Raw genomic sequence first — 144179 nt, forward strand, 5'->3', positions numbered from 1 at the left:
TAACACATATTGTTAGTAGGGTAATAATTTTAAAGAATAATACTAATAATATAAACAACACATACACGTGAAGTTTATAAAAGTGATGTTACTATAACTCTTGTGAATTTAATATCACGGACGGAAGTTTAATTATTGATGGAACAAATTATCACGTTATGCTATATAATAGTATGGTCCCATGACTTTGTTAAAAAGAAAAAAAAAACTACAAGTTTAAAAGCGAAAGATACAAGCAAGCAAAGCTTGGTGTAAGAACATATATATTAAGCATAAAGTGTAGTACTACTCTTAAAAATAATGTGGGATATATACCTTTTAAGTTAGTAATATGAGATGGGACACCATTTGCTTTTGTTTGTGTGTTTTGATTGAAACTGAAGTTTTTATTTCTATAGAATTATAAAACACGTTTTGTATTTATATTTAATTATTATATTATTCATTATTATTATAGATTATATATATTTATATATATATATATATATATATATATATATATATAATATTATATACAAGTGACAACTAATAATATAATTTTTGTTACACACGTTTTGCAATTTGATTAAATACATATTATATCAACTTGATATGTTATACCATTCATATATATTTGTCTACTTGCAACAAGAACCAACACCCATTTGTTTGGTAATAATTATGCTTTCTTTTACTCGACAAAGACAAAAACACTTTTCATTTTTTCTTTCGATACAATATAAACATGTATGTTATTATGCAAGTAGTGTGGGGTTGCACTAAATAAATAAACATAAAGTTTATATCCATTGGTTCCTTTTTGGTGTGTGGTGTCCATAAACACTAATTCATTAAATATTGAGATTAGCCCAAATGTCCAAGTGTATTATTCAATCTGTGAATGTAAATATCCTGTGACAAAATGATTGCTATTGATTTATTATATAGAGTACTAGATATAGATATGGACAGGGGTATTATATAAATAAGTAATATATTTCTGTTCTAGTCAACTAACGTACCATCACCTCCCCATATTCATCTCTCTTTTTCTTTATCAATAACCATTGACAACGAGTGCATACCAAAACCCATTTATTGTTATTATTATTATTATTCTAAGATCGAACGAGAAAAATAATACATCGAGTGTATACACGGGTGTTCTAATTACGGGTTTTCAAACGAATTATAGCTAAGAAAATATTGGGTATTGTTCGTGAATCCAAAACCAACCATACAATCATCCACTATCGTTACGTCTACCTACAATATTGAATCTCAATATTGAACTATGAGTTTATAGATCCCTTTTTAATTGCTTTTAAAATCTATATTTTTGGGTTGAGAATACATGCACTTTATTTTAAACGCAATGGATACAAGTACATACTAAATTCTACACCGAGTTTGAACCGAAAATCCCTTAGCTTTGGTAACTAGTAACTGCCGGTTATAAGAACTAGTGGGCGCGAGTAGTTATATATGGATCCATAGGGCTTGACATCTCTGTCTGTTCCAGTTATAGAAACCCTAGCCTGAACTATAAAACAGACGTATGCTATTTGAGGTTAGTACACGTTGGTTTGCGTGTATTATACATGTTGGTTGCATGTATGTTAAAACAGGGGTACTTATTTTATATACGTTAAAGTTTAGTTACCAGGGTGCTCAATCTTGTAGAATATTTTGTTAAACGTTTCTGGATGAAACAACTGAAATCTTGTAATCCACCTTTATATACAGATTATGCGCAATATTAAAACTATAAACTCACCAACCTTTGTGTTGACATTTTAAGCATGTTTATTCTCAGGTTCCTAGAAGTCTTCCGCTATTTACTTATACGTTATACAAGCTATGTGCATGGAGTCATACATGCTTTATTCGAGAAAACTTTGCATTCACAAAATCATCACCATGTATCTTATTTTGACTGCATTGTCAACGAATGTATTATTGTAAACTATTATTTACGGTGATTGTCTATATGTAGAAATTATCTGATGTTAAAAACCTTGGAATAGATATTCATTTATGGTGTGCCTTTTCAAAAGAATTCAATGTTTACAGTACATATCATGTAGAGGTCAAAACCTCACTATGAAATCAATGAATAACGTACCGCGTCAATAGCGATTTTGACGGGTCGTTACAGTTGGTATCCAAGCTTGAGGTCATAGGGAACCAGAATTTGCATTAGTGTGTTTAACTGGTAATTGTTAGGATGTATTAGTGAGTCTGGACTATGACCGTATCTGTTTTTACCGATTTTTGCTTATCATTTCTTGTCGGAAATTACATACTTATCATTCTTAAGTCTATACACGTTTTCCTGCATTTGTTGCATAGATAGTGTACATACGAATTCATACCTTAGCATATCTATTACTGTAAACTTTGTCTGACATCTTTCGAAGATTCCTCCGTAATTTATGGGATTTTGGTATTACATATACATATGTAAATTATGTATTGAAGAATACCAATCTAAGTCCTATAATCCATTTCATATTAAAAATTATTTCCCTGATTATACAAGATGGATCCTGTAGTGACCCGTCCTAATCTACCTGGACGAAATCTTCAACAGATGGTCCATTTGCGAGGTTCAGACCTCTATATGCCATGAACGACTCCATATAATATCTTTTAAATGACCAAATGCATAGCGGAAGATTTCTTTCATACCTGAGAATAAACATGCTTTAAAGTGTCAACCAAAAGGTTGGTGAGTTCATAAGTTTATCTTAAACAATAAAATTCATCATTTTGATAGACCACAAGATTTAAATACAGTACACCTATCTCATGTATAAAACCATATTTCATAATGCTTAGCAGGGTAGGTTCGTATCCTTTTCTCCCCCGTAGGTTGCCTCGCGATTTTTAATAATCGTACACATATCTCGTGCACAAAAACTAATACACATAACCTGTGTATAAAAGGCATTCATACGAACTACAAACACCTGGTAATCGACCTTAACAAAATGCATCTAGAATATCCCCCGCATACCGGCATTCCGCACGGTCATGCAAAAAGCATACAATCGGGCCACTCTTTTAAATATGATGGTTGTGTACACCTCACAAACAGATCATATCTTTTAAAGCTAGCGGTTGTATACCTATTTCGAAGTACTAAAGCAGTTCAAATTCTCTGACTGGGGCTTGTTAGTGCCCATAGATCTATCTTTAGGATTCGCGTCAATTAGGAGCTCGGTTTCCTAATTCTTAGATTACCAGACTATAAAGGGGTGGTATCCGGTGTACTCATAACTCATTCGTATAATGTTTTTAAGTACTTGTGTCTATCTCGTCAAACATTTATAAAAGCATTTCATGTATTCGCAGTTCAAAAATATATCTCAAAAGCATTTAATAAAAACAGTTATAAAAACAGCGCATGTATTCTCAGTCCCAAAAATGTAAAGAGTAAAAGGGAATCAAATGAACTCGCGATACGATATTTTGTAGTAAAAATATGCATACGACGGAACTGGACAATGCAAGGTTGGCCTCTGATTTACGAACCTATATCATTTATATATATATATATATATATATATATATATATATATATATATATATATATATATATATATATATATATATATATATATATATATATATATATATATATATATATATATATTAACACATATAATTGTAATCGAACAAATTTATATATTATTAGTGATTTAGTTGTTATTTTAAATCATATGTTTCATTAATAACTTAATTAATTATATTCACTTTATTTATCTTAAATAAATAATTACTATTTAATATAAAAATATTATTATGATTGTATTAAATATAATTTTATATAATTAATAGTTATATGATAAAATAAAAAGTTTTCTCATTTTATAATAATAATAATAATAATAATAATAATAATAATAATAATAATAATAATAATAATAATAATAATAATAATTTTTATAAAAATGATAATTTTTCTAATACTGATATTAATGATAGAAATGATAACAATAATAAAAATGATAATTGTAATATTTTTAATAATAAAAATAATAATAATAATTGTATTAATAATAATAACTATAATAACTATATTAATAATAATTTTAATAATAATGATAATAACAATGATATTAATACTGATAATACTTATTTTAATAATGATACTACTAATAATGTTCTCAATGATAATAATAATACTAATGTTAATAATAATAATAATCTTAAAATCATGTTATTACTAATAATAATAATAATAAATTTAATAATAATAATAATTCTTAAATTATAATACTAGTAATACTAATAATGAAAATATTATTAATTATACTAATAATCATGTTACTAATTTTAGTGATACTAATTGTCAACTTAATAACAACAACAATTAATAATAATAATAATAATAATAATAATAATAATATTAATAATAATAATAATAATAATAATATTAATAATAATAATAATAATAATAATAATAATAATAATAATAATAATAATAATAATAATAATAATAATAATAATAATAATAATAATAATAATGAGTAATAAGTAAACTACCTCAAAGAAGTAGTCCTTAAAAAAAATGCCCATGTCCGGGTTTGAACCCGCGACGTCTTGTTAACCCGATAACAATCCTAACCACTTCATTATGATCATCATCTTAATACATTATCATTATCATCGCCACCCTAACTACATCATCATCATAATCATGTAACATCTAATCATAATCATCATCATTGACCTTATTCACATATCATCGAACCATCCTAATATATATACATATATCATCGTTATTATTATTTTCATAATCATTATCGTTACTATTTTCATTTAATCCTCAACGTAATTCTTTCCTAAATCAATATCATCGTTGTTGTTACATCACCGAAGCATCCTCTTTTATCATCATCATCATTTATCTCTCCATTTCATGATTGTTCTTCATCACCATTGACATTTATTATCCTTTATTATCATTTGGTTATCCATCATCATCAATCTCGCTATCACCTATCATTATTATTATTACTCATTTCGTCATCAATTTAATCATCATCTTAAACATTAACCCTAATTGTCATCATCAATATTAATATCATACACCAAATTGAGTAGTAACAGAATCTAGTTGCACAATCGTCATTATTCATTTCTAATTATATTTGAGCTTCAGTCCACAATAGGAGTCCACTATATAAAAAAAATATACTACGGCCCAAGTAGACAAAACAAGTCCATTTAATTTTAAATGGCCCGGGACTCATCCGATCCAAAAGCAGTTGGTTGGCCCAAGATAAATTTAAAAGGATGTTTCGATTTTCAACAGAAATAAACACAAGCACGTGGTATAGTCTGTCGTCTTTATCTTTATCACCATCACAAACAGAAAATCGAAAGCAGGAAAAATAAAGATAAAGACGACAGGCTGTACCACGTACTTGTGTTTATTTCTGTTGCAAATCGAAACATCCTTTTAAATTTATCTTGGGCCAACCAACTTCTTTTGGATCGGATGAGTGCCGGGCCATTTAAAATTAAATGGACTTGTTTTGTCTACTTGGGCCGTAGTATATTTTTTTATATAGTGGACTCCTATTGTGGGCCGAAGCTCAAATATAATTAGAAATGAATAATGATGATCGTGCAACTGGATTCTGTTACTACTCAATTCGGTGTATGATATTAATAATGATGATGACGATTAGGGTTAATGTTTAAGATGATGATTAAATTGATGACGAAATGAGTAATAATAATGATAGGTGATAGTGAGATTGATGATGATGGATAACCAAATGATAATAAAGGATAATAAATGTCAATGGTGATGAAGAACAATCATGAAATGGAGAGATAACTGATGATGATGATAAAAGAGGATGCTTCGGTGATGTAACAACAATGATGATATTGATTTAAGAAAGAATTACGTTGAGAATTAAATGAAAATAGTAACGATAATGATTATGAAAATAATAATAACGATGATATATGTATATATATTAGGATGATTCGATTATATGTGAATAAGGTCAAAGATGATGATTATGATTAGATGTTACATGATTATGATGATGATGTAGTTAGGGTGGCGATGATAATGATGATGTATTAAGATGATGATCATAATGAAGTGGTTAAGATTGTTATCGGGTTAGCGGGACATCGCGGGTTCAAACCCGGACTTGGACATTTTTTAAGGACTACTTCTTTGAGGTAGTTTACTTATTACTCATTATTATTATTATTATTATTATTATTATTATTATTATTATTATTATTATTATTATTATTATTATTATTATTATTATTATTATTATTATTATTATTATTATTATTATTATTATTAATTATTGTTGTTATTAAGTTGACAATTAGTATCACTAAAATTAGTAACATGATTATTAGTATAATTAATAATATTTTCATTATTAGTATTACTAGTATTATAATTTAAGAATTATTATTAGTATTATAGTTATTATTATTATTATTAGTAATAACATGATTTTAAGATTATTATTATTATTATTATTAACATTAGTATTAGTATTATCATTGAGAACATTATTAGTAGTATCATTATTAAAATAAGTATTATCAGTATTAATATCATTGTTATTATCATTATTAGTAAAATTATTATTAATATAGTTATTATAGTTATTATTATTAATACAATTATTATTATTATTTTTATTATTAAAAATATTACAATTATCATTTTTATTATTGTTATCATTTCTATCATTAATAACAGTATTAGAAAAATTATCATTTTTATAAAACTTATTATTTTATTATTATTTTATTATTATTATTATTATTATTATTATTATTATTATTATTATTATTATTATTATTATTATTAGTATTATAAAATGAGACAACTTTTTATTTTATCATATAACTATTAATTATATAAAATTATATTTAATACAATCATAATAATATTTTTATATTAAATAGTAATTATTTATTTAAGATAAATAAAGTGAATATAATTAATTAAGTTATTAATGAAACACATGATTTAAAATAACAACTAAATCACTAATAATATATAAATTCATTCGATTATAATTATATGTGTTAATATATATATAAATGATATAGGTTCGTGAATTCGAGGCCAACCTTGCATTGTCCAGTTCCGTCGTATGCATATTTTTACTACAAAATATCGTATCGTGAGTTTATTTAATTCCCTTTTACTCTTTACATTTTTGGGACTGAGAATACATGCGCTGTTTTTATAACTGTTTTTATTAAATGCTTTTGAGATATATTTTTGAACTGTGAATACATGAAATGCTTTTATAAATGTTTGACGAGATAGACACAAGTACTTAAAAACATTCTACGAATGAGTTATGAATACACCGGATATCACCCCTTTATAGTCTGGTAATCTAAGAATTAGAAAACCGAGCTCCTAATTGACGCGAATCCTAAAGATAGATCTATGGGCACTAACAAGCCCCAGTCAGAGAATTTGAACTGCTTTAGTACTTCGAAATAGGTATACAACCGCCAGCTTTAAAAGATATGATCTGTTTGTGAGGTGTACACAACCATCATATTTAAAAGAGTGGCCTGATTGTATGCTTTTTGCATGACCGTGCGGAATGCCGGTATGCGGGGGATATTCTAGATGCATTTTGTTAAGGTCGATTACCAAATGTTTGTAGTTCGTATGAATGACTTTTATACACAGGTTATGTGTATTAGTTTTTGTGCACGAGATATGTGTATGATTATTAAAAATTGCGAGGCAACCTACGGGGGAGAAAAGGATACGAACCTACCCTGCTAAGCATTATGAAATATGGTTTTGTACACGAGATAGGTGTACTTTATTTAAATCTTGTGGTCTATCAAAATGATGAATTTTATTGTTTACGATAAACCTATGAACTCACCAACCTTTTAGTTGACACTTTAAAGCATGTTTATTCTCAGGTATGAAAGAAATCTTCCGCTGTGCATTTGTTCATTTAAAAGATATTATATGGAGTCGTTCATGGCATATAGAGGTTTGAACCTCGCAATGGGATCATCTGTTGAAGATTTCGTCCAGGTGGATTAGGACGGGTCACTACAGGTGGTATCAGAGCTGGTTTAAGCTGTGTCGTTGGCTTAATCGTAAAGGGGGTTCTCACAGTGTTACCTGTGACGAATCATTGGCTCTTACTCCTTGCGGTCGGAATATGGTTGGCTTTGCCGAGAGGCATGGCCGTAAAATCGGTGTCTGAGGTACGCTCAGTGGTCACCAGGCGGTTAGCTGGGAAGGCACTGAGTGTGATGCGTCCCCACTAACTACAGATGGTATCAGAGCCAGGCCCCAGACCAAACGTGCGCAGCGAGGACGCTGTGTCCCATTAGGAGGGAGGATTGTAACATCCGTGTTACATCCATCCCACATCGGTTGGATAGGGGAACGAAGCATGCCTTATAAGGGTGTGGAGACCTTTCCTAGCATGACGAGTTTTGGGACCACAAGCGCAGCAGATCTCATGAGAACTCTGCAGTTAAGCGTGCTCAGGCGAGAGCACTACCAGGATGGGTGACCTCCTGGGAAAGTGCTCATCGTGTGTGGTTGCCAAGAAAAATCTGTGCTCCTACGGGCAAAGCGGACAATATCATGCTACGGGGAACGTTTACCTGGGATGTTACAGATCCCGCATCTAGTTCGAGTTCCTCAGATTCCGATAGCTCTTCTGATATGGATTTTTACCTGAGCTCCGAAAGCAGTGTAACCGGAATGGATCAACCAATTAGCCATCATCTACTCTGGATGAAATGGGGATGGGTTCGTAGTCGACTTGATCAATGAAGAAGAGAAGAAGGTGATCCCTTCCATCCACCAAATTTTTCTCTTGGCGAAGAACCTGAAGCACTTACCGGCGAACCAATCTGAAACACTATTTTCACCCTCATTTCCAGAATAGCTCACAACGATTACATAATATCTACTATTCTAAATCTTATTCATCCCCTTGTTCAAACCCCTAATCATCCCGGAGTAATAGAAGAAGTTAACAAGCTTCATGCTCGAAACTGGCTTTAGAGAATATGGTGCAAAATTTACAAGCATCAACAGCACCACCAACATCAACACCAACAGTACCATTACCACCACCAACAACAACATCCACATCACACGCCTCAATATCAAAATCTGTACCTCGATCATCAACATCATACGCACCATAGATACCAAGGAGTACCAACAACAACAAATGATGAAGTATTGATTCATAACTTCATCGGAGAAATATTCTACGGCGATTATGTAATCTCTAAAATCTTAGAGATTATTTATTCCAGTTCTAACCGTAAATCAGATGAGTGGATGGATAGAGATGATAGAGGGGAAAATAGAAACCCTGACAGGAATGGTGCGTGATTTACAAGCTAGACTTGTTATACAAGCACCACCAACATTTACCGACAGCATCACCAGCAACACCTGCAGCACCACGAGCTCCATAACCACCGACGATATCGAAACCACAATCACCAATGGGCATATTGTAATAATGAGTTATGAAATAATAACTCATTCTTTTCGAAGAATTTATATGTATATTTTATATACATAAATTTTGAAACCATAATATATCCTTCCGTACTAAGCTATTACGTGTGAATCTTTAACTGGTATGTACTACTCGGTTAATTCATATTACTAATATGCTATGATGTATATCCTTCGTTAACGACTTAACCATCGTTAACTACAATCTCTATTTAAACTCAATGAATTCCATTTCATAATAAACCAAGTGTATTATTCAATTATATGTTTGATTTTACACTTTCATCTTCGATGTACTCGAAACTTTCTAAAAAAAAACATCATTCGTACCTTGTGAAGTTCACAAAAATTCCACGAGCATCGACATCCTTCACCGAGGAATATCAATACGAATAAATAATGAAGTATTGATTACATTAGTAAAATAATCCGAGAAGATTATGTAATCTATAAATGTTTTAGAGATTATTCCTTTCTAGTTCCAGCCATATCAAACGAGCTTAATATTATATTAACTCATTAAATCTGTATTACATCTGAAGAAAATATACATACATATATTTTCATAAAGACTGTAATAAAAATTCTTTTGTACAAAATATTAATTGTGAAATCTTTAACGGGTAGGTAATATCTGGGAAATATTTAAGTTCAACATTAATATGTTACACTGTACATTCCTCAATTTTGATTCAAAAATCATTAGCTACACTCACTATCTTCACAACGATATACAATCATTTTCATACAAATTCGATTACATATTCTGATTTTGACAGATTAGAATCCAAGTCATAACTCTAACCGATGACATCACTCTTAGATTCCTACGTCGTTCAAAGCTATACTTTGACTTCAAAACTGTGCTAGAACATCACTTCTATTCATAAAATCCAGAAAAATATTCGTATCATTCAAGATTCTAAAACATCATATGTATATTGACGATTACAATCTGCGGTCAAAACCCTTCATGATTCTTGAAAACATCTCAATTTAGAAACAATCGAGAGGATGATCCAACCACACATTATCTACGAAAAGAAAGACTTATGCATATAGTCATACACCTGAAAAACTCCCGGAACCTAAGTAGAAGTTTAACACGAATCTGTGACCCATTGGCGTTGTTATTACCGAAAATAACCTTGAAATCCCTTTTTCAAAGTATCCAGTTTTATCACACTTTCAACCAGTCAACTTTGACTTTTCAGATTAACCTTATTATAACCTTAATATATACGGAACCTTTTACATTCCACCATATAAACAGTAAATGTATCAACAACTTCATTACCCTTTGACTTAAGCCCTCCGAAAGGTCACTATATTTATTCATTGAAACTCTATCAGGTATTCATCTGCATCTTGTAACGGTAGTTGCCATACCAAGAAGCTTCAATCATTATTCTCGAATTTCGCAGTGATTCTACGCCAACAGTTATATATATACATATAACGTCTATCCCCTAGACTTACGTACTTCAATTCTGAATTTCTGAAAAGCACCCCAGTTTATGAATCTATTCTTGGAATTTTGAAAAGCTGATGAAGCATAATAAACTGTAAACGACCTTAACAGTCAAAAGTTTGATGATAAAGAATAGCGTGTTGAAAAAGCTCGAAAAATGAGAAAATTTGGTACTGAAAAATGGATAGAGCAAACCATGAAGGAGGCTGTGGAAAAATCACAAAGACTAAATCTACCTTCAAAGAATCCAAATGATTCAGTGTCTGCTGAAGTCTTTAGCGAACACCTTGGTCCTTATTCTAAACCTTTGCAGACAAATTTTTTGCATCATTTTTTGATTCTAGATATTTTAAAATTATAAAATATCATTGTATCTTTCAGTATAAAATTCCTCGAGATGTTCAAAAGATATCTTCATAGCTATCATTGCCCGAGATTATTTATCTCTTTGCGCTATCCGTGTTATAAAAAAAAAGGAAACTGTTTTAGTTTCTAAACTTCTGAAACCTTCGAGTTTAAATTATGAATGTTTTTGGAGAAGTGTTGGAAATTGAAGCATGAGTTAGTATAATATAATGACGCCTGGCCAACATGATTATATTATAGTAAGTCATGCTGAGTTTCTAATGAAACGTGATAAAGGTTCACATATCATACCCTCATCATGAACCATGTTACATAACTCTTTCATTCTATTTAACCTCTAAACATATCAAGAAAATATTTTTTCTTGATGATTCGGTCTTTTCCGTGATTTTCTGGTAATTTAACAAGTCAGATCGCGCTATTACCATTTCTTTCTTAGAACATTAGTTATGTTCATCCGAAACTTCATACCTACGAATTCTGGACCATTACTTGCTTCACACAAAGTCGAGAAGAGAAAACAATAACACAAAGCTTTGAAATATAAAGAGGAGTATAAATCACAGCAAATAGAAGAGATCATTAACTGTAGATGTCAATAATTATGGAAAGACATATGCAAGGAAGGATTATGAAAACCACTACCCCAAGAGCGAAGTAGAAATAAACAGATTCCTCCAGTGGGATTTGGAATAGAAGGATGATTGTGGTGATAGTCAGAATGAGATCAAGGATCAGAACAGGATGAAGCATTTTCACAATCTTTTAAAGGTATGAAATGAGGAAGAAGATGTAGGAGTGATGAAAATAATAAAACGGAAGAGGTTGATTTATAGCTAAATAACGGACATAGCAATCTAGGCAGATTACGCATTTAATCAAAGAAGATCATAATTTTCTTAATCACCGAAGAATCAAATCTTATATAGATTACAAAGATCTTCTTTAATTTTCTTGAATTCCGAAAATCAACCGTGACTACGTCAAGAGTTAAGACGAACCTTTGATTTCATCATTTCACTATTTTACGATAGCTTCTCTCATACGCTTCGAGTAATCGAATTGTTTTATCCATATTACTCAATGGTGATAAAACTCTAAATTTCAGCTTATATTCTTCATAAAAATGTTCTTATGATCAACCATGACGACCTCTGTCAATATTTCGGGACGAAATTTTCTTTAACGGGGAGGTACTATGATGACCCGAAAAATTTCGATTTATCTAAACCAATTCTCTATATGATTTAATATTTTCGTCATGATAAGCAATGCATTTTGACAAGTTTTAAAACATTTGTAAATGAGTTTTAAATAACGGTTGACCACCTTGTTTGTCCGAAGATTCACGAACAACGGTTTATAAATAGATATGTATATATATAATAAGTTGAAAGACGTTGATAAAATATTATGCGATTTAATTGTTACAACTAAATATGTGAACTTTTGTTTCTGTACGATTCTTAAATGATATGTTATTACAACCCTCAAAATTCTTAATCCATATTTGATAATTATGGTAATTTTGACATGTTAAGTATCATTCACGAAAAAGTAGTCATTTTATTTCAAAAATCACACAAATGGTAACACATATTGTTAGTAGGGTAATAATTTTAAAGAATAATACTAATAATATAAACAACACATACACTTGAAGTTTATAAAAGTGATGTTACTATAACTCTTATGAATTCAATATCACGGACGGAAGTTTAATTATTGATGGAACAAATTATCACGTTATGCTATATAATAGTATGGTCCCATGACTTTGTTAAAAAGAAAAAAAAAAGACTACAAGTTTAAAAGTGAAAGATACAAGCAAGCAAAGCTTGGTGTAAGAACATATATATTAAGCATAAAGTGTAGTACTACTCTTAAAATTAATGTGGGATATATACCTTTTAAGTTAGTAATATGGGATGGGACACCATTTGCTTTTGTTTGTGTGTTTTGATTGAAACTGAAGTTTTTATTTCTATAGAATTATAAAACACGTTTTGTATTTATATTTAATTATTATATTATTCATTATTATTATAGATTATATATATATATATATATATATATATATATATATATATATATATATATATATATATATATATATACAAGTGACAACTAATAATATAATTTTTGTTACACACGTTTTGCAATTTGATTAAATACATATTATATCAACTTGATATGTTATACCATGCATATATATTTGTCTACTTGCAACAAGAACCAACACCCATTTGTTTGGTAATAATTATGCTTTCTTTTACTCGACAAAGACAAAAACACTTTCTATTTTTACTTTTGATACACTATAAACATGTATGTTATTATGCAAGTAGTGTGGGGTTGCACTAAATAAATAAACATAAAGTTTATATCTATTGGTTCCTTTTTGGTGTGTGGTGTCCATAAACACTAATTCATTGAATATTGAGATTAGCCCAAAAGTCCAAGTGTATTATTCAATCTGTGAATGTAAATATCCCGTGACAAAATGAATGCTATTGATTTATTATATAGAGTACTAGATATAGATATGGACAGGGGTATTATATAAATAAGTAATATATTTCTGTTCTAGTTAACTAACACACCATCACCTCCCCATATTCATCTCTCTTTTTCTTTATCAATGACCATCGACAACCAGTGCATACCAAAACACATTTATTGTTATTATTATTATTATTCTAAGATTGAACGAGAAAAATAATACATCGAGTGTATACACGAGTGTTCTAATTACGGGTTTTCAAACGAATTATAGCTAAGAAAATATTGGGTATTGTTCCTGAATCCAAGACCAACCATACAATCATCCACTATCGTTACGTCTACCTACAATATTGAATCTCAATATTGAACTGTGAGTTTATAGATCCCTTTTTAATTGCTTTTGAAATCTAAATTTTTGGGCTGCGAATACATGCACTTTATTTTAAACGCAATGGATATAAGTACATACTAAATTCTACACCGAGTTTGAACCGAAAATCCCTTAGCTTTGGTAACTAGTAACTGTCGGTTATAAGAACTGTTGGGCGCGAGTAGTTATATATGGATCCATAGGGCTTGACATCCCCGTCTATTCCAGGTATAGAAACCCTAGCCTGAACTATAAAATAGACGTATGCTATTTGAGGTTAGTACACGTTGGTTTACGTGTATTATACATGTTGGTTGCATGTATGTTAAAACAGGGGTACTTATTTTATATACGTTAAAGTTTAGTTACCAGGGTGCTCAATCTTGTAGAATATTTTGTTAAACGTTTCTGGATGAAACAACTGAAATCTTGTGATCCACCTTTATATACAGATTATGCGCAATATTAAAACTATAAACTCTCCAACCTTTGTGTTGACATTTTAAGCATGTTTATTCTCAGGTTCCTAGAAGTCTTCCGCTGTTTACTTATACGTTATACAAGCTATGTGCATGGAGTCATACATGCTTTATTCGAGAAAACTTTGCATTCACAAAATCATCACCATGTATCTTATTTTGACTGCATTGTCAACGGATGTATTATTGTAAACTATTATTTACGGTGATTGTCTATATGTAGAAATTATCAGATGTCAAAAACTTTGGAATAGATATTCATTTATGGTGTGCATTTTCAAAAGAATACAATGTTTACAAAACGTATCATGTAGAGGTCAAAACCTCACTATGAAATCAATGAATAACGTACCGCGTCAATAGCGATTTTGACGGGTCGTTACATGACCTCTCTGGACTGTAGACTGCCATGCTTTCTGTAACATCCCGCGTTTTTCCGTTAAATTTAATTTTAACGCCGTCTTTTTTTTTTTTAAAACATAATCTTTCGTATTTAAATTAATAGTTTCCGTGAGTAACGTTCATTATATTCCCGCTATTTAATTTTGACATCACCCGTTCACTCGAGCGTTTTAAAAATATTCGTTTGGTTAAATCCCGCACCCGCTTCTAAACTCGAGGGACTAAAATTGACACGGGGCAAACTAGTTGACTAGGTCAACTAGTCCACCCCAATCACCACCATTCAATCACCTCCATCTCTCTCTCTTTCTCTCTAGCAAGAACACACACACAAACACCCAATTCAATCATTCATCATCTAAATTCGATCTAGGAGGCTTACAACAAAACAAATTACATATTTGGAATCCTCTCTTCATCCTCTACAATTTGATACCAACTTCATCAAGTTTGGGTAACATTTCTAAAACACTAAATTTCTCTAAATTCGTTTTATATACTTGAAATTGTGTTAGTTAGTGTCTATGGCTCGTGTGTAACATGAATATATGTTTTGTTTGCTCGATTTGTGGTTTGGAGTAACTAGTTTGAGTTTTTGAAATGGGTTTGCTTAATCCTTGATTTTGGATGAGTTAATGTTGTTAGATTGTTAAAGTGCATGTTTTAATTGTGTTACTAGTATCATTAGCTACATTTTGATGTGTAGGTTGATTAAGAAAACTTCAAAAACCCGATTAAGGATTTTGTGATATTTGACTAGGGTTTGATAGACTTTGAAATGAACTTTTGATGCGTTGAATGCTTGTTAATGTTGTTAGTAAGTGTTTAGATGCAATGTATGCTTAATTACCTTCGAAACGGCATATCGTATGTGTAAATTGGATTCCCGAATCATAAAATACGTTTTACGAACTTGAAACTTTGAAAATAAACCTTTCTTGATCAATTGACGAGTTTTTGGTTATTGTAAATGATGTTTTTGCTTGATGAAAAGTGGTTAGTTGTATTCCTTGTCAAAATACCTTTCCAACGATATAAGATACTTGTTTTGGATGTTTACGGTTTAGGATTTATGGGTATTTGAAGTTGGATTCGTGCATAAGTTGAAAACTGCAGAAAATAGCTGAACAGCATGGTGCGCGCCGCGCATTTACCCGCGCGCCGCGCAGAATCAGAGATCCCAGATGTTTGCCTTCTTGGTTGAGTTCTGACCAGAAATTGCACTTGGGTGCGCGCCGCGCAACCCAGTTCGCGCCGCGCAAAAGCCCCAGGCCACTCTCTTTTGTTTTTAAATGTCACAAAAATGTTTCCGCTTAACTAAAACTCCGTTTAACATGAAACTTGACTATTAGGCTCTTATATGACTTCTCGTCTTGGGAAAATTGTCGGATACCCGACCCGACCCCGTTGACTTTGACTTTGACCAAGTTTGACTTTTAGTCAAACTTAACCAAACTTTTATACAATCATTCTAACATGCTTTTATACTTGTTTCTTGTATGAAACTTGACAAATTGATTCACATGCTATATTAATCGAGTCGTAACGAGCCATAGGACTAATTGAACACATTTCACCCGACCTTGTATCGTAACCGGTTAATTGATATAACTTACTTGTTTAGGTCAAGGCTAAGCAACTTTCATGCACACGTTTACTTGTTGAAGTACCTTTATACTCGTGCACTCGAGGTGAGATCATAGTCCCACTTTTACTCTTTTAAACTTACTTTTGGGATGAGAAAACATAAACGATTCTTTTGAACTAAGTGAACACAAGAACGGGAAAACAAACATTCTACATACGAGTTTAGAACGAAAATCCTCAATCCGATTATCATTAGTTACATCAGATGGTGTAAGCGAGAACTTATGTTATATGGCCATATGGGTTGACAACCCTCATCCTTGACGGTTCGCTACCGTCTACGGATGAAATATATTTTCGGGAACAGTGTTGTTCTAGCACTAATTGATGGGGTATTCAACGGACGGAACGTTAAGCTTTGATAATTGGGTGCTCGTGAATATTAACTTTTAGAATGTACTACTATTATTTCAACTTTGCAAATCTTGTGGTTCGACTTACTTTACTTTTACTCACTTACTCAAACCTATGATTTCACCAACGTTTTTGCGTTGACAGATTCTTCTATGTTTTCTCAGGTTTTCACATGGCTATTTGTTACACGTTTCCGCACTCTTTGATTACTTGATTGGAGTCTACCATGCATGCATACGCTAGGGATAGCATTTTTGGATTCAAACTTTTGTCTACTTACTTACGCTATTTATAGCAACTGTGGTTTCAAACTAATTATGTCGCAAGTTATTTCATTCATACTTTATAACTTTGTAAACTTAAACTTATTGTCGATCCGTTTGTTAAACTAAACTTTGTACCTTTCAAATGAACGCGACATAATTTTGGTCAAACGAGTCTCATATAGGGACTACGACCACGCAACGGGACCTAAGTTAACGACGCCGTCAATAACGGTTTTGGTCGGGTCGTTACAAGTGGTATCAGAGCGTTGGTTGTAGGGAACTAGGACGTGCATTAGTGTGTCTAACAGAGTCGTTAGGACGCATTAGTGAGTCTAGACTACTACAACCGGATAGTTAGCATTTGCATTCTGACATACATTTGCTATAGATAGCACTTACTTGACTACTTGTGCATTATACTTGAATCATTCTTAGGCAAACTTTTTAATGGTACCCAACCTTCATCATACGAACTCGTATTCCGCCACTTTTTGGTAACACACGTAAATTCATGATTCATACACGTATGGATGACGACGACTTCATTAGTCACACTTGTTCGGGAACTCTGTCTCCCGGATTGTTATTTGCCACCGTTTCAACTTACTATCGGTTTTCCACTGGTGTTTCTTACTATCTACTTTTTGGTGTTACTACCATCACTACTCTAGGTGAGTATCGTCATCAACATTTATCACTACGGTTGCGTGCTACTCGTTATCATGACTCGTTACTCTTTTCATACCTGAATACCTTATTGTCTGACTCGAACCACATTGCCGTGAACAATCATTTATACACTTCCCTCGGGGAACGCTTCTTTATAGTTGCACTAATTCTTTCGATTCAATACGAGTCACGTTAGAGACGTTGTTACACTTTGTTTATTTTAAACTTCACGATTACACGAACTTGAATCTATAGAGTGATGTGGGAATGGAGGTATGAGTTAGCGTAATATAACGACACTCGATCAACGTGGTTATATTACGGTAAGACATACCAAAGTTCTAGTGACACGTGATGGTGGTTAGACTCGATCAACCTAAACACCACCATGTGCCATGTACATGACTTCATCCTTTCCTGTTTGGACATCCGAAAACTCCGAGAATATTTATAACAACCATACCGGGGACACACCTTCAATTATTGTCAAATTATATTTATGCTTCCGAATGAATTACCAATTCCATTTGACTTCAACCGTATGTCACACGGGTATACTAGCTCGTCCTCGCGCAGTCTTATTGACTAACTACAATTTACTCGTTATGCTCACATCGGGGCGGAAACTTCTCTTGCATCACCCTCGTACTTCCGGTTCAGGAAATCTTTTATTTTAAACTCTCAATGGAGGGAGAGACTCTCCACGTTATACTAGTGTTCACCCCGAGGGTGAATAGTCCTAATAAACGCTTTTCAAAACCGATAAGAAATTTGTCTCGACGAACGTATTTGGAAACCGATAAATCTCCCGCGACGTAAATTTCTTGAGAAACTTGTTCCAACTAACGTTTTCAAGTCCTAACAAACTTGTTCAATATGCCTTAGGGAAATGTACCCCGTTTCGGATCGAGATCCTCGTTTCACTTCTAGATTTTGGAGTACCTTACAAAAAGCCTCGGGACCGCGTTTAGACATGAGTACCGCGTACCATCCACAACCCGACGGACCGAACAAACATACGATTCAAACCTTGGAAACCATAATACAAGTTTGTATTACCAACTTCAAATTTACTTGAGAAAAGTATTTTCCTTTAACCGAATCCTCGTACTACAATGATTTTCATTCGAGTTTTAACGTCACTCCTTTTGAAACCACATGTGACCGGAAACGTCATTCTCCTTTGTCGAACCAAGTAAACGATGATCAATTCACCGGGGCCGAGGTTATTCATGAGCAACCGAGAAAATTTATTCATATTCAGGTAAAACCCTACGCGACTCGTAATCACCAAGAGCTACGCCGATGTTAGACGTAAACATTTCAAATTCCACGTGGGAAACCGCGTCACGTTAAGAGTCGCACCTTGGAAAGGTGAAATCCGTTTCGGGAAAACGTAGGAAGCTAAATCCGCGATATTTTGATCCTTTAAATTCTTGGGGTGTTTTGGACCCGTCGCTAGCCGTTTAGACTTTTCCGACTCATTTTGGGTCTCCGTTTATCCTACATTCGATGTATCAACTCAAAGACGTGTTTTGCGAAACGAGAACTTGTTATCTCCTTTGATGAACTCACTATCGACGATAACCCTCACTTCCTAGGAGGACCGGTTGAAACCATAAATCGTGAAGCCAAACCTTAAAACAACATATGATCCCGACCGTCAAAATTCGTTGAAATACCCTAGGACGTACTTCTCCCTCACTCGTAGAATTGGCAACGCAAGATCTCGAGGAAGATTCAACAACTACTACTTCCAACTAAATTTCGGGACGAAATTTCTTTTGAGGCGTGGATAATGTAACATCCCGCGTTTTTCCGTTAAATTTAATTTTAACGCCGTCTTTTTTTTTTTAAAACATAATCTTTCGTATTTAAATTAATAGTTTCCGTGAGTAACGTTCATTATATTCCCGCTATTTAATTTTGACATCACCCGTTCACTCGAGCGTTTTAAAAATATTCGTTTGGTTAAATCCCGCACCCGCTTCTAAACTCGAGGGACTAAAATTGACACGGGGCAAACTAGTTGACTAGGTCAACTAGTCCACCCTAATCACCACCATTCAATCACCTCCATCTCTCTCTCTTTCTCTCTAGCAAGAACACACACACAAACACCCAATTCAATCATTCATCATCTAAATTCGATCTAGGAGGCTTACAACAAAACAAATTACATATTTGGAATCCTCTCTTCATCCTCTACAATTTGATACCAACTTCATCAAGTTTGGGTAACATTTATAAAACACTAAATTTCTCTAAATTCGTTTTATATACTTGAAATTGTGTTAGTTAGTGTCTATGGCTCGTGTGTAACATGAATATATGTTTTGTTTGCTCGATTTGTGGTTTGGAGTAACTAGTTTGAGTTTTTGAAATGGGTTTGCTTAATCCTTGATTTTGGATGAGTTAATGATGTTAGATTGTTAAAGTACATGTTTTAATTGTGTTACTAGTATCATTAGCTACATTTTGATGTGTAGGTTGATTAAGAAAACTTCAAAAACCCGATTAAGGATTTTGTGATATTTGACTAGGGTTTGATAGACTTTGAAATGAACTTTTGATGCGTTGAATGCTTGTTAATGTTGTTAGTAAGTGTTTAGATGCAATGTATGCTTAATTACCTTCAAAACGGCATATCGTATGTGTAAATTGGATTCCCGAATCATAAAATACGTTTTACGAACTTGAAACTTTGAAAATAAACCTTTCTTGATCAATTGACGAGTTTTCGGTTATTGTAAATGATGTTTTTGCTTGATGAAAAGTGGTTAGTTGTATTCCTTGTCAAAATACCTTTCCAACGATATAAGATACTTGTTTTGGATGTTTACGGTTTAGGATTTATGGGTATTTGAAGTTGGATTCGTGCATAAGTTGAAAACTGCAGAAAATAGCTGAACAGCATGGTGCGCGCCGCGCATTTACCCGCGCGCCGCGCAGAATCAGAGATCCCAGATGTTTGCCTTCTTGGTTGAGTTCTGACCAGAAATTGCACTTGGGTGCGCGCCGCGCAACCCAGTGCGCGCCGCGCAAAAGCCCCAGGCCACTCTCTTTTGTTTTTAAATGTCACAAAAATGTTTCCGCTTAACTAAAACTCCGTTTAACATGAAACTTGACTATTAGGCTCTTATATGACTTCTCGTCTTGGGAAAATTGTCAGATACCCGACCCGATGTAACATCCCAAACCAATCCACGACAATTCCCGTTAAATTTCACAACATAAAAAAAAAAATTTCTGGTGCAGTTCATTTGCGCGGCGCGCCAGGTGGGTGCGCGGCGCGCCAAACCACCTGGACAGCCCGCTGTCCCCGGAAGTCAATTTAACAAAAATGTTTGACTAGTTCCCGACATTTTTAGCCAAAACGCTTTTAACCATAAATTCATATATGTAAAACTAGCACGTTTAATTAATAAAATTGAGTTTACGAAGCGGGTCCCACAACGACCCATTTTACCACCTTAAGTACCGAAATACAATATTTGACCAAAAGACTTTTAATACAACAAAGCCGAGCATGGCGATTGGGAATACGCTACCCAATCCTAAATGATCCAAAAGTAAGTCACTAAAGCAACTATGCACGTCTTCTAGTCCTCGCGCTTACCCGAGCCACCAATCCACATGCAATCTATAAAAAGAGTCAACAACGAGAGGGTAAGCTAACGCTTAGTGAATGATAATATACTACATACATATATATGCATAAAGTGGACACGCCACATAAATAAACAAATACCGCATACCGGAGCGTCCAAGCCTAAAGGCAAGCTAATCTAAGTATACCATACGATCACTAAGCAACAAGCTAATAATACCATCAATAAGGTAAGTTCACCAACGCCAATGTGAACAACGCCAATAACTACCCCCGGAGGGTTAACTACATCACGACAACACAACATTAATCACGAATTAGCAATTCGACAATCATGCAACATATCGTGCATATACCAATAACCGCAAGTCCACAATAGCTAGCAATACCAAAAGCATATAGTTCATAATTAAATATGCCAATACATAACTCATACAACCATGGTTAACCAAGTACACAAGGGAACGGTACATGAAAGTCCGTTGGAGTTCATAACATCCACTAGTGTTACTTACACACCGCGTAATCACTAGTCCCCCGGGTGATGTCTTAAACACCGCGACTAACTCACCCTTACAACAATGTGGCGTCTTAAACACCGCGACGAATCCACACTTCATTCAATACAATGAGTGGTGTCTTGAACACCGCGACACTTCCACTCCCATGACATTGTGGTGTCTTAAACACCGCGACAATACCACAAGTCAATTACACAATGAGTAGTGTCTTAAACACCGCGACAATACTACTCGTCAATTCCACAATGAGTAGTGTCTTAAACACCGCGACAATACTACTCGTTTCATAGAACGTGGTGTCTTAAACACCGCGACAATACCACATTCGTACAACACAATTAAATACATTACATACATACACGCATAATTATTCCACTCACAACCACGTGTGATAACGTACACCCAAAATGTGTACTTTGCCAAAGGTAGTCAACCAAAACGCACAACCGTGCCAATTGGACCTATGAACAAGTCCATCAAATCCACCTATATGTGAAGTGAGCTCTATAGCCGAGAATCACTTCACCCGACCCGCACCCATCCTACACATACATATGCATATAGGATATTAACACTCACCTTGAAGTCTTGAAGAAGCTTCCAAGTGAATCCGCAACTTGCCAATGGAAGATACCTATTCCATTATCACAATTACAACAACACAATTAGATTGGATTCACAAATTAACCCAATTCGTCACTTAGTGCCATTTCGACCCAAATGCACTTCCAAGCACAAACCGTACCCAAACTAACCAATAATCACTAACACAAGTGAGAATGGTCCTAATACATCCATTAAACCCGAACACAAGTGCCAAACACGTGTCATACCCATTTTGACACTTAAACCCAAATTTTGACCCATAAAGGTCAAAATCTCATCCTTTACAAGTTTTGACACCAAAACACATTTAACTCGGTTTAATACTTCAACTTAATCCATTTTAAGTTTATAAACCTCATTAATTCGCCAATCGGGTCATAATCACCACCAAACCCTAATTTGACCCAAAGTCACAACTAGTCAACCAAATTACCCTAAATGGGTTTCAACACTTCCATAATCACCTACTTAAGTGATTAAACTCAAATTAAAGTTCTAAACATGGCCAATTAGTTCGCCAACTCAAAATCCACCAACAATTAACAACAAACCCGATTACTAGCTTCACTAAACCCATTTCATCACATAAAAGGGTTTTACAACTAATTAACTCAAAACCCTAACTTGAATATCAAATTAAATAATTGAAATTCGGAGTTTGAGCTTACCAATACTATCACCGTGTAGCCGAGAACGAAAGGAACAACTTTAAAACCCGAGACTTTGAACGATTCGAGCTTCTTCCTCACCAAAACCTCCAATCTCTCTCTAAACTCTTACTCTCTCTCTAAAAATGGATGAAGATGATGAGTGGATGTGAAAGTGATCCACAACTGATCCAAACCAGCTCATATGCCTCACAAATCCGGCCTCAAGTGAAATTACCCATTTGCCCTTCATTTAAACCAATTAAAAACAAGGGATTCTGTCAGCAGCAAACGGCGCGGCGCGCCCCTACCCCGCGCGGCGCGCGACCTCTCTGAAACAGATTCTTTTTCATTTTAAACTTTATATAAATAATCCGCGAAACCCAATCTCGAACGTCTTAATACACAAACAAGCAAGATAAATATTCGGGTCTTACAACTCTCCCCCACTTAAACTCGATCACGTCCTCGTGATCCTCATCACTTAACCAAGTGGACCTCACCTTACGGTCCTCGACATAAGTCCCAATCCGACTTTCCTAAGCAATTCCTTCCCAACGAATCGCCTTCCACAACTAAATCGTCACCCGCGATTTATTCAAATCACTATCCGAGCACTAAAACCATGCTCATTCCCCAACATCGGGAAAACTCAACCAATCTCGTACCAAGATATCGATCCCTTAGCGCACACTTACCGAGTACAACGCTAAAAACAGCCAAGTCTCAACCTAAGGTCAACAACCCGAAACGATGAAACCGAACCAAACGAATCCTTACGGATATCACCTAATCATTAAACATCCCTTGTAGTGCGCAATACGACCAATACGCAACTACCGTAACAATACAATCCAACGGTTAGAAACCGATAGCGCCCAAAGAGGCTATGGGAACACAAATCCCAAGGTGTACGAAATCGTCCATCGTCACACCCGTAACAAACATGTGAGCGAAACACGGCTATCGCATCACTAATCATACCACGTGGTCCTCACGACCCCACCATCGACGCATAAAACGACCGATAGTTCCCACAACATGGTCCTTACGACCCCACCATTGGTGTATCAAACAACCAATAGATTACAACTCAACATGGCCGAAACAACCCGAGCCAAAACACATATGGAGGATGGTCGAAACAACCCGAACCTTAGTGAATTCGCACAACCCGAAATCCACCAACCCAATCCATATATCTCACAACGAAATGACCGCACAACCCGAGTCATCGTGAATACGCGCAAACCGATATTCACTACTACCACCACATAGTATAACCGAGGATGGCCGTACAACCCGAACCTTAGTGAATCCGAACTACCCGACATTCACTACCTCAAACTATGAGCCCAACCAACAGGGACATTCGTACTACCCGAAATATTGTGAATACTAACAACCCGATATTCACGTCCCACAACACAACCCTCTTGATGAAGTCAGCGGACCCTAAAGATCATGCTCCATCAATCACGTACTCCCATGATGAAGTCAGCGGACCCTAAAGATCATGCTCCATCACGCAACCATACTATAATGAAGTCAGCGGACCCCGAAAGTCATGCTTCATTAATCATCAATACCACGATGAAGTCAGCGGACCCCGAAGGTCATGCTTCATCAACTACATACCATAATCGAGCAAGAACCACCTATATCAAACATAGGTACCGAACAAGAATTCTCCAAAAGAGAACCCGACACACACCTTCCTTAACCGAAGGATTTCACCTTGCTCACCAAACACGTCCATTATCTCTCAACGAGATTTACCACATTACCGCCTCGGTGGGATTCCAATCCAAACCATAAGTACAATTTATCCGAAATCGCACTCTACCACGAATCGACCCAAAACTAGGTCTCGGTAAAAATTCCAGATCTACCAAAATCATCATCCGAAATATCACACTAACACTTTCCTCGCGCAGGAGTGCGATCCCCCACTTGGAAACACGTTCCTATATCACAACTCATACACCCGTACGATGCTACCAAAGGTAGACTTTACCAACAATTGGGTACACACGACCCATCACCACACCTTGCTCTAACCTTGAGCACACGAAGGATTTCAATCAATCCTTAAACACTTCGAACGAAAAGTGTACCACGATTACACAAACCATACCCTCGCAATTATCCAATTGCTTTAGTTTGTCAAGTTTCACCTAGTCACTCATGTACCTACGGGTTTCTCCCGGTACCCTAAGTACAATGTAACCACAACACAATCGGAGTCGACACCACGCTAGTAGGTATAAAAGAGGCACCTAATGTCGCGTCATAAAGACTCCATTACCAACACACATCGAGATTTTAAACACTCGGCCTCAAAGGTTCCAATCACCCGACGAACCTCATGGTTCATCACTTCAACACCAAAAGCGAACACGCGCTAAACAATCGAACACCAAAACCATTTCCGTGGCTTGGTAGTAACATTCCCCAAATACTAAGGAATGCTTGGTTACACCAAGTCTTACTCCCTTCGTCCAACAACCAAACATCACCATAGGGTACTTCCGTTAGGAACGTCACCCTGAACCATAACATGCAAATCACTATGCAATTAACAAGTCCGAACATAAACGCCACATAAATAAATATTCAAAGACATATTTATCAAAACGAAACGTACCTCAACGTCTCCTTGCGGCATTCGCCGCCGCCAACTCGGGACAATCCGGCTTGCGATGTCCCTCTTTATGACAATAGTAGCACATTCCGCCTTCACTTCTCGGCATCGTGCATTCCCACAACTTGTGACCCCTAACGCCACAATTGAAACATCTAGGCGCACGAGATTCCACCGCGCCCTTTACCACTTTACTCGTACTCGCACTCGGACCCTTAGTCCTCTTACTCGGAGCACCATAAGAAACAACCCTTCCCTCACTTGAAGGTTCGCCCTTTTTCGATCGCGTATAAGACTCGAAACCTCTAGCCACCGCAAATAATTCTGCAAACTATTTCGCGTAGCCCCGGCTAATCTTACCTTTCAAGTCATCATTCAAGGTTCGATAGAAATCCTCCATCAACAAACGATCATTCCCCAAATATTCCGGGCAAAAACGAGCCTTCGACATAAAAGTCGTCTTTAAAGTATTCAAGTCCATAGAACCCTGTTGCAAATTTCGCAACTCACAACGCAATTCCGATAAATCGGCTGAAGTTCGGAACTCCTCGAAGAATTCCTCCTTAAACTCGTCCCATCTTGCTAAACACTCGTCGTACATCACTCGTTAGACGCGATTTGCACCCGTAATAAGGTTTGCAAGTTCTTATTACGCACGCACGCCGCATCGACTTGTTAGTACAACGACCGTCTCGCTCGATCACATAAACAAACACATCAAGATCCTACGCGATACAAACATACGCGAGAATTATTTTCACAACACAAATAACATATTAATAATATCCGCATTACTAATACAAACGTTAGTCAACCTATAACAAGGCACTAACTAAACCTATTCCTGACCCGTAATCCTACAAGTCCCGCAACAAAGTAAGCACACACAAAGTCTAAGTCTAGGCACCTATCTCAAGTCACCTAAATCCCTTAGACCATGCTCTGATACCACTTGTAACATCCCAAACCAATCCACGACAATTCCCGTTAAATTTCACAACATAAAAAAAAATATTTCTGGTGCAGTTCATTTGCGCGGCGCGCCAGGTGGGTGCGCGGCGCGCCAAACCACCTGGACAGCCCGCTGTCCCCGGAAGTCAATTTAACGAAAATGTTTGACTAGTTCCCGACATTTTTAGCCAAAACGCTTTTAACCATAAATTCATATATGTAAAACTAGCACGTTTAATTAATAAAATTGAGTTTACGAAGCGGGTCCCACAATGACCCATTTTACCACCTTAAGTACCGAAATACAATATTTGACCAAAAGACTTTTAATACAACAAAGCCGAGCATGGCGATTGGGAATACGCTACCCAATCCTAAATGATCCAAAAGTAAGTCACTAAAGCAACTATGCACGTCTTCTAGTCCTCGCGCTTACCCGAGCCACCAATCCGCATGCAATCTATAAAAAGAGTCAACAACGAGAGGGTAAGCTAACGCTTAGTGAATGATAATATACTACATACATATATATGCATAAAATGGACACGCCACATAAATAAACAAATACCGCATACCGGAGCGTCCAAGCCTAAAGGCAAGCTAATCTAAGTATACCATACGATCACTAAGCAACAAGCTAATAATACCATCAATAAGGTAAGTTCACCAACGCCAATGTGAACAACGCCAATAACTACCCCCGGAGGGTTAACTACATCACGACAACACAACATTAATCACGAATTAGCAATTCGACAATCATGCAACATATCGTGCATATACCAATAACCGCAAGTCCACAATAGCTAGCAATACCAAAAGCATATAGTTCATAATTAAATATGCCAATACATAACTCATACAACCATGGTTAACCAAGTACACAAGGGAACGGTACATGAAAGTCCGTTGGAGTTCATAACATCCACTAGTGTTACTTACACACCGCGTAATCACTAGTCCCCCGGGTGATGTCTTAAACACCGCGACTAACTCACCCTTACAACAATGTGGCGTCTTAAACACCGCGACGAATCCACACTTCATTCAATACAATGAGTGGTGTCTTGAACACCGCGACACTTCCACTCCCATGACATTGTGGTGTCTTAAACACCGCGACAATACCACAAGTCAATTACACAATGAGTAGTGTCTTAAACACCGCGACAATACTACTCGTCAATTCCACAATGAGTAGTGTCTTAAACACCGCGACAATACTACTCGTTTCATAGAACGTGGTGTCTTAAACACCGCGACAATACCACATTCGTACAACACAATTAAATACATTACATACATACACGCATAATTATTCCACTCACAACCACGTGTGATAACGTACACCCAAAATGTGTACTTTGCCAAAGGTAGTCAACCAAAACGCACAACCGTGCCAATTGGACCTATGAACAAGTCCATCAAATCCACCTATATGTGAAGTGAGCTCTATAGCCGAGAATCACTTCACCCGACCCGCACCCATCCTACACATACATATGCATATAGGATATTAACACTCACCTTGAAGTCTTGAAGAAGCTTCCAAGTGAATCCGCAACTTGCCAATGGAAGATACCTATTCCATTATCACAATTACAACAACACAATTAGATTGGATTCACAAATTAACCCAATTCGTCACTTAGTGCCATTTCGACCCAAATGCACTTCCAAGCACAAACCGTACCCAAACTAACCAATAATCACTAACACAAGTGAGAATGGTCCTAATACATCCATTAAACCCGAACATAAGTGCCAAACACGTGTCATACCCATTTTGACACTTAAACCCAAATTTTGACCCATAAAGGTCAAAATCTCATCCTTTACAAGTTTTGACACCAAAACACATTTAACTCGGTTTAATACTTCAACTTAATCCATTTTAAGTTTATAAACCTCATTAATTCGCCAATCGGGTCATAATCACCACCAAACCCTAATTTGACCCAAAGTCACAACTAGTCAACCAAATTACCCTAAATGGGTTTCAACACTTCCATAATCACCTACTTAAGTGATTAAACTCAAATTAAAGTTCTAAACATGGCCAATTAGTTCTCCAACTCAAAATCCACCAACAATTAACAACAAACCCGATTACTAGCTTCACTAAACCCATTTCATCACATAAAAGGGTTTTACAACTAATTAACTCAAAACCCTAACTTGAATATCAAATTAAATAATTGAAATTCGGAGTTTGAGCTTACCAATACTATCACCGTGTAGCCGAGAACGAAAGGAACAACTTTAAAACCCGAGACTTTGAACGATTCGAGCTTCTTCCTCACCAAAACCTCCAATCTCTCTCTAAACTCTTACTCTCTCTCTAAAAATGGATGAAGATGATGAGTGGATGTGAAAGTGATCCACAACTGATCCAAACCAGCTCATATGCCTCACAAATCCGGCCTCAAGTGAAATTACCCATTTGCCCTTCATTTAAACCAATTAAAAACAAGGGATTCTGTCAGCAGCAAACGGCGCGGCGCGCGACCTCTCTGAAACAGATTCTTTTTCATTTTAAACTTTATATAAATAATCCGCGAAACCCAATCTCGAACGTCTTAATACACAAACAAGCAAGATAAATATTCGGGTCTTACACCCGACCCCGTTGACTTTGACTTTGACCAAGTTTGACTTTTAGTCAAACTTAACCAAACTTTTATACAATCATTCTAACATGCTTTTATACTTGTTTCTTGTATGAAACTTGATAAATTGATTCACATGCTATATTAATCGAGTCGTAACGAGCCATAGGACTAATTGAACACATTTCACCCGACCTTGTATCGTAACCGGTTAATTGATATAACTTACTTGTTTAGGTCAAGGCTAAGCAACTTTCATGCACACGTTTACTTGTTGAAGTACCTTTATACTCGTGCACTCGAGGTGAGATCATAGTCCCACTTTTACTCTTTTAAACTTACTTTTGGGATGAGAAAACATAAACGATTCTTTTGAACTAAGTGAACACAAGAACGGGAAAACAAACATTCTACATACGAGTTTAGAACGAAAATCCTCAATCCGATTATCATTAGTTACATCAGATGGTGTAAGCGAGAACTTATGTTATATGGCCATATGGGTTGACAACCCTCATCCTTGACGGTTCGCTACCGTCTACGGATGAAATATATTTTCGGGAACAGTGTTGTTCTAGCACTAATTGATGGGGTATTCAATGGACGGAACGTTAAGCTTTGATAATTGGGTGCTCGTGAATATTAACTTTTAGAATGTACTACTATTATTTCAACTTTGCAAATCTTGTGGTTCGACTTACTTTACTTTTACTCACTTACTCAAACCTATGATTTCACCAACGTTTTTGCGTTGACAGATTCTTCTATGTTTTCTCAGGTTTTCACATGGCTATTTGTTACACGTTTCCGCACTCTTTGATTACTTGATTGGAGTCTACCATGCATGCATACGCTAGGGATAGCATTTTTGGATTCAAACTTTTGTCTACTTACTTACGCTATTTATAGCAACTGTGGTTTCAAACTAATTATGTCGCAAGTTATTTCATTCATACTTTATAACTTTGTAAACTTAAACTTATTGTCGATCCGTTTGTTAAACTAAACTTTGTACCTTTAAAATGAACGCGACATAATTTTGGTCAAACGAGTCTCATATAGGGACTACGACCACGCAACGGGACCTAAGTTAACGACGCCGTCAATAACGGTTTTGGTCGGGTCGTTACACTTTCAGAGATTTGTCAGATGTGATGCATGATATGGATTTGCTATGCTTTTGTGACTTGTTAGTTATCGTATAAAACTTGTTAATTGTATTTGACTTGTTATAGTGATATGAGTGATTTGATAAGACTGCATAGGGCTTATGTGAATTGCATGTTACATATGATGCTAGCCCTATTGTATTACTATACTTGATTGGAATAGTTGCATAAAATCTGTAGTGAAGCCTTAAGGAATTATGTTTCCTTCTTTGGACTCGTTTGAGTTTGTGGTGACCATTAGAAAGTAAATGTGGGTATTGTTCCCTGTGTTGTCTTTTTGAAGATGGCGAAACTCTTGACCAGAGTGGGGATTGATACCGGGTATGTGTTATGACTGGAAGACAAAGCCGAGAGTTAGACAATGTTTGGGAATTGTGACCAGTGAATCTTTAAAGTAGAATGGTATGACTTGACAAAATCCTATGCTGGGATGGTCGCGTGACATTTTCATTTAATGGTGGTAGGCTTTGGGAATCGGATTATAATACATGGACTATTATTGGTTTGCAAATAGTATGACTTTCGTAAACTGAATTTGGACTATTGTGATATGCTGTAAATGATGACTTGATCAGGTTTAGTTATATAACCATATATGAATCTTTGGATGGTTGATGACATATGACTAAAGAGACTTGTTGATTAGTGATATAATAAATTTCTGTATTACCGATGCTTAACAGGAAATTGTGTGCCTTGATCAATGTGGAAATCATTTAGGATTTTTCTTATCAAGTGACTCAGAATGAAGGTATGATTTAGAATAATATACTTGTGTCTGGCCAACAGAAGTATATTGGGGTAAGTCATACAGAAATTCTGGGAAGCTGAAGGAAATTTAGATGACTTGAATTATACGTGGAATGTGGACTGACTGTTGGACAATGAGTTAGTGAACATGAAATGACTAACCTGAGAATAGTGATGAATTAAGGATATATTTTGTGGACATAATTACATATTGTAGTGAAATAAATGAAATTCAGTTGTCATTGCTTGGAAATTTGAGGGAATTTAACTGTATAAAAAGTTAAACCTATAACGATCTGATGGATTTGATGATATCGGGTGTTACAGTATCAAGAATGGGATCTTGATTAATGAATTGAACTCGGGAATTATGTATGGTAATGGTTAGTTGAATGACTTTCGGAGTAAATGTCATTGTCTGTATGGTGTTTTCTCATGATAATTAGTTATCCTTTGCATTTTGTCGGGAATAGTGATGGTTTCGAATGACAAAAAGTTGGGATCGACTGGTGATTTTGGTATTGAGTATGTAGAATTTGTTGATTTAAAGCTTGTAGAGGGTAAGTCCACCGAGTACGTAAGCTAGAGTACAAAGGGTAGTATCATTTGGATGCAAAATTGAGTTTGAAAATAGAGGTTGTAATGAGAACCAGTGACTTATTTGATCGTGATTGACCAGATTCCGAGGACGGAATCTCTTTAAGGGGGGTAGATTTGTAACATCCTCAGTTCGAGCTTGGCTGAATTGACCCTTCTACCCCGTGTGTGTTAATATTATTGATTTTAATAATTATATGTTTATAATTATGTAATTATATAGTTAAGACCAGTTCGTGACAAGGGTCACAGAACAGGTTATTTAAATTGGACCCCGTTTGAACCACTTAATGAGGTGTTTTGTATTTCAGATAACTGGTAAATACCCGTGTGATACACGGAGTAGGCATGTGAAGGAAACCCTTGAACCTTAAAACCTCTGCTCTTTCCTTGTTTCCATTTTTGGAAACTCATAACACTTGCACAAACACTCTCTAATCCTCATAAACCCTAATCTTTGAATCTCGTTTCTGTGTTAAATCGATTTGGGGTATTTGTTATCAGTGACTTCGTGATCATTACAAGGTATTTTACATGTCAAATTCGTGCTTTAATCTGTGTTTAATTTGGGTTATATCAAAGTTTCATATCAAGGGTTTTTGATCAAATCTTGATCTAAAAGTGTTGTTTGTGTCAAATTGATGTTAGTAAATATTTGTATATGAGTTATGTATGTTCTCTAAGTGATTTGTAGTGTCAAAATAGTGCAAAAAACGAGATTTGGGGCTCAAAATGACGAAAACAGCGACCTGGTACTGATGAACAGCTCCCGTACAGTTGCAGGATGCATCCGTACGATTACGGGGTGTATCGGGGCCATTTTGGGTGCAACCGGGCGTTGCAGGTGCTCCCGCGCGGTTGCAGCCTGTCAGCTTTTTAGAAAACTTATTTTGGCCGTAACTTTCAAACCGTAACTTCGTTTTTGATGAATCAAATATCATTGGAAACGTAATGAAGTCTAATTTCCAATGGTAAGGTTTTAAAGTAATAAATCATACTTTATTTTGGGTCAAAAAGACACGATAGTTTGTATGCTTCGTTTTACACGCGTATAAGGGCTGTTTTCGCATGGACACTTATGTAGCCTTGTCAAATAATGAATGTAAAGTTATATGATATGGTTTATAGTATTAATTGATGATTATAATTGATTGAAGAAGTATACTAACTCAGTAAATGATGTTCTCAGGTGAAAAAGGAACGAAGAAGACTCAGTAACATTAGACCACTGAGTTCTTGCTGGTAATCGGTGAGTGAGACTATCCTTATGGATATTGGTATTTAGTAACAAGTGTAGTTACTACCCGCTTTTATGCTATTAAAGATTATGATAATCTATATATGCATGTTGATTACTATTGTAATTATAAATAGTAGGTAATACTGTTGTTATCAAGTTGCCTAATTAGATTGAATCTATAGCATGCCTGATTAGGGTACCATATGTTTATTAGTGATGTTACCTAACATGAGGTTGTAGGTGGTTTATGTGCACATGTGAGAACTGTCCGTGTATAGAAGGGACAGAATAGGTTAACCGTGTATAGAAGGGTTAGGCTCATTGGTTATTGTAATGACAGTATATTGCAATTGACGTATGTAAACGTCAGGAGGGGTATACTGTGTGACGATAACGAGGGCTATCGGTACAGCTCTAGCTTGATCAGCTAGTAGTTGTAGACCTGGCAGGGTCAACGATCCTCTTGTACTTATAGCCGTTAGTGCTATGTGTAGCCGTTAGTGCTATGAGAGTGAATAGCTATGTAGAGCTATTGATACTTAGTAATAGATATGTAAAGCTATTGATACCCTTATTGTATAGCTATGTAAGGCTATGTTAGTGTAGTGCGTTTGGTGCCTTTAGTGAATAGCTTCTTGATGCTATTGCTGCTTTGTTAGTTGAATTACTGCCTAGCTCTGTATGTTACAGATGTGTAGTGTTATATTATATGATAGCTGTGTAACGCTATGTCCACATGCCCGTGACTGATGCATGATCCCTAAAAGCTAGGCTTGGTACTTGATAGTAATATCTGTTGGGATATCTCATTCACTTAGCGTTGTGTTAATCCCCCACATTTTCTCCCCTGCAGGTTATATTGTTTTACATGCTAGGGACGAGAGAAGATAGCCGTGCTTGGGTTATGTTTGACACACTGAAGAACGCTGATGTTTAATATAACTATGTATAACTGTTTTGAAAAGTAACACCAGTTGTATTGTAATATATAAATGTTATATGCTTTAAATACTTACGCTGTGATTTAAAAAAAAAAGTACGGTGTTATAGTAAATGGACTCGGGTATTTTTTTGGGTATACGAATCGGGTAATCGGTTTGAATTTAAAACCATCCCCGAACCCGGAAACATAAAAAAAATTAAAAATCATCCCCATACCCAGCCCGAGATCCATTTATCCGGCTCGAACCCGACCCACAAATATTTCGGTTTTTTTTCGTAGGGTACGGATTTTTTTTGCCATCCCTATTTGAATTATAATACAAGTTTGAGAAAAGGTAAAATTGTAAGAATAATGTCATGGGATGTTAACGGAGATAAAAGAATTTTCATTGTTTACATATTTTGATACTTAAATACGTACAATTATGTAATGAAATTATATTCCTTCATTCAAGAAGAAGTGTCTACTTTAGAATTTTTATTTATTTAAAATAATTATGTTTTACTCTAAATAACAATTGTAAATTATTAAAGATTTAATTATTTGTTTTTATTATTGGAAATTTTACATTAAATATAGCAATTAATATATTATTATTTTTTATAACAACATTTTGAGAAAAATAGATAATTCATTAATATATCTTAAATCTAACAAAAATAGACATTTTGTATGAGACGGAGAGAGTAACATTTACAATAGACATTTTGTTATAGTGAAATAATAATTAATAATAATATATATTGTCACATTAAATTTGATACAACACTAAATTAACCTTGTACGAAACACTTTTCTCAAAATAATACATTATTAATAAAAACTTATACGGAGTACTCCATAATGCAAATTTGTTTTTGTTACTTCATTATTTTAGTGTGTATGTATGTATATAATAGATAACCGGGTCAAATATGATTTACTTTATATAGAAAGTTCCGTACTATATTCTATGTAGTATTATTTATACTGCTTATGATAAAGATGTTTTACACTTTTACTACATAAGCGATAAGACATTGAAGTTTTCAAACCTAATTTTAGTATGGGTTCCCTGCATGCTACTTGTCTGTCTATATCAATAAAAATCTCTTTTTCCAAAAAGAAAAAAAAAGGCTTTTTCCGTCTTGAATAAAAATTAGTTGACTAAAATGAATTAGTTGCACCACCAGATGTCTTTGATTTTATTTTTATTTTCCAAATTAATAAGATAGATCAAATAATGAATGAATAGTATAAATAAATATAGATAGATAAAATAATTTTGTTGAAATACAATTGATTAGAGTGACTCATGTCTGATTTACAGGATTTTATAATTTTGTTGAACTTACTAGTCAACTAGGTGTCTCTAATCACCATACGGACACTTTTTTCAATTGCCATTTTCTTATATATAAATTCTATTATAATCCTAAAATAATGATGTAATAATTATCTTTTTCTCCTTTATAAAAAAAATTAAAAAGAAAAAAGAAAAATTGTGAGGACATGTAAGTGATGTTATAAATAGATTATTTTTACAATTAAATTAAATCTACTTAATAATATCATAAATAAGGATTATCTAAACTTAAAAAAAAATTCAAAAATAAAGAAAAAAATTTAAGTGTATGAAAGGACATTTGAAAAACCGGATCCGGGACATAAGTCAAGTGATGACGTACGACTTATCGGAACAAAATTTACAAGTCAACTATGCATGTGAATTTAATATAATATATAATTAATTATATAAATTAAATATATTATATATATTATATAAAATTATGTCGACAAACAAAAAGTTAAAAGTTTGTGAGCTGGATCAGAGGGCCATGCGATCGCATGGCCTTGAAGCACAAATCCCATGCGATCGCATGGGGTTTTTTCAGAAAAGGTACTATAAATTCAACTGTTTTGCTCGAACATCACACACACTTACACAGATATAGATATATACTCCGTAATATTTATATTATTTATATTATTATTATTATTATTATTATTATTATTATTATTAATATTATTATTATTATTATTATAATTATTATTATTAAAGATTAATATTAATATTAATCTTATTATTATCAGTAGTATTAATATTATTTTTATTAGTATTATACATAAAATACTACGACGAGGTCATGTTCAAATGATTTCAAAAATGATTTTCGAGTGAATTAAAGCTAAGGAAATTATGGGTTATTGCCAAGGAGGTTATGGGTAATGTTCGGGGGTATAATTGTGAATCAAACTTAGTGTTTATCATCTCTGTTACGTCTACGTACTTTTCTACAATATTGAATCTCAATATTAATACGTAAGCATTTATATTTTATATTTTATAAATTAATAGTGTATACATACTAGTGCTCGAGTGTATATATTTATACATGCTTGTATGTTAAATTTCGTCGTTAAACAGTTTATAATAAATCACGAATTAAATACATATATTACGGGTAAAAGGTATATGATATATATGTTTTCGGAAAGCTGGCGAAAAATTAATAACTTTTCATTTAGATATCGAATAGTTTCGAGGAACGAATCAAAAGATATGGTCAACTGAATTATAATTGACATTAATTGGAATTGCTTTTTGAATCTGCAATTAATACTTAAACAACTTGTTTACGAGATCGATAAAATGGATTTTTGAATATTACCAACCGAGTAAATGAATCCTTATATAAGGTACGTCTCGTTTGTTGAACTATTGTCAAAATTGACTTTTTGAAACAACTTTGAATAACTTTTGTATGTCAATTTCGAGCATTAGGATTGTGATATACTATGACCTGACCTAGCTTGATAGACATTTATTGACCAACATATGTTCTCTAGGTTGAGATCTACGATTATTTGATATACCGAGTTTCGGTCACATTACGATGAACAACTTTATGTGCTGCTAAGGTGAGTTTCATTTGCTCCCTTTTTAATTGCTTTTGCAATCTATATTTTTGGGCTGAGAATACATGCAATTTATTTTAAACGCAATGGATACAAGTACATACTAAATTCTACACTGAGTTTAAACCGAAAATCCCTTAGCTTTGGTAACTAGTAACTGCCAGTTATAAGAACTGGTGGGCGCGAGTAGTAGTATATGGATCCATAGGGCTTGATATCCCCGTTCGAGCTAGAGCACTAGCCTTTTAACGGACGTATGCTATTTGAGAAGCGTACACGTTAGTTTGCGTGTATTATTAAGATGATTATACAAAGGGTACAAATTATATATACGTTAAGTTTAGTTACCAGGGTGCTCAATTTTGTAGAATATTTTGATAAACGTTTCTGGATGAAACAACTAAAATCTTGTGATCCATCTTTATATACAGATTATGCGAAACATACAAATTATGAACTCACCAACCTTTGTGTTGACACTTGTTAGCATATTTATTCTCAGGTTCCCTAGAAGTCTTCCGCTGTTTACTTATATGATATACAAGCTATGTGCATGGAGTCTTATATGGCATATTTTTTCAAGAAAACGTTGCATTCACCAATTCATCATCATGTACCTTATTTTGACTGCATTGTCAACGGAAGTACTATTATAAACTATTATATACGATGATTGTCTATATGTAGAAATTATCAGATGTCGAAAACCTTTGATTTAAATATTCATTTATGGTGTGCCTTTTCAAAAGAATGCAATGTTTACAAAACGTATCATATAGAGGTCAAATACCTCGCAATGAAATCAATGAATGACGTGTTCGTCCATATGGATTTGGAGCGATCGTCACAGTTGGTATCAGAGCGTTGGTCCTAGCGAACCAGGTCTTGCATGAGTGTGTCTAACTGATAGTTGTTAGGATGCATTAGTAATTCTGGACTTCGACCATGTCTGCATGTCAAAAGTTTTGCTTATCATTTTTGTCGGAAATTACCTGCTTATCATTCCTAGTCTATACACGTTTTACTGCATTGATTGCTTGAATAGTGTATAGATAAAATTCATATCTTAGCGTATCTGTTACTGTAAAATTTTCCTGACATCTTCCGAAATTTCTCCGTGATTTATGGAATTTAGTATTATATATACATATGTAAATTATGTATTGAAGAATACCAAACTAAATTCTATAATCTAATTCATATCAAAAATCATCTCCCTAATTATACAAGATGGATCCCGTATCTAGTTCAAATTCCTTAAACTCTGACAGCTATTCTGATATGGATATTCACCTGAATTCCGAAGACAGTGTAACCGGAATGGATCAACCAATTAGCCATCATCTATTCTGGATGAATTGGGGATGGGTTCGTAGCCTTCTTAATTATTGGAGACAAGAAGAAGGCGATCCCTTCCATCCACCACATTGCCCTCTTGGTGAAGAACCTGAAGCACTTACCGGCGAACCTGTTCGTAATACCATTTTCTCTCTCATCTCCAGAATATCTCGTCATGATCATATACTCTCTCAAATTCTGGATCTTATTCATCCGCTAGTCCGAACCGCCAATCATCCCGGTGTAGTAGAAGAAGTCAACGAGCTTCGCGCTAGGGTAGTGGCTTTGGAGAATACGGTGCAAAGGTTACAAGCACCAGCAGCATCACCGGCATCAACAGTACCACCGACAACAACACCAATAGTACCATTACCACCACCAACAACATCCGCATCGCAAACCTCAACTTCACAATCTGTCCCACGAGAATCAATGTCATACGCACCATAGTTATCAAGAAAATACCAGCAACAATAACCGATGAAGTATTAACTTATTTTCCCTGAAGAAATTTTATGTATATTTAATATATATGAATTTTGAAATCAAAATAAATCTTTTCGTACTAAGCTATTACGTGTGAATCTTAACTGGTAGGTACTACTCGGTTAGTTCATATTACTAATATGCAATGATGTACATCCTTCCTTAACAACTTAACCATTGTTAACTACAATCTCTGTTTCAACCCAATGAATTCCATTTCATAATATACCAAGTGTATTATTCAATTACATAATTGATTTTACATTTTCATTTTCGATGTACTCGAAACTTTCCAGAAAACATCATCTGTTCCTTGTAAGGTTCACAAAAAAAAAAAATTCCACGAGCATCAACATCCTTCACCGAGGAATAAGAATAAATAATGAAGTATTGATTACATTAGCGAAATACTCCGCAAAGATTATGTAATCTTTAATGTTTTAGAGATTAATCATTTCTAAGTCAAGCCGAAAATTAAATGAGCTTAATATGATATTAACTCATTAAATCTGTGTTACATCTGAAAAAAAATATACATACATATATTTTCATAAAGACGGTAATAAAAATTCTTTTGTACAAAGTATTAATTGTGAAATCTTTAACAGGTAGGTAATACCCGGGAAATATATAAGTTCGCAATTAATATGTTACACTGTACATTCTTCAACTTTGATTCAAAAATTATTAACAATGCTCACAACGATATACAATCGTTTTCATACAAATCCAATTACATATTCTGATATTGACGGATCAGAATCCAAGTCATAACTCTGAACTGATGACATCATTCTTAGATCTCTACATCTTTTAAAGCTATACTTTGACTTCAAAACTGTGCAAGATCCTTTAGCGTTGTTTTTACCGAAAATAATCTTGCAATTCCTTTTCAAAGTATCCAGTATTATCAACCATTCAACCAGTCAACGACGACCTTTCAGACTTGTAACTTTGGCATATACGTTTTTGTTACTGGGGAACCTTTCATGTTCCACCACATTAACAGTAAATTTACCAACAACTTCATTGATCTTTGACCTTCTGAAAAATCCTTATACTCATTGAAACCGTATCATGTACTCATCCACATCTTGTAACGGCAATTGCCATACCAACTATCGGGAATTAGCAATCAGTATTTTGAAATCTTGCAGCACTTCTACGCCAACAGTTATATGTGTACATATAACGTCTACCTCCTGGACTTACATACTTCGAATGTGAAGTTTCTGAAAAACACCCTAAACTACGAAACTAGTTCTCCGAATTTTGGAAAAATTTTGATGAAGCAGCAAAAACTGTAAACGACCTTAACGTTCAAAAGTTTGATGATAAAGAATAGTATGGTGGTAAAGCTGAAAAAAATAGAAGGTTTGGAACTGGAAAACGGATTGAGCAAAGTATGAAGGAGGCTGTGGATAAATCATAAAGAATGAACCTGCCTTCAAAGAATCCAAATGATTCAGTGTCTGCTGAAATCCTTAGCAAATACCTTGCTCCTTACTCTAAAACCTTTGTGGACAATATTCTTCATCATCATCTTATCTTGAATATTCTAAGATATCATCGTATCTTTCGTTATGAATATCCTCAATATTTCTGAAGATATTTTCTTAATCATTCTTATCTGAAACCATTCATCTCTTCGCGCTATCTGTGTTACATCATAAAAGAAACTATTTTAGTTTCTAAAATCTGAAAAATTCGAAAAATGGATGTTTTGAAGTAATGTTGGGAACTGAAGCATGAGTTAGTATAATATAATAACACTTGATCAACGTGATTATATTATAGTAAGTCATGCTGAGTTTCTAATGGAACATGATAAAGGTACACAGATCATACCCTCATCATGAACCATGTTACATAACTCTTTCATTCTATATAATCTCTAAAAATATCAAGAAAATATTTTCTTAATGATTCGGTCTTTTTCGAGGTATTCTGGTAATTTGACAAGTCAGATTGTACTATTACCATTTCTTTCTTAGAACATTAGTTATGTTCATATGAAACTTCATATCTACGAATTCTGGACCATTATCCGCTTGACTTAAAGTTGGGAAGAGAAAACGAAAGCATGAAGCTCCGAAATATAATGGAGAATATAAAGCCCGATAACAACCCCGAAATTACAAACCGTGTATATCAATGCGTATAGCAATATAAAGACACGGGAGAATGAAAAACAATATAACCCCAAGGTAATAGTAGAAGAAAATAACCACATTTGGTGGCAGATGAAAAAGAAGAATGAATGATATGATAGCCAAAAAAATATCAAGAATCAGAACTGGATGAAGCATTTTCACAAATCTTTTGTAAGTATGAAATAAGAAAGAAGATTATAGGAGTGGTGAAAATAAATGAAATGGAAGAGGTTAATTTATAGCAAAATATCAGACATAGCAATCGAGGCAGATTACGCATTTAATCAAAGGAAATCCTAATTTCCTTAAATTCTGAAGAATCAAATCTTATTTAAATTATGAAAATTTTCTATTCCTTAAATTCCGGAAATCAATCCTTACTACATCAAGAGATAAGACGAATCTCTATTCTCCATTTCACTCTATTACGATAACTTCTCACATACGCTTCGAGTAATCGGATTGTTTTATCCGTATTATTCAATGGTGATAAAATTCTATTTACCAACTCATATTCGTCATGAAAACATTTTTATTGTCAGCCATGACGACCTCACTCAAATTTCGGGACGAAATTTCTTTAACGGGTAGGTACTGTGATGACCCAAAAATTTTTGACCAAATTTAAACTTAATCTTTAACGTTTCCGACACGATAAGTAAAGTCTGTAAAGTTGAATCTCAAAATTTTTGAACTATTCAATTACCTTTCGATTGTTCTCAACGATTCGCGAACAATTATAGGTAAATAGATACATATATATACCATAACTTGAAAACATAACAGAGTGTTGAGTATATGATACTGTGCATTAAACTTATTGGTTTGATTATCTGATTGATATATTTAGATACAGAGTTAAAAGATTATGCTAAATGATTGAATTAAAAGATAATTATTGAGTCCCTTAAGGATTATGATATTATTACGGGTCTCTGTTGTAATGTCCACGTTGGTTTGGGAAATCATTCATTCTTAACGGTATTCGGAATAAATGGTAAAGTGTTTGTTTAAATAACGTAAATTGGACATACAATAATAAGGAATATCAAATGTTGGAATTAGATATATGAATAACTTGCGATATGTATTTTAACTCGTGTTTATTAATATCGAAAATATATATTTAACAATACGATAAAATATAATATTAACTTGGTTATAAAAACGAATTGTTATTATATATATATTAACAAATAGCGAGACGATGATTTATAGAAGTAAATGATCAAAATACTCGAAAGTTTAAGATATACTTTGAGTGGTATAGTTTAGGGATAATTTAAGGCTATATTTTGACAAAGGTACGTGACACGAAATGTAAAATACAAGTTTTCTCAGCGTTCGAAAGGACATTTGAAAAACCGGAACCGGGACATAAGTCGAGTGATGACGTACGACTTATCGGAACAAAAATTACAAGTCAACTATGCATGTGAATTTAATATAATATATAATTAATTATATAAATTAAATATATTATATATATTATATAAAATTATGTCGACAAACAAAAAGTTAAAAGTTTATGAGCTGGATCAGAGGGCCATGCGATCGCATGGCCTTGAAGCACAAATCCCATGCGATCGCATGGGGTGCTTTTTCAGAAAAGGTACTATAAATTCAATTGTTTTGCTCGAACATCGCACACACTTACACAGATATAGATATATACTCCGTAATATTTATATTATTTATATTATTATTATTATTATTATTATTATTATTATTATTATTATTATTATTATTATTATTATTATTATTATTAAAGATTAATATTAATATTAATCTTATTATTATCAGTAGTATTAATATTATTTTTATTAGTATTATACATAAAATATTACGACGAGGTCATGTTCAAATGATTTCAAAAATGATTTTCGAGTGAATTAAAGCTAAGGAAATTATGGGTTATTGCCAAGGAGGTTATGGGTAATGTTCGGGGGTATAATTGTGAATCAAACTTAGTGTTTATCATCTCCGTTACGTCTACGTACTTTTCTATAATATTGAATCTCAATATTAATACGTAAGCAATTATGTTTTATATTTTATAAATTAATAGTGTATACATACTAGTGCTCGAGTGTATATATTTATACATGCTTGTATGCTAAATTTCGTCGTTAAACAGTTTATAATAAATCACGAATTAAATACATATATTACGGGTAAAAGGTATATGATATACATGTTTTCGGAAAGCTGGCGAAAAATTAATAACTTTTCATTTAGATATCGAATAGTTTCGAGGAACGAATCAAAAGATATGGTCAACTGAATTATAATTGACATTAATTGGAATTGATTTTTGAATCTTGCAATTAATACTTAAACAACTTGTTTACGAGATCGATAAAATGGATTTTTGAATATTACCAACTGAGTAAATGAATCCTTATATAAGGTACGTCTCGTTTGTTGAACTATTGTCAAAATTGACTTTTTGAAACAACTTTGAATAACTTTTGTATGTCAATTTTGAGCATTAGGATTGTGATACACTATGACCTGACCTAGCTTGATAGACATTTATTGACCAACATATGTTCTCTAGGTTGAGATCTACGATTATTTGATATACCGAGTTTCGGTCACATTACGATGAACAACTTTATGTGCTGCTAAGGTGAGTTTCATTTGCTCCCTTTTTAATTGCTTTTGCAATCTATATTTTTGGGCTGAGAATACATGCAATTTATTTTAAACGCAATGGATACAAGTACATACTAAATTCTACACTGAGTTTAAACCGAAAATCCCTTAGCTTTGGTAACTAGTAACTGCCAGTTATAAGAACTGGTGGGCGCGAGTAGTAGTATATGGATCCATAGGGCTTGATATCCCCGTTCGAGCTAGAGCACTAGCCTTTTAACGGATGTATGCTATTTGAGAAGCGTACACGTTGGTTTACGTGTATTATTAAGATGATTATACAAAGGGTACAAATTATATATACGTTAAGTTTAGTTACCAGGGTGCTCAATTTTGTAGAATATTTTGATAAACGTTTCTGGATGAAACAACTAAAATCTTGTGATCCATCTTTATATACAGATTATGCGAAACATACAAACTATGAACTCACCAACCTTTGTGTTGACACTTGTTAGCATGTTTATTCTCAGGTTCCCAAGAAGTCTTCCGCTATTTGCTTATATGATAGACAAGCTATGTGCATGGAGTCTTATATGACATATTTTTTTCAAGAAAACGTTGCATTCACCAATTCATCATCATGTACCTTATTTTGACTGCATTGTCAACGGAAGTACTATTGTAAACTATTATATACGATGATTGTCTATATGTAGAAATCATCAGATGTCGAAAACTTTTGATTTAAATATTCATTTATGGTGTCCCTTTTCAAAAGAATGCAATGTTTACAAAACGTATCATATAGAGGTCAAATACCTCCCAATGAAATCAATGAATGACGTGTTCGTCCATATGGATTTGGAGCGATCGTCACATGTACAAACTTTGAAACATATTGTACAACCTTCATATAATAATTGTATTTTAATTTGAAAAAATTTATCAAGAGACATTTGTTATTACTAATAATTATTATTAAAAATATAAATACTCAATTTTTAAACAAACTTTATTATTATTTATTATAATTATAATTATAGTTTTTATATTATTATTATTATTATTATTATTATTATTATTATTATTCAAATATTGGTGCTTTTACTAGATTAATTACGTTATATATGTATGCAAAATACATGTCTCAATAAAAGGTTGTAATGTAGGCTTTTATTACAAAGTTAAGTATATCAAGGTAGTTCATTTATTATGACCAAGTTAAGTACATCAATATATTTGTAAAAACAACGATAAGTTTCTTAGTCGGAATTCGGTGTTCCACAGGTTATTAAACTAAATGACTTTAGCATTTACATTCTCTTAATACATAATACATATTATTAAACTGTTTCGTTTAACAAACCCGTGGTTTCACGGATCATTTCACTAGTAATTAATATATAGGTAACAATTTGGTTGTGCGCCTTGTAATCATGGTATCGAATTCTTGCATGTAACACCCCAAAATCGGGTCTAGTTGAAATGATCATTTTGCCCTTATGTGTATTTATATTGTTATTTTATTAATTAAATGTTTATAGTCGTTTGACTATTTGGTTGAGACCAGTTTGTGACAAGGGTCACATAATATGTTTGTTTGTTAAATTTGGACTTCGTTAGGAACGCCTAACGAAGTACTTAAGCTATCAGATAACTGATAAATACCCGATATGAGGTATGGGTTTAACACCCACTTGTAAGTGTTTCTGGACACTTCTTACCATCTTTACCTAACTAGACACACACACTTACGCTCTCATCTTGTTCCTAATATCTAGACCTAGCTTTTGATTTTTTTAAAATCAATCAAAACAAGTAGTGGATTCAGATTCCTTTATGTTTAGTGATTAATCTAAGGTAAGATTTTCTCATATTCATGTATTAATCTTGTTGTGAATTGAGATTTATATGAAATGGGTTTTGGTGTATTTTTATGCTTGAATCTAGTTGTTTTGGTGTTATTTGTATTGATTGTTGATAGATTAATGTTGTATATATGTTATATATGCTTCGTGAACATCTAATCGACCAGAAACAGCCACAAATGGTGCATTTGAGCATTTAAGCTCGTATTTCTGATGCTGCCGTTGTTCTTCCTCACTCGCACGAGTGAGAGGTCACTCATACGAGTGAAGGGTCAGACGTACGAAGAACTGTACGGTTGAGCTAATACTTCAGTTTTGGTTTTTGGGTTAACTGACTCGCACGAGTCAGATCTGACTCGTACGAGTGATGAGTTACTCGCATGGTCACTCGTACTGTCCAGTGTATACTTGGATGGATATTTGTTTATGGTTCAAACGCACGAGTGAGACATCAATCGTGCAGTTGAGGGATCTCATGCGTACGAGTGGATGCCACTCGTACGAATAACAGATCAGGTGTTTAGTTATTTAAGTGTTTCTAGCTTATCGTTGTATTTGTCTTGTTGATGGAATATTGTCAAGATGTGATCATTGACTTGGTTGTATTATTCTCATGTGGAAAAGATCAGTAAAAGGCTCAGTAAGATTAGAACTCTGAGTGCCTTCCGTTGCTGGTAATCGGGGAAAGGGATTATCTCCGAGTGTAGCATAAAGTAGCAGGTTGTGCTACATCGCTTTATTGTTGTTAATTGTTATGTTGTGTTGTTATTAGTTGTATGTGCACTGTTGATAGAACCTTGACTTGTAAGGTTCTATTTAGTTGATCGAACCTCGACTTGTTAGGTTCCGCTCATGAGATGGATCTCGACTTGTTAGATCGTACTTAAGGAGGTTAATCTCGACTTGTTAGGTTGGGTCCTGTTGATCACTGTTTGTTGAGTATAGTGCTGAATGACGCATCACCTGCGTGTGGATGACTATACTGGGGATTCGGTGGTAGGTCTAACGGTAGACTCTAGTCTGGTCAGCTAGTGGTCGTGTGCCCGGCCAGACTGTCGTTCCTCCAACTAGAGCAATATTGTTGTTGTTGTTGTTGTTGTTGTTGTTGTTGTTGTTGTTGTTGTTGTTGTTGTTGTTGTTGTTGTTGTTGTTTGAGTTGCTATTGTATGCTAGACTTGTTGATAGTTCCATTCACTTAGCTTCGGCTAACCTCCCCACCTCCTCCCTTGTAGGTTTTGCTTCTTAGTGGGTGGTTTGACGGGAGTGGGCGTTTGAAGATATGTCTGACAAAGCCAACTCTGATGTCTGGTCGTTTTGAAAATGTAATCGGATATTAATGTAACACTTGTTGTTGATAATTATGTAATTTAGATGAAATGTCATAACTATGTTTATGTTTGCATATAAAGGTTTGTTTCGTAAACTAGACTTCCGTTGTGTAATAATAATAATAATAATAATAATAAATAATAAATAATAATAATAATAATACGGTGTTACATTGCATCATGTTATGTTTGGATGTCATATAGCGGATGAGTTATGAAGGATGACTAGAGTTTGGACTGGCTTGCCGATACCTTCGTTTGTAGACTCGACCGAGCTTATTTCGTGGTTTGACGATTGGCGTGCTAGAGAAGAAAGACAAAGATGTATGCGATTGTGGCGGCTTTATTGTGGCAGGTTTGGCGGTACCGGAATAGCCTCATTTTTCATGGCGAAGAGTTGAAGAAGACTCTGTTATTTGATTCCATTCGTAGTTAGTAGTAGAGGAAAGTTTGATGTAAATTGGAACGATTGGCTGTTAAAGCCATTGTAAGGACTCGTTTATTTTGTTTTTTATCTTCCTAGCTGCTTGCTAGGGGTAGTTTCTAATACGGAGTATAATTTTGGCTGTTAAAAAAACATAGATATATAATAATTTGGCGTATAATTATCATTCAAATTAATTCTTCCATCATAAATTAGATTGTGCTTTACAATTAAATAATACATATATTTGGTAGAAGAAGGAATTTGGATGGTGTATGTATCATTGGCTTTTATACGGACACTTTAACTGCAAACATTTTTGAAAAGTATTTCCATTTAATTAATTTATGTTATCATACAATTCCCTAAAAACATACGAGTAGTATATATTAACCTTAATTTCAAAACTTCAATCATTGGTCAAAGATAAATTTTATGTGAAGCTTTGTTACATTGTATTTCACAATGAAACACTCATCTTATATATTGATCTTAAATATTGAAGCGTTATGTTAAGCTCGATGTTAATAAACAAAAGTACCAAAGTTTCATGATAGTTACAACAATTAATCCAATTATGCAGTGGACCTCTGACTTACAAATATATTTCCAACATACGGAGTATATATTTTTTCTTCTTGTTATATATAAATAAAATAAAAGGGGAGGCTTTCAAAATGACTAGTAACCAACAATACAATACAAATTAAGAATATCGAAACGAAAACCATACGAACATATTACACCAAGATGGCAAGATGTTACGTCATTAAAATGCAAACAACAAATGCAAGCAATGCATATTTATGATGTACAACATAAAAAAATGAAAAACCTGTACATAAAACTTTATCCGGTTAATTAAAAAGTGAATACATAAATCACCTAACTCATATTCATACATCAATGAACATAAGTTAAGTACAAATAAATAACAAAAAGTGAAAGAAGAATTACAACATTTAAGACTGAAATCAGCAATTGCATTATCGAAATGCAAGGTACAAAAAATATATATAGGGAAAAAAATAAATGTAAGAACACGCTCACTAAACTAAACTGATTAAGAACCACGTTTACGTTTGAAGATGAGTTCTAGATGTTTTTCCTTCCTCAAAGTGAGTAGAAATTTGTCATTCATATCAATTTTCATAGGATCCTCATTGTTTGGTAGAACCCAATCAAATTCATGAATTAAAGATGCTAATATAAATTCCAAATCCAAACTACCTAACGGTAAACCAGGACACATCCTTCTTCCTGAACCAAATGGTAATAACTCGTAATTATGGCCTTTAAAGTCCGTCTTTGAATCAATAAATCTTTCTGGTTTGAAACATAAAGGTTCGTCCCAAACTTTGGGGTCTCGTCCCATTGCCCAAACGTTGACAAACACCCTCGCGTATTTAGGGATTGTATAATTCATCACCTCACAAGTTTGGTTCGCTAGACGGGGAAGAAGAAAAGGGACGGGTGCGTGTAATCTAAAACTTTCTTTAACACATGCTTTAAGATAAGGTAGTTTATATAGTTGAGATTCACTGATTTTATCAGTTTCGATTTCTCTTTTCATCTCTTCTTCTATTTTTATCATGACCTCTTTGTTTTTTACTAGTTCGGTCATAGCCCATACCACTGCAGTGGTGGTGGTATTTGATCCTGCTACGAATAATTCCTAAACACAAAAAATCCTGATTAGATTTTAGTCACAAATTTCTGATCATTACTAATCTTGAGATGAAAACATTTTTAATTAAAATAAGAGGCAAATTACATGAATACTTCAACTTAACACTAGTCACAAGTAATATCGATGTATTCAACATAATTATCGAGTACTGCGCAGTTCTCACTCGAATCATATCTTAGGGTGGTTATAGAAAAGGGTCGGAAACGATCAAGGAATATACGGATCAGTAAAAAACGAGGGTGCAAATCTCGCTACTGGGGACTGTTGGGGTGCAAATCGAAGTCTCACATCGGTCATGATACAAAACAAATGTATGTATATAAGTCTAAGGGGAAGTCTCTTTATCAACAATTGATTTTAGAAAATGATGTACTTTTGAGCTTATATTAAAAGACATTGTGTTTGGGCTATATAGGATTAATCGGATTGGATTTTTTATACATTTAAATAATAAATTTCAAATTATATATCTAAATATAGATATAAACATAAACTTAAAATTTAACATAATTGTTTAGAACTATAAACATGATGTTCATCTGTTTTAACTTTAACATAATTGTTTAAAACTATAAACATGATGTTCATTTGTTCAAGCACTCTTAAATTTTAGTTTAAATACATGTTAAGATGTTTATCAATTTTGACTTTGACCGACTTTGACCAACAAATTCGATATTGACTCATTAATCGACGTTAACCGATTAATTAAACGGATTTTGGAAACCAAATCGGTCTGTTTTTAAACAATAGTAATCGTAGATTAATTGAGAGTAATTGAGGTTTTTTACAATAGTGGTAAAAAAATACTCTATTTCCTCATATTAGCCTGAACGGAAAAAACCTTATCCGAAAATTTTTGTATACTTGCAAGAAAGCTAGAGTACTTACAGTAATATATTCATTGATCTGGTCATTAGTAAATCCAACATCAATCAAACGATCCAAGAAAGTTGTTTTTTGTTCTGATAACAAAGTTGTAGGCTTGAAATGAGCTCTTCTTCTATCATCTATTATGTCTTTCCAATAATCAAACACCTCTTGTATATGTTTCCTGCCTCCTTTTCTTATTCCCTGAAGATCCAATTCGTTAAAAATCGGAAAAAATGAACCGAAATCCTTTACACGAGCTCCATACTCGAGTATCATAAATATGGATGCTTTTAACCCTGTACAAGTACCATTTTCTTTTTCTATATCAAGCAAGTCTTTCCCAAAAATAATGCAACTCAACGTATTGAACAATGTAGTAAAAACTATATCTTGAGTGTTAATTACTTCTCCTTGTTTACTATTCAAGAAACTCAACATTTTGTCCATCTTTTCGATTCGTAAACTAGAGTGGGTCTCAAGGGCTTGAGGTGAAAAAAATTCGGTTCGACAAAGGGTTCTTAACATTCTCCAAGTTTCATTGCACACTGACCAAAAGATTGAATGAGATAGTAACGATTTATGATCAAGTGCGGTTGGCACTGAACGCGATGAAAGGAAACGGTCTTGAGTCTTGAGGATGCCCATTGCTGCTTCAGGAGACGAAGCGACAACGAGGATTTGTGAACCTAATTGAAGAGATATGAGAGGACCATATTCTTCAGCAAATTTCGCTAAGGATTCGTGAACTTTATCGCCCACCTGGAGTAAGTTTCCGATGATCGGAAACTTCGGAGGACCAGGTGGGAGATTTTGTATTTTATTTACAAATAGATTTTTGGTTTGTTTGATGATAAAGAGAAGAAATATGAATGTTGATATAATGAATAGAGGGGATGAAAAGCTCTCTGTTAGAAAAGCTTTAAGATCCATGTTTAGTTGAAGTTTATTTGTGTGTTGAATCAGATCGCTCTAGATATACATATAGGATGTATATACATCAAATAGTTTAATCATAGATTTGATTAAATGACTACTTATGAAAATTAAATATTAAATATGTAATTAAAATTTATGACGTGTTATATCTATTTTAACTTTTGTAATAATGTAATGTGACTTATCTTGTTGTGTTGTGGTCCCAACAAAAAAAAGTCAAATTACTATTTATATCTCTCAATAAATTTTTATTAATATATTTATAGAAAATAATATTAGAATTTTAATTTTAATTTTATTTTTATTAAATACTGTTAATGTTAATCATTACGGAGTATTTTTTTTATCATACAAGTAAAGTTATTATTTTTAATATAATGATAAACTGATATTTGTCAAACATATTTAATAAATTAAAAAAAACATGCATTGGTGGGGGTAGGGTTTTAATATATAATTTTATTTAGATTAAATTGCTCAAATCGTCCTTGTGTTTATGGTTTTTTTTTTACCTAAAACGTCCATGTATTAACAAAACTGCAGAATACATCCTTAATTTGCAAAATTGATCCCAATTTTGTCCCTGACTTAACATCTGGCCGTTAGTATCGTGTCATGTGCTAGTCACATGATAGTAAGCTGTTAAATCGTAATTTTCTTGATATTTTGCAGTTTTGTTAACACATGGACATTTTGGAGAAAAAACCATAAACACAGGGACGATTTAAGCAATTTAGTCTTTTATTTATATTTCATTATCGGACTATATATATTGAATTATTTGTTGTGATTTAGTTGTTTATAACAACATTGGTAGCCTATACTTACTACAAAATTCTAGTAATGAAGGATTAGAATACTAATGGGAGAAAAGAGAGAAATAATTCTTGTAAGAATAATGGAGGGTGCAAGTTTTTTAGCTTGCATACATGGGTATTTATAGTACAAAAAATACTATACAATAGGTATCCAATATTGACTATGATTTGTACAAAATTGACTATCCATTAAAGCCTAATATTATAACACTCCCCCTTGGATACCAATTTTGTTTTGTTGGAGATCAACTATAAGCTACTGTCTCGTTAAAAACCTTGGCCAAAGAAAAACCCAGTGGGATAAAAACTTAGCTAAGGGAAAAAGAGTGCAGCATATAGTTGACTCCCCCTCAAGTAGACATTGCTGAGCTGCTACATTTTTTGAACTTGCCTCATGCCAATATTGTGAACATGCGTTCTGAAAATAGCAGTTGAAAGTGCTTTGGTGAAAAGATCGGCAGAGTTTTTGCTGGATTGAATATATCTTATTTCAATCTGGTTGTCCTTGATGAGATCTTAAGTGTATGAGAAGAATCTAGGAGGTATATGTTTTGTTCGGTCACTTTTGATATACCCTTCTTTAATCTGTGCTATGCAAATTGCATTATCTTCATAGATAGTTGTTGGACTTTTATCGCGTTCTAGTCCACAAGAATCAGTAATGAGTTGTGACATTGATCTCAACCAAAAACATTTTCGAGTGGCTTCATGTAATGCAATCACTTCGGCATGATTTGATGATGTTGCAACAAGTGTTTGTTTTTGAGAACGCCATGATATTGCGGTGCCTCCATGAATACATATCCAGTTTGAGATTTAGCTTTATGTGGATCATATAAATAACCTGCATCTGCATAACCAACCAAATCTTGTTTTGATTTGTTAGAATAAAATAATCCTAAATCAGTAGTTCCTCAAAGGTATCGAAATATGTGTTTGATCCCATTTCAGTGTCTTTTGGTAGGAGCTGAGTTGAACCTTGCCAACAAATTAACTGCAAAAGAAATGTTAGGTCTCGTACAATTTATAAGGTACATAAGAGCTCCAATTGCACTAAGATATGGAACTTCTGAACCAAGAACACCTTCATGTTCTTTTCGGGGACAAAATGAATCAGTGCCGACATTGAGTGATCTAATCACCATAAGAGTACTTAATGGTTTTGTCTTGTCCATATTGAAGCGTTTTAATTTTTTTCTTTTAGAAGTTGAATGGTTTTATGGATCTCTTTATTTGTCCTTATGATGTTAAGATCATCAACATAAACAAATATGATCACATATCCGATAGTTGTTCTTAATGAAAACACATGGGCAAATAAGATTATTTGTATACCATTTGCTTATCAAGTATTCACTTAATCAGTTATACCACATACGACCCGATTGTTTCAACACATATAAAAATCTTTGTGATTTAATGAAATACATTTCCTTGAGTTTTGCATTAGAGGCTTCTTATAGTTTAAACCCTTCAGGTATATTCATATATATATATATATATATATATATATATATATATATATATATATATATATATATATATATATATATATATATATCATGTGATCCATATAAATAAGTAGTAATAACATCTATGAGATGCATTTCTAAATTTTAGTAACAGTAACTACGAGGTTGATTAAGTATCTAAAAGTAATTGTATCCATTTTAGGAAGATAAGTTTTCCTCATAAATCATTCCTGGTCTTTGAGAGAAATCTTGAGTTACAAGTTTAGTTTTACCTTGTAACTTCATTTTTCTCATTTCTTAATTTTTCGAATAAAAATTCATTTGCCTCCCATACATTTCACATCTTTAAAAGTGAAAACGATCGATCCGAAAACTTTTCTTTTATTGAAGGATTTTAATTCAACTCGTATTGCTCCTTTCTATTGAGCTCATTCATGTCTATTTTGACATTCAATGACAGATTTTTGGTTCCAGATCATCATCTTTATTTATGATGTTATTATATGAAAAATTCTCATCAATATTTGTCATTCCGTTTCGGTTCCAAAATATTGCATAACTTATTGCAATTTCTATATTTATTATCAATATCCTCTGCAGAAGGAGTATTGATATTTGGTTCTTCTTGAACACTTTATTTTACCTCATTATCAGCTGATTTTATTTTCGAGGATTTTTATCTTCGGAACCATTTGATCTTCGACGTTTCATGCGTGCTAAAGACTCAAGAGTGACATTATTCCCAGCTTTTGAAATTTCAATTCGAGCTGGAGCATTTACTGCTATTATATATGATTTAGTCACTCTTTTTGTATCTTTAAATGCATCACGTAATCGATTTGCAAGTTCTTGCATATGCATTATTTTTGAACTTTCGTTTCACATTCTTTTGTGCGAGGATCAAGATACCTTAATTGATGTTCACACCATGAAACATCATTTTATTTATTTTTCATTTCTTCCCATAATCTAGGGAACAATTTTTCATTAAAAATACAATCAGCAGAACGTGCTGTAAAAAACACCCATCATAGATTCAATATATCTTATGATTGGAGATGTTTCATATCCAACATATATTTCCATCCTTCTTTTAGGAACCATTTGTTGTGGTGGTGCAATTAAAAATACACTGCACAATCAAATGTTCTAAGATGGAAAATATTTGGCTCTCGACCAAAATTAAGTTGGTAATGGAGAATATTTATGACTTGCACTTGGTTTAATGCGAATTAATGTCGCATCATGTAAATTTACATGTCTCCATATAAATATTGAGAGTTTTGTACTCATTTCCAATTGTGTAGTTATTAGCTACAAGCGTTTATCTATTGATTCAGCTAAACCAATTTTGTGTATGCACATGAGCAACTGGATGTTCAACAACAATCCCTGTAGACATATAATAATCATTAATTGCTTGAGATGTTAACTCACCAGCATTATCAAGTCTCATCCTTTTTAATGGTGTAATCAGAATAATGTGTTCTCAAATTAATAATTTGTGCAAGAAACTTTGCAAATGCCATATTACGGCTTGATAACACACAAACATGAGACCATCCGCTAGATGCGTCTATTAGAAAAATGGTCCACATGATGGATGAATTGGTCCATATATATCCCCTTGAATTCTTTCAAGAAACATTGGTGATTCTTTCTCAATATTCTTTTCATTAATCACCATATGTGCTTTTCATTAATTACCATATGTGTTTTTCATTAATCACCATATGTGCTTTTCATTAATCACCATATGTGCTTTTCATTAATCACCATATGTGCTTTTTCATTAATCACCATATGCGCTTTTCATTAATTACTATATGTGCTTTTCATTAATCACCATATATGTTTTTCATTAATCACCATATGTGCTTTTCATTATATTCGCTTTTTATCATATGCGCTTTTAATCATATACGCTGCGTTTTTTATCATATGCGCTTTTCGGTGCTACATAGATATTTCTCATTATCTGTTATCATTACTGATAATCATATCAATTATGATATGTATATATCAGAGAAACTCAATCAATTTCTCTTTGATTTTGAGAAAACAAGGCATTGTTTATCAAAAATTTGTACCATTTGGTAATATGAATTTTTGCCTTTTCCGTTCCTTATATCAAGTTTGCAAGACCTGATATAGTATTTATAATTCCTTCATTTGATTTAAATCAATGAAATACTTCTTAGATTTGATCATAGTGTGTATGTTACCACTATCTACAATACATAGGTCTTTACCATTTAATTGATGATGTATTTCAGCAAGATTCATACTAAAACTTCAAATAAGATAAGTAAATAATGAGTAATATTTCAGCCAGATAATCAAATTATATTACCTTTAAATAAGTTACAATCCGAAGTACATAAAAGATAACACCTAATAAACATATATATATTATGGTCTAAAATCATTTACTTAGGAGTGATACATAACAAGCTAGGCATCTTAGAAAATTCAGGTCATTTAAGTCTGAAGGTAGCTCAGGGTTTACTTAATTAAGATTTTTCAACAGATTCACTCTCGTTTTCTTTTCTTTTAGGACTTATTTGTAGAGCTAAACACGATGTTCATGTATTCAAGAAATACTAGACTGATGATCCATGTTACCAGATCATTAATAAGAATCTCCAGGATTCTTATTAGGGCGTCTACTAACATCTTCAATTTTATTCTTTCATGGATCACCGTTTATTCTTTCATGGATCACCGTTATTTCTTGATAATTAATATCGTATCTATCTTTGAGTATTTTCCACTTGGATCTTTAATAATACAATATACAGATTCTAAGGACTCGTCAACATGTTTGCGAAGAAAAATTGTTGCTATTGCTTTCTCTTGTTCAGAACAATTGTTATTTTCATTTAGGGTTTCTAAAATACCAATTGATTTGAGATGTTTTTCTACATTCATAACCCATGTTAAGTAGTTGTTCCCACTTGATTCTAAAGAAGCAAATTTAAGCCTTTTCAAATTCGACATTTTCTATTATCATAAGATGAACAACATAAATCATAATCATAATCATCTTCTATTCATAGACAAATAATAAAATGAAATTAGAATCATTTTAAATTCATAAGTAGCAAATAACAGAATAATGACATGATTACAAATGATAAAACCACAAGATCAGGATAGAATATAGGTTTACCCCGTGGTATATTAGCAACAATGATGATAGTTAGTATGACCAATACAATAGGAAAAATCATCCTTGTGTGAATCATCTTTACAAAAAACTTTTCAGAGTGGTAATCTGAGAAAATTAAGATTGATTTATGAAAATGTGAAAACAGAGATGTTTATTTTATATTTAAAAAATATAGTCGTCGTAACGTCGTCAGTTGACGTTAACAACCGTTATGTATATATGACCGTTATAACGTCGTTAGTTGACGTTAACGACTGTTATGTACTCGTTGTATTAATAATAATTTTAATAAAAGAATTTTATTAGTATAAATACGATTACTATAAATACATTTAGTATAAATACATTTAGTATAAATACGAAGATTAAGAGAATAAAAATATTATGTATAAATAATAAATTTTAAGAATAAACATTAGTATGCATGAAATAAATAATGATTAATTGCATTAACTAATCATAAATGTTAGATAACATAAATATAAATGTTACTGAAGTTAATAAGAGTTAGATTACAGAAATATAATTCAGGCGGTATAACCGACCATATATAATTTAAATAACATAAAAATAAATGTTAGTGAAGTTAATAAAAGTTAGATTACATAAATATAATTCAGGCGGTATAACCGACCATATATAACTTAAATAACATAAATATAAATGTTAGTGAAGTTAATAAAAGTTAGATTACATAAATATAATTCAGGCGGTATAACCGACCATATATAATTTAAATAACATAAATATAAATGTCAGTGAAGTTAATAAAAGTTAGATTACATAAATATAATTTTACTTATGATGATAATAATATTTACCTTATTAATAAATAATAGAAGATATCGTTAAAGAATTTCTTACCTTGATTAGTGACTTTTACTTGCTTAAATAAACCTTGATTATACGGAGCACTTCGTGCTGATAACGTGTTGTGATTTAGTTGTTTATAACAACATTGGTAGCCTATACTTACTACAAAATACTAGTAATGAAGGAGTAGAATACTAATGAGAGAAAAGAGAGAAATAATTCTTGTAAGAATAATGGAGGGTGCAAGTTTTTTAGCTTGCATACATGGGTATTTATAGTACAAAAAATACTATACAATAGGTATCCAATATTGACTATGATTTGTACAAAATTGACTATCCATTAAAGCCTAATATTATAACATTATTGATTTATACCCGTTCTTGTAAGTTGTAACTAGTTCAATTTGTGATTGAACACTTTGTTAGATAGAGACTTCAAAGATTATAGTATCTGTATTTATGTGTTAGGATTTGAATTTATATCTTCTGTAATCAATAACTATCTAAATTATTGTTTTTGTTTTCTTTTACCATTTTTATCGACAATCAACAATCTTGTGCATCGAAGTCATCCCACACATTTGAACTGAAATAGCAAGTTGAATTAAAATAACGTAATGAGGGAAAAGAATACAAATGAAAGGGCATGAAAATGATGTAAGATCTTTTTAATTTGGGTTTTTATTGTATATATTATACTAGTGAAATGACCAGTGAAATTACAGGTTTGTTTAAAGGAAATAATTTAATGACATGTATTAGGTATTAAGTGAATGTAATTGCTAAAGTCATTTATTTTAATGACCAGTTTGACTAGAAAACTTGTCGTTATTTTTACAAATATATAGAGACATGCATATTTTCGCATACATATGTAACATTTTGTAAAAAAAAACTCATATTTGAATATTAATAATATAATAATTATAATTATAATTATTATATTAAAAGTAATAATAATAATAAAGTTCGTTCAAAGTTGAGTATTTATATTTTTAATAATAATAATAATTATTAGTAATAATAAATGTCTTTTAAATTTTTTTAGAAAATTAAAATACAATTATTATATAAAAGTTGTAAAATATGCTTTAAAATTTGAGTGTTTTGTAGAAGATTTTAGAATTTAAGAGAGATTAGTATTTCATTTTATAAAAAATTTTGTATTATTTTTTTAATTAAATAAATATAAAATTATGACATCATCATTATGAAAATTAAAGGGTAATTATTTTAATGATGACATCATCATTTTAGAGTTTTACATGACTATATAGATACCTTCTTAGTTTTAAAAATTAGATATATACCCACTTAAAAGTGAATAATATCCTCATATATATATATATATATATATATATATATATATATATATATATATATATATATATATATATATAGTGAAAAGATCAATGGAGAACTTAGGTAGGGAGGGAACCCATAGCACCAAAGGATTTAGTAGAAGGGTTTAGAATTGGGGTTTAGAAATTGGGGTTTAGAAATTAGGGTTTAGATTGAGTTTTTAACACGAACGGTTTAGAGTTTAGGAACTAAACCCAAAACTCTAAACCCTAAACTCTAAATCGGGCTAAATTTAATAAAAAAATTTTAAAAAAAAATTTTAAAAAAAAATTTTAAAAAAAAAATTTCGAAACTTTTTTCCCAGAAATTTTTTTTTAAAAAAAGTTTTCCACGTCAGCATGATGACGTCAGCAGTCTGACTGCCACGTCAGCAGACTGACTGCCACATCAGCACAGACTGACACGTGGCTCAGTCTGCGATGATGTGGCAGTCAGTCTGCTGACGTGGCAGTCAGACTGCTGACGTCATCATGCTGACGTAGAAAACTTTAAAAAAAAATTTCAATAAAAACTTTTTTTCGAATTTTTTTTTTTTTTGAATTTTTTTGTTCAAAGAATAGGTGCATATAGTAGGTGCATGTACATTAATATGTGAGTTCTCTAGGTTCTCTCCCTACCTAAGTTCTCCATGGATCCTCACCATATATATATATATATATAGTGGTAGGATCAAGAGGGAAGTAACCAATCGGGGGGAAGCAAAAACTTTTTTTTTTCGTTTTTAAAAAAAACTTTGTTCACGAACATTATAGATGGGATGAAAATATGAACATTTAGTAGAGACACTTTGTGATAAATGTTTTTATTTTGGCGGAAAAACGCTCGAAGAAGTAATATATAACAATTATCGTGTTTTTCGAGCGTATGTTGAAGTTTTAGCTATTGGGGTTTAGATATTAGGGTTTAGATATTAGGGTTTATAGAGTTTAGATATTAGGGTTTAGAAAACCCTAAACCCTAAACTCTAAATCGGGCTAAATTTTACTTCACAAAACATGAAAAAACGTTCATATTCTTCACGAACAATATTATCTTGAATGTTATTTTTGTCGATAGTTTTCCCGCCTAAATAATAACATTCATCACGAAGTGTCTCTTCTAAATGTTCATATTTTCGTGTGATCTTGATGCCGGAAAAAAAAATTCCAAAAAAAACGGATTTTTTTTTGCTTCCCCCCGATTGGTTACTTCCCCATTGATTCTGCCCCTATATATATATATATATATATATATATATATATATATATATATCCCCTACATCACATAAAGCGTAACATCGCATCCTATGTGTCACCTCGAAATGCTCCCTAATCTCCATTATCTACGTGTAATTATCTCTGTTAATTACAATTAAATCACTTAATTACCTGACGCATACACGTGTCCATCAAAGCCTGTTGATAACAATTTTCGAAAAAAAAATCGCTGAATTCACACAGCCGTTTCCTCTTTCTTCCAAACTTAAAAAACCTCAATCTTCGTCCCCTTAACCGGCGATTAAGGCCTCAATCCGGCGTAATAACGGACGCCGGTACCGCTCATTAACCCGTTCGAATTTTATAAACCTAACGGTGTAAATTTTATGTAATATAGCCACTTTAGGCGTTAACTCGACGGAAACTTCTCCTGTTAGTACATCGGTTTGCATATGAGGCCGATTAAACCCTATCCGTCCACACACGCTAAATTAGGGTTCCCAATTTTGCCTGCGTTTCTTTGTTTTGGCATCTCTTTAGGGTTTCATTTTGTTTTACATCTGATTCGAAAAAAACAATATTCAAATACCCGAATTTGGTATACGTTCAAGTAGTGTTATAATATCATCAACTTTATGATTAATTACCCTAAAGATACTATCATGCAAACATCATTTACGGTTAATCAGTGTCTAGGTTCTTATGTTACTTTTAGGGTTGCGATTGTATTGCATCAGATTTCACTTCTAATGGGTTACAATATCATCAATTATGTGATGAATACATCCTAAAAATACTTTCGTGTAACGACCCTGGATTTTCCAACGTTTAATTAATAATTATTATTATTAATACTTGTGATTTAACGAATGTATTGCTATACATTTACTTGCTACCATACATGATTCTTGAATGCCCGAAACGTCTTTGTGACACACGAAACTTTCACGAATAATATTTTTAGAATATTATTTACATTCATGATTAAGTTTATTAATCATTTTGATTAACTATGATTATTAGTTAATCACTTGGGCTTTTATTGGACTTACTTGTTAATTACTTGAACATGGGCTTTTATTAATGGTTATTGGACTTAAGAGCCCACTCTACTTCTTTAATGGACTTGTTAGCCCATTTTTTTTTATGTAAGTATTACTCTTAAGATGAAACTAGATGGTTAAGTGCATGGAAGACTAGTTACTATGTAGTTGCACCTTATCCCCATTAACACACCCTTATTAACCATCTTTTTTGACAATTACATGAGATTAACTTGTGGATATTTCCTTCCCTTTTGATTCCCTTCAAGCCGTTGGCCAAGGGGCCTTTTGGTGGAGTTTTTGATTTACTTTTTGTATTACTTACTCTTGCTTTCATTTCACTTAAAACACACATTCACTTGCTTGCATATTTTCTCCCCTTTTTTCTCTCAAATACTTGTAAGTATTATGAACAAATCCTCTCTTTTTCTTTATCTTAAAACCGAACCAACAACCCTTAAATCATCATCATCTTTGTTCTTTGTTGTTAATTGTTTGTAGTTGTTAGTTGTTACTTGTTATCATTTACTTACTTACTTGGTTTCAAGAATCAAACTTACTAGTTTCATTCTTCTTTTATCTTGTTTTTACAAGAACACTCAAGAACATAAACTTACTAGTTTATGTTCTACACTTAATGTATCAAAAGAATGTAAGTTCATAGTTGTTAAACTCATACTTGTAATTCATGTTAGTAAACTTTAAAGTTTACTTTCTTAAAGATCAAACTTTGGTTTGAATCTTTAAAGTATGAACAACAATGAACTAGTTACTTGTTTACTTAGTTTATATCTTCATTTTATGCACTTTTATTTCATGTTTGTTGGTTGTTATTGGTCAAATGTTACTAGTTAACTTTGATCTCATTAATCTTGAACTAAAATTAACTTTAAAAGTTCAAGAACATGTAAGTAAGTTTCTTTAATTATAACTTGGTACACTTATGTTAGATCTAGACTTTTGAGTCTAGATCTTCAAGACCAAACTAAAGAACTATGTTCTACAACTCAAGGTCTTGATTTCATGAGTTTACTTTCAAGTTTGTAACTTATTATTAGTTTTAAAGTTCATGTATGTGTTAGATCTAAGACTTTGATGTAACTTTGGTTCATCAAACTTCATACAACTCTTAAGTGAGTTGTGCTACATGTCTTAGACCTACACTTGTGTCATAATAGTCAAAACTTTGTTAATATTACTTTTACATTTCATGTATGTGTTGAATCTAAGACTTTGATGTAACTTTGGTTCATCAAAACACTTGCAACACTTAAGTGAGTTGTGCTTCATGTCTTAGACTTACACTTGGGTTATGATGGTCAAACCTTGGTGAAAATGATGCAAACACATCAACGAGTTGTACACTTGAAGCTATATGCATCAAGGATGAGAACCATGATAAGCATCGAGCACCAAGAACCACTGGAACCTACTGACCCTACTGTTTTGCCGTTTCTGGGTCTGATCAGTAAGACCTGGGCTGTTTTAATGTTGATTTTCAGATAGCTCTGTTCGAGTATATAACTTTTCATATAGGACTCATCTAAATCCGAGTTACGCTTTAGGATTTATGGCCCTCCGATCGTCACTATGTCCTTTTAACGTTGTGCAGAAATTTCTGACCTACTCGCACTTAGACCGTCGCCACGGTCAAACGAAGACGAGTTTGCTTCTGTAAATTTTACCACACTTAAAGGACTCATATACGGAGCCATGACCACTGGTCTCACCTTATTTCAGTACGGGTGGAGGCCGTGGTGACTGACTGAAATCAGCCTTTATTTTAAACTACTTTCATAAACGAAACTTACTTTACACCTTTTGTAAAATGATGAATGATGATGACCCTTAAGACCTTATTTACATACTTTTAAACCAATTCGGACGATTTATTGACTTAGTACTATTTGACTTAGGTTGAGGACCCGTTTGGACGACCTTCATCACTTGCACACTTTTCACGACTCGACTTTACCGCTACTTTATCATTGTGAGTTATAGCATTCCCTTTTTACTTTAACTTATTTTGGGAACTGAGAATACATGCGGATTTTATGTTTTACATACTAGGCACGAGTACTTAAACTATATATATGTGTGGGTTATACAACGGCATAAACATTCCCTTTAGCTCGGTAACGTTTAATCATTGGTTTTTGAACCGTGAACGCGAATCTTAGATATGGATCCATAGGGTTTGACATCCCCACTCGGGCTAGTCGTGATAGCATTTAACGAGTGTTTAATACTTCGTAAACATACGCACTTGCCAAGTGTACTTTCAGGGGGTGATATATTATTTAAACGTTAAGTTAGTTACCGAGTGCCCACGGTTGAGCATATACTTAAACATACTGATTTGGATTACTATTTTGAAATGCTCGTTGTAGCACTGAAATCTCGTGGCCTACTTACATTACTGTTATACTTAAACTATATCTCACCAACCTTTGTGTTGACGTTTTTAAGCATGTTTTTCTCAGGTGCTTAAGGTTGCTTCCGCTGTTGTACTAGTCTTGCTGTAGACAACCCGCTGCTTTAGAGATGTCCCGCATGAACGTTTACTTTTGCATACAAAATTTATTACAATTATTATTTGCTTCTACTTAGTGAAGCATGCTTTTGGGTTGTAAAATATTCGATGTTGGTTATGACATCACTATTTATATGAATGCAAACTTCTTTTGAAATCGCATATAGTACTTAACCTTGTAATGATCCTGTTGTTGATGGTCCGTACATGATGATTTAGTACGGGGCATCACATTTGGTATCAGAGCATTGGTTGTAGGGAATTAGGTTGCATTAGTGAGTCTAAGACTGACCCGAGTAGGATTCACTAATAGGACTAATCTACAACTTGTTAGTTTACTTGTTTCCGCTGAACTTACTGCATGCTGCTGCTTACTTTTACTGCTATATGCCGTATGCTACTACCTGTTTTCACTACTGCATGCTATTATCTGCTTTCGATTGCATGCAACTGTGTTATATTACTGCATGTTACCGTTTACTACTACTGCCTGTCACTGCTTACTTCTACTACTGTATGAACTTACTGCATGCTACCGTTTCCTTTTACTGCTATGTAAACTCGCTGTATGCCTTTGTTTACTCTCGCTACTGTAAACTACTATCTGCTTTTAACATGTTACCTCGGTATGATACTGTTACTATTGCCATGTTACGTGTTGTCGTAAACGATCTAGGCTGCTGTAGTTGATATGCCTGATTACACTCTTGCTACATGCCTATTGTTCGCTATACCAACTTGGAGAACTCATCCTTCCGAGTTCAGATGTTTTCCCGAACTACTTTCCCACTCGTCTAACCATAAGAACTAATAGTGTAATCGACCTGTTACTACTGCTCCACCGTTCCAGAGATCGAAACATTACTTCACGCGATCTAGAAGATTGTACAGTTGACACATACCCTGTACGCTTTTGTGACCGTCACTTAACTCTTTCATTCCTTACCACAGCTCGACGGTCTAACGGCACTTCTGGACTTAGGTCCCTAACACTTCTATATTTAGGCATTGAAGAAGTCAGGAAGGCATTCCCTTTAACGAGGTCATAGTGTCTTCTACTGATGCTCAGCCATACCTACGGACTTGGGAGTCGCCTCGAGACATATCGTATCACTACTTGCTACACGTACAACTCGGCACGAGACCCGGATTGAATTTCTAGAAAGGAATCTAACGATGTTACTTGAACCCGAATATTTTGAAGAAATTTCGGAGCACTTAGGCATTGATGCATGACCTATGGAGCTTACGCATCCACACCGAGAAACCGTGAGATTGATTATGTAGATTTTATTTTAAGACAACACAGGTAAAGCACCGTTAGATGAAATTGAGTAGAACTTGAAGTGATCACGTCACATTGACAATATGAAGTGATATTGGAATGAACGTACGATTTAGTACAATATAATGACGCCAGGCCAGCGTGATTATATTGAAGTAAATCATGCAGAAGTTCCAATGTTACTACATGAGGAATATGAGGTGGTCCAGGGAAAATTTTGGCAGGGATCACTTGAGCATACGCATTATAGTCTGTTAAGGGTAGGGAAGGAATAACCACGTAGCCCAGATACTGTACAAGAGGGGCCTTGATTACAGAATTGATAACCCGAAAATTTGTTATAGATATCGATACCCTGGGCATTTAATGAAAAAGTTCTCATATAGGAAAAACTTTAAACTTACCTGCGGTAAAGAAATCATTATGGAAACTTGCATGGATCCTGATTCTTGTTAGGGTACGTTTCGGCACAACGTTTTATTGTTTCAGAGTTGTTTAATACTAGAATGATAGAAACCTTACATCTAAGAACCTTAGCATTATCATGAATAGTAAACCATCAACAACAATGGGAATTAAGTATTCTATAGGACACAAGCAAATGGTAAACTGAGGAAGATAGAGGAATAATTTAAGGTAGTACTTTAAGATTAACAGGTGGGTCATTGGAGATGACCTCGTATTAACCAAACTTGGAAGTTTTAATGTAGTAGTTGAAAAGGGATTAGTTACCTACGTACAGGCATACGCTATTCGAAAAGATTGATAGAATTTTTCACAGTAGTACAGTAAGATTTGATTTGGGATGAACTTTAAGATTAACCTAATACTCATCGAGCCAGGAAGCTTTGATGAAATAGTTGGAACGAACTCACTTTCAAGGAGGAAAGCGGAATTTATTTATAATGGGAAAAATTTATTTGTATACCTCGCAAGAATGGTGAAACTATTATGGGGAGAGATGTAGCCCGAAAACGGAACCTTATTAGTTACATGACAACACCCCGAAATCCCACAATGGAAATGGGAAGAAATTCATCATTAACTACCAGAGACGGTATGCGGATAGGACATTATCTGGGTTATTATTGACCATCTCACCAAAACTGCTCACTTTCTAGCCATGAAAGAAACCGATACAATAGACAAACTTGCACAGCGGTACTTAAAGGAAATTGTATTCCGTCACTTCAGCAATTCAAATTCTATATTGAGGATTACCCAAGAATCTCATTTGATACTCATTCTTACGCAACTCTAAATCCTAATTTATTACTAGGAATTTCTTATTCGATGATAACCACAACCTCATCCTTCTCACTTCAATATTAGTCATACCAGTTCAAAATTTTCCTAAAATCAATGAGTGGTTAACCCTCATCCTCATACTGTCCCATTCGTACCTCACTCATAAGCAACAGCTTCACACTTAGGCATTTTTGGTCAAGGGACTTATGCCCTACTAATAGTTGTCAATCTCATCTAAATTTAATGGTTTTTATTACCTCAAATATCACTCGAAATTTTCAAAAGTCTTTTACTCGATTCTCATCAATCTTTTCCAACTTGTAACCTCCGAAATATGAAAAATTTTGTTTGCCAAAATTTTACACACATTATTTTACTGTGCTATCCTCTCAAAGCTTTATAAAAATAAATTTATTTTATCTGCCATTCATGCAAATTTTTGAAATCGTATCCGTTATGTAAAATAAAGTAAATGATTACTTATTTTTGACAAATACATATGAAACTTTACTTTCACTTTTACAAATCAAATCTTTTATTCAGAAGATATTATACTTTGAACGGTACGTGTTGTACATAACCCTAATTTACTAAGAACTTCGTTTCTTCTCTTGCATTGTCACCATAAACAATTTCTATAAAACTTTCGTTGCGTATTATACAAAACTTTTCGTGTTATTCGTATCCAAGTCATCCTAAAAGCTTTATAACCGTCGAAATCGAAAGATTCATGTGTATGTGATAAAGGCACTGACTACCACGTCATGCAAGGCCTTCGGGCATCTGCTAACACTTAAACCATTCAAAACTATTACGTTACCCCATGTATTTATTTCACCACACGTGTTGGAACAATGCTCTTTCTTACATGGCTCTAAGTCCTGACTCATTCCAAGGAATTCTCATTTAGTGGTATTAATACCATCATTATTCCGGCTTTAATACTAGTCATAACCTGTTTGGCACTTTGGAAATTCAAGAAGCAATTAACTTCTCACCTCGTGCTTTATCCTTCGTACCTCACTTTTAGCAACGGCTTCGCACGTAAATATTTTTGGCCCAAAGACTTGTGTCCTGATAATTACCAAAACTACATTTATGTCATTAGTTTTCATTACCTAGTAACTGGTCACCCGAGGATTCCAAGCTTTTTTTTTTTCACTCAATCTTTTTCAACTCGTAACCTTTGAAATACGAAAAACTATGTTTATCAAATTTTTTTATTACACGTTTATTTGTGCTAAAAACTTTTCGGTCACAAGATTTACAGACAATGAAAGTACTAAAAACTTTTCGGTCACTTAAACGATTTATAAAATCATATATGTATAAATTTATACTTACTTATTTTGATACTAAGTTATATCTTCAAAATATTTAAAAACCGCTCCTTTACCGAGTTATTCAACTTAAGTCAAATAGTTTTAAGCAAAATGGTACACGTTATACCTACTCCTAAATTTACTAGGAACTTCGTTCCGTCTACGTTGTCACAACAAGCGTTTAAAGGTTTTGTTTTTCAAAACCCCCTTAGTTGATTTTATTAAAGGTTTTCATATTAGACACCATGTATGGATCACACTTTTCTCGCCCTCCGTTAGAGATGAAACTTACTATTAAGATCTTTGTTAAAAAAAAAAAAAAACCCTTGAGCCACTTTGGATGGCGGTTTTATAAAATTTGTGAGAAAATCTTTGCGCCCATAAAATGTTCTTTTAAAAGCTAAACATGACAAAAACGCGGGCCGATAAATCAATTTTTTTTAGGTACACTCATTGGCCACCCTATTGTAGGAAAGGTACTAGGTAGGTTAATGTTCTCAATACTTCACGGCAAATCACAACGCCCTCTTAAACCTCATCTCTACGAATCAGTATGTTGAGACACAAGAATCATATTTGGAGATTCTTTTCACTCGGAGTAAACCATTCGTTAGAACCAAGGGTTCACGTATCTTCTCATCCGCACAACCCCTTAAGTACACGGATAAATTCGGAACAAACCACTCGAAGAGTTCACTCTCGATTCAAAGACCACACCTTTCGTGCGACTTTCCTTCGGAAATGTAATATAAGATACTTTGAGAACCTATGAATCTTGTTATCCCTTGGGAGGGGACTGCTTAAAACATTTACGACACTGATGTGGATACTCTATATGTTCCTTCCTTCATTGGTTGCAACTGTATGTTGCTCTAGTTAACGTTAACCCTACTTCAACATGTAACTGAAAGGATGAAGTTACATTACAGAACTGTGCTTTCATTTCATCCAAGGGTAGGTTCACCTGCAGTATGGTAAACTAGGTGATATTCCTCATTGTTCGTTCAGACCGTTCTGAAGGCACTATGAATAATTATGGCTTGCAAGTCCAATTGATCATTTTTAGCTAAAATCTCAATTCACTTAGCTTGCAAGTCCAATTGATCAAATGATACGTTCTTAAATATCGAGTTCCTATGACTATGGCCTCCTTTCGAAACCAAGAGATTGGTAAAATTCGTGGCTAACGCTATCCAGACATCAAATCGCATGGTTGTAATCACTATGTTTTCCATTCTACCGTCAGCTTATATTACGACATTCACGCTCAATGTTTTAGATGAGCTTAGAATCATTCATGATGCATTTCACGCATCCAACTTACCGAAGATGCCTGTAAGGCTAGACACACCATCTTTCTTTTTGTAGATATACATTCAGATGACATACTCAGGTTAATCGGAAACGGAATCGATTTGTTGATCTCTTAGGACAAGAGACTTAATTAATGGCATGTACCCATTCTTACTTTCATACACCGAAATACCTTTCAGGGTAAATAACTTACTTCTGAGCCCACGGGTCTCACGGAACTTTGATACACCCCTCTTAATCGATTACGGTACCATTGTTGGTCACTCCTTAAAATTTCGGGACGAAATTTTCTTTAACAGGTGGGTAATGTAACGACCCTGGTTTTTCCAACGTTTAATTAATAATTATTATTATTAATACTTGTGATTTAGCGAATGTATTGCTATACATTTACTTGCTACCATACATGATTCTTGAATGCCCGAAACGTCTTTGTGACACACGAAACTTTCACGAATAATATTTTTAGAATATTATTTACATTCATGATTAAGTTTATTAATCATTTTGATTAACTATGATTATTAGTTAATCACTTGGGCTTTTATTGGACTTACTTGTTAATTACTTGAACATGGGCTTTTATTAATGGTTATTGGACTTAAGAGCCCACTCTACTTCTTTAATGGACTTGTTAGCCCATTTTTTTTTTATGTAAGTATTACTCTTAAGATGAAACTAGATGGTTAAGTGCATGGAAGACTAGTTACTATATAGTTGCACCTTATCCCCATTAACACACCCTTATTAACCATCTTTTTTGACAATTACATGAGATTAACTTGTGGATATTTCCTTCCCTTTTGATTCCCTTCAAGCCGTTGGCCAAGGGGCCTTTTGGTGGAGTTTTTTATTTACTTTTTGTATTACTTACTCTTGCTTTCATTTCACTTAAAACACACATTCACTTGCTTGCATATTTTCTCCCCTTTTTTCTCTCAAATACTTGTAAGTATTATGAACAAATCCTCTCTTTTTCTTTATCTTAAAACCGAACCAACAACCCTTAAATCATCATCATCTTTGTTCTTTGTTGTTAATTGTTTGTAGTTGTTAGTTGTTACTTGTTATCATTTACTTACTTACTTGGTTTCAAGAATCAAACTTACTAGTTTCGTTCTTCTTTTATCTTGTTTTTACAAGAACACTCAAGAACATAAACTTACTAGTTTATGTTCTACACTTAATGTATCAAAAGAATGTAAGTTCATAGTTGTTAAACTCATACTTGTAATTCATGTTAGTAAACTTTAAAGTTTACTTTCTTAAAGATCAAACTTTGGTTTGAATCTTTAAAGTATGAACAACAATGAACTAGTTACTTGTTTACTTAGTTTATATCTTCATTTTATGCACTTTTATTTCATGTTTGTTGGTTGTTATTGGTCAAATGTTACTAGTTAACTTTGATCTCATTAATCTTGAACTAAAATTAACTTTAAAAGTTCAAGAACATGTAAGTAAGTTTCTTTAATTATAACTTGGTACACTTATGTTAGATCTAGACTTTTGAGTCTTGGATCTTCAAGACCAAACTAAAGAACTATGTTCTACAACTCAAGGTCTTGATTTCATGAGTTTACTTTCAAGTTTGTAACTTATTATTAGTTTTAAAGTTCATGTATGTGTTAGATCTAAGACTTTGATGTAACTTTGGTTCATCAAACTTCATACAACTCTTAAGTGAGTTGTGCTACATGTCTTAGACCTACACTTGTGTCATAATAGTCAAAACTTTGTTAATATTACTTTTACATTTCATGTATGTGTTGAATCTAAGACTTTGATGTAACTTTGGTTCATCAAAACACTTGCAACACTTAAGTGAGTTGTGCTTCATGTCTTAGACTTACACTTGGGTTATGATGGTCAAACCTTGGTGAAAATTATGCAAACACATCAACGAGTTGTACACTTGAAGCTATATGCATCAAGGATGAGAACCATGATAAGCATCGAGCACCAAGAACCACCGGAACCTACTGACCCTACTGTTTTGCCGTTTCTGGGTCTGATCAGTAAGACCTGGGCTGTTTTAATGTTGATTTTCAGATAACTCTGTTCTAGTAGATAACTTTTCATATAGGACTCGTCTAAATCCGAGTTACGATTTAGGATTTATGGCCCTCCGATCGTCACTATGTCCTTTTAACGTTGTGCAGAAATTTCTGACCTACTCGCACTTAGACCGTCGCCACGGTCAAACGAAGACGAGTTTGCTTTTGTAAATTTTACCACACTTAAAGGACTCATATACGGAGCCATGAGCACTGGTCTCACCTTATTTCAGTAAGGGTAGAGGCCGTGGTGACTGACTGAAGTCAGCCTTTATTTTAAACTACTTTCATAAACGAAACTTACTTTACACCTTTTGTAAAATGATGAATGATGATGACCCTTAAGACCTTATTTACATACTTTTAAACCAATTCGGACGATTTACTGACTTAGTACTATTTTACTTAGGTTGAGGACCCGTTTGGACGACCTTCATCACTTGCACACTTTTCCCGACTCGACTTTACCGCTACTTTATCATTGTGAGTTATAGCATTCCCTTTTTACTTTAACTTATTTTGGGAACTGAGAATACATGCGGATTTTATGTTTTACATACTAGGAACGAGTACTTAAACTATATATATGTGTGGGTTATACAACGGCATAAACATTCCCTTTAGCTCGGTAACGTTTAATCATTGGTTTTTGAACCGTGAACGCGAATCTTAGATATGGATCCATAGGGTTTGACATCCCCACTCGGGCTAGTCGCGCTAGCATTTAACGAGTGTTTAATACTTCGTAAACATACGCACTTGCCAAGTGTACTTTCAGGGGGTGATATATTATTTAAACGTTAAGTTAGTTACCGAGTGCCCACGGTTGAGCATATACTTAAACATACTGATTTGGATTACTATTTTGAAATGCTCGTTGTAGCACTGAAATCTCGTGGCCTACTTACATTACTGTTATACTTAAACTATAGCTCACCAACCTTTGTGTTGACGTTTTTAAGCATGTTTTTCTCAGGTGCTTAAGGTTGCTTCCGCTGTTGTACTAGTCTTGCTGTAGACAACCCGCTGCTTTAGAGATGTCCCGCATGAACGTTTACTTTTGCATACAAATTTTATTACAATTATTATTTGCTTCTACTTAGTGAAGCATGCTTTTGGGTTGTAAAACATTCGATGTTGGTTATGACATCACTATTTATATGAATGCAAACTTCTTTTGAAATCGCATATAGTACTTAACCTTGTAATGATTCTGTTGTTGATGGTCCGTACATGATGATTTAGTATGGGGCATCACATTTCGAATATGCATCATCGATCTAATTTCAGAGTAAGTTATCAAAGTTGTTAATTTTTCATTTTTCCATGATGAACATAATTCTAATTTCATCTGTTACTTGCACTTTTCTTCATATTTTAATTCATATAAAACTAGATTCGTGGTCCGCGCTTCGAGGCGGATTTGTATCATTTTAACGCTACTATATCGTTAGACAGTTTTCTGCCTGAAAGTCATCAAAACGTTGTCCACTCTTTCGAGACCATTTACGCAATGGCTGACAACTGTTTTGGTAATATTCTACTATATAAATGAAAAATACATAAACAACTGGATATATATTACAGTCTGGGATGCAATGCTTAAGTTTTGAGGCTTCTAAACAAATTAATTATTTGTCAAAACCTTATGGTCCATATAATTTTAGTAGGTTTTTTAAAAGATAAAAAATCAAATAATATGTAGTATATTGAAAAAGGTGATGAAAAATAAAAATATAAACCTTTTTGCCTATATTTTTTAGGCTTCTATTACGATAGGGTTGTATTAGTATACCACTTTCGAATACATCCAATTATTTTTTAAATGTTCAATCGTTAACCTTTTTATAAACATTCAATTAACTTACCGTTAACCATTTTTTAAAAAGTTCAATTAACCGATGCTAACCTTTTTTTTTTAAAACGGCCAACTAACCGATGTTAACCATTTTTTAAAAAGTTCAATTAACCGATGCTAAACTTTTTTTTTTTAAAACGGCCAACTAACCGATTATTAACTATTTTTTAAAAAGTTTAATTAACCGACCATTAACCTTTTTTTAAACGCCGGTTTGTTTATTGACATTTGTAGTTGAGTATCATCAAGAGAGGATTGTATCATGGTTCCGGAAATATGTTGCAAATCAAATTTGAGTCTATTTTGTTTAAAAAAAAAAAAAAAGTGCTACAGTACTGCTAAGTGATTGGTGGGTGTTTGTCCATAATTAGTATGTAGTATAATTTTTGAGGATTGTATCATGGTTCCGGAAATATGTTGCAAATCAAATTTGAGTCTATTTTGCCCAAAAAAAAAAAAAAAGTGCTACAGTACTGCTACGTGATTGGTGGGTGTTTGTCCATAATTAGTATGTAGTATAATTTTTCAGAATAAAATCAGAAGATTAAGTAAATTATTTCCCAAAATAAAATAAAAAATAAAATAAAATAAAATAAATTACTGTAGCTACAGTGTGCTACAGTAGCTACAGTGTTTTTTGGGGTATGTGGCGGTTTGTGGTTGGAGGGTGTTGTCCATATTTAGTATATAGTATAATAATAAAAATTCACAAAATTATAAACGGCATTTCCATGTACTCGAGTTAAATAACTTTTTATTCTTTTAATCACTTCAAAAAAAAAAAACGAAAAAAGAAAAAAAAACCCTACATACTATACTAACGTTTTTTTTAAAGCAAAAAGAATTTTATTATTAATAACTTATTGACCGACATTAGTACTTATTTGTCAAAACCTTATGGTCCATATAATTTTAGTAGGTTTTTTAAAAGATAAAAAATCAAATAATATGTAGTATATTGAAAAAGGTGATGAAAAATAAAAATATAACCCTTTTTGCCTATATTTTTTAGGCTTCTATTACGATAGGGTTATATTAGTATACCACTTTCTAATACATCCAATTATTTTTTAAATGTTCAATCAACCGACCGTTAACCTTTTTATAAACATTCAATTAACTTACCGTTAACCATTTTTTAAAAAGTTCAATTAACCGATGCTAACCTTTTTTTTAAAAAACGATCAACTAACCGATGTTAACCATTTTTTAAAAAGTTCAATTAACCGATGCTAAACTTTTTTTTAAAAACGGCCAACTAACCGATTATTAACTATTTTTTAAAAAGTTTAATTAACCGACCATTAACCTTTTTTTAAACGCCGGTTTGTTTATTGACATTTGTAGTTGAGTACCATCAAGAGAGGATTGTATCATGGTTCCGGAAATATGTTGCAAATCAAATTTGAGTCTATTTTGCCCAAAAAAAAAAGTGCTACAGTACTGATACAGTACTGCTACGTGATTGGTGGGTGTTTGTCCATAATTAGTATGTAGTATAATTTTTGAGGATTGTATCATGGTTCCGGAAATATGTTGCAAATCAAATTTGAGTCTATTTTGCCCCCAAAAAAAAAAAAAAAGTGCTACAGTACTGCTACGTGATTGGTGGGTGTTTGTCCATAATTAGTATGTAGTATAATTTTTCAGAATAAAATCAGAAGATTAAGTAAATTATTTCCCAAAAAAAAAAAAAAAACAAAAAACAAAATTACTGTAGCTACAGTGTTTTTTGGGGTATGTGGCGGGTTGTGGTTGGAGGGTGTTGTCCATATTTAGTATATAGTATAATATAATATAATGTTTGTAATCTTAATATCCGTTTAATTAATTTTTATTCATTCAGTTACTATGCAGATAAGAAGTTGAAGTGGGAATAATTGCTATGATCATGAATTCATGATCAGTCTATTGAACAAATGGAATATAAATTCGTTTTTGATCTTACAGGAAATAACAAGGTAATTACGATTTAATTAATATAATGATTAAGATCCTTTGTACAATCGTCAATATGATGTAATATAAGGATTCAACGATGGGCGAATTGGATTGATGAGAGGTGTACTAACAACTTTGAGCGAATTCAACGATGGGCGAATTAGATTGTATTCATCATTCACTTTTTTTTACTTACGGTTTATTACAGGTGTACTCATTTTTTATCGGAATTTAGGAGATTGTAATCATGTATGCTACCACTGTTCGGAAGCATTTCGGTTTGACGAGCGGGTTAAAGCGTATCCTTCTGATAACCATCTTCATTACCACAAATGTTGTGATGAGCGGGTTAAAGGTATTCTTGTGATCCACCATTTTTACAATGATTTTCAGGTATATTCGATTTAATTTTGATTTGTATCAGTGATGTTTGATAACTTGATGTTTAATCACTTCATTTTTAATAATTTGATCGTTTCTTTTCAATATGTTATATGGCCCTCCTGACCCGCCCATTTCGCTAGCTACACAAACATAAAATCAACGGATACTTATTCTTCTTTTTTGTTTGATGTTTGAATGTTCATTTAACCTGCTTTTTATGATAAAATTTTGATGCATACTGATGATGTTGTGCGCATCTATATGCATTTTATATATGTGTACTTCGTTTTGGTTAAATTTGATGATTGATACTATAATTTGTTTTTAGGAAATCATTTGCTTTATTTTGATGATAATTTGTTACTTAAACCGAAGGTATATACGAAGTGATGTGTTGATATGCTTAATAATTTGTTAGTTTATGTCTATTAATATAATATGAGTAAATGGTATCAAACTGTCTTTATATGTTCATTTAGTTATATAATCTATTATGATGAGCATAATATGCTTGGCACATATGAGCAGATTATTCATATTAGGGTGGATAATATTTTTGTTGATAATTATTTTGAAACTATGTATATATGTGATTTAGGAATATTAGCATACTCTTCCTTTATTCTGAGTAATAACTACATGTTTTAATTCAACTTTTGACTATCTATGTTTATAAATACCCAATTTGACTCGCACCCCTTTTGCCATGTTATGTAGTTCTTCACAGCTGCCCATTTTGTCTTCGTTACTAAAGACCCATTTATGTATAGACTTTGGCTATATTAGTCATTTTACCTTTTTTATTTTTTTTAAATCGTAGAATTTTAGTTATTAGATAACTTTAGTTATGTGTAGTATTTAAAGAAAGAAAAGCTCTTTGGATCTGTTCAGGCATGTAATTAAATGCTTATATTGCTTTTCTCTTTGGCTCTTTTCATTTTACCTTTGAGCTGATTAATATTGTACTAAGGTTCAAAACTGTGATTAATCTTTGAATTTTAAGTAACCTGATGTTGTTTATGTTTGTGTATATACATGGTGGTGCTTCTTCTTTTGACTCTTTGCGGGCTCATACCGGTACGCACAATCTCATTGCTCTTCGGCACATTCATTTTCGATACCGCCTATGATTGAAGGTATTTTCTATATTGTGGTCAGAGGCGGATTCAGAGTGTAATAGGGGGGGCGCCCGCCCCCGGTGGATTTCGAAATTTTAGTGTAAAAATTTTGGATTTTTCGACTTTGCCCCCGGTGGATTTTTTTTTTGCCCCAAAACCTTCAAATTTTGTCCAAAATTCTTCAAATTTTGCCCCAAAACCTTCAAATTTTACTCACAAATCTTCAAATTTTGCCTAAAAACTTCAATTTTTTGCCCCAAAACCTCCATATTTTACTCAAAAAAATTGCTATGGTTTTAAAAACAAATTCGCCCCCGGTGGAAAAAAATCCTGGATCCGCCACTGATTGTGGTGTAACTTTGTTGTTTATAACAGGGATTTGAGCATTTGAAATTACTAATCATCCATTTAGTGCTTACTTATTTTTGGTTTATGTACACATTGAGCAGACATTATTATTATTAGCTTTTCTATTTATGTTTATGTATTCAATGTTTATCATAAGAATAGGCTCATCAAGGTAAGAATGAAGTTTGGGATTGTAATATTAATTTCACTTTGAGTCGATACCAATTCACAATTAAAGTTGGCATATTTGGTGGATAAACAAGTACTTGGTGTTCAAACGAGAACTGTAGTGCTCACTAACGCAAAACCTACTATTGTTGTGTGTCATTAATATGCCCCGAATACTATTTTGTAATATGGGTTAGGGTTTAGTCATATATTTCTTTTTGTATGCATAACAACAAACTGTACTGATTTAGTTTTATTTTCATATACATTTCGTTTCCAGTTTGTTTGAATAAGAGTCGCCGTGCAACGCACGGGCTCTTAAAGGCTAGTATATATATATATATATATATATATATATATATATATATATATATATATATATATATATATATATATATATATATATATATATATATATATATATATATATATATATATAACATTTAAATCCAATATATATGCCCACTCATTAAAATATCATTATAAAGAGAGAACAATTTAATTTGTTGAACACTCGCTATCTCACTTGAAAGTGCCGAGTTTGAATGGAGCTGTTGGTTAACCTGCTTGGGTTCGTTTTGTTCAAGTCCGATTTCATCCTTTAGTCTGAATCGAATAATCGTAAATAGAAGTTATGTGGTCTTGTATATTGTAGTCAGTAGTTTATTTTGAAATTTTGGTGCAGATTTGGGATGCATGGTTTTACTAGTCCATGTTGGATTGAATCTCAACATCGTACTTTGCGTAAAGTAAAGTTCGTTAGTTATATACACATATACTTGCTGGATATTCAAAAAGAAAAAGCATATGGAGGTAAAAATCAGTGTAAGTTGTAGTAAACGTTAGATGATGAATGGGTATGTATGATTGATTTAAGTGTTTAAAATTGAAATACATTATATTATCATTTTAAAGAATAAATATGTTATTTTAAATGTTAAAAGTAACATATATGAGATAATCTTATTTAAATGGGTAAATATGTGATTTTGAAAGCTAAGAAGGATATATATATATATATATATATATATATATATATATATATATATATATATATATATATATATATATATGTGTGTGTGTGTGTGTGTGTGTGTGTGTGTGTGTGTGTGTGTGAGATAAAAACCCTTTTAGTTTGATATAAAAGGTTATATTAATTTTTTTCAAACGGCGGTTAGGAGTCAGTGATGGGGTCCCGAACGCAAGGTAGGAACCCATCATCCGATCATTTCCTTGGACGAACTTATACAGTCATACCGCCCCTCGCAGTAGACTCTTGGAATTATGTAATGTATAAAATAAAAGGAAACGTATTTAATTATTTATCGGGAATAACGGAAGGAGAAAGAGTAATGTATACAATAGTAGATGCCATAACTACCGCAAAAATGATATATATATATATATATATATATATATATATATATATATATATATATATATATATATGTGTGTGTGTGTGTGTGTGTGTGTGTGATAAAAACCCTTTTAGTTTGATATAAAAGGTTATATTAATTTTTTTCAAACGACGGTTAGGAGTCAGTGATGGGGTCCCAAACGCAAGGTAGGAACCCATCATCCGATCATTTCCTTGGACGAACTTATACAGTCATACCGCCCCTCATGAAGAAATCTCCTCGACGAATTCATCCGGGCATTTCGCGTGTGGTAAAACCCCCTCGGATAAGGCTCGAACGTAAGACGTCCGCAACTTCCGATGTAATGACCCGGATTTTTCCGATCGTTCTATACTTATAAGACTAATATTTACATAAATTAAACCTTACCAACATGATAAGCAGTCCCAATTTGTTGAGACTTATGTTTTTTTTTTAAAAGAGTTTTACACAACGTTTGACCGTCCAATTTGACCGATGATATCACGAACTATATAACACACGATAATTATACGATTATGTATATATACATATCTATACATATTTAACTTGATTTAAGGATGGTTTAACATTTCATTGTGAACTAACAACAATGAGTTATAAGTATACTTTGAGACCACTAACTTAAGTTTTCAAAACGATAACTATATGTAGTGTTCTTTGACATATATACTTACAATCTATAATGTGTTGGTGATTTATGTCACCAATATGATTTAAGTATAATGGGTTTAATTTGTAACCAAAATAATCTTGATAAATATCGAACAAGTTTGGGAAGTGTGGAGTGCACACCTGTTTGAACTTATCTTGATTATGACGGGGTTCGGGGGCAGCGCCCCCGATAAGCGGGGTCCAAGGGGAAATCTTATCCTTATCCTTATGACGGGGGTTCGGGGGCAGCGCCCCCGGTTTTGAGCTTCTTTTACCGTATCATACCCAGCATCTATACGTATTTACTATTGGTAAATACACATCAAATCCACATCCTTATCAGCCTTAGATCTGCCCTAGATAAGAGGAAATCTTATTTGTAAGCTAGCATACATTATTACTCAAAAATTCAACACAAAAATTTGTCCTTGTTCCCTCAACAACCAGACTGTCCTATAAGTATCACCATCACCTTGGTTTTTCATTTCATTTTTACAACCATCTTTCTCTAACCAAAAACACACTCTTAGGAACTCTAAGTATTCTTCACAATCTCAGCAAATACTCATGAAGAACTAGCTTCGAGAACAACCTATAATCATCATAAGAAAGTTTAATCAAGATTTTTTCCTATCTTTTCCAGTAGCCTTATCCAAGTAACTTGAGGTAGTAACCTTATTCATAATCTTATTCGATTCATATTTATATAGCTATCTTATTTTGTGTTATAAAATTTTTAACAACAAGAACATAGTTTGAATGATTTCAAATCTGTTCGCAAACTAAATAGATCCTTCTAACTTAACTTTTAAAACAAAATCGGGTATCCGAAGCTAGTTTAGCTACGAAATTTATTAGAGTAAAACTAAACTAATCATATCTTTGCTAATTAATATGATATTTTATATATATTTACTTATGATTTGATTTTATATATTTCAGGACCACCCGTAAACAACACGAGAAGATTAATCATAAGACCTCATGATTGTACGCAACACGTCATTTGACAACACGTCACTTTATGTACGCAACACGTCATTTGACAACATGGTACCATGGGTCGAGATTAATTCTGATCAATACGAATACGATGGGGTCTTTATTTATTTTATTGAGCAACTAATTGTGGACCATTAACAACAGACTGCTAACTACGGACTAAGAAAATATTAAAATTATTATAAGTATATATATATGTAACGATTACTTGAAAAGAAAATATGTTGATATATTATATATATGGTTAGGTTCGTGATATCAATCGGAGACCAAGTCGTGTTATATATCTTCAAGGCAAAAGTGAGTATATAGTCCCACTTTTAAACTCTAAATATTTCGGGATGAGAATACATGCATTTTATGATTTACGTTATGGACACAAGTGATTAAAAATATATATTCTACGTTGAGTTGTACCACTGGCATACCTCCCTGTAACTTGGTAACTACTATTTACATGTGGTATTGTAAACGCGAATCCTGTTGATAGATCTATCGGGCCTGACAACCCCAACCGGACTGGACGACCAGTATTCAACGGTTGCACAGTACTTCGTTTCGGTGACTACACTTGGTACGGTGTAGTAAGATTTCATAATAAAGGGAATATGCGACGTTGATTAAATGTTAAGTATGGTTATCAAGTGCTCAACAACTTAGAATATTTTTTATTAAAACGTTTATATATGAAATCTTGTGGTCTATATTTATAACGCTGCCGGCATTAAACCTATATCTCACCAACTTTATGTTGATGTTTTAAGCATGTTTATTCTCAGGTGATAACTAAAAGCTTCCGCTGCAACATGTTGAATTTAAGCAAGATCTTGAGTATGCATATTTGTGTCAAAAATAAAACTGCACATCGGAGAATTTGTAATGTAAAATACGTTGAAAATCGTGTTGTTATCATCACATGTAAAATTTGTAAGGCTAAGATTATCTCTAAACGATAATCATTATTATGTTGTTTAAACCTTGTATTTGTAATAAAAGCTATGGTTTGTATTGTAAAAACGAATGCAGTTTTTGAAAAACGTCGCATATAGAGGTCAATACCTCGCGATGAAATCATATGTTATTGTATTCGTCCTTATGGTTAAGGTCGGGTTGTGACACCCGAGACTCATGAAATCGGCAAGTAACAATTGAAATTTTTTTTTACAACGAGTGAGAGTCGAACCCCTAACTTTCCGTATGAGAAGTCAATTCACAACCACTAAATTAACTCCGTGTTAAAAAGTTATATTAAAATTATATCTTCGTTTTCAATATGAAACTCATTTGGTTTTGGAGTAGACGTGGAAGATCCTCGATCTGTTTCTTTTCTTGAATTTGGTTATTGTTGATCGTGAAATAGAAGAAGCTTACTTAATTTGGATTCTTTTCCTTTGCTTGATAATTGTGCATGTTCTCATCCAAAAGAAAATCTTGTTGGCACTTTCGACCATCCTTCTTCGAGCAAGTATTCTGGTTTTTTTTTTAATTTTGTCATGAAGGATTTCAAGGGCGTCCGCGAAGAGGTTAAACTCATTAATTCAAAGTCGTTCTTAAGCCCATGAAGACTAATGGTAGAAAGGTACACGACGCAGAATTGAGAAATTTCTTTTCGGGGGGTTTGTGAGCTTCGTTTTAGTTCACTTTCTTCGGTCTCATATTTGGTTGTGATTGGTGGGCTAGATGGTTTTTAATCGGTCCTTAGGGGGTTGTCGATTATGCTCCCTCTTATCGTCTTCTTTTGTTTTAGTTGTTATTTTTTTCACAAAGCCTTTTGGTTCATTTTTTTTTATCAGACTTGCATATGATTTACTTAAAAATGGAGTATCGTTAATTTTTTGGCGGAGTTCAATCTGAAAAATAACGACACTCCTCTTTTTTATTAACATTTGATAAAAACAAATTTTTAAACGTCAAAATAAACATAGATGACCTAAAATAGGAAATTGAGGTAAGAATTTTACCTTTTAATGAAAATTGCCCTATATTTTAGTTTAGTGCAAAATCGTTGGTACAAACATCAACATACAATTGACAAAAAATTAAATTGAAGAAAATAAAATTCACGTTTTTGCTTGTTCTGAACTGTTATAATGTCGACTAGCTTAATGGTGTATATCTTGTGACATCCTGACGAAGATAGCATCCCTCAATCCACAACCAGCCCTAACACACTGAATGTCCAAATAATAAGTGCGAAACATCTCGAACCTACTGGCTAAACTTTCAACTTCGCCTGACATTTGAAAAGATTAAGACTTTAGGAAAAAAATAGATTATGTATATGCTCTTTAGTGTGGGGACCTACTATGTTATTGATAGTGATATTATTGAATAAATAACGTAAATTATTTTGAATGACACTAATAAATAGTGTATTTAAAAATAAATAAAAAATTAACTAATGTAATCCGTGACTAAGATTCTCAAATTCGTCACTATTCTTGAAGAATGTAGATAAATAAAATGATTGGTCAATAATGTGGATAAATAAAATATTTATAAGTCTAACGTATCAAATTGTGTTGCTATTTAATATATGCAATTAATAATTAATTATTTGACCATTACAATAATTTTCCAGCTACGAAACATATGCTATCCTATCGATAGGAGTGATCTCTTACAAAAATATAATAAGATAATCTTTTTAATGACTATTTTTAGTCGAAGAGATCTCATGCGAGTTGACCTTCTTGTTTGTTACTATATTTGGTATACTATATATTAAAAGAGTGTAGAAGACAATACTATATTTGAATCTCAGTTTTCGGCTAGTGAGGTAGTGGAGGTTATTAAGGGATTCGATGGAAACAAAACACCCGGTCCGGATGGTTTTACGTTACAATTTTTTAAAAAAGGGTGGCATTTTTTAGAAGACAATATTATGGAGATGTTTTCTCAATTTCATGATTCACCTTCTTTCCCAAAAGGTTTTAATTCTTCATTTATAGTGTTGATCCCAAAATCTAACTCCGCAAGTAACATGGATCAAATGCGTCCCATTAGTTTGATTAACGATCCGTATAAGATTTTAGCCAAGACAATTGCTAATAGGTTAAAACTCGCAATCCCTTCAATTATAAGTGAGAATCAAAATGGCTTTGTGCCTTCAAGGTTACTAACGGATGGTGTTATGGTTGTAAATGAAGTTGTTCATTTGGCTAAGTGTACAAAGAAACCTCTAATATTGATCAAAATTGACTTCTCAAAAGCGTACGATTGTGTGTCTCATGACTTCTTGCTTATTGTTTTACATAAAATGGGGTTTGGGTCAAAGTTTATTTCATGGGTTGCTACTTGTATTTCAAACATCTCTTTCTCTGTTCTTTTAAACGGGTCTCCGTCTCGAGAAGGTGTAATGCATCGTGGGCTTCGGCAAGGTGACCCGTTATCGCCCTTTTTGTTCATTATTATTGTCGAGGTCTTAGAGTAAACTTCTATCAAGGGACTTAGCAAATGGGTTTTTGGAAGGGTTCAAGTGTGGTAATAATTTCTCCATCAATCATTCGCAATTTGCGGATGATACGATTATTTTTGCACAACCTAACACTCGAGAATTAAATCGTATCAAGTTCATTATGGGTTTGTTTTTTCAATTATCTGGGCTTCAAATGAATGCTATTAAAACCACGTTATATGGCATTCATGTTTCTAAAGAAGACATGATTAGTTTTTCAGCAATTTTCGAATGTAAAGTGGGCTCGTTTCCTATGGAGTATCTTGGTATTCCGATTGGTCTCAATACTAATCGGAGTGCTATGTGGGATCCAATTATCAAAAAGTTCAAAAAGAAACTTGCCGGGTGGAAAGGGAGATGACTTTCTTTTGGTGGTCGTTTGGTTATGGTAAATGCGGTTTTATCTAATCTACCTCTTCATTGTATGGCCATGTATAAAGCACCGGTGGCAATCATCAAACAACTTGAATGTTACCGGAGAAATTTCCTTTGGGGTGGTGATTGTCTAAAAAAGAAAACGTGTTTAGTTAAATGGGATACGGTGTGTCTTCCCAAAGATTTGGGTAGGTTAGGTGTCACTCCTCTCCATGTTAAAAACTTAGCAATGCTTGTTAAATTGTTGGCAAGTTTCAATTCAAATAAGCGTTGTCTTTGGAAGTCTTTAGTGACGTCCTCTTTTGGTTTCTCTTATGGTAGAAAGTTAATGTTCAACGTGTCGTCTTTGAATGTTGCTCAACTTTCTCCTATTTCGAGGGACTTGGTTCATTTGCAACACAATTCGTCTATTCATGGTATAGTTGGGCCGAATGTGTGGAAATGGAAGATAGGGAATGGCGCTAACATTCTTTTTTGGCATGACAATTGGATTAATGGATGCAATTTAAAAGATTCTTTTCCTTCTCTTTTCGATTCGAGTCGCCTCCCTATGGCCACGGTTTGTCAATGTTTTTCTCGTAATTATTCTAGTCTGTTGCAAACAGGAGGTTGGGATTTTGGGCTTGTTAGGCCCTTGTCTTTGTACAACTCAATTAAATTGGAAGAAATGATCTTACTGTTAGCTAATGTTCAATTGGATGAAGCATTGGAGGATAGATTCACGTGGTCAGCCTCCTTGGAAGGCGAATATTCGGTTGCGGACGCGGTTCGTATTCTTGTGCAAAGTAATTTTGTTGATCCTCCGACATGGCCCAAAGTCATTTGGGGCAATAACGTACCGTCTAAAGTTATGCTTTTTCAATGGCTTGCTATCCGTAATAGTATTCCCGTGTATGACGTCCTCACTAAAAGACATATCTTACCTTCGTCACAATCCAATTTGTGTATTTGGTGTTTGGAGGAAATTGAAACGGTTAACCATCTTTTGTTACATTGTAAGTGGACGTTCAAGATTTGGTCGGCTCTTTTCTCTTGGTGGAAGCTTGAGTGGGTTATTCCGGCCTCAATTGAAGACTTTTTACTTCGATTGGTTTTATGGTATGGGTATTAAAGCGTCCAAGTTTTGGAAGTTGATTGGTCCGGCTTCGATTTGGGCAATTTGGTTAGCAAGAAATGATTTCATATTCAACCGGAAAGTCATGTGTAGATCGGTTTGGGTTCGTAACATCAAGCTTAAGACTTTTCTTTGGGCAACAAATCTTAAGATTTGCAACGGATCTCAATTTTATGTATGGGATCACAATCCGTCATTGTTATGTTTTTAGTTCCTTTTCTCAATTTGTAATTTCTTGTATGGACCGAGTTTTTCTCCATCTTTGTATCTCTATATCTTCATCGTTTTGATGAAGATCGTTTCAATTTATACAAGTCTCTTTTCGCCTTTAAAAAAAATACTGTGTTGTATATTTAGTAGTGTATAGATAATTTTGATAGTGTACGAATCACCAGCCTTTTTTATGGTTCTCTTAATTTTTGAAAAAGTAAAAAGTAAGGTAATCCAAATCTTCTAGCTGTGACCTCTTTTACTACCGAAATTATTTATATATGGATAATTCTAAGTGATCTTAATATAAAAAACTTACTTCCTATTAATCTTTATTGTGCATTGTGACAATAGATCTTATATTTTATTAGCTAAATTCTATTTTTTATTAAAGGTCCAAATATTTTGAAATTGACTTACATTTTGTTGGAGAAAAGTATATAACTAGTGTGATTAAATAGCACCCATTGATTTTGAAAATCACTGATATCTTTACACATGAGAGTGATATTTCTACTCAAATATTTGAAAATCCACTTATATTATGCATTGATAACATATATTGTATGTAACGACCCGACTTTTTTGACTTGTGTTTGTGCTTTGTGTTTTCCCGAAACTGCGTTTTTGTGCGTACTGTGTTAGATTTTGTTCTGAGATATTATTTCATGTTGATTACTTTCGTTTATATTTTAGAACTTGCTTTTAAGTGTAGTGACCCGAACTTTTCCATGTTTATATATATTAATTGAGATTGATATTTACATGATTAAATGTTTCCAACATGTTAAGCAATCAAACTTTTTAAGACTTGATTAATTGAAATATGTTTCATATAGACAATTGACCATCCAAGTTGATCGGTGATTCACGAACGTTAAAACTTGTAAAAACTATATGATGACATATATATGGATATATATATATAGTTAACATGATACTATGATAAGAAAACATATCATAAAGTATATTAACAATGAACTACATATGTAAAAACAAGACTACTAACTTAATGATTTTTAAACGAGACATATATGTAACGATTATCATTGTAAAGACATTTAATGTGTATATATCATATTAAGAGATATTCATACATGATAATATCATGATAATATAATAATTTAAAATCTCATTTGATATTATAAACATTGGGTTAACAACATTTAACAAGATCTTTAACCTAAAGGTTTCAAAACAACACTTACATGTAACGACTAACGATGACTTAACGACTCAGTTAAAATGTATATACATGTAGTGTTTTAATATGTATTTATACACTTTTGAAAGACTTCAATACACTTATCAAAATACTTCTACTTAACAAAAATGCTTACAATTACATCCTCGTTCAGTTTCATCAACAATTCTACTCGTATGCACCCGTATTCGTACTCGTACAATACACAGCTTTTAGATGTATGTACTATTGGTATATACACTCCAATGATCAGCTCTTAGCAGCCCATGTGAGTCACCTAACACATGTGGGAACCATCATTTGGCAACTAGCATGAAATATCTCATAAAATTACAAAAATATGAGTAATCATTCATGACTTATTTACATGAAAACAAAATTACATATCCTTTATATCTAATCCATACACCAACGACCAAAAACACCTACAAACACTTTCATTCTTCAATTTTCTTCATCTAATTGATCTCTCTCAAGTTCTATCTTCAAGTTCTAAGTGTTCTTCATAAATTCCAAAAGTTCTAGTTTCATAAAATCAAGAATACTTTCAAGTTTGCTAGCTCACTTCCAATCTTGTAAGGTGATCATCCAACCTCAAGAAATCTTTGTTTCTTACAGTAGGTTATCATTCTAATACAAGGTAATAATCATATTCAAACTTTGGTTCAATTTCTATAACTATAACAATCTTATTTCAAGTGATGATCTTACTTGAACTTGTTTTCGTGTCATGATTCTGCTTCAAGAACTTCGAGCCATCCAAGGATCCATTGAAGCTAGATCCATTTTTCTCTTTTCCAGTAGGTTTATCCAAGGAAATTAAGGTAGTAATGATGTTCATAACATCATTCGATTCATACATATAAAGCTATCTTATTCGAAGGTTTAAACTTGTAATCACTAGAACATAGTTTAGTTAATTCTAAACTTGTTCGCAAACAAAAGTTAATACTTCTAACTTGACTTTTAAAATCAACTAAACACATGTTCTATATCTATATGATATGCTAACTTAATGATTTAAAACCTGGAAACACGAAAAACACCGTAAAACCGGATTTACGCCTTCGTAGTAACATCGCGGGCTGTTTTAGGTTAGTTAATTAAAAACTATGATAAACTTTGATTTAAAAGTTGTTATTCTGAGAAAATGATTTTTATTATGAACATGAAACTATATCCAAAAATTATGGTTAAACTCAAAGTGGAAGTATGTTTTCTAAAATGGTCATCTAGACGTCGTTCTTTCGACTGAAATGACTACCTTTACAAAAACGACTTGTAACTTATTTTTCCGACTATAAACCTATACTTTTTCTGTTTAGATTCATAAAATAGAGTTCAATATGAAACCATAGCAATTTGATTCACTCAAAACAGATTTAAAATGAAGAAGTTATGGGTAAAACAAGATTGGATAATTTTTCTCATTTTAGCTACGTGAAAATTGGTAACAAATCTATTCCAACCATAACTTAATCAACTTGTATTGTATATTATGTAATCTTGAGATACCATAGACACGTATACAATGTTTCGACCTATCATGTCGACACATCTATATATATTTCGGAACAACCATAGACACTCTATATGTGAATGTTGGAGTTAGCTATACAGGGTTGAGGTTGATTCCAAAATATATATAGTTTGAGTTGTGATCAATACTGAGATACGTATACACTGGGTCGTGGATTGATTCAAGATAATATTTATCGATTTATTTCTGTACATCTAACTGTGGACAACTAGTTGTAGGTTACTAACGAGGACAGCTGACTTAATAAACTTAAAACATCAAAATATATTAAAAGTGTTGTAAATATATTTTGAACATACTTTGATATATATGTATATATTGTTATAGGTTCGTGAATCAACCAGTGGCCAAGTCTTACTTCCCGACGAAGTAAAAATCTGTGAAAGTGAGTTATAGTCCCACTTTTAAAATCTAATATTTTTGGGATGAGAATACATGCAGGTTTTATAAATGATTTACAAAATAGACACAAGTACGTGAAACTACATTCTATGGTTGAATTATCGAAATCGAATATGCCCCTTTTTATTAAGTCTGGTAATCTAAGAATTAGGGAACAGACACCCTAATTGACGCGAATCCTAAAGATAAATCTATTGGGCCTAACAAACCCCATCCAAAGTACTGGATGCTTTAGTACTTCGAAATTTATATCATATCCGAAGGGTGTCCCGGAATGATGGGGATATTCTTATATATGCATCTTGTTAATGTCGGTTACCAGGTGTTCACCATATGAATGATTTTTATCTCTATGTATGGGATGTGTATTGAAATATGAAATCTTGTGGTCTATTATTATGATATGATATATATAGGTTAAACCTATAACTCACCAACATTTTTGTTGACGTTTTAAGCATGTTTATTCTTAGATGATTATTAAGAGCTTCCGCTGTCGCATACTTAAATAAGGACGAGATTTGGAGTCCATGCTTGTATGATATTGTGTAAAAACTGCATTCAAGAAACTTATTTTGTTGTAACATATTTGTATTGTAAACCATTATGTAATGGTCGTGTGTAAACAGGATATTTTAGATTATCATTATTTGATAATCTACGTAAAGTTTTTTAAAACCTTTATCTATGAAATAAAGGTTATGGTTTGTTTTAAAAATGAATGCAGTCTTTGAAAAACGTCTCATATAGAGGTCAAAACCTCGCAATGAAATCAATTAATATGGAACGTTTTTAGTCAATAAGAACGGGACATTTCATTAAGTACTTGGTTACTTTACTTGATCCCCGAATGCTTTTATGACCGTTAGTGTCACTTGACGTTTGAAACGAGCTATATGTTTTGGTAAACGTTTAACTTTTGTCGTAATTGGAATATTATGACTACGTAATACTAATTGTTATTTTCTAATAACAATTACTTGGGATTTTGGATGCTTAATTACTCTTAGTAATTTACTTATGCTCACTAGTTGGTCTTGTTGGACTTTCTACCTTGTTGGACTTAAGTCCACCCTACTCTAGCTAATGGACTATTTAATTAGCCCAATTTTTATGGACTAGTGACCCATTAATATGTAGGACAAAAACCCATTTATAAGAGCCAACATACTAGCATTTTTGTTAACCATTATCCTAAATGTTGCATGAGATCCCAACATAAGCACCAACTTTAGACCACCACTAACCAAAAAGCAAAAAGGTGTCCCCCTTGTCTTACCCCCCCCCCCCCCCCCCCCCAAGTCCACGGTCACCACCACCATTCCCCTCTATAAATACCAAGCCATTCTCACCCATTTTACACTTGATCTCATTTGCATTTTACACACACTTACTCTCTTATTTTCTCTCTAGTCTTTCTCACTCTAAAAATTGTAAGTTTTAAGTTTCATTCTTCTTCTAGTCGACATCATCATCATCTTTTGAAGATCAAGCTTTTTAGCTTTTTGATCTTGTTATATCTTGTAAATTCAAACTTGGATTTGAATCCTTCAAGAACATGGAAGATTCAAGTTTTCTAGCTTTGAATCTTCACTTATTTTGTTAGATCTAAATCTTTTAGTTTATAATCTCTTTATTTTGTTATAAAGATCTAAACTTGTGTTTATGATCTTCATGAATCTTGAAGATCTAGCTTCATGCTTCAAGGATCTTCAAGAACAATCAAGATTCAAGTTTTCTAGCTTTGAATCTTCATTACTTTTGCTAGATCTAAGCTTTCTAGCTTATGGTCTCTTTATTTTGTTGTAAAGATCAAAACTTGTGTTTGTGGTCTTCATGAAACTTGAAGATCTAGCTTTATGCTTTCAAGATCTTCAAGAACATAAAAGATTCAAGCTTTCTAGCTTTACAATCTTATAATTATTTGTAAAAGGATCCAAGCTCTCTAGCTTAGGGTTCCATTACTTTTTTTGATCAAATTTATGTTCTTACTTGTTTGATTGAATGAAAGTTTGTAGCTTTAGTTGTAAATAAAACTTGTATTTTGTGTTAAGACTAAGAATATGATATAACCTTGGTTCATCATCCTTCTAAAACTCTTAAGTGAGTTGTAATCTTACTTAGTCTTGACATTTGTGTGTTGATGGTTGAATCTTGGTCAAAGTGATGCTAAGACATCAAGAAGTTTTACACTTGAAGCTTACAAGCATCAAGGATGAGAACCGTGATGAGCATCAAGCACCAAGAAACCCACCAGAGCACTTGTTTACTGTCTTTTGGGGTCTGATCAGACTCTTTGGACTTCTGTAAATTTGATTTTCAGATAGTTCGTTTCGAGTAGATGACTTTTCGTTTAAGACTCATCTAAATCTGATATACGGTTTAGGATTTATAGCCTTTCGAAGATCACTATACCTTTGTAACGTTGTGCTGAAATTTCTGACATACTCGCACTTAAATCGTCGCCACGGTCAAACGAAGACGAGATAGGTTCTGAAAATTGAGCAGCAGTTAGAGGACTCAAATACGGAGCCTTGGCCACTGACTACGCGTCTCTTCAATTTGTATATAGGTCGTAACAGCTGTCCAAAGTCAGCCTATTATTTCGATCTCTATTCTTGTTAAACTTACTTTAGCTTTTATGAATGATGGATGATGATGATGATGATGATGATGATGATGATGACACTTAGAGTTAATTTATGCACTTTTAAACTTTTGGGGACAACATACTGACCTAGTAACCTTTGACTTAGGTTGAGGACGTTTCGGACCGACTTACTACTTGCATACCTTTCGTATCAACTTTTACTGCTTATTCACCGTGGGTTATAGCATCCCTTTTTACTTTTACTATTTTTGGGACTGAGAATTCATGCGCTTTTTATGTTTTACTTACTTGACACGAGTACTTAAACTTTACATATGTGTGGGTTATATAACGGCATAAACTTTCCCCTTAGCACGGTAACGTTTAATTATTGGTTTTTGAACCGGTAAACGCGAATCTTAGATATGGATCCATAGGGTTTGACTTCCCCACTCGGGCTAGTCGCGCTAGCATTTAACGGGTGTTTAATACTTCGAGAACATACGCACTCTCCAGGTGTAATTTTAGGGGGTGATATTTATATTTACGTTAAGTTAGTTACCATGTGCCCACGGATAAGCATATACTTTTCATACTATTTTGAAACGAAATCTCGTAGTCTACATTTTACTGTTGTTTTCTAAACTATAGCTCACCAACATTCGTTTGACATTTTTATCATGTTTTTCTCAGGTGCTTAGTCGTTGTTGCTTCTGCTGTTAGTCTGTTGTTAGACCTGCTGTTATAGTCACGCTATGTTAGACTTCCGCTGCATTACTTAGAGATGTCTCAATCATGGGACTTATATTTTGCATTCGTAACTTATGTTATTTTGATTAATGGTTTTGTAATGACTTTTGTGTCACATTGTCTTTTGTAAAACCTTTTAAGTTATCTTTTCATGAATGCAAAACTCATTTTCAAACAGCATATAGTGTTTGACCTTGTAAAGATCCTGTTGTTGATTTCACGTTAATTTTGTACGGGGCGTCACATTTGGTATCAGAGCATTGGTTGTAGGAAATTAGGTTGCATTAGTGAGTCTTGACCGAGCCGAGTAGGATTCGCTAATAGGATTAATCTACAACTTGCTTGTTTACTTGTTTCTGCGGAACTTACTGCATGCTACTGTTTACTTTTACTGCTATATGATCTTACTGTATGCTGTATGTTATTGCCATGTGAACTTGTTGTATGTTATTGCTTATTTTTGCTACTGCATGCTACTATCTGCTTTTGCATGTTACTTCTGTTTAGTATTGTTATTATTTCCATGCTATGTAATGTTGTAAACAACCTAGGTTGCTGTAGTGCCTGATTACGTGCTTGCTATATGTCTTACTGACATGGAAAAAGTTATTTTTCCTTGTTCAGATGTCAGACATGCCGCCCATGACCTTTGACTTAGAGAGTGACTCGGATACGTCTGCTGCCCTGCCTACGATTGTTGCTGACTCACCGCTACCCTCCGGCGATTCTGGCGATTCTTCATTCGGAGATAGTAGACACGCGATTGACCTGATAGACATCTCGGACAGAGACGAGGATCCATAGGAGATTCCAGCTCCACCCAGCCTTAGACTTCCGGGGCCACAACATCATTCCGGTGATACTGTAAACCCTGGGGGAAACAGAGATGGTCCTTTCCGTAAGGAGCGTGGACATTGGGTTAGACGCACCGCTGATGGACGTGTCGTGCCGATTCCACCAGAAAGATATCGAATTATGACCACCGGCCAGACGCTTTCTTCCGCCCGTGAGGTACCTGCCTTACCTTCCAACGATTCAGACGGTTCATCATCCGATGACACCAGTGAGGAGGATCCCGAGGAGGATTCTGAGGAGGACTTCGAGGAGGAGCCCGTGCAGCCGCCCTCTACCCCGCTGATGTGTCAAGACGTAACCTTTAAAATGTAGACAATATGCTTAATAATTAACACATAATACAGGCAACTAAAACCCGATCAAGTAGTAACTAGCAAGTAAATTGACCAGTTCGATCCACAGGGAGAAGTTTGTTTAAATGATTTTACTACGATTAATTATTCTAAAAAAGGGGTTTGTATTTGAAGTTGTATTTTTGTTTAACGAAACAGTAAATAAAAATAATAATTAACAAGAATGAGAATGCGGTGTTTACTTCTTTGCTTGATAAATGACAGGGATTGTTCTTTTATAATTAAAACCGTTATGCGAAAGTTACAATAGAGTAGTTTATATCAATTTCACAATATCTATAAACTTAAGAACTATGTTTAATCAACAAGATTCTTTCTTGGTTAAATTCACATAAAACCTAGTTTACTAAGATCACTCTAAGTAAACTACATAATTGTAAAACCTAAATATCATCCAATTACCATCCTATATTCACATATAGGTGTGTAGATCACTAGGTGTTGAAGTACAAATTATAGCCTTTGATAAATTCACATAAATCAAGTTATAACTCGTATAATTGAACTAGAATATAAAGATAGTTACAACAATGGATTTCTTGAAGAACATGGTGATTTAGATTGACTAACTAACTAGATTCAACCCGGTTAAACTCACGTGAAACCTTAATTACAACAATCACTTGAGGTAATTTCATAACTATGTTGCTTTGGAACTTATTCAATTACCGAATTAAACACATAACAAAATCACTTAAGTGTATGTATCTAATCGTCTAGATTACTAGATGTATTGAAGTATAGATTGTTTTCCTAGTTAACTCACATTAATAGGTTGCAATCTATATAATTGAAGTAATGATCTAAACATGCATAACAATGGTTCTTACGGTTGAACTAGATAATTAAATCAATCAAACATATGTATAACTAGCATAACATCAAAATATAGAACAATCCCAAGCCATAAATCTTACATTGAAGCAAACACATAAGGCTTTTAGCCTAACATAATCATAGTAGAACTAATGAAACAGTAAATACAAGTTGATTTCATGTTAAAAAGATATAGAACAATAGTACCAATTGCGATAAACGATCCTAGCTTAATATTGATGTTGAAAGAGTGGAGATTAACTTGCAGCCTTCCTTGGACCTTGAAAATCGTCTTAAAACTGGGGGAGAACGTAGTAGTGAAGGTCTCTCAAGTAAGTAACCATTTGCTTCATTAAATAGCCTCAAAAGTTAGGTATTTTGGCCAGAAAGTGACCAGATACGCCGCATCTCTTTGGGATGCGCCGCATCTCTTTACGTTTAGTAGATTCCAGCTCGATTCTGCACTCAGGACTGTCAGCAGGGGGTCAGATGCGCCGCATCTGGGACAGATGCACCGCATCTGGCTTGGATGCACCGCATCCATCTCAGATGCGCCGCATCTGTTGCTATTTTGGCCCAGAAGTCTTCATGCTCCGCATCTGAAACTGTCGGGAGTTATTTGGTGCAAAGATGCACCGCATCTAAGAGAGATGCGCCGCATTTGGACCTGTTTCAGTGGTTTCAGGCTGTTTTACGCATTCGATCTTCGTTTTAACTCTGTTTTCGCTGTTGGTCTTCATTTATTCATTCACAATAGACTTTTTACAAATGTACATGAATTACAATACATACGTATAACAATTACATACAAATGGAACAACATTAGATCGAAATAACGACAAAAAACATGTATAATTTTGGCGTTATCAAAATCCTCACACTTAAACCTTGCTTGTCCTCAAGCAAGACTTACAAGAAATCGAAATTTACTACAGTAAACACACTTATTTAAGTGAGAACACAAAAAAATGGGACTCACACTCACTCGATATAATACACAAGACACACAAGTTATTTAGTAACACAATAACTCACGCTATATGGAAATCACATTCGGGTCACAATATATACACACTCACACTTTTATTTCACACACGAATCAAACTCACGTGTTTTGAGTATACACACACCTTTGGAGTACACACGCGAAATGAAATCACGCCAAAGTTGAAAGGTGGGTTTTAAAGTCCACATTTCTTGAAAATTTGGATCCTTAGGGAAATTAGGACCTTTGCTAAAAACCTTTTATGTTTTGAAAATTATTCATGTTAGTTTTTACACTAATCAAGTTTTCCGGTTTTAACCTCAAAGTCCGGTTGAGGGTAACTAAAAACCGAAGCCTCAGTCGGCGCTTAGCAAGCTACTCGCCCCCATGATTGAAGTATCATGGAACTTGAAACCGGATGTCCTAAAAATGGTTTTACACAATATAGTTCATAAAATAGCATAAGTTTTAGAAGAAACTATATCATGTCCAAATATCATCGGTGAACCATGAGTTTGCACACCTCAATTTGTTATGGCATATGTATGTTAACCGCGGTCAACATAGATGCGGTTGATCTTTACGGAGATCATCCATCTGGGGATTAGATTCATTAGTCTTAAAAGCTAATTTGCACTGTGCCCCCATTGTACGAGACAGATCCATCTCATGGTTAGGATAAGTCTGACCACCAAAAACCCTGTTTGATACTGAGGTGAGGTGGATTTCCAGCCGATGATAGAGATGACTTTTCAAGATTTTTCGTCAACCTACAGCTGTTCTGGACTACGACTTCTAACATAAGTTAGCAAGTGTGTCATATTGGAAGACTTGACTTCCATCACAATTATTACATGGATGAGCATTGGATTAGATTGTTAGAACAACAAATTACTTGATGACTTTCATTTCATCCAGAATGTGGTATAGCATGATGATTATATCTTTTATATGACAAACTCAATCATTTGGTTGTTTCTTAATTTGTTTTGTGATAATAATTTCGGTGTATACACCTAGTTTTAAAATCTACAAATTTTAAACAAAATTTGAATTTATGAAGATAAAAGTTTAAAAATTTTCACCATTTTAAGCCTTTTTAACTAAAATCAAAAACCCGAAAGAATTTATAACTTCCTCCCCACACTTGAGTTCATGTATCGTCCTCGTTACATGAAATCAGAAAAATTTAAATTCAAGAGGGTCAAAGAGTGTAAGAGAGTTTATTACTTTCAAGGTTTAAAACCGAAGTTCACGGGATGATGGCGCTGAACTGAATGCCAGCATAAGAACATCATCCGCTTCTTGCAACCACAAAACAATCACCAATCAAGTATGTGCTGAACTTACTGCCAGTCTTTGTAAAAATGCAGCATATAGCACAATGCTCACCTGTAGCAATTCAAACAAAGGTACCATACGATTCACACAAATAAATGGGGGTGTACTCCATGTACTAAAAACCCCACTTCCAATTAACTAAATTATTCAAATTACAATTATCCAAAATATTATCTAGTTATTACACACCAAACTTGAAAAGAAATTGTTTTTGAAATAAACCAACATCAACCAAACCTGTCACACATCAGAAAAAATTACGTCATCTTCAGAAAAATCCCCAAAATGAGTTACTTGGGGCAGCTCCACCTTCGTTTTAATTTCCCGCGTCGTCGTCCTGAAATATTGAGGGGTTGTACCCCTGATAAGTTCCTTGAGCAGGGACGACCGCAGTGTCTTCAGTAGGCGGGTTAGGATGAGGAGGATAATGCGCAGGATATGGATCACCCATTCGAACCCAAGGATCGTATGCAGGCCAAGGAGAGGGGGTATAGTTAGCGGGATCTGCAGCGTATGACACTGTTTGTTCATGTATCCAATTAAGCTGATTTTGCTGCCCCGCTTGAGTATACCATGTTCGATCATTCCCAACATCAATGTAATGTTGCATCTCCCTGTTACCTGCATCGTAGTGATCAATTACCTTTTGGGTGTTTTGATCACTATGGAGTCGCATATCTGAAAACTGGCGCGCCATGTAAGCCTCCCAATCATTTTCCGGACCCGAACTACTTCCAACATTCGGCTGTGGATCTGGTTGCTGTTGGGGTTGTTCTGGTTGCCTGTTCACGGGATCCTCATACCTAGTTAGAAGGCCGTTTGACCCCCTCATCAAAATGTTTGCCCTTGTATAACTCACTCTATATAACTCACTCTATCAAAGGAAATTATATGTTTCTCCTCTAACCCACTTGTGTTGATTCGAAAATGTTCGGCAATCCTGGTTACAAAATGGCCGCCCATGATTGGTGTAATCGTTTTCCTTTCTTCGAGGAGGAAAGTGAGAATCATTCGTAGAATATGAACATGGGAGTGATCCATTATCGCGTGAATGTACCATATATCCAAGTTGGTGACTTTTTCACTACTGTATTTTCGACAGTTTATGGTACTTGAAATGAATCGTTGGACGCATCGGTGCTCGTAGGTACTTAGCTTGCAACAAGTCTGCTTGCTTGCACTATATGCGGTATTGCTCATGTCCACCCATGCTGCTGAATGATTAAAAGAAGAAACATAGTATATACATTGATTAAAGTAATTTTGCATCAGTTGATGTGGCAACCCTTCATAAATATCCAACGCCATCACAAATTGCAGCAGCGTTAATGTCCTGTCTTGCCCTCCAAGACGAAATCTCATAAATGTACCCGATGTTGGTGACGTGTAATCAACCCTAAGTGAACCAACGAATTCTTTGACTAAAAGTGGATACACTCTTTCTTGCATTCTGAACAGGTTTTCCCAAGCATATATTCGATGGCCGTGATATGTTACTCAGAAAAGGTTGCGAAAATTTTGATATTCGCCGGCTTCCTCTAATGGTGTCCAATCGATATATTTCCCCGGATATACGTCTTTGTGTAGAAGTGCCTTCATCAGTTCATGGTATTCCGGATGCCTCAAAACTGCATTGATTCATGGATCCGGAGTGGTTAATCCACGGACATTTAACTGCCGGTTGTCAATATCCATTTCTTCCTCTTCAGCAGCATGTTCTTCTTCATTTGTATCCTCATCTACAATTGCTGGGGGTTTTTGCTTCTTTGATTTTGGGTTTGATGATGATGCTCTAGTCTACAAAAACACAACAAAACCAAACAAACAAAATAACAAACCAAGTTGATTAGCGTTAAAGAATTTCAAAACATCTTTCATATTGTACCTAGCGAAAACCATGTGGATATGTTTAGTTCCAATTAAATCTCAATGTTTATGTTAACCAATATCTTAACATGGTATGAACTATTTTCACTCTTAACAAACATGAACTAGTATGCCAATTGATTCAAATCACTTTACAAGTATAATCATACATAGCATGCTTCATTTCACTAAACACTTGCAATGTCATAACATATGGAACCATAGGCATTCATCAAAAAGCATGTTAAACAATATGCAATCAATGGTTTTCATACATTTAGAACATTAAATTCATCTCAAGTCAACAACTTCATCAAAATGCTTAAGCATATAATCCTTAACTTATATAATAATTACTTTCAAATCGAAATAACACCAAGTTAAGGTTCACATGTGTTTACCATAAGTAATGATTTGCATAACTTCAACTTAGAACACTTACTAGTTAACAAAAGTCAAAATTCCTAATTCAAGAACCCTAAAATTCAATAATTTGTGTAATCGTGTAATTCAACAAAGGTTCATGCGATTTTGTTAATGTATACTAGTAATCAAACTTCAAAATATCTCAATTGAATAAATTAATGGCCAAAATTCCGAAACCCCTAAATTCATGAAGAACCCTAATTTCCAAAGTAAAGATTGAAGCAAATAATCATGAAATTAGAGCATGAATAAGGAATAGTAGCAACAATTTAAACATATAATGACCAAAACATGAACATTCAAACATCCTCACACTAAGAACAAGCTAAATCTGATTTTTAGATTGAAGAACACAAGAATCATGAAGTGTTTAGGATTAATCTTACCTTTCTCATGTTGATATTCGGATTTGATGCTCAAAGATGGGATTAATCGGTTCAATTAGTGAGTAGAGATTGAAATTTTGAGAGAGAATGAGATGGGATTCGGAGTAGTAGGTGAAAAAATGAGAAAAAATGATAAACTCCCGTATTTGTGCAAAAAAATTGGGCAGAATCCAACATACAGACATAGATGCGGCGCATCTGCAGCAGATGCGGCACATCTGGCTCAGATGCGGCGTATCTGAAGCATATGCGGCGCATCAGATGGTCCAAACGCGGCGCATGACCCTTTTTCAGCGCATTCAAAATTCACGGGATTTTTCTTGTCTGCAGATGCGGCGCATCCATCACAGATGCGGCGCATCTGCCCCTGTTGCACCAGCTTTTGATGTTTTTTCGCGTTTTAAACATTTCGAAAGGTCCCTAAACAACTTGGTTCGTATAATAACTTAGAAATCACTCAAAACACTCAAATTTATTAAAATACGTACACGAGTGGGACTATATACATGTTGTGAAGTTTAACGAGTCGTTCACGCGACTCCGTCCCAAGCTAATTAGCGTTGGGGAATAGGGTGATGTCATCTCGAACCGTGGTGTCCACTCCATCGAAATAGAGTTTCAAGCGATGACCATTCACCTTGAAGGTATTTCCATTTCCAAACAACTCAACATATCCTGATGGGAATGCTTGTTTCACCAAATAAGGTCCCGTCCATCGGGACTTCAACTTTCCGGGAGAAAATTTAAACCGTGAGTTAAAAACCAAAACCTTATCACCGGTTTTAAACTCTTTCACTTCTTTCAATCGGGCATCATGCCACCTTTTCGTTTTCTCCTTATACGAGCTCGAATTCTCGTACGCTTCTAACCTCAACTCTTCCAATTCATGCAATTGCATGAATCGGTTTTCACCAGCCTTTTCCATGTCTAAATTACAAAGTTTTAATGCCCAGTACGCTCTATGTTCCACTTCAATCGGAAGATGGCATGCTTTACCGTATACAAGTCTAAATGGTGTGGTACCGATTGGTGTTTTAAAAGCAGTCCTAAAGGCCCACAACGCATCATCTAACTTGCGTTGCCAAATCTTAGGGTTGTTATCAACCGTCTTCTCAAGTATGCGTTTCAAGGCACGATTTGTGTTCTCCACTTGACCACTCGTTTGCGGGTGGTACGGAGTAGAGAAACGATGAGTTACGCCATACTTCTTCAACACCTTTTCAAGAAGGTTGTTGGAAAAATGAGTTCCTCGATCGGATATGAGCGCTTTTGGGATTCCAAAGCGCGAGAAGAGATTTTTCAAGAAGTTCACCACCACCCTAGCATCATTCGTAGGTAAAGCTTTTGCTTCAGCCCACTTAGATATATAGTCAACGGCTACTAGGATGTATTTGCACTTATGGGAACTTGGAAATGGTCCCATGAAATCGATTCCCCAAATATCAAAGATTTCACAAACTTGGATGCCGGTTTGAGGCATCTCATCCTTTTTCGTGATGTTACCGGTTCATTGGCATGCATTGCAAGTCCGAACAAAATTATGGGCATCTTTAAAGATCGTGGGCCAATAAAAGCCCGAGTCAAGGATTTTTCTTGCGGTGTGGTTTTGTCCGAAATGACTGCCGGTGGGCCCTTGATGGCAATGCTCGAGAATTTGTTGAGCCTCTTTTCCGTACACACAACGGCGAATCATTTGATCTGCACTAACACGGAATAGGTCGGGATGTTCCCAGAAATAGGACTTCAAATCCGCAAAGAATTTCTTCTTTTGTTGATAAGAAAGTCCTTTTTGAAGAATGCTTGAAGCAAGATAGTTTGCAAAATGGGAAACCATGGGATTTCAGATTCCTTGTCAACCCTCATTAGAGATTCATCAGGAAATGTGTCCTTGATGATTGTATCATCAAGTTGTTCTAATTCGGGGTTTTCAAGTCGGGATAAATGATCGGCGGCTAGATTCTCGGCTCCTTTCTTATCACGTATCTCAATGTCAAATTCTTGAAGTAGAAGAACCCAACGTATGAGATGATGTTTTGCATCTAGTTTCGAGAATAAGTACCTAAGAGCCGAATGATCCGTGTAAACAATGGTTTTGGACAACACCAAATATGACCGAAATTTATCAAACGCATAAACAACCGCTAGGAGCTCTTTTTCCGTGGTGGTGTAATTAATTTGAGCTCCCGTTAGCATTTTGCTCGCATAATAAATTGGACGAAAATGATTATCGGGTCGTTGTCCTAAGACAGCTCCTAAGGCATAGTCGCTCGCGTCACACATTAACTCAAAAGGCATACTCCAATCTGGAGACACGATAATGGGAGCTTGTGTGAGTTCTGACTTTAGAATGGAGAATGCATTCTCACAATTGGAATCGAAGTCAAATGGAGCATCCTTTTCAAGAAGTTTGGTCATTGGACGGGCAATTTTAGAGAAATCTTTGATAAATCGCCTATAAAATCCCGCGTGACCAAGAAAGCTTCTAATTGCCTTGACATTCGTCGGTATAGGTAGCTTAGAGATAACTTCAATTTTAGCTTTATCTACCTCTATTCCCGCACGAGATATTTTGTGACCAAGTACAATGCCCTCCTTCACCATGAAGTGGCATTTTTCCCAATTCAGGACCAAATTTGCTTTCTCACATCGGATAAGCATACGTTCAAGGTTAAAAAGACACGATTCAAAGGAGTCTCCAAACACGGAAAAGTCATCCATGAAGACTTCCAAACAATCCTCTACCATATCATCAAAAATTGCCATCATGCACCTTTGAAAGGTTCCGGGTGCATTGCATAAACCAAATGGCATGCGGCGATAGGCAAAGGTCCCAAAAGGATAAGTGAATGTGGTCTTTTCTTGGTCGTTGGGATCAAATGGAATTTGGAAGTAACCGGAGAAACCATCTAGAAAGCAATAGTATTCTTTCCCCGCTAATCGTTCAATCATTTGATCAATAAAAGGTAACGGGAAATGATCTTTTCTAGTGGCATCATTGAGACGCCTGTAATCAATACAGACTCTCCAGCCGGTAACCGTTCTAGTTGGAACGAGTTCGTCTTTTTCATTTACAATAACGGTTGTACCCCCCTTTTTGGGTACTACTTGTACTGGACTAACCCAAGGACTATCGGAGATGGGGTAGATTAACCCGACATCAAGAAGCTTGACTACCTCCTTTTTAACAACCTCTTTCATGTTGGGATTTAGCCTGCGTTGTCTTTGTACTACTGGTTTGAAGTCATTTTCAAGGAGAATTTTATGTGTACAATAATACGGGTTTATCCCTGGAATGTCGGTCGTTTTCCAGGCTATAGCCTTTTTATGGGTTTTCAAAACAGAGATTAACCTTTTCTTCTCGTTACCGGAAAGATGTGAAGCAATAATTACTGGCAATTGAGAGGTACCTTTGAGGTAAGCATACTCCAAGTGTTTGGGTAGCTCCTTAAGCTCTAGTACGGGTGGTTCTTCCAAGGAATTATTTATTCGAAATCTATCTTTATTTCCGATATCTTCAAATGATTCTTCTTCCTTAGGAAATTCTTCTTTCATGGTCTCATCATCCATGACCACTTTCATCAACTCATCAAGATCCTCATCAATATTGAAATATTCACTTTCACTCACCGGGGCAAACCCCGAGGTATCAATTTCAAGTAGCTCCTGTAATTCATTCTCAACACAAAAGTTTATAACATCAATTTGAAAACAAGAGTCATCGGTGGAAGTGGGTCTTTTCATGGCTTTGTCAATATTACAAACTATTCTCTCGTCTCCCACACCTAGACTTAATTGTTCTTTTTGGACATTAATGATAGCATCTGCAGTGTTAAGGAAAGGACGTCCTAAAATGATAGGAACTTTTGTGTCCTCTTGCATTTCTAGAATAACAAAGTCGACGGGAAAGACAAGTGAGCCAACTTTTACAAGAATATCCTCGGCTATACCTATGGGAGTATCAAATGATTGGTTTGCTAATCGAATACCCATTCGGGTTGGTTTCAAATCTCCTAAGTCAAGTTTCAAATATAACGAGTAAGGCATTAGGTTAACACTTGCACCTAGGTCGGCTAGCGCATCATACACTACCGAATCACCCATCATACATGGTATGATAAAACTACCCGGATCTCCCAATTTTGGAGGTACATTTTGCTTTTTCAAGATGGCCGAACACTCCTCATGGAGGAATGTGGCAGATACTTCTTGGTATTTTCCTTTCGAGGATATGAGATCTTTCAAAAACTTCCCGTAATGGGGCATACCCTTAAGAACCTCCGCGAGTGGCATGTTAATGCTGATTTGCTTGATCATATCCACAAATTTCTGATATTGGCTCGCGAGTCTGTCTTTCTTCAACGCTTTTGGGTATGGAATAGGTGCCTTGTACACCTTCACTGGTGGTTCTTCACTTTTCTTCGATATGACCTCCGGTGGATCACCTTTCTCTTGCTCTTTTTCAACATGCTCATCTACATCAACAGGCACCTGCAAAACAGAAGGAGACAAGGGAACTTCCGGGGACTTAAGGGTCTCCGGGTTAGTAGTTAAACCGCTTCTAGTGGTTATAGCATTTACATGCTCATTCCTTGTTTGATTGTTACTAGGATTCACTTGAGTGTTTGAGGGGAGAGCACCAGGTGGTCTCTCTGCTAGTAACTGTGAGATCCTTCCAACATCCCTTTCTAAGTTTTGAATCGTAGCTTGTTGATTGCGAATTTGCTGAGTTTGAATTTCTGCATTTTGTTCATGTTTAACCATAAAATCTCTCAACAGATCTTCTAAACCGGATTTCTTCTCAGGTTGTGGTTGTATAAGTGCTTGTGGTTGTGCTTGTGGTTGATTGTGTTGGAAATTATTTTGGTAATTTCGTGGGGGTTGATTATGATTGTTTAGATGATTGTAACCCGGTGGTGTATTTCTTTGATTTTGATTCTGGAAATTTCGGTTATTTTGGTAACCTGCATTTCCTCCGTGGTAGTTGTTGTTTGAACTTGAAGGTCCTCCTATTTGATAACTGTTGACAGGAGGATATTTCCAGTTATTTTCTTCAACCGCCGGAAAGTCGTCAAATTCATCTCACCTTTTCGCATGTAACCTAGGAAATTTGCTTGCTCTTCCATTGTCGTTTGGTCGCAATCTCGCGTGAGATGGGGACCTTGGCACAACTCGCACCCTACCCTGATAGCGTGCATTTCTTTGGTTACCTTCTCGATTTGCCTTGCTTGATTTGCCAATTGAACTTTTAATGCAGCAATTTCATCGTTGCTTTTGACATTAGCAACTGTTGACGATCTAGAGAATTCCATCTCCTGATGCCAATTATGAGAATGGGCTGCTATATCGGCAATTATCGTGTGAGTGTCTTCGGGCATTTTTTTCATGATTGATCCTCCTGCTGCAACATCTATATCCTTCCGGGTAGCCACATTGACTCCTTTATAGAAAATTTGGACTTTTTGGAATGTATTCAACCCGTGTTGAGGACATACCCTAAGCATTTTATTAAATCGGGTCCAAGCTTCATAAAGAGTCTCGTTAGACTTTTGCTTGAAGTGATTTATGTCACTTTACAATTTTGCTGCTTTCGAAGCGGGGAAGAATTCTGACAAAAAATTGTCCATCATATCATTCCAGTTTTCAATATAACCTTCCGGTAATGAGTCTAGCCAATCTCTTGCATCATCCTTTAGGGACCATGGAAAGATTTTTAGACATGCAACTTCATCGGAGACATCTTTTATTTTGAAAAGCTTGCAAATGCTTACAAACTTACGAAGATGCTCGTTAGCATCTTCATTTGGGGCCCCACCGAATTGGCATGTATTAGTCACCATGTGGAGAAATTGCCCCTTTATTTCAAAACCATCAGTCATCGTAGGTTGAACAATTGCGTGGCCTTGTCCTGTCCTTGTTGCCTTCATCAAAGCATCCATCGTTTGATTTGTAGCAGTCATCTCTTCCTCTTCTTTAATGACTGGCTCGATGATTGGTTGAACAATTGGTTCAGAGTTAGAATCTAATGAAAGTGACTCTAAACCTTGAGCAAGAGATTCTACTTCTTGAGCTCTTAAGCATTCGTGAAGTTCTCTTTCAGGTTCAGGATATGAAGGAATTAAATTAGAGTTGGAAGAACGTAGATTCATGCACTAATACCTATCCTGCAATCACAACACCACAAACAAACCAATTGCAAAAATACAAGCTTACAATAAAAAGTAACTTTTCTAGGAATTGAATTCCTACAAAAGGATCGAATAATTCAAAGTTTATTAAAATCTTTTAACAAAACCGTTCCCCGGCAGCGGCGCCAAAAAGTTGATGTGTCAAGACGTAACCTTTAAAATGTAGACAATATACTTAATAATTAACACATAATACAGGCAACTAAAACCCGATCATGTAGTAACTAGCAAGTAAATTGACCAGTTCGATCCACAGGGAGAAGTTTGTTTAAATGATTTTACTACGATTAATTATTCTAAAAAGGGGGTTTGTATTTGAAGTTGTATTTTTGTTTAACGAAACAGTAAATAAAAATAATAATTAACAAGAATGAGAATGCGGTGTTTACTTCTTTGCTTGATAAATGACAGGGATTGTTCTTTTTTAATTAAAACCGTTATGCGATAGTTACAATAGAGTAGTTTATATCAATTTCACAATATCTATAAACTTAAGAACTATGTTTAATCAACAAGATTCTTTCTTGGTTAAATTCACATAAAACCTAGTTTACTAAGATCACTCTAAGTAAACTACATGATTGTAAAACCTAAATATCATCCAATTACCATCCTATATTCACATATAGGTGTGTAGATCACTAGGTGTTGAAGTACAAATTATAGCCTTTGATAAATTCAGATAAATCAAGTCATAACTCGTATAATTGAACTAGAATATAAAGATAGTTACAACAATGGATTTCTTGAAAGAACATGGTGATTTAGATTGATTAACTAACTAGATTCAACCCGGTTAAACTCACGTGAAACCTTAATTACAACAATCACTTGAGGTAATTTCATAACTATGTTGCTTTGGAACTTATTCAATTACCGAATTAAACACATAACAAAATCACTTAAGTGTATGTATCTAATCGTCTAGATTACTAGATGTATTGAAGTATAGATTGTTTTCCTAGTTAACTCACATTAATAGGTTGCAATCTATATAATTGAAGTAATGATCTAAACATGCATAACAATGGTTCTTACGGTTGAACTAGATAATTAAATCAATCAAACATATGTATAACTAGCATAACATCAAAGTATAGAACAATCCCAAGCCATAAATCTTACATTGAAGCAAACACACAAGGCTTTTAGCCTAACATAATCATAGTAGAACTAATGAAACAGTAAATACAAGTTGAATTCATGTTAAAAAGATATAGAACAATAGTACCAATTGCGATAAACGATCCTAGCTTAATATTGATGTTGAAAGAGTGGAGATTAACTTGCAGCCTTCCTTGGACCTTGAAAATCGTCTTAAAACTGGGGGAGAATGTAGTAGTGAAGGTCTCTCAAGTAAGTAACCATTTGCTTCATTAAATAGCCTCAAAAGTTAGGTATTTTGGCCAGAAAGTGACCAGATGCGCCGCATCTCTTTACGTTTAGTAGATTCCAGCTCGATTCTGCACTCAGGACTGTCGGCAGGGGGTCAGATGCACCGCATCTGGGACATATGCGCTGCATCTGGCTTGGATGCGCCGCATCCATCTCAGATGCGCCACATCTGTTGCTATTTTGGCCCAGAAGTCTTCATGCTCCGCATCTGAAACTGTCAGGAGTTATTTGGTGCAAAGATGCGCCGCATCTAAGAGAGATGCGCCGCATTTGGACCTGTTTCAGTGGTTTCGGGCTGTTTTACGCATTCGATCTTCGTTTTAACTCTGTTTTCGCTGTTGGTCTTCATTTATTCATTCACAATGGACTTTTTACAAATGTACATGAATTACAATACATACGTATAACAATTACATACAAATGGAACAACATTGGATCGAAATAACGACAAAAAACATGTATAATTTTGGCGTTATCACCCGCCGAGGAAGCGGTATCATTTCGATGGTACTGTTATTCCAGGGGTTAACGGAGGTAGACCATTCGTGGACGCACGTGGACAGTTGGTTAGGGTTACAGCTCGTAAGCGGGTTGTGCTGTATCCTGCCGATCCATTTGTGCGTAAGACCGCCCGCACTGCGCCGTCTACACCTGCATCACCTGCACCACCTGCCCCACAGCATCCCCCGTCGTCGAGGAACTGACGAGGGAAGTGCATGCCCTCCGTGCTCGGGTAACTGAGCTCGAGGACCAGGTGTCCCACATGTTGGACATCATTTACCCACCTTCGCCTTAGGACTGCTGTATTAGGTTTCTTTATGTATTCTGTTAGTAGTTTCCTATTTTTCCATTCATGTATTGTACGAACCTTGTACTGTTGTATGCAATTTTATTACTATGAAATGAATTACTATTGTTAGATTGTTGTATGGCATTTTATTTATGTTTTTGCATGTTGGCTTTTGTGCTATCTGCTGCTGTTGTCATGCTTAGTTAGCGTGTACTGTGTTGTTTCTGTGTTGGTTGCCTTATGTTATGACATTATCGTTGTTGGTTGATGGATATTGACTGGGCTCAAAATTTTTGTTTGGAAGATCGATGGCCAACGGAAGAGGTCCGTGAGAAATGCCTACTGCTGCACAGATCGAGGAGATGATAGTTGCTCGAGTAGCCGCGGCTATAGCGAATGTCAACCCTGCCCCAGCTCCACCGGCTAACCCAGCTGTTCAGAACGGGTGTACTTATAAGGAATTCTAGAGTTGCAAGCCTCACAATTTCAGCGGAACATAAGGGCCAGTTGGACTGATGAGATGGTTCGAGAAGTTGGAGTCCGTGTTCCGTGTGAGCAACTGCTCTGAAGGGAATAAGACCAAGTTCGCATCCTGTACGTTGTCGGATGGCGCTTTGACTTGGTGGAATACGTTCGCCCAGGCCCAGGGAATCGACGAAGCTTACGCAACATCCTGGGAAGAGTTTAAGAAGGCTATGATCGAGGAGTACTGCCCCAGAACGGAGATTCAGAAAATGGAAGCGGAGTTTTAGGAGCTGAAGGTTGTCAAAACTAACCTTGATGGCTATAACCGAAGGTACTTGGAGTTGGCGTTGATGTGCCCCACAATGGTTACGTCGAAGTTCAAGCAAATGGAGCGGTATCTGTGGGGACTCCCCAAGGACATTCAAGGAAATGTCACTTCATCAAAACCAGCAAATGTCCCGGAATCTATGCGCATGGCACACACCCTGATGAATCAGATTACTCGTCAAGATCCGGAGAAGGTGAAATCGGAATCGGGAGCTAGTAATGGGAAACGTAAGCGGGAAGGAATCAAGGGAAAAGGTTTTGACCAGAACCCTGCTAAGAGGCATGAGAATTTTAAGGGGAATAACGACTGGAGACTCCTAGCCCTAATCCTAACTATAAAGGCACCCTTCCTCAATGTAAGAGATGCTACATGCATCACACTGGATACTGCACCGTAGTGTGTGAGAAGTGCAAAAGGACTGGACACGTCGGCAGAGACTGTAAGGTCAGCAACCCAGCTGCGAGGGCAAACCCTACTGGACCAAGGAAGTGTTTTGAGTGCGGTCAGCAGGGCCACTTCAAGAATGAATGTCCGAACAAGAAGAAGGATGGCGGGCCAGCAAGTGGAAGAGTCTTCAACATGAACGCTAGAGATGCCCATGAAGATCCTGACTTGGTCACAGGTACATTCACTATCAATAACCTAGTAGCTTCTGTCTTGTTTGATATTGGTGCCGATAGGAGTTATGTATGTAGACACTTTTGCTCTAAGTTAGATTGGTCGTTAGTTCCTTTGAACGAGAGTGTTCTTGTCGAGGTAGCCAATGGAAAACTTGAGAAAGTTGACCAAATTGGCCGAGGAGGTATTATTAACTTAGCTGGAGTGGATTTTGAGATTGATTTGATACCCATCAAGTTGGGATGCTTTGATGTGATTGTCGGTATGGACTGGCTGTCCAAGGTAAGAGCCGAAGTTATCTATGGAGAGAAGATTCTTCAGATACCTCGCGAAGATGGAGAGCCGCTGACTGTTTATGGAGAGAGATGTAGCCCGACACTGAACCTTATTAGTTACATGAAGGCACAAAAGGTTATGAAGAAGGGGCGTTTGCTATTCTGGTGCATGTGAAGAAGCTAGAAACTGAAGAGAAGAGCGTGGATGATGTGCGCATTATGAACGAATTTCCCGACTCTTTCCATAAGAATTACCGGGATTACCGCCGGCGAGATCAGTAGAGTTCCAGATCGATTTAGTGTCGGGAGCTGCACCTGTAGCTCGCGCACCTTATCGACTAGCACCTTCCGAACTGCAAGAGTTGCAGAGTCAACTGCAGGAGTTGCTAGACCGTGGATTTATCCGGCCGAGTTCAGCGCCTTGGGGCGCACCTTTTTTTCGTGAAGAAGAAGGACAGATCTTTCCGCATGTGTATCGATTATCTTGTGCTGAACAAGCTGACGATTAAGAATCGGTATCCCCTAACTAGAATCGACGATCTTTTCGATCAGCTGCAAGGATCCAGCGTTTACTCCAAGATCGATTTGCGATCAGGTTATCACCAGTTGAGGGTGAAGGAGAGCGATGTGATGAAGACTGCGTTCAGAACCCATTATGGTCATTATGAGTTTCTTGTGATGCTATTCAGTTTAACCAACGCACCTGCCGTGTTTATGGATCTCATGAATCGAGTATGCAAACCGTACCTGGACAAGTTCGTCATCGTCTTCATAGATATCCTCGTCTATTCCAGAAGTGAAGCAGCACATGAGCAACATCTTCGACTAGTGTTAGAGCTCTTGAGACAAGAGCAACTCTATGCCAAATTCTCCAAGTGTGAGTTTTAGTTGAAGGAGGTCCAATTTCTTGGTCATATCGTGAGCGATCGGGGTATCAAGGATGATCCCGCGAAGATCGAAGCCATCAGTAAGTGGGAAACCCCCACTACTCCTACTCATATCCGCCAATTCTTAGGCCTCGCCGGTTATTACCGAAGATTCATCGAAGGTTTCTCTTTAATTGTGCGTCCTTTGACTGCGTCAACTCATAAGGGGAAGAAGTTCGTTTGGGAAACCGAGCAAGAGTCGGCATTCTAAATCTTGAACCAGAAGTTAACCACCGCACCTATCTTATCCCTTCCCGAAGGTAGTGATGACTTCGTTGTGTATTGTGATGCCTCCCGACAAGGCTTTGGGTGTTTACTGATGCAACTGAAGAAGGTCATTGCTTACGACTCCCGACAACTGAAGGTTCACGAGCAAAACTACACGACGCACGATCTCGAACTTGGAGCTGTCGTTTTTGTGCTCAAACTGTGGAGACACTACCTGTATGGAACTAAGAGCACTATCTTCACCAACCACAAAAGCCTCCAACACATCTTCGACCAGAAGCAGCTGAACATGAGACAACGACGGTGGATCGAGACGCTGAACGACTACGATTGTGAACTTTGTTGCCATCCTGGCAAGGCAAATGTTGTAGCTGATGCCTTGATCTGAAAGGAGAGAGTGGTACCACTTCGTGTCCGTGATTTGAACATCACCATTCAGACCAATCTCAATAGCCAGATTTGCGTAGCTCAAGATGAGGCTCTCAAAGAGGAGAATATTTCTCATGAGCATATGAACGTTCTCGCCTCTCGATTCGAGGTTAAGGAGACTGGACTCCGATACTTTGTCGGAAGAATTTGGGTACCTAGTTATGGGGATCTACGGAGCCTTATTCTAGACGAGGCCCACAAGTCAAGGTATTCGATTCATCCAGGAGCTGGCAAGATATACCACGATCTGAAGGAACAGTATTGGTGGCCGAACCTGAAGAGGGATGTTGCTACGTATGTTGAAAAGTGTTTAACTTGTTCCAAGATCAAAGAAGAATATCATAGGCCATCCAGATTACTTCAGCAATCGGAGATCCCGCAATGGAAGTGGGAAGGAATAACGATGGACTTCGTCACGAAGCTACCAAAGACGGTAGGCGTTTATGATACCATCTGAGTTATCGTTGACAGACTTACCAAATCTGCACATTTCCTTGCTATGAAGGTAACTGATACAATGGAGAGGCTGGCACATCTATACATAAAGGAAGTTGTATCTCGCCACGGTGTACCCTTATCGAATATCTCAGATCGCGATAACCGTTTCGCTTCTAGATTTTGGCGTTCGTTGCAAGTAGCTTTGGGAACACGTTCAGATATGAGTACCGCGTATCACCCGTAAACCGACGGACAGAGCAAGCACACGATCTAAACCCTGGAGGACATGTTGCGTGCTTGTGTAATTGATTTCGGAAAGGCCTGGGAAAAGCATTTGCCGCTAGCCGAATTCTCTTACAACAATAGCTATCACGCAAGCATTAAGGCTGCACAATTCGAAGCTTTATATGGTGTCAAGTTCCGTTCTCCTATCTGTTGGGCCGAAGTAGGTGAGAATCAGATCACCGGACCCGAACTTGTTCACGAGACAACCGAGAAGATTACTGATCGGGTATGGTCCATTAGGGTTGTATTTACGCTTGGTCCATAAGCTATAAACCCTAATATTCCCTTAACTCTAGTCTTTCCCCTATAAATATAGGGCTCTCTCCTTACATCAAAGACACCTCATACGGTCATTCGATCACACCGCAACTCCTCCGCCACCGCAAGTCGGCAACGCACACGTCAGTTATCGCCGAATCTTCTCCATGATCGTCTTCATGATCGCAACACTAGGGTTTTTACCTACGGGTCTTGTAGGGTTTTTTCTCCCTTTGCCGTCGATAGGGTCCGACTATCGACCGGCGGGCAATTCGTTGGCCACCCTCCCGAGATCATCATCTCGGGTACAGGTTATTCACGGTAACCAGGCCGGAGATCAACGAAGTTGACGCCCAAAAAACCCTTTCGCATTGTTGTTCGTGTGTAGGTTTTCCCTTGGAAAAAATATGCATGAACAATTACCCAGATTCAAGCGATACTCAAGACTGCCCGTGATTGTCAAAAGAGCTATGCAGACCTTAAACGTAAAGATCGCGAATTTCAAGTCGGTGACCGCGTGATGTTGAAGGTCACACCTTGGAAAGGTGTAATTCGTTTTGGAAAGCGTGGGAAGCTAAATCTGCGATATATTGGTCCTTTTGAAGTTTTGGAGCGCGTTGGACCCGTTGCTTACCGTTTAGATCTTCCGACTCAGTTGAGTGCTGTTCATCCCACTTTCCACGTGTCGAATCTGAAGAAATGTCTTGCTGGACCGGAACTTTTCATACCACTCGAGGAGCTGAATATAGATGACAAACTCCACTTCGTGGAAGAACCTGTCGAAATTATGGACCGTGAGGTCAAGACATTGAAACGCAACAAGATTCTGATCGTACGAGCCCGATGGAATGCAAAATGAGGACCCGAGTTTACTTGGGAGCGAGAGGATTAGATAAATCAGAAGTATCCTCACCTCTTAACAACTCTACTGTCTACCTCAGCTTAAAATTTCGGGACGAAATTTTCTTTAACAGGTGGGTAATGTAACGACCCGGCTTTTTCGACTTGTGTTTGTGCTTTGCGTTTTCTCAAAACTGCGTTTTTGTGCGTACTGTGTTAGATTTTGTTCCGGGATCTTATTTCATGTTGATTACTTTCGTTTATATTTTAGAACGTGCTTTTAAGTACTTTGTTACTTTATTTGATCCCCGAATGCTTTTATGACCGTTAGCGTCACTTGACGTTTGGAACGAGTTATTTGTTTTGGTAAACGTTTTAATTTTGTCGTAATTGGAATATTATGACTACGTAATACTAATTGTTATTTTCTAATAACAATTACTTGGGATTTTGGATGCTTAATTACGCTTAGTAATTTATTTATGCTCACTAGTTTGTCTTGTTGGACTTTCTACCTTGTTGAACTTAAGCCCACCCTACTCTAGCTAATGGACTATTTAATTAGCCCAATTTTTATGGACTAGTGACCCATTAATATGTAGGACAAAAACTCATTTATAAGAGCTAACATACTAGTATTTTTGTTAACCATTATCTTAAATGTTGCATGGGATCCTAGCATAAGCACCAAATTTAGACCACCACTAACCAAAAAGCAAAAAGGTGTCCCCCTTGTCCCCCCCCCCCCCAAGCCTACGGTCACCATCACCATTCCCCTCTATAAATACCAAGCCATTCTCACCCATTTTACACTTGATCTCATTTGCATTTTACACACACTTACTATCTTATTTTCTTTCCAGTCTTTATCACTCTAAAAATTGTAAGTTTTAAGTTTCATTCTTCTTCTTTTCTTCTTCTTCTAGTCGACATCATCATCATCTTTTGAAGATCAAGCTTTTTAGCTTTTTGATCATGTTATATCTTGTAGATTCAAACTTGGGTTTGAATCCTTCAAGAACATGGAAGATTCAAGCTTTCTAGCTTTGAATCTTCACTTATTTTGTTAGATCTAAATCTTTTAGTTTATAATCTCTTTATTTTGTTATAAAGATCTAAACTTGTGTTTATGATCTTCATGAATCTTGAAGATTTAGCTTCATGCTTCAAGGATCTTCAAGAACAATCAAGATTCAAGTTTTCTAGCTTTGAATCTTCATTACTTTTGCAAGATCTAAGCTTTCTAGCTTATGGTCTCTTTATTTTGTTATAAAGATCAAAACTTGTGTTTGTGGTCTTCATGAAACTTGAAGATCTAGTGTGACACCGCTATTTTTTTTTTAAATACGTGGCGGAAGCATTTATTTATTAATTACCAAATACACCTTAACAGTGTCACGTGATCACATAACAAAATACATGTTTTAAACGGAAAAGACGTAATTACATTCGGTTTACAAAAGAACACAATTCATATGATAAAAGACTTCATCAGAGTTAAACACTGTCAAACATAACATTGTCATGCCCGTCTTCTCCTAAAAGAAATATCTACAAAGCTACAACCTGCAGGGGGAGATGGAGGAGAATTAGAACGAATCTAAGTGAGTACGACTAACTACAGGCCATAGCATACAGAAGTGTTATACTAATCATGTCATATAGTCGAACACATAAACATCACCCAAGTGCCGTCTACAGAGACTCTGGCGACTCGGCCAAACCATTAACCACCAGCCGATCGGACTGGGCTTACCAGAAGTTCCTCCACCACCGTGTTGTATATACATAATCCACACGCGACGGACGCGTCATTCACATATATATACACCACGATTGTCTAGGCTACCACAGAGTAACCCAACCCGCAGGTTGATCTCTCCTACCGAGGCTACCACACAATAGGGACGCACTGGGCTCTAGCAGACAAGCATCAACTAATATGCAGTCATCACCACAGACTAACTAACAGTATCAGTAAGTATATCTAACAAGCATGGCAATCATAATATAACATGCTACTATATACTATATACTCCAGTTAGTCCCACTCACCAATTACCAGCAACCAGCTCAGATAATCTACTACTGAGCGGCTTCCTTATCTTTTTCACCTGAATATAAGGCAAATCAAGTTAGTTACTATCCATTAACACCAAATAACACAAGATATAAATTTTTGTATTTTTTTTCTTAACACTTATGCACTTTCAAAATTTACATCCTGAACATCAAAATACAAACGGGCAGCATAACGGCTAAAAATCAACATTTGGTAAAATATTCACTGCCAAAGACACTCGGTCGACTGTCAGAGACAGTCAGCCGACTGTCTACACTCACTCGGTCGAGTGTCTAATCACTCGGTCGATGGTCTCTCATAGAAACACTCGGTCGTGGGTAAAAAACACTCTGTCGATGGTCTAGTCGGTCGGTCGAGTGTCTTGAGACACTCGGCCGACTGTGTTTATCTGCAGAAGTTGAAGATAAAGTGACGGGTGTCACCCAAATTCATCCAATTCTTGCTCTAGAGCTCGATTACGACCTCAAAACTAACCAAATCGAAGACACTAAATATGTAGAAACATAAACCCACAAGATTTGGATTCAAACAACATCAAATCTAACTCTTTTGACCCAAAATACACACTTTGTAAAACCTAACACAAAAACTCCATTTTCTCAAAGATTAAATCACGAATTGATGTGATTCTTACCTTAAAAGAATCAGTGAATCACAAGGAACACAAAGATATGAACAATTTGAGCTCTAAAATAAGGATTAAGACTTAGGGTTTGGTGTAGGTGAAGAACGAGGTGTTTAGTGTGTGTTTGTGGAAAATTCTGGAAAGTGAGGAGAGAAGCAGCACTATAGCTATTTAATTGGGTTTAATTCCCACACTGTGCATCACACGGGTATTTATTAGTTATCTGATATCTTTCGTATGACATTTGGCAACCCAAACGAAGTCCAAATTAAATAAACAAACCTGTTCTGTGACCCTTGTCACAAACTGGTCCTAACCACCACATTAAATAATAATAAACATTAAATAAAAATAAAAGCATATATAAACACAACATATACTTAAGGTCATTTTAGTAATCTTACATCTAGGCCCGATTGAGGATGTTACAAATCTACCCCCTTAAGAAGATTCCGTCCTCGGAATCTGGTCAAGGTCAAACAATTGGGGATAGCACGCCCTCATTAACTCCTCGATTTCCCACGTCATGTTAAAACCTAAACTGTGCCGCCATTCCACTAACACCATAGGAATCTGTTTCTTTCTTAGCCTTGTGACCTTCTTGTCTACTATTCGAATTGGCTCTTCTACTAACTTCTTACTTAAATCCGCTTTCAAATCCTTCAGCGGAAGAATCAGGCTTTCATTATCTACTTTGCACTTTCTCAAATAGCACACATTAAACGTATTGTGAATTCCTGCTAACCATGAAGGAAGATCTAAAACAACAGTTTGATCATTCAAAATTTCTTTGATCGGAAATGGTCCAATAAACCTCGGTGCTAGTTTACCACGCCTACCAAACCTGATCACCCCTTTCCACGGCAAAACTTTCAGGTATACACGATCACCTACATTAAAAATTACTGGACGTCTACGTGGATCAGCATACATCTTTTGTCGATCTCTAGCTGCTTTTAACTTCTCACGTGCAATTTCAACCTTTTCTGCGATTATCTGAACAATTTCGGGACCTGCAAATTGTTTCTCGCCTGCTTCTAACCAACATGTGGGAGTTCTGCATTTTTGATCATACAACATTTCATACGGCGGCATTCCGATACTCGTATGATACGAATTTTTGTAAGCAAACTCTATTAATGGATGATGCGAATCCCAAGAACCACCGTATTCCAAGACACACGCTCTCAACATATCTTCTAACATCTGAATCGTTCGTTCACTCTGACCGTCTGTTTGTGGGTGATAAGCTGTACTAAGATTCACACGCGTACCCAAACTTTATTGTAAACTATTCCAGAAGTTAGATACAAACCTAGTATCCCTGTCGGAAACTATTATCATCGGTACACCATGTCGACTAACTATCTCTTTTAAGTACAATTCTGCCAAATCACTCAACGAAGCTGTTTCACGAGTAGCTAGAAAGTGAGCACTCTTTGTTAACCGATCCACTATCACCCAGATCATATCGTGACCTTTCTGGGTTCTGGGTAACTTGGTTACAAAATCCATCGTTATATGATCCCATTTCCACTGAGGAATTTCTAACTAGAGACCCATGCGGCTTCTGATGTTCTGCTTTAACTTTTGCACATATATGACACTTTTCGATGAAATTTGCAACATCTGACTTCATTGTCGGCCACCAATACAATGTTTTCAAATCTCTGTACATCTTTGTACTGCCTGGATGCACTGTCAGTCTAGATTTATGTGCTTCCGTAAGGATTAAATCCCTCAAATCTCCAAGCAAAGGTACCCAAATACGGTCATTATAGGTCTTTAATCCTCTAGAATCATTGCATAAGTCAAATTTTCTTTTAGTCATTTGCTCAGTCTTTAGGTTTTCGTCATTCAAGGCTACTAACTGAACGGTTTTCAATCGATCAATCAAGTCTGAAACTATCTCAATTCTCATAAATCTAATGTTTTTGACCATTTTCTTGCGACTCAGAGCATTTGCGACCACATTTGCTTTACCCGGATGGTACTTAATCTCACAATCGTAGTCTTTAATCAATTCTAAACATCGACGTTGACACATATTTAATTCTTTCTGCGAAAAGATATATTGAACATTCTTATGATCTGTATAGATTTCACAATGCGTACCATACAAATAGTGTCTCCAAAGCTTCAAGGCAAACACAACTGCAGTTAATTCTAAATCATGAGTAGGGTAATTTCGTTCAAGATTCTTCAACTGTCATGAAGCATACACGATGACTTTATTTCTTTGCATCAAAACACAACCCAGACCTGCACGTGACGCATCAAAATAAACCACAAAATCTTCTGTTCCCTCTGGTAAAGCTAAAACCGGCGCTTGACATAACAACTGTTTGAGAGTCTGAAAAGCCTTTTCTTGTTCATCAGTCCATCGAAAGGCTACATCTTTTCTAGTTAACTTATTTAATGAACCTGCTATTTTAGAAAAGTCTTTGATAAACCGGCGGTAATAACCTGCTAAACCCAGAAAACTCTTGATTTTTGTCGGCGTTTTCGGTGAATTCCAATTCATTACGGCCTCTATCTTAGACTGATCTACTTTGATACCCTGTTCACAAATCACATGACCCAGAAATTGTACTTCCCGCAACCAAAATTCACACTTAGAAAACTTAGCGTACAACTGTTCCTGTTTCAGAAGCTCTAATACTAACCTCAGATGCGTAGCATGATCTTTCTCTGTTTTTGAATATATCAAGATATCATCTATGAAGACAATCACGAACTTTTCAAGATACTGACGACACACCCTGTTCATTAAATCCATAAACACTGCTGGCACGTTTGTTAACCTGAATGGCATAACTAAAAATTCATAATGACCATATCTAGTTCTACACGCTGTTTTTGGTATATCGTTCTCTGCAACATGTACCTGATGATACCCTGAACGTAAATCAATCTTGAAAAGTAGGAAGCACCTTGTAACTAATCGAATAAATCATCTATTCTCGGTATCGGATACTTATTCTTTATTGTTCTCTTATTCAAGTCGCGATAATCTATACACATTCTAAGCGACCCATCTTTCTTTTTCACAAACAACACAGGAGCACCCTACGGTGAAGAACTTGGTTGAATAAACCCCTTATCTAACAATTCTTGAATCTGGGACATCATTTCTCGGATTTCTGACGGAGCTAATCTGTAAGGAGCTTTTGCAACTGGCGTAGCACCTGGAACCAAATCAATTTTATACTCTACTTCACATACTGGAGGTAATCCTGGTAAATTATCTGGAAACACTTCTGGAAATTCTGACACTACTGGAATGTCAGTTACCTGCTTCTTTTCTTTCTTAGCATCAATCACGTAAGCTAAGAACGAATCACACTCTTTCGATATCGCCTTCTGAGCTTTCATTAGGGAAACCATAGGGAAGTTAAATCCACTGCGGTCTCCCCTAGCTATCACTCGGGATCCATTGGCCAAACAGAAAGAAATCATCTTCTTATCACACTTAATATTAGCCCTATTAGCTCTTAACCAATTCATGCCTATGACTACATCAAAGCTAGGTATAGGCATCAACAAACAGGTTAAAGGGAAGGAATGGCCATTGATTTCGATGGTAATTCCAGACACAGATGATGTGCACGGAACCATTTTACCATCAGCTACTTCTATTCCCAAAGGCTCATCTAATCTCCTAACAGGCAACTTCAACTTATCACAGAAGCCTAAGAACATAAAAGATCGATTTGCTCCAGAATCAAATAACACACGAGCTGGCAAGGAATTAACCAAGAACATACCAGTAATGACATCATCGGTAGTGGTTGTAGCGTCTACCATCATCTGAAATGCCCTTGCCTCTGCTGTTGGAGGATTCTCTCTTCTGCCAGGCGGTAGAAGCAGAAGATCCCCCAGAAGTAGCCGACCTCGCTCCTGACCCTGCCCCAGAACCGGCTCTTGACGCAGATGGACAATTTGCAGATCTATGCCCCTCTTGATGGCAACTCCAAGAAACATTAGACTTAAAAGAACAAGCTGTTGATTCGTGACCTAACACTCCACATTTCAAACACCTTCTGGTCATTGGAGAACATGGACCGACATGGGTTGACTTACAAACATTACACCAACCATACTGACTAGAACTCGATCCACTCATACCAGACTTACTTTTCTGTTTAAACCCACCTGACTTCTTACCACGAAATCCTGATTGCTTACTTGATTGTTGAACAGACTGACCACCCGATTGACTTTCTGATTTCCCCCCAAAAGATCAACTTTTTGAACTCTCTCTTTTTGCTTCCATTACATCACCTTCAGTAACTTTAGCCATTTCATGAGCCTGTGCCAAGGTTGTTGCAAATCTCGCAACTGTTCTATATTCTGGCTTAATCACCCGCATAAAATGCTGAATTTTATCCTTCTCAGTCAGTACCCACTGTTGGACGAACCTCAGCTTAGATGTAAAGTCTCCGAAAACCTCATCAATCGTCATACTTTCTGTCATTTTCATACTCAGAAACTCAGTTTTCAATCGTTCCATTTCATATTCAGAACAGTACTGTTCACAAACTTTAGCAGCAAATTGTTCCCAAGTTATTTGACTAATCTGTCCCTTGGGCAAATATGCTGTAATAGAGTCCCACCATTCCATTGCTTCACCTTTTAAAAGTCTACTAGCAAACAAAACTCTAGACTCAGGTTCACAAAAACATGCTTCCAACGCTCTCTCCACTTCTCTTAGCCAATTGAGAGTCATCGTAGGGTTTGTGTGACCACTGTACTCAGGAGGTTTACAATCCAAAAATTGTTTGTACGTACATTTCTTTCTTATTTCAGGTACTTGAAATGGGTATATCATCTGATTCAGAAACGCCTGGTTAAACGGGAATGGCATTTGTAGGGTTTGATAGGTGTTTTGGGGAAACTGTGATTGAGAACTGCCACCGGCTTAGGTATGAAGGTTTGAAGGAAAGGTTGTGTTCAACGCAGTGGTATTAGGGTTCCATCTTGCCCGTTCTTCTTCCAATTCTTTTATTTTCTCCTGAGCTTCTAGTAATCGACTTAAAGATTTATAACTTCCTGAGAGGTTTCTTCCTCTAATGATACGTGTCCATCTTCTTCAGGAGCTCTGAAAATACCAGTTCCAGGGACAGTGGGGCCAGTAGCGTTGCTTCATTATCTGCCATTACTACACTACCACAACACTCACACCAAAGCTTAGTATAGACTCTGTTAGTGCTAACAACTAACACATAACCTGTCATAATACTCACTTAACCCATCCCCAGCATGTTATGTTTGACATGACTCTATTAAGTTTGCGAACATGACATTTAGATCACAATGCACATGCTGTCAAACTAAGCTCTGATACCAACTTGTGACACCGCTATATTTTTTAAATACGTGGCGGAAGCATTTATTTATTAATTACCAAATACACCTTAACAGTGTCACGTGATCACATAACAAAATACATGTTTTAAACGGAAAAGACGTAATTACATTTGGTTTACAAAAGAACACAATTCATATGATAAAAGACTTCATCAGAGTTAAACACTGTCAAACATAACATTGTCATGCCCGTCTTCTCCCAAAAGAAATATCTACAAAGCTACAACATGCAGGGAGGAGACGGAGGGGAATTAGCACGAAGCTAAGTGAGTACAACTAACTACAGGCCATAGTATACAGAAGTGTTATACTAATCATGTCATATAGTCTAACACACAAACATCACCCAAGTGCCATCTACAGAGACTCTGGCGGCTTAGCCAACCATTAACCACCAGCTGATCGGACTGGGGCTTACCAGAAGTTCCTCCACCACCGTGTTGTATATACATAATCCACATGCGGCAGACGCGTCATTCACATATATATACACCACGATTTTCTAGGCTACCACAGAGGAACCCAACTCGCAGGTTGATCTCTCCTACCGAGGCTACCACACAATACGGACGCACTGGGCTCCAGCAGACAAGCATCAACTAACATGCAGTCATCACCACAGACTAACTAACAGTATCAGTAAGTATATCTAATAAGTATGGCAATCATAATATAACATGCTACTATATACTATATACTCCAGTTAGTCCCACTCTCCAATTACCAGCAACCAGCTCAGATAATCTACTACTGAGCGGCTTCCTTATCTTTTTCACCTGAATATAAGGTAAATCAAGTTAGTTACTATCCATTAACACCAAATAACACAAGATATAAATTTTTGTATTTTTTGCTTAACACTTGTGCACTTTCAAAATTTACATCCTGAACATCAAAATACAAACGGGCAGCATAACGGCTGAAAATCAACACTTGGTAAAATATTCACTGCCAAAGACACTCGGTCGACTGTCAGAGACAGTCGGCCGACTGTCTACACTCACTCGGTCAAGTGTCTAATCACTCGATCGATGGTCTCTCACAGACACACTCGGCCGTGGGTAAAACACACTCGGTCGATGGTCTAGTCGATCGGTCAAGTGTCTTGAGACACTCAGCCGACTGTGTTTATCTGCAGAAGTTGAAGACAAAGTGACGGGTTTCACCTAAATTCATCCAATTCTTGCTCTATAGCTCGATTACGACCTCAAAACTGACCAAATCGAAGACACTAAACATGTAGAAATATAAACCCACAAGATTTAGACTCAAACAACATCAAATCTAACTCTTTTGACCCAAAATACACACTTTGTAAAAACTAACACAAAAACTCCATTTTCTCAAAGATTAAATCACGAATTGATGTGATTCTTACCTTAAAAGAATCAGTGAATCACAAGGAACACAAAGATATGAACAATTTGAGCTCTAAAACAAGGATTAAGACTTATGGTTTGGTGTAGGTGAAGAACGAGGTGTTTAGTGTGTGTTTGTGGAAAAGTCTGGAAAGCGAGGAGAGAAGCAGCACTATAGTTATTTAATTGGGTTTAATTCCCATACTGTGCATCACACGGGTATTTATCTTTCGTACGACATTTGGCAACCCAAACGAAGTCCAAATTAAATAAACAAACCTGTTCTGTGACTCTTGTCACAAACTGGTCCTAACCACCACATTAAATAATAATAAACATTAAACAAAAATAAAAGCATATATAAACACAACATATACTTAAGGTCATTTTAGTAATCTTACATCTAGGCTCGATTGAGGATGTTAAATCTAGCTTTATGCTTTCAAGATCTTTAAGAACATAAAAGATTCAAGCTTTCTAGCTTTGCAATCTTATAATTATTTGTAAAAGGATCCAAGCTCTCTAGCTTAGGGTTCCATTACTTTGTTTGATAAATTTTATGTTCTTACTTGTTTGATTGAATGAAAGTTTGTAGCTTTAGTTGTAAATAGAACTTGTATTTTGTGTTAAGACTAAGAATATGATGTAACCTTGATTCATCATCCTTCTAAAACTCTTAAGTGAGTTGTAATCTTACTTAGTCTTGACATTTGTGTGTTGATGGTTGAATATTTATCAAAGTGATGCTAAGACATCAAGGATTTGTACACTTGAAGCTTACAAGCATCAAGGATAAGAACCGTGATGAGCATCAAGCACCAAGAAACCCATCGGAGCACTTGTTTACTGGTTTTCAGGGTCTGATCAGACTCTTTGGACTTCTGGAAAATTTATTTTCAGATAGTTCGTTTCGAGTAGATGAATTTTCGTTTAAGACTCGCCTAAATCCGATATACGGTTTAGGATTTATAGCCTTTCGAAAATCACTACGCCTTTGTAACTTTGTGCTAAAATTTCTGACCTACTCGCACTTAAACCATCGCCACGGTCAAACGAAGATGATTTAGGTTCTGAAAATTGAGCAGTGGTTAGAGGACTTACATACGAAGCCTTGGCCACTGACTACGCGTCTTTTCGATTTGTATAGAGGTCGTAACAGCTGTCCAAAGTCAGCCTATTGTTTCGATCTCTATTCTTGTTAAGCTTACTTTAGCTTTTATGAATGATGGATGATGATGATGATGATGATGATGATGATGATGATGATGATGATGATGATGATAACACTTAGACTTAATTTATGCACTTTTAAACTTTTGGGGACAACATACTGACCTAGTAACCTTTGACCTAGGTTGAGGACCTTTGGGACCGACTTACTACTTGCATACCTTTCGTATCAACTTTTACTGCTTATTCACCGTGAGTTATAGCATCCCTTTTTACTTTTACTATTTTGGGACTGAGAATTCATGCGCTTTTTATGTTTTACTTACTTGACACGAGTACTTAAACTTTACATATGTGTGGGTTATATAACGACATAAACTTTCCCCTTAGCACGGTAACGTTTAATTATTGGTTTTTGAACCGGTAAACGCGAATCTTAGATATGGATCCATAGGGTTTGACATCCCCACTCGGGCTAGTCGCGCTAGCATTTAACAGGTGTTTAATACTTCGAGAACATACGCACTCGCCAGGTGTACTTTTAGGGGGTGATATTTATATTTACGTTAAGTTAGTTACCATGCGCCCACGGATAAGCATATACTTTTCATACTATTTTGAAACGAAATCTCGTAGTCTACATTTTACTATTGTTTTCTAAACTATAGCTCACCAACATTCGTGTTGACATTTTTAGCATGTTTTTCTCAGTTGCTTAGACGTTGTTGCTTCTGCTGTTGGTCTGCTGTTAGACCTGCTGTTATAGTCAAGCTGTGTTAGACTTCCGTTGCATTACTTAGGGATGTCTCAATCATGGAACTTATATTTTGCATTCGTAACTTATGTTATTTTTATTAATGGTTTTGTAATGACTTTTGTGTCACGTTGTCTTTTGTAAAACCTTTTAAGTTATCTTTTCATGAATGCAAAACTCGTATTCAAACAGCATATAGTGTTTGACCTTGTAAAGATCATGTTGTTGATGATCCGTACACATTGATTTTGTACGGGGCGTCACATTGTATAAGTGGATAATGTACAATAAAAGTGAATTTATCAAAAAACCAAGTGGGTATATCATCTCCATTTACAAAAGGATTGTGTATATCTCAACAAAGTGATTTATGTGATTATTTGAAATTGTTGAACATGTTTAGAACTTATATTTAGGGGATGTTAAATTGTTAGGAAATTAATATCACAATTGTTGATTTTCATACACTTTTGGAATGTAGGTAATGTTGGTGGCCAAAATTTGAAGTTTGGAACTTGGATTTTATTGTTGTTGAGGTGGAGTGAAGTTTTGTGACTAAAGTTAGATTACTAGAAGTCGTAGGGTGCAGAGTGTAACATTCTTTTTAAATTAGGGTTTCATATAATCTGTTCATTCATTCCTTCAATTATTCATTGATTCATCTATCTATCTCACTTCATAATACTTTGAATAATTTAGGGTTTATTCTTCATATTATATAAAAGTTATCATTCTGATAATCTTGATTATTGTGTTCTATTTCACAATTTTGGTCACGAGGTTTGTTTTTGTATTCCTGTTATTTGTTTGAGAGAGTTTGTAATCTTGGTTGTTGTTATAGTTCTGAATATTGTCGAGGTTGTGGATTTTGATTAATAAAGTGTTAAGGTTTGTTTATTTTGACATGCCTTCTGACAAAGCACCATGCACTGTGCATGTTGCCCTGTGCATGGTACGTGCCCATTGGTTGTTGGAACATTTTACTGACTACGCCCAACTTATCCGCACAATGCACTACGCGCAAAGCAACACACACCATGCATGGTGCACAATGTGTGGTGCGTGTTTCACCAGCTCAAATCAGATTTTTAGGATAAGATTTTCGGACATATTTCAGATTTTTCGGGATAAGGTTTTATCTTTTTAAATAAAGTGCCCAAAGATCCGTTTGTTTCACCATTCCACCACCCACGTTCCTATATAAAACATGTCTTTTACTACAACGCAATTCATAAATATTGAATGTTGTCATGTTCTTGATAACTACAACATATATGTTGAGCGAGAGTTTTAAATATTTGAAGATTTGTAACTATATTATTTTATTGTAAATAACTTTCTTGTTCATCCGTACCGTGTTTGTGAGTTCTATAGATTTTTTGAATTTAGACATACTGACAATACGGTGTGTTTCCAGATTAATGACATAAGTTATGTATAGACATTTGAAAACTTCAACGGTGTCATAGGCCTAGCAGACCTAGGCAAGCAATTTTACTGTGTGACGATCGCTCCAAATCCATATGGACGAACACGTCATTCATCGATTTCATTGCGAGGTATTTGACCTCTATATGATACGTTTTGTAAACATTGCATTCTTTTGAAAAGACACACTATTATTGAATATTTAAATTAAAGGTTTTCTACATCTGATAATTTCTACATATAGACAATCACCGTAATATAATAGTTTACAATAATACTTCCGTTGATAATGCAGTCAAAATAGATACATGGTGATGATTTTGTGAATGCAATGTAAGATCCAGTTTTTCCAAGTTATGTTGGACACCATCCAACTGGGTGGGACGCCATCCCAGTATGAAGGGCTGGACGCCGTCCAGAATTCTGGACGCCGTCCAGTTGAACTGGCGAGCCAGCTTTTGTGTTTTTGGATATTTAAAAAGGGTAACTTGGTAATTTCACAATGTGGACGACTTTAAGGCCCTAGATCAGTTTGTGGAGCCTCATTTACTCCATTTACAACCACCAAACCTCTTCCACTTAAATTCTAGAGAGAGAGAGTGATTCAAGTGTGAGAAAGCTCAAATCGAAGTAGAAGAAGCTTGTTTCGGGTTAGAGCTCGAGCATTAAAGTTGTTCATCTCCCCACTAGCTACATTTTGATTGTAGTGGTAAGTCTTAACCTTGATTTCCTTACTATTAATTGTTTAAGGGTTAGGGTTTGGGTTAGTGATGTGTATAAAACCCATTTGTTAGTGATTTGGGGGATTTTGGGTAAGTTTGGGTCATGAAGACTCAAAGGATGACTAACCTAGGGTTTTGAAATGCTAAATGTGTTTATGAGTCTTAAATTGGTTAGTTAACTACTAGCACACCTAAATGTTATGTAAGTGGGTGTTATTTGGGTATGTGGTGACCCGAATGGTGTGGAAACCTCGAATGGGTAAAACAGGTCTTTGATGGCCTAAGTTGTCTTGTTAGGGTGAAAATGCGATAACATTGTGATTATATGTGTATTAAGACCATAAATGGCTAGAGTTAGAGTTTTTGGCGAAGTTGACCCAATATTTGGGTTAAGTGTGCAAATGGGTCGGAATTGCACCATGGGTCAAAATGACTCTAGGATGTTGAGTGAGTTGGTTGACCAACTTGATTGTGTGATTAATTAATTGCATACATAATGTAATAGGTGCGTTACGTTAAAGGTTGCGAGCTTGGTTTAACTTTCACCGACGGCGTTAAGGTGAGTGGAATAATTATGCGTACATGTATATGGCGTGTTTATTTGTGAATGTTATGGTATGAACCACGTGCCGGTAGTGCCATGACATGTATGTGACGAGTATTATGATGTGAACCGCGTGCCGGTAGTATCAAGTGTGAACCACGTACCGGTAGCACTATAAAATTTGGATGTGAACCACGTGCCGGTAGCATCAAGTGTAAACCACGTGCCGGTAGCACTATAAAATGAGGCGTGAACCACGTGTCGGTAGCGCCAAAGTGTGAACCATAAGCCGGTAGCACTATAAACAAGTGTGAACCACGTGCCGGTAGCACTATAAAAGAGTGAGACTCAAATGCGTATGGTGTGAACCACGTGCCGGTAGCACCATAGCGTTATGGTTAACCATATTATGTTGTTGGATATTGTTTAGCATGCTATGTATATATATATATATATATATATATATATATATATATATATATATATATATATATACATATATATATACATATATATACATATATACATATATATATATATATATATATACATATATATATATATACATATATATATATATATACATATATATATATATATATACATATATATATACATATATATATACATATATATATATATATATATATATATATATATATATATATATATATATATATATATATATATTATGATGAGTATATGCTAATGTGATGTGGTGATAGTGTACGAGTTGTTAGCATTATGAGTAAGACGGCATGCTATTTGAGTTATATTCTCGTATGAGGTATTTGGTGGGTGCGAATGCAAATAGATGGGTTATATATGTGTATGTATAATTGTTGCACTCACTAAGCTTTGCTTACCCTCTCGTTGTTTACCTTTTTAGGCTCCGGCGTGAACAAAGGCAAAGGTATTCGGTTGGATTAGTGGTCTCCCGCCTGTTTTGATAGGGGATGCTTTTGGGTGTTTAGCTTTTTGAAGTTCGACCGAGATTGGGTAGTTTAACCCCAAACACTGTGCTCTAGGTGTCGTTTGGAACTTAAACTCTAATGGTCGAAACTTGTATTTTTGAACGAAACTCGTAAAATGGGCGATTGTGGGCCCGATGATGTAAAACTTGTTTTGATGTGGGAAATCTATTAGTTTTACTTATGTTGTTATGTTGTAAAAATGTTTTCGTTTAAAAGTGTCGGGAAACGGGATTTTTGCTCATGTGAGTTGGACCCGTGAGCAGAATCTGGCAGGCCATTTGGACGCCGTCCAGATCTGCTGGACGCCGTCCAAGCTTTCTTTCCTGGACGCCGTCCAGATGTACTGCACCAGAATTTTTTTTTTTTTTTGTAGTGTGATTTTGGTAAAGCGAAGTCGGGTTGACTTCTTCTATTACACCGAGATGATTGTTGGTTCGAACGAGCGAATGAATAAGATTCAGAATTTGAGATATTATATTATCGTGACGAGATACTCTGGAAATGAGAGAGAAAATGGTGTTTCGAACAGGTTCGCCGGTAAGTGCTTCAGGTTCTTCGCCAAGAGGGAAATGCGGTGGATGGAAGGGATCACCTTCTTCTTGTCTCCAATGACTAAGCAGGCTACGAACCCATCCCCAATTCATCCAGAATAGGTGATGGCTGATTAGTTGATCCATTCCGATTACACTGTCTTCGGAATTCAGGTGAATATCCATATCGGAATAGCTGTCGGAGTTTAAGGAATTTGAACTAGATACGGGATCCATCTTGTATAATTAGGGAGATGATTTTTGATATGAATTAGATTATAGAATTTAGTTTGGTATTCTTCAATACATAATTTACATATGTATATATAATACCAAATTCCATAAATCACGGAGAAATTTTCGGAAGATGTCAGGAAAAGTTTACAGTAACAGATACGCTAAGATATGAATTTTTGTCTATACACTATTTATGCAATAAATGCAAGAAAACGTGTCTAGACTTAAGAATGATAAGCATGTAATTTTTGACAAGAAATGATAAGCAAAACTTTTAACATGCAGACACGGTCGAAGTCCAAACTTACTAATGCATCTTAACAACTATAAGTTAGACACACTCATGCAAGACCTGGTTCGCTAGGACCAACGCTCTGATACCAACTGTGACGATCGCTCCAAATCCATATGGACGAACACGTCATTCATCAATTTCATTGCGAGGTATTTGACCTCTATATGATACGTTTTGTAAACATTGCATTCTTTTGAAAAGGCACACCATTATTGAATATTTAAATTAAAGGTTTTCGACATCTGATGATTTCTACATATAGACAATCACCGTAATATAATAGTTTACAATAATACTTCCGTTGATAATGCAGTCAAAATAGATACATGGTGATGATTTTGTGAATGCAACATTTCCTTGAAAAATATGCCATGTAAGACTCCATGCACATAGCTTGTCTAACATATAAGCAAACAGCGAAAGACTTCTAGGGAACCTGAGAATAAACATGCTAACAAGTGTCAACACAAAGGTTGGTGAGTTCATAGTTTTAATGTATCGTATAATCTGTATATAAAGGTGGATCACAAGATTTCAGTTATTTTATCCAGAAACTTTTATCAAACTATTCTACGAAATTGAGCACCCTGGTAACTAAACTTAACGTATATATAATTTGTACCCTTTGTATAATCATCTTAATAATACACGCAAACCAACGTGTACGCTTCTCAAATAGCATACGTCCGTTAAAAGGCTAGCGCTCTAGCTCGGACGGGGATATCAAGCCCTATGGATCCATATACTACTACTCGCGCCCACCAGTTCTTATAACCGGCAGTTACTAGTTACCAAAGCTAAGGGATTTTCGGTTCAAACTCAGTATAGAATTTAGTATGTACTTGTGTCCATTGTTTAAAATAAATTGCATGTATTCTCAGCCCAAAAATATATATTGCAAAAGCATTTAAAAATGGAGCAAATGAAACTCACCTTAGCAGCACATAAAGTCATTCACCGAAATGTGACCGAAACTCGGAATACCAAATAACCGTAGATCTCAACCTAGAGAACATATGTTGGTCAATAAATGTCTATCAAGCTAGGTCTGGTCATAGTGTATCACAATCCTAATGCTCGAGATCGACATACAAAAGTTATCCAAAGTCGTTTCAAAAAGTCAATTTTGACAATAGTTCAACAAAACGAGACGTACCTTATATAAGGATTCATTTACTAGGTTGGTAATTTCAAAAATTCAATTTATCAATCTTACAAACAAGTTGTTTAAATATTAATTGCAGATTCGAAAGCAATTCCAATTAACATCGATCATAATTCAGTTGACCATATCTTTTGATTCATTCATCGAAATTACGTGATTTCTAAATGAAAAGTTCTTGATTTTTCTCCAGCTTTCCAAAAACATGCATATCATATACCTTTTATCAGTAACATATGTATTTAATTCGTGATTCATCATAAACTGTTTAACGACAAAATTTAGCATACAAGAATGCATAGATATATATATTCGAGCACTAGACATGGATACACAATTGTCACACCCCCCAAAATGGACCAGGGGTAATTTTGACCAATCATATCATAACACAGTTGAATAAACGAGAACGACTCTATATGAGACTTTTTAAATAAAACCTTTGTTAATAAAACAGCGGAAGCAGTAATACATGTTTACATTATTATTAAACCGTAAAATAAATGTTTATGAACTAAAATATAATATGCGATGTGAACTCCATGCAAGCATCAAATCTATCATCACAAAGTTGCAAACAGCTAGCTCAATCATCACCTAAGACAAAACATGCTTAAAGTGTCAACCAAAAAGGTTGAGTGAAATTCACAGGTTTATAAATAATATCCAAAGTTTTAGACCACAAGATTTAGTTTAAAGTTGATTGATATAGAAATATCAATCTAAAAGGGTTGCTGCATTTTGTAATATCGCTACTAAACAAGTTTACCCTATGACACCTTGTACTATCAGTGTCGTGGAATCATTATTATGTAACCAAAGACCAACGGTCGAATGGTTAGAGACGTTACTCTCAATAGGCCTACTCACAATAATTAAGTTTGCATTTAAACGTAGCAATTGACGATATTACGGTAGGGATTTAGCATGAATCAAAGCATGACAGCATAGTTAACAATTTAGTACTTGTGTCTAAGTGTAAAACAGTTATAAAGCAAGCATGTGTCTCACCCTAAAAGTTATAAATATTTAAGTAAACAGTAAAAGTGGGGCTATGAAAATCACTTTAGTAGCACAAAAGAGTATTCCACGAAAGAATTAAACGGAAGGACGTGACCGAGATCTCAACCTAGAGATAGAACGTATGATCAGACATTGCCTAACAGATAATAGTATATAGTACTATATTGATAGTAATGGTTCACTAAAGAATTTCCATTTTCGGAAGGTTACTATTTATGGAAAGTTTCCAGTTATAGTAATTTTCCAATTTTAGAAAGTTCGGGTTAATCTTTAGCAAGACGTTGTATAACTTTACTCAAACTTCATTGCTATCAAATAAGTCAGGAATGACCAGATGTAACCGGGGGCCCAGGACTCTTGACCAGAATCTAAGTCATGGCATTCGAGATCCACAAGCTTACCCATCAATGGCAACCAAGACATCATTCACTTACGACCGTGAGTAGCGATGAAGTTCACATGAATTTTACATTATCTTTGATTAACCTTCACTTTAGGTTTATATGTTATATTATATTTATTAATGTATTAATAATTTGATTATCTTATATTATATACTATAAGTTATTATTATTAAATTAGTATAGTTATAAAATAAGTGTTTATTAATAATGTATTCTTATTAACTTACATTATAAGCATTATACTTTATTATATAGTATACTTAGTTATTAACCGTAAGTTATAATAATAATATTAATTTAATATATGTAATATACTTATGTTAATCGAAAATCATACTAATATATGTTAATTCGAATATTAATTCATTAAATATTATATTTATAATTTTTATAAACTTAGTTAATTATACAATTCAGTAGGATATTTTATAAAAATAATTTTATCAAGTTTTTGTATTTATTTCCCACTTTTCTTTATATATATACTCGATTTATATTAATCAAATTTAATTAGGTAATAAATATTAAATCAACCTAAATAAATAATTTTATATTTTTTACAGGTTCTATATTATGTAAAAATGTTATAAAAATTATTAAATCAAATTTTATATCAAAATATTATTTATTTAATGTTTTCTAATTATTTAACCATTGTAATCGGCCTATAATTAAATAAATAGGAAAAATAATTTAAAATTAATTTTTATATTTTTTTTAAAGTATCCAGTGATGCTACTAATCATATAAAAATTTTATAAAAATATTTAATACACGTTTGTATTTATTTTGTATTTTCTTTATTATTTCTCTTGAATTAGAATAATGCAAAATTAAATTCTTTTTAAATACTAATCTTCCCATTTATTTAATTTTTATAATTTTTTCTTGTTTATAAAAGTATAATAATCTCAAAAAAAATTATAATTATTTTTATTACTGTTTAATATTTTATTATGAATTTTATATTATTTTTATGTTTAAATACTACATAATTCGTATTTAATTTTAAATAATATTCCATAAATTATCAAAATTATTTTTATACATCATAATACTTATAATACTAATTATAACATGTAAAAATAATTTATATATATTAAATTCGAATTTTTAAAGAATATACAAAAAAATAAAATCAATTCGATAAAAAATATAGAAAATACCTCAAGTACTTTCCCAAGAATGTGAGAGAGTTTTTCCAAAGATTTGATACAATTTTTTATGAAATGGAAGTGGATATTTATAGGAAAAAAAATGGTTGGTGAAAAGAAAAAATATAAATAAAATAAAGGTGCCAATTTCGACAAAAAATAAAAACATGTTAAAAATGTTTTTAATAAGTTTTTGTTTTTGAAAATATTTAGTCAAAATTCATGGGCTCATTATTTAATTTATAAAAAAAATCTCTTTTTTTATAAGCTAAAAATATATATATAATGATTAAAATAACTTATCATTTAATTAATAATTATGTTTCATATAGTTTTAAATATAATACGCATTAATATTAATATTAACTAAAGTTATTTTATATAATTAGTGTAAACTTTAGTTAACAAAAAGTGTCGACTAAAAATAAATATTTGATCAATGTCAAATTTAATTATATATTATGTATGGATAACAACCCTATAGTCAAATTAGTCAATTCAGGTATGGAAATATGAGGGTTGTTATAGTACCTACCCGTTAAAAGAAATTTCGTCCCGAAATTTAGTTGTTGCCATTAATCAGTGTTGTTCGTACATAGACGAGGATATTTACGTTTTATTTGGTTTTCACGTTCCCAGGTATGCTCAGGGCCTTGCGTGAATTTCAACGGATAGAATATTGTTCTGTTTCAAGAATTAAAATCATACAAACCATAATTTCTACAAGCTCTTCTACGAAGTGCATTTTATTATTAATGCGGAGATCATTCAAAATGATGATGTTATACAAGTCATTTCAGTAAATTGGATATATAAAATGTGTTATGAATAATATCGGGCTCATTTAAACCTTGAACGTTTATGCCACCACGCTAGGGTAGACAAAATAGAGAGGAGTTCATGAAAATCATAGTCGTGAAATTTGATGGAGATTGTCATTCTTTACAACAAGAATGATGAATATGAGTTAAAAATATTGTTTTATCAATATTGGGTAATATGGATAAAACGATTCTATTATAGGAAGAGTATAAATGAAGTTATCTTAAAAGTTTGAAATAAGAAAATATCAGTTTGCCTTAACTTTTGACATAATTAAAGGTAATTTCCGGAATTCAAGGGATTTAAAGGAAATCTTTATAATCTGTCTAAGATTTGATTCTCCGGTAATTAAGAAAATTAAAATTGCCTTGATTGTTGTGTCTAGAATTTTGCTATAAATTAGCTTCTCCTGTTTCATTATCTTCACCACTTCTATACTTTCTTTCTCGATTCATACTTCCAAAGATTGTGAAAATGCTCCATCCAGTTCTTATCCTGGATATTTTTCTGACTATCATTTCTGTCATTCTTCTTTTTCATTTACCCCAGAGGAATCTGTTTACTTCTACAATTACCTTGGGGTTATAGTGTTTTTAATTCTCCCGTGTCTTTATGTTGCTATACACATTGATATACACGATTTGTAATTTCCGTATTGTTATCGGGCTTTATATTTTCCCTTATATGTCGGAGCTCTATGCTCTTGTTTTTCCTTCCCGACTTCAAGTCAATCGAATAATGGTCTAGAATTCGTAGGTATGGAGTTTCGAATGATCATAATATACAAAGCAGAAGGAAAGGTAATAGCACGATTTGATTTGTCAAATTACTAGAATTACTAAGGATAGAACTATCAAGAATATATGTTCTTGATATGTTCAGAGGTTAAGTAGAATGTAAAAGTCATGTAACATGGCAAATGATGATTATAAAGTCTATGAATCATCATCTTCCATTAAAAATTTAGCATGACTTACTGTAATATAATCACGTTGGCCTGACGTCATTATATTATACTAACTCATGCTTCAATTCCCAACACTACCTCAAATCATTCAAAATTTAAACTTGTACGTTATAGAAATATAGAAACTAAAACAGTTTCCTTTATTATGTAACATAGATAGTGCGAAGTGATAAATAATTTCGGACAAGAATAGTTATGAAGGTATCTTCAGAAATATAGAGGATATTTATAAAGAAAGATACGATGATATCTTAGAATTTTCTAAGATCCAATGATAATGAGGAAATTTCTTCTGTAAGGATTTAGAATGCGTAAGGAGATCTTTTGTGGTTTTCATCAGAATTCGAATCATCTAGATTCTTTGATTACAGGTTTAGTCCTTGTGATTTGTCCATGATCTCCTTCATGGTTAGCTCAATTCGTTTTTCAGTTCTAAATCTGAGCTTTTTCAATATGTCATTCTTTATCATCAAACTTTTGGCCATTAAGACCACCTATAGCTTTTGCTGCTTCGTCAACATTCTCAAGGTTAACGAATCTGAATCATTGATTATCAATCCGAGGTGTTTTCAAGAATTTTGAATTTGAAGTGTTTAAGCGTAGGATGTAACCATCAATGGTTCTAATTTTGGTGGTTTGACGTGATAATTCATTCCAAAATACGAATGAATGTATATATGAATTTAGTAATCTTTAGGAAGATAACACCTGCTAAAGCTTTACTTGGATTCTGATATGTCAAAATTAGAATATGTAATTGAATTTGTACGAAAATGGTTGTTCTTTAGTGAACGGATACATATATCTTTTGAACGTAAGTAGTATAGTTACTGATTATTGAATCAGAATTGAAGAATGTACAATGCAACATATTAATGTGAGATATAAATATTTCTCGGGTATTACCTACCCGTTAAAATATTTTCACAATTAACAGTTTGTACAAAAGAACTTTAATTACAATCTTTATGGAGATATACGTTCATATATGTATTCTTCAAATATAATATAGATTTAATGAGTTAATATAATATTAAAATCATTTGATTTGCGGTTGGAACAAGAATAAATAATTTTCAAAACTTGAGAGATTACATAATCGTCGCGGAATATTTCTTTAATGGAGTTATGAATCAATACTTCATCGTTCATTGTTATTGATATACCTAGGTATATGATGTTGGTGCTCGTGGAATTCTTGTGAAATTCACAAGACACGAATAATGTTTTCTAAAAAGTTTTGAGTACATCGAAAATAGAAGTGTAAAATCAGACATGTATTTGAATAATACACTTGATTTATTATGAAATGGAGTTTATTGTGCTGAAGCAGTGATTAACAATCATTAAGTCATTAATGAAGGATGTACATTATAGCATATTAGTGATATGAATTAACCAAGTAGTACATACTAGTTAAGATTTACACGTAATAGCTTAGTACGAAAAGATTTATTATTGTTTCAAACCATATATATATAAAGTATACATATATAATTCTTCAGGAAGAATGAGTCAATACATCTTAACTCATTATTACTAATATTCCTTGGTATCTATGGGGCGTATGATGTTGATATCCGAGGTACTGAGTGTGATGTTGAGGCGTGAAATGCAGATGTTGTTGTTGGTGATGCTGATGCTGTTGGTGGTGATGCTGTTGGTGCTTACAATGCTTGTGGTGTTGGTGATGTTGGTGGTATTGTTGGTACTAGTGGTGCTGGTTATGTTGCTGGTGTTACTTGTGGTACTTGGGTAGTAGGTGTGAGCCTAGCTTCCAAATCGTGCACTGTTTCCTCCAGGGTTTCTACTTTTTGCTCGAGTCTATGGATTTTTTCTACCCATTCCTCTGTAAGGTTTGTCAATTCTTGATATTTAGTTCGAAGTCTTCTAACTTCTTCTAATAACCCTATCTGGTTGGAATTCGGGAGTAGAGGACGAATACTGTCTTGGGCTACATCGAGTCGACCTTCGAGGTGGAAAATCCTTGCGAAAAGAGTGAAAGTGGTATTGCGAACAGGTTCGCCGATAAGTGGATCGAGTACTCCGACGTTTGGTGGTAAGTTTGGCTCGTGATAAGGAGTGCCTTCTTCATTTTTCCATAGGGTGAGTATTTCGCGAACCCATCCCCATTTTCTGAAGAAATCTCGGTAATTGATCGGTGGGTGTGCTCCCGTCACGCTATCTTCGGAGCTAGAGGAACTTGAGGAATCAGGTGAGAAATCCATATTATGTGTTTGGAATAAGGTTTGATATGAAATGGGTGTTGAATATTGAATGATATATTCGTCTCCTTGAATACGTATATATAGAAAAAGATTTCCGTAATTTATGGAGGAAATTTAGGAAAAGTGTTAGACAAAGTCTATTGGGATAGATATGATAAGATATGATTTGTCTATACTCCATTTATGCAATAATTGCAGTATGACGTGTCTAGATTAAAAATGATAAGTATGTAATCAGATAATGATTAAAGACTTTCAATTCGTAATGTCCTATTCAGGTCTAGGGCTTGAGCTATAGGATCCTTTAAATTGGTAATCCAAACCCTTCCATTCTAGAGTTTCGTAGACGCCATCCTTCAAGAAAATTCAATGATTAAAAATAACGAGAAAACAAAGATTTAAAAGTAACGAATATGAGTAGTGATGACATTATAATATCTTTGAGATTCTCGATAACTCAATGACATTTTCCGGTTCGCAAACCGATGCATAAAGGCATAAAGCATATTGGTACGTGGTATAACAAGGAGGTTATATACGTTTGAGTATGAATAGTAACAAATATTGGAGTTTCAAAAATCATGGATAATATTTCATGTAATACATATGTAATACACAAAACCATGATAGATGACATAGGAATGTCGAGAACGGTGTCGCATTTAAATGTGGTGGCGGAATTGAATAGTACTTAGGAGAATGAGCAGAGTTCTTAGATTGACTCGGCATTCTAAGATAAGTAAAGTTTCTAAAGTATAGTGTAGCATTTAACAGTTAAAGGCAACAATTAAAGGCACTATAGTCAAAGGAAGTTGTAGTCCTACATTGCTAAGGTACCTAATTGTATAAGGCACACTTAAAATGCAATCCTGGTTCTCTACAACAGCCTGCTCTGATACCAATCTGTCACACCCCTCAAAATGGACCAGGGGTAATTGTGACCAATCATATCATAACACAGTTGTATAAACGAGAACGACTCTATATGAGACTTTTTAAATAAAACCTTTGTTAATAAAACAGCGGAAGCAGTAATACATGTTTACATTATTATTAAAACGTAAAATAAATGTTTATGAACTAAAATATAATATGCGATGTGGACTCCATGCAAGCATCAAATCTATCATCACAAAGTTGCAAACAGCTAGCTCAATCATCACCTGAGACAAAACATGCTTAAAGTGTCAACCAAAAAAGTTGAGTGAAATTCATAGGTTTATAAATAATATCCAAAGTTTTAGACCACAAGATTTAGTTTAAATTTGATTGATATAGAAATATCAATCTAAAAGGGTTGCTGCATTTTGTAATATCGCTACTAAACAAGTTTACCCTATGACACCTTGTACTGTCAGTGTCGTGGAATCATTATTATGTAACCAAAGACCAACGGTCGAATGGTTAGAGACGTTACTCTCAATAGGTCTACTCACAATAATTAAGTTTGCATTTAAACGTAGCAATTGACGATATTACGGTAGGGATTTAGCATGAATCAAAGCATGACAGCATAGTTAACAATTTAGTACTTGTGTCTAAGTGTAAAACAGTTATAAAGCAAGCATGTGTCTCACCCCAAAAGTTATAAATAGTTAAGTAAACAGTAAAAGTGGGGCTATGAAAATCACCTTAGTAGCGCAAAAGAGTATTCCACGAAAGAATTGAACGGAAGGACGTGACCGAGATCTCAACCTAGAGATAGAACGTATGATCAGACATTGCCTAACAGACAATAGTATATAGTACTATATTGATAGTAATGGTTCACTAAAGAATTTCCATTTTCGGAAGGTTACTATTTATGGAAAGTTTCCACTTATAGTAATTTTCCAATTTTAGAAAGTTTGGGTTAATCTTTAGCAAGACGTTGTATAACTTTACTCAAACTTCGTTGCTATCAAATAAGTCAGGAATGACCAGATGTAACCGGGGGCCCAGGACTCTTGACCAGAATCTAAGTCATGGCATTCGAGATCCACAAGCTTACCCATAAATGGCAACCTAGACATCATTCACTTACGACCGTGAGTAGCGATGAAGTTCACATGAATTGTACATTATCTTTGATTAACCTTCACTTTAGGTTTATATGTTATTATATATGTTATATTATATTTATTAATGTATTAACAATTTGATTATCTTATATTATATACTATAAGTTATTATTATTAAATTAGTATAGTTATAAAATAAGTGTTTATTAATAATGTATTGTTATTAACTTACATTATAAGCATTATACTTTATTATATAGTATACCTAGTTATTAACCGTAAGTTATAATAATAATATTAATTTAGTATATGTAATATACTTATGTTAATCGAAAATCATACTAATATATGTTAATTCGAATATTAATTCATTAAATATTATATTTATAATTTTTATAAACTTAGTTAATTATACAATTCAGTAGGATATTTTATAAAAATAATTTTATCAAGTTTTTGTATTTATTTCCCACTTTTCTTTATATATATACTCGGTTTATATTAATCAAATTTAATTAGGTAATAAATATTAAATCGACCTAAATAAATAATTTTATATTTTTTACAGGTTCTATATTATGTAAAAATGTTATAAAAATTATTAAATCAAATTTTATATCAAAATATTATTTATTTAATGTTTTCTAATTATTTAACCATTGTAATCGGCCTATAATTAAATAAATAGGAAAAATAATTTAAAATTAATTTTTATATATTTTTTTAAAGTATCTAGTGATGCTACTAATCATATAAAAATTTTATAAAAATATTTAATACACGTTTGTATTTATTTTGTATTTTCTTTATTATTTCTCTCGGTTTAGAATAATGCAAAAATAAATTCTTTTTAAATATTAATCGTCCCATTTATTTAATTTTTATAATTTTTTCTTGTTTATAAAAGCATAATAATCTCAAAAAAAATTATAATTATTTTTATTACTATTTAATATTTTATAACGAATTTTATATTGTTTTTATGTTTAAATACTACATAATTCGTATTTAATTATAAATAATATTTCATAAATTATCAAAATTATTTTTATACATCATAATACTTATAATACTAATTATAACATGTAAAAATAATTTATATATATTAAATTCGAATTTTTAAAGAATATACAAAAAAATAAAAGCAATTCGATAAAAAATATAGAAAATACCTCAAGTACATTTCCAAGTTTGTGAGAGAGTTTTTCCAAAGATTTGATACAAGTTTTTATGAAATGGAAGTGGGTATTTATAGAAAAAAAATGGTTGGTGAAAAGAAAAAATATAAATAAAATAAAGGTACCAATTTTGACAAAAAAATAAAAACATGTTAAAAATGTTTTTAATAAGTTTTTATTTTTGAAAATATTTAGTCAAAATTCATGGGCTCATTATTTAATATATAAAAAAAATCTCTTTTTTTTATAAGCTAAAAATATATATATAATGATTAAAATAACTTATTATTTTATTAATAATTATGTTTCATATAGTTTTAAATATAATACGCATTAATATTAATATTAACTAAAGTTATTTTATATAATTAGTGTAAACTTTAGTTAACAAAAAGTGTCGACTAAAAATAAATATTTGATCAATGTCAAATTTAATTATATATTACGTATGGATAACAACCTTATAGTCAAATTAGTCAATTCAGGTATGAAAATATGAGGGTTGTTATAACAATTAATATATAAAAGATAAAATATGAATGCTCACGTATCAATATTGTGATTCAATATTGCAGGGAAGTACGTAGACACAACAGAGATGATAAATACTAGGTTTGATTTGCCAATAATACCCACGTACATTACCCATAACCTCCATAGCTATAACCCATAGTTTCCTTAGCTCTATCTTGCTTGAAAACCCATTTTGAAAGTGACACGCTCATAACCTCGTCGTAGTATTTTATGTATAATACTAATAATAAGAATAATACTAATAATAATAATAATAATAATAATAATAATAATAATAATAATAATAATAATAATAATAATAAAATAAATAAATACTTACGGAGTAATGAAATGAAATCAGAAGCAGAAATGATCGAGCTTTTATAGAGTTGGCCTGTACAGGGCTGCCATGCGATCGCATGGCTTCCAAGCCCTTTTCCCATGCGATCGCATGGGTGGGTTTTACAGCTCACAATACTTTTGTATTTTAGTTTGTCGACATATTTAAATATAATATATATAATATATTTAATTTATATAATTAATTATATATTATATTATATTCACGTGCATAGTTGACTTGTAATTTTTGGTCCGTTGACTCGTACGTTGTCACTCGACTTATGTCCCAGTTCCGGTTTCTCGAATGCATTTTCGTACGCTTAGAAAACTAGTATTTTTCGTTACGCGACGTGTACCTTTATCAAAAAATAAACTTAATCATTGATAAACTATGTCACTAGAAGTGTAGCTTTAATCAATTAAGTGTTTTAGTTATTTACTTCTATAAATCATCGTCACGTAGTATATACATATACATATATACATTTTCATTTTAAAATAGTGTTTTACTGTAGCAAATAGTGTAAAAATAGTATTTTACTGTAGCAAATAGTGATTTTCGAAAACACTGTAGCTTTTCGGGTACTGTAGAAATTCGAAAATACTGTAGTAAATTAGTGTTTTACTGGTTCATCTTAAACGTTTTAGTTAACTTATCTAAATATCAATCGAATCAATAATTGAATGTTACTATCGTTTACTAAATAACTTGAAATCATATATATATATATATATATATATATATATATATATATATATATATATATATATATATATATATATATATGCACATTAAGTTATATATATATTGTTCGTGAATCTTCGAGAACAGTCAAAGAATAATTGATTACATGAATATAGTTCCAAAACTTTCGTGACTCAACATTACAGACTTTAATTATCGTGTCGAAAACATTAAATCACTTAAAGATAAAGTTTAAATTTGGTCAAAAATTTCCGGGTTGTCACATACTGTTATACTGTTAATTTATTCCATAGTAGTGTGGCTAATAATCTCACAAAATTCAACATTAAGGAAGTTGTTTGCACACTTATTAATTCTCGTTTGAGATATATGTATAACAGATCGTGTTGTTTGTGTTAGTCACCTTCGTAAGAACGTCAAAAAAATATATGACATTATCCATAACAATATATTCCGTATTTTGCCGTGAAGCAACAAATAATTATGATTATGTCCTTGTAATAGAGGTCATTATGACGTTTTGGATGATTAATGATATCAAATTTAACGTAGGATACATTATTAGCAGATGTAGTTGACTCTCAGACATATTTATTACCTTACGAGATGTTCCTTTTCAACCTATTTCGTCATCTTAACATCACCACTAATACTACACTTTACAATGTGGCGATCGTACGCACTTGTTATGCATCTTGAGTAGCTAGATTGTTTCTTATTTGTGTTTCAACAGAAATTTATTTGTTATCGTTAATGAAATTATACTGTGGTCGTTTTTAAATACATTGTAAATGTGTATCCCCAAAAATATATATTACGGAGTATAATACAGAGAATTAAAATATTTACACAACAGAATAAAAATGTGTCGATGTAGTTCTAAGTTTTCTCGTAGTATTCTTCAATGTAAGCGTATATATCGTATATCCTGAAAAACAAACAAAAACGAGCTTCATACAAATGAAAAAAATACAACAAACATTGTCAGCAACACACACCATGCACTAAGCAACACGCACCATGCAGGTAGCTTGTTGCGTGGTGTGTGATGTGTGATGCCCGAGTTTTCTAGCACTTGCATGGTGTTAACGACCAAAAAACGAGTTTTTCATTTTTTGCACATCATAACTGCTAAAATAATCTAAACAACATCAATATCTTTTTTTTTTGAACAGCGGTACGGATCACCTAGGGGGACTTAATCACCTACGTGTTCATCTCCCATAGTTGCATAACCCGCCCCCAACTGCTGCCCAGGAGAAAACCCGACCCAATCCGAGGGCATGGGCGGCAAAACCCCCCTCCCCCACTGCCCCCGCAACGTGATGTGCGAAAGACACCATTGGGTGGAATTCAAGGGTAAGGGACAACCTTGTGTGCAATGTTGCACCTCACGGGAGTCGAACTCCCGACCTTTCGCTAAAAGAGGCAGACCACTACCACATGAGCTACAACACAAGATTATACAGCATCAACATCTAAACAAACAATTACTCCTTCCGTCCCCAACTGTCATTTTAGTTTTCAAAGTCTTTCTCATTCAACGTTAACTTTCAATTGTTTTGTTTGTACAATAAATACTTCATAAAAGTTACACCAATGAAAAATACATTTAAAATTCAAACCATCTATATCAGTTTTATCGAATAATATATCATACAAATAAAAATATCTAAAGTCATACGAGTAGTTGATAAAAAAAAATCAAACCGAGGCAATTTTTTTTGAGACGGATGGAGTAATATATATTACATACACGGACGCATTCGACTAAAAAAAACTAAAAAACTTAAACGCAGACCAAGTGTTCGATGAAATGTAGTTAAGACATAACGAATAAAACGAACTGAATATTGATTTTTCCTAATTGTTAGACATTGTGGAAGATGCGGTAATGCAAAATTTCTCGATCAACAACTTTTATAAGTCAGATTCGATGGATTTTCTTAAAAAAACGCGAAACGAAGGTTTTTGATGTGTTCATGCTTGGTATAATGTGTAAACGGGTTTACAAATGCTTCTCGATTGAAGGGATTACCAAAACGAGCAAAATATTTGTTGAATCGCTTGGAAAATGGCAGATCGCCCGTTTGATGCGTTGTGAAATCAAAAACCTGAGCGCTATTTCAATAGAGTAGCACACACGGTGCGTGTTGCTTGTGTTATGGTGCATATTGTATTTTAAATAAGATGTTTTGAATAAATGCTCGGCAATACGCACCACACACGGACCAGCACGTACCATAGGTGATGTGTGATCTGGGGCCGAGTAATAACAAAAAATAATGGACATATCCTTAAACACCTTGGGATGTGGGGGCATTTTGACCAATTTCCGCAATATTAATAATAATGCTTAAATTTTATGGATTTAAAATAAAACAAGCATACATTTTGAATAGCACATGAGCAACAAAAAAAAAACAGCTTTTAATCCAATAACAGACCAAACTCGTAGCTCAAATCACCATTTAAAACCTGATGCGATTCAGCATAAAAACCAAAAGTTTAATCGGCAAGTGATCCAAGAAAACAACTCAAACAGTCAGCAAATCGACCAAGTATAAGCCCAGTTCAGCGGCCTATTCGACAGCATAGTTCAGCTTCTTCTTGACTTCTTGAGCTGAACTGTATGCTGAATATCAGTAATGATATGTTCGATTTAGCTTGTTTCTGACCAATCATCATGAAATAAGATATAGAAATATTATATGGAAAATATGAAACCAAGTTTCAGCATAAATATTTGCACCTAAAAAACTCTATATTATGTTAATAACCATAGCACTGAACTTGCGGGCATAACCCAACGGTTCTCCCCATTTACTTTGTGTCATGAGATAGGGAGAGGTCATGGGTTCGATCCTTAGGGATGACATGATTTTCTTTAAACCAATTGAACACCAATAATAATGGTGGTATATATTGACCCTATAGAGAGGTTTTACCGGATTCGTTCACGGACCCCTACCCGGAACCACTGCCCGAATGGATGTGTTCCCGGGTACCGTCGATCGGGTTCGGGTTTCCGCCCGAACGTTTGTGTTACGTGCAAATGATGAGGGTCGTTGAAAGAAATGATTTACTGATGCCAAAAAAATCGTCGTTCAAAAAAAAATAAAAAATAACCATAGCACTAATGACTATGGTTAAACTTTCCATATTCATTTTCATGAGTTGTAATCATGTAAATCTAACAATTTCCTTGAAATTCAAGTGACCAATCAGAGTGTGATATGTGGCGCGATAATCACATGTGATAAAAATCTTAATTTTTTTTTTCAATCAAATGTGATTAGGGATGGCAATGGATCGGATATGGATCGGGTGAGGCCGTATCCATATCCATATCCATTTAGTTTTTATTCATCCATATCCATATCCATATCCATTTAATGTTTGTTCATCCATCCATATCCATATCCACTCGATTAAGCGGGTTAATGGATATCCATTGGATATTAAAAATTTTATAAAAATTTCATAATATTTCATATAAACAAAATCGTAATATAACAAACATATATATAACGTGTAATCTTTGTTGAACATACAACACAGATCGTTAAATATACTATTAAACATGGACAATGACAAATTAAATGTGTAGTTTGTATGTTTATCTGATCAGATATGTGTGTTTTGTTGTAATATATCACAGCTAATTCGTTATATGGTTGGGAAAAAATGTATGGGTAATGATAAATGCATATATAATAGTGAATGTGTTTGCATATATCCATATTTCAATATTTATGCATGTATTTCGGGTGTTAATGGCTATATTCATGGATGATATTTTTCCATCCATATCCATTTAGGTTCATCCATATTCGTATCCATATCCATTTAGATTATCCATATCCATTACGAACCGGGTGGATCGGATGGATATCCATTGGATCGGGTGGCCATTGCCATCCCTACATGTGATTGAATTTGATATGCATAATCACATGTGATGGGCTTTACAATCATGTGATTAGCATGCAGAATCACATGTGATTTAGTGCATGTCAAATTCA

The 144179-nt window shown here is 34.4% G+C and overlaps 1 protein-coding gene across 1 annotated transcript; it reads right to left on the reverse strand.

The window, feature by feature from the left end:
* Positions 1–48271: 48271 nt before the first annotated feature.
* LOC139840153 (probable (S)-N-methylcoclaurine 3'-hydroxylase isozyme 2) lies at positions 48272–50961 on the reverse strand. The gene is made up of 2 exons (XM_071830377.1): positions 50011–50961; positions 48272–49104 (listed from the first exon to the last, which is right to left on the reverse strand). The coding sequence occupies exons 1-2, from the start codon at positions 50920–50922 to the stop codon at positions 48493–48495; spliced, it is 1524 nt and encodes a 507-aa protein (XP_071686478.1). The 5' UTR covers positions 50923–50961; the 3' UTR covers positions 48272–48492.
* Positions 50962–144179: the final 93218 nt, after the last annotated feature.

This window comes from Rutidosis leptorrhynchoides, chromosome 4 (genome assembly GCF_046630445.1).
Source record: "Rutidosis leptorrhynchoides isolate AG116_Rl617_1_P2 chromosome 4, CSIRO_AGI_Rlap_v1, whole genome shotgun sequence".
Classification (NCBI taxonomy): domain Eukaryota; kingdom Viridiplantae; phylum Streptophyta; class Magnoliopsida; order Asterales; family Asteraceae; genus Rutidosis; species Rutidosis leptorrhynchoides.

Bases quoted from the DNA above. Each gene is read 5' to 3' on its own strand.
- LOC139840153 (XM_071830377.1), bottom strand. From the start codon at position 50,922: ATGGATCTTAAAGCTTTTCTAACAGAGAGCTTTTCATCCCCTCTATTC. The intron at 49,105-50,010 runs GTAAGTACTCTA...TTTTGTGTTTAG, and splicing joins AGATCAATGAATATATTACT to GAATTATTCGTAGCAGGATC.